At 43.8% G+C, this 144,179-nt stretch overlaps 1 protein-coding gene across 2 annotated transcripts; it reads left to right on the top strand.

Annotated features, from left to right (window-relative positions):
• The first annotated feature begins 29,102 nt into the window (after window positions 1-29,102).
• TRIM29 (tripartite motif containing 29) lies at window positions 29,103-115,101 on the top strand. 2 transcript variants are annotated; one of them, XM_069742825.1, is made up of 10 exons: window positions 29,145-29,939; window positions 44,804-44,899; window positions 71,386-71,619; window positions 75,338-75,524; window positions 86,324-86,416; window positions 89,579-89,665; window positions 96,153-96,236; window positions 105,014-105,109; window positions 109,078-109,154; window positions 112,258-115,101. In XM_069742825.1, exons 1-10 carry the CDS (start codon window positions 29,337-29,339, stop codon window positions 112,315-112,317), a joined length of 1,617 nt encoding a protein of 538 aa, XP_069598926.1. In that variant the 5' UTR covers window positions 29,145-29,336; the 3' UTR covers window positions 112,318-115,101. The 2 variants fall into 2 exon arrangements, with proteins under 2 accessions (XP_069598927.1, XP_069598926.1); XM_069742826.1 differs by lacking the exon at window positions 96,153-96,236 and having other exon boundaries at window positions 29,103-29,939.
• The last annotated feature ends 29,078 nt before the right edge of the window (window positions 115,102-144,179 follow it).

Below are 144,179 nucleotides of genomic sequence, written 5' to 3'. Positions count from 1 at the left end.
CAGAAATTTTTGGGTTTTGCAAATTTTTATCGCCGTTTCATTGCTAACTTCTCTAGCGTGGTTAAACCCTTGACCGATTTGACGAAGAAAGGCGCTGATGTGGCAAATTGGTCCTCTGCAGCTGTCTCTGCCTTTCAGGAGCTTAAACGCCGATTTACTTCTGCTCCGGTGTTGCGCCAACCGGATGTTTCTCTTCCGTTTCAGGTTGAGATTGACGCTTCTGAGATTGGGGCAGGGGCCGTTTTGTCTCAGAGGGATTCTGTTGTTTCCTTGATGAAACCGTGTGCCTTCTTTTCCCGTAAGTTTTCACCTGCTGAACGCAATTATGATGTCGGCAATCGGGAGTTGTTGGCTATGAAGTGGGCGTTTGAGGAGTGGCGACATTGGCTTGAGGGAGCTAAGCACCGTATTGTGGTCTTGACCGATCATAAGAATCTGATTTACCTCGAGTCTGCCAAACGGCTGAATCCTAGACAGGCTCGATGGTCCTTGTTTTTTTCCCGTTTTGATTTCGTGGTTTCGTATCTTCCGGGATCTAAGAATATTAAGGCTGATGCCCTCTCTAGGAGTTTTTTGCCTGATTCTCCTGAGGTCCTGGAACCGGTCGGCATTCTGAAAGAAGGGGTGGTCCTTTCTGCCATTTCCCCTGATTTACGACGGGTTCTTCAGGAATTTCAGGCTGACAGACCTGACCGCTGTCCAGTGGGGAAACTGTTCCTGACAGATGGACTAGTAGAGTGATTTCTGATGTTCACTGTTCTGTGTTCAGAAGAAGATATAATGGGCACACTGTAAAGTTCAATGAGGGAGGTGCTGGCTGGACATCCAACATCAAATATATAAGAAAAATAGCCGCACTCAAGTCTTGATTTCAATGTAGAGAATTTTTCTTTTTATTCAAGTGCACAGGCGCCACCAAATAATTTTAAAGAAAAATGGCAAGTGATAGCGGACAACGAGGTAACGTTTCGACCAGGCACGGTCGTTGTCCGCTATCACTTGCCATTTTTCTTTAAAATTATTTGGTGGCGCCTGTGCACTTGAATAAAAACAAAAATTCTCTACATTGAAATCAAGACTTGAGTGCGGCTATTTTTCTTATATATTTCACTGTTCTGTGTTGGCTGGTCATCCTGGTATTTTTGGTACCAGAGATTTGGTTGGTAGGTCCTTTTGGTGGCCTTCTTTGTCACGTGATGTGCGTTCTTTTGTGCAGTCCTGTGGGACTTGTGCGCGGGCCAAGCCTTGTTGTTCCCGTGCTAGTGGGTTGCTTTTGCCATTGCCAGTCCCTGAGTGGCCCTGGATGCATATTTCTATGGATTTTATTTCTGATCTTCCGGTTTCCCAGAAGATGTCTGTTATCTGGGTTGTTTGTGACCGGTTCTCTAAGATGGTTCATTTGGTGCCTTTGCCTAAATTGCCTCCCTCTTCAGATTTGGTTCCGTTGTTTTTTCAGCATGTGGTTCGTTTGCATGGTATTCCGGAGAATATTGTGTCCGACAGAGGTTCCCAGTTTGTTTCTAGGTTTTGGCGGGCCTTTTGTGCTAGGCTGGGCATTGGTTTGTCTTTTTCTTCTGCATTTCATCCTCAGACAAATGGCCAGACCGAGTGAACTAATCAGACTTTGGAGACTTATTTGAGATGCTTTGTGTCTGCTGATCAGGATGATTGGGTGGCCTTCTTGCCATTGGCCGAGTTTGCCCTTAATAATCGGGCTAGTTCGGCTACTTTGGTTTCGCCTTTCTTTTGTAATTTTGGTTTTCATCCTCGTTTTTCTTCTGGGCAGGTTGAGCCTTCTGACTGTCCTGGTGTGGATTCTGTGGTTGACAGGTTGCAGCAGATTTGAGCTCATGTGGTGGACAATTTGGTGTTGTCTCAGGAGGAGGCTCAACGTTTTGCTAACCGTCGTCGGTGTGTTGGTTCCCGGCTTCGGGTTGGGGATCTGGTCTGGTTGTCTTCCCGTCATGTTCCTATGAAGGTTTCTTCCCCTAAGTTCAAGCCTCGGTTTATTGGTCCTTATAGGATTTCTGAGATTATTAATCCAGTGTCTTTTCGATTGGCGCTTCCGGCCTCTTTTGCTATCCATAATGCCTTCCATAGATCTTTATTGCGGAAATATGTGGTGCCCGTTGTTCCCTCTGTTGATCCTCCGGCCCCTGTGTTGGTTGATGGAGAGTTGGAGTATGTGGTTGAGAAGATTTTGGATTCTCGTTTTTCGAGGCGGAGGCTTCAGTACCTTGTCAAATGGAAGGGTTATGGCCAGGAGGATAATTCTTGGGTTTTTGCCTCTGATGTCCATGCTGCTGATTTGGTTCGTGCCTTTCATCTTGCTCGTCCTGATCGTCCTGGGGGCTCTGGTGAGGGTTCGATAACCCCTCCTCAAGGGGGGGGGGGGTACTGTTGTGAATTCTGCTTTTGGGTTCCCTCCAGTAGTTGTAGGTGGTAATGCAGTTGTCCCTGAGTTGCAGTCATGGTCAGGTGTATCTGCTGATTGCAGTTCTGACTGGGGTATTTAGGTGTGCAGGATTCATTAGACCTTGCCAGTTGTCCATGGTTCAGGGAGGTTTTGGATCTTTGTCTGGTTCCTCCTGCCTTGCTGCCAATTCAGCAAAGAAGCGTTTTTTTTTCCTGTGGCACACATGCTGTGTGCTTAATATTTTGTGCTATTCATTTGTTTTCTCTTGTCCATCTTAGATTGTGTCAGTGTTTTCTCAGTCTTGTTGGATTCTCAGGAGTTGCAGATATACGCTCCACATCTTTAGTTAGATGGTGGAATTTTTTGTATCATCTGCTGTGGATATCTTTTGGAAGGGTTTTAATACTAACCGCTTAGTATTCTGTCCTATCCTTTGCTATTTAGCTAGAAGTGGCCTCTTTTGCTAAATCCTGTTTCCTGCCTGCGTATGTCTTTCCTCTACTACTCACAGTCAATATTTGTGGGGGGCTGCCTATCCTTTGGGGTTCTGCTCTGAGGCAAGGTAGAATTCCTACTTCCATCTATAAGGGTATTTAGTCCTCTGGCTGTGTCGAGGTGTCTAGGATTTGTTAGGCACACCCAACGGCTACTTGTAGTTGCGGTGTTAAGTTCAGGATTTGCGGTCAGTATAGTTTCCTCCAACTCCAGAGAAAGTTCCATGCGGCTCCAAGGCCACCAGATCATAACACAGACCCCAATCAGAGGACAATAAAACATTTCCTATCTAAGAACTGGTCCAATATTTATGGACATAACTGTTTATACCCATGGTAATTCTGCTTTATGTCACCTGTCTTATCCATGTTTTTTTTCTGTGATGTTTTGTGCATAAATATGTGATTCTCCAAAATTTCTTTTAGTCTATGACTGATGAAGAGGCCTGAGTATTCTCAAAAGCTTGCAATTTGTTACCATCTTTTCAGTTAGCCATTAAAATGTATCAACTACTGAGGACTCTCAATTTTAAATATTTTTCATGGAGTCATTCTCACTGATACAGAATCTTCCACCCATCTGGGGACAATTCGGCCAGAGCCATCACGGAAGGACATTCCTCTTCTTGTCACCAACCCTGGATCTTCCGGATTACAGTGTTGTCATCTTGGACCTAAGCCCATTTGGCCGGTGTCCTGCTGGACAACACCATCTGGCTTGCTGTTACTCGATTAGTCTTGGCTACTGAGCAGGGCCGTATTTGCCAGTATGCACGTGTGGACACGTGCCTAGGGCGCCGGGATGCGGGGGGCGGCACCTGAGCAAGTTTTTTTTTTTAATTCTGGGGTCAATGGAGGACGGGGAGGATGCAGGAGGATGAGGGAGTATGAAGAAGGACAGGGGAGGATGCAGAAGGACGGGGGAGTATGCAGGAAGATGGGGGAGTATGAAGAAGGACGGGGAAGATGCAGGAGGATGGGGAGTATGAAGGAGGACGGGGTAGGATGCTGGAGGACAGGGGAGGATGTAGGAGGAAGGGAGAGTATGAAGGAGGATGGGGAGGATGCAGGAGGATGGGGAGTATGAAGAAGGATGGGGGAGGATGCAGGAGGATGGGGGAGGATGAAGGAGGACGGGGGAGTATGAAGGAGGCCGGGGAGGATGCAGGAGGACGGGGGAGTATGAAGGAGGATGGGGGAGTATGAAGGAGGACGTGGGAGTATGAAGGAGGATGGGGGAGTATGAACGAGGATGGGGGCGTGTGAAGGAGGATGGGGGAGAATGCAGGAGGACAGGGGAGTATGAAGGAGGACGAGGGAGTATGAAGAAGGACGGGGAGTATGCAGGAGGACGGGGGAGTATGCAGGAGGACGGGGGAGTATGAAGGAGGATGGGGGCTTTTGATGGAGGACGGGGAGGATGCAGGAAGATGGGGCAGTATGACGGAGGACGGGGAGTATGAAGGAGGATGGGGAGTATGAAGGAGGACGGGGAGGATGCAGGAGGACGGGGGAGTATGCAGGAGGATGGGGGAGTATGCAAGAGGACAGTGGAGTATGCAGGAGAACGGGGAGTATGAAGGAGGACGAGGGAGGATACAGAAGGACCGGGGAGTATGCAGGAGGACGGGAGTATGAAGGAGGACGGGGAGGATGCAGGAGGATGGGGAGTATGAAGGAGAACGGGGGAGGATGCAGGAGGACGGGGGAGAATGCAGGAGGACGAGGAAGTATGAAGGAGGACGTGGGAGTATGAAGGAGGACGGGGGAGTATGAAGGAGGACGGGGGAGTATGAAGGAGCATGGGGAGGATGCAGGAGGACGAGGGAGTATGCAGAAGGACGGGGAAGTATGAAGGACGACGGGGAAGAAGTACGAGGATGGGAGAGTATGTAGGAGGATAGGGGAGTATGAAGGAGGATGGGGGAGTATGAAGGAGGATGGGGAGGATGCAGGAGGACAGGGAGGATGCAGGAGGACAGGGGAGTATGAATGAGGATGGGGGAGTATGAAGGAGGACAAGGGAGGATGAAGGAGGACAGGGAGGATGTTGGAGGACGGGGGAGTATGCAGGAAGACGAGGGAGGATGCAGGAAGATGGGGAGTATGAAGGAGGATGGAGGCGTATGAAGGAAAACGGGAGGATGCAGGAAGACGGGGGAGTATGAAGGAGAACGGGGGAGTATGAAGGAGGACGGTGGAGTATGCAAGAGGACGGTGGAGTATGCAGGAGGACGGGGAGTATAAAGGAGGACGGGGGAGGATACAGAAGGACGGGGGAGTATGCAGGAGGACAGGAATATGAAGGAGGACGGAGAGGATGCAGGAGGATAGGGAGTATGAAGGAGGACGGGGGGAGGATGCAGGAGGACGGAGGAGTATGCAGGAACACGAGGAAGTATGAAGGAGGACGGGGGAGTATGACGGAGGACGGGGGAGTATGAAGGAGGATGTGGGAGTATGAAGGAGGACGGGGAGTATGAAGGAGGACGGGGGAGTATGAAGGAGCATGGGGAGGATGCAGGAGGATGAGGGAGTATGCAGAAGGACGGGGGAGTATGAAGGAGGACGGGGAGGATGTAGGAGGATGGGGGAGTATGCAGGGGGATGGGGAAGTATGAAGGAGGACGGGGGAGTATGAAGGAGGACGGGGAGGATGCAGGAGGAAGGGGGAGTATGAAAGAGGACGGGGGAGTATGAAGGAGGACGGGCGAGGATGCAGGAGGACATGGAGGATGCAGGAGGACAGGGGAGTATGAAGGAGGATGGGGGAGTATGAAGGAGAACGGGGTAGGATGCAGGAGGACGGGGGAGTATGAAGGAGGACAGGGGAGGATGAAGGAGGACGGGGAGGATGCAGGAGGATGTGGGAGTATGAAGGAGAATGAAAGAGGACGGGGAGGATGAAGGAGGATGAAGGAGGACGGGGGAGGATGAAGGAGGACAGGGGAGGATGCAGGAGGATCGGGGAGTGAGAAGGAGGACGGGGAGGATGCAGGAAGATGGAGGAGGATCCTGGAGGACGAGGGAGAATGAAGGAGGGTGGGGAGGGTGAAGGTGGACGGGGGAGTGGGAAGGAGGACGGGGGAGTGTGAAGGAGGATGGGGGAGCCACGCATATAAGGATGGGAGGGGAGAGCAGAGCCATGCATATAAGGATGGGAGGGGGGGAACAGAGCCACGCATATAAGGATGGGAGGGGGAGCAGAGCCACGCATATAAGGATGGCAGGGGGGAGCAGAGCCACGCATATAAGGATGGCAAGGGGGAGCAGAGCCACGCATATAAGGATGGCAGGGGGAGCAGAGCCTCGCATATAAGGATGGGAGGGAGGAGCAGAGCCACGCATATAAGGATGGCAGGGGGAGCAGAGCCACACATATAAGGATGGCAGGGGGAGCAGACCAACGCACACAAGGATGGGAGAGGGGGAGCAGAGCCAAGCATATAAGGATGGGAGGGGGCGCAGAGCCACGCATACAAGGATGGGAGGGGGGAGCAGAGCCAAGCATATAAGGATGGCAGGGGGGAGCAGAACCACGCATACAAGATGGGAAGGGGGAGCAGAGACAAGCATATAAGGATGGGAGGGGGGAGCAGAGCCACGCATATAAGGATGGGAGAGGGGAAGCAGAGCTAAGCATATAAGGATGGGAGGGGGGAGCAATGGCAAGCATATAAGGATGGCAGGGGGGAGCAGAACCACGCATAGAAGATGGGAAGGGGGAGCAGAGACAAGCATATAAGGATGGGAAGGGGAAACAGAGCCACGCATATAAGGATGGGAGGGGGGAGCAGAGCCACGCATATAAGGATGGGAGAGGGGAAGCAGAGCCAAGCATATAAGGATGGGAGAGGGGAAGCAGAGCCAAGCATATAAGGATGGGAGGGGGGAGCAGAGCCACGCATACAAGATGGGAGGGGGGAGCAGAGCCACGCATACAAAGCTATAAAGCTTTGTCACCATAAAACGAGGGGGGCCCAGACACAGTTCTTGCACGGGGACCCAAGCTGTCTGTCCATTCCTGCCAAGGTAACAATTGTTCTTGCATCTTACAGAAGTACAATTGAGGCTCTGACTGCCGGGTCCGAGCGATGTGAGCAGCGCGATCAGATCATGTGATCACACTGCTGATGTAGCTCACTCGCGCTGCTGAGGCAAACAATGGTGGTAAGTGCTCCAGTTGAGCAGAAGACACCGAAGCTTAAGTGCACGGGGGGAACAATTTGAGTGGGGATGGGGGGATTTATTATGTGTGGGGAGAATTGGAGTGGGGATGGGGGTGCTTAATGTGTGAGGTGAGATTTAAGGGCACAAAATGAAGAGCAAAGGGGAGATGGGGAAATAGTACTGAGGGAATGGGGGCATGTATGAGGAAACAGTATGGGGGATGGGTGCAGACATTATGGGGTGCAACAGGGGAATGTATGTGGATAAAGTATGAGTAGCGATGTGAAAAATGGATGTAGACAGAGTTACGGGGAGTGAGGGTAATGCGATGTGTGCAGACACAGTATGGGGAGTCAGGTGAGCAGGCAGTATAGAAAGTGAAGGGTTAAATATATGAGGCGACAGTATGGTGAACAGGAGGGATCTGAGAGGAGACAGTATGAGGAGGGAGGGGAATAGTGTGAGGAGACAGTATGGGGGAGAAAAGTGAGTGGGAACAGAATAGAAACTGAGTAGTGGGTTCATAGCATGGGGGGACAGTGTAAGGGCACAGCCAGGAGGGTGCAGTATACCAAGGAGGGGGAGATTGTTGAGAGTACAGTATAAATACTGGACCCTATAGGGGGGATACAGTGTGAGAGGACAGTGTGAAGAGGGGGCCAGTATGGAAAGGAGAGGTCAGTGTGAAGAGCATGTACCATAAGAGGGACAATGTGGGGGTCATATTTTGTGCAGACAATATAGTGAGGGGCAATTTTTTATTCAGGAGCATTATAATGACACTTGTATCTTTAAGAGCATCATGTGGAGATTTTCTGCAAAAGAGCGAAGAAGATGGAAGCCTGCAGAGACGGCTGTGGATGAGAAAACTCATTAACGGGTCTGGACAAGATGAAGAAAAGAAGGAGATCAGCTCCAGAGACGATGTCATCTATAAGGTACCTGGATGTAAATGTTATGTGTGATACTGACTAATTCTCATGTTTTTATTTATATTAGGAGCATTAAAGGGAATATCCAGGTTTGTGATAAGTCTGCAGTCATTCTTTGTGACTGCAGACTTCTGAATTCTCAGACTGCGCACTGCACGCTGTCAGGATTCTCCCGTGCTGGTGATTTACATTCATGCGGTCACGTGCTGACTAGACATGTGTGGCCTCACTCAATGAAAATGAACTGAGCGAGGCCGGGCACGTCTAGTCAGAATGTGGCCAGAAGTATACAAATCGCATGCTTGTGCTGACATGACTGTCCACTGGCAAGGCAGAATCCTAAAAGTGTGCAGTGCATTAGTTGTGAGAATTCAGAAGTCTGCGATGCCAGGATTCAGCTCTGCAGGTTCCAGTAGTCATCACATGGACACTTCACTCATATGCGATTTTCATACTTGTGGCTGTTACGCTGATAGCTGGAAGAATACTAAGAGTGAACCCACTGGACCGCAACAGCGAACCTCCCCTGGGCGAGGGGACAAAGGTGGACCACCTCCTATACAGGGAGCGTTAGGAGCAGGCCCTGGGGAGACTACTGCTACGGCAGCTGGTACTAAAGGAGAATGGGACAAACAGAAAACGGAAGGAGAGACAAGAAGGAAACGGCAAGGCAGGGGCACAGAGGCACATGGAGAAACAAGTGCGGAGTCAGGGACATAGATGGTAATGACAAGGAGACGGGAGTACTAGGAGAGGTGAGGAATGAACCAGTGGACAAGGTGAAGATACGGGCAGGAGACAACGCAGACGTACGGGAACTCTGAGGGAGAGGAGACACAGGTAGACCAGAGCTAGAAGGAAGCAAAGAAGAGAGCAGTGGTTAGTCAAAGACAGACTAGCTAGAGAAAACCAAGTCAGAGGGCTAAGTGCAGACAGAACGCGGAGGAACATGGGGCCAGAGTCACTTGCAAGGATACAAATGATAATCAGGCACCGCCAATCGGAAGAGGCGACCTGATATGCAGAGCGGCAGCGTACCTTCCGGGTCAGGGTCCTCCAGGGGCATAGAGAGGAACGGAGGAAGCGGCAGAATCATAGAGTGCTGTGCACGCATGCGCAGAAGGATCTGGTGCGCGCTCGCACCCGAGAAGAAACAGAGGAGGGACGAACGTGCAGGTGACCGGAAGGAGCAGGAGAAGCAGAAGGGCGAGAGAGAGAGAGAAAAAAAAACAAAAAACCATTGACTTTGCATTGGGTTTCGTGTTTCAGTCGATTCCCGACTTTTCGCCATAATCGGCCGATTTCACTCGACTCGACTTTAGAGATAGTCGGGTTTCGCGAAACCTGACTCGACCCTAAAAAAGTAAAAGTCGCTCAACCCTAGCTACGACCAGCGATGTCACAGCGGGATCCTGATCGTTGCTGCGTGTCAAACACAACGAGATTGCTATCCAGGACGCTGCAACATCATGGATCGTTCTAAAGTTGCTCAGTGTGAAGGTACCTTAAACGAGAATATCGTCCAGCTATACCACCACGCAGGAAAATAGAAGATCTCGGAAGATGTCATTCATAAATTCTTGAAATACTGCGGGAGCATTGCATAAGCCAAAGGGCATGACCAAGTACTCGTAATGTCAATCTCTGGTGTTGAAAGCGGTCTTCCACTCATCTCCGGGATGGATTCGGATGAGATTGTCGGCCCCACGAAGATCCAGCTTGGTGAAGATTCGCGCTACCTGCAGCTGATCAAAAAGTTCTGGGATAAGGGGAAGCGGATACTTGTTTTTAATTGTTATACTGTTGAGACCCCGGTAGTCGATACAGGGACGGAGGGTTCCATCCTTTTTCTTGACAAAAAAGAAACCCGCACCTGCAGGCGAAGAGGATTTCCAGATAAAACCTCTGGCCAAATTCTCTTGGACGTAGTCGGTCATGGCTTGAGATTCAAGAGGATTCAGCAGATAAGTTGGGCCTCTGGGCGAAGACGAACCCGGAAGGAGGTCGATTGGGCAATCGTATAGTCGATGTGGAGGCAAGCTCTCCGCCTCCTTCTTGTGGAAGACGTCCGCAAAGGAGTGATAGGCCGAAGGCAAAGTTGCAGGCGCTGTGGTTGACCAGCAAAACCTTAGAGGCTGGACAAAAAACAAACATCTAGTCTGACAAGAATGGCCCCAGCGAAGGACATCTCCAGATTGCCAATCCAGGACAGGCTCATGAATTCTTAACCAAGGAAGACCTAGGAGAAAGGTATAAGACAATGATGGCAGCATGTAAAAGGCTATCTTCTCCCAATGTAAGGCTACGATCTGTAGCTCCACCTCTTCGGTGGCCAAGGAAACGGTCTCTGGTTGGGGTCTGCCATCGAACGAAGCTATTTGCTGGGGAGACTCCAAGGATCTGACAGGAATTTGAAACCTTCTAACCGCGTCAAGTTGAATAAAATTGCCTGCTGCTCCAGAATCAACATAAGCAATCTCAGAAGAGCGAGAAGAACCAAAATTTAAAAAAACGGAGAGAGTGAAAGGTAGAGAGGTATCATTAACACCTAGGGAGGCCTCTCTTACCTGACCTAGGCGGAAGCGTTTCCCGGCCTCATCGGACAAGAACGTAGAATATGAGAGGCGCTGCCACAATAAAAGCAAAGACCCTGAGCGAGTCTTTCTTTACAGCATTGTTCCACTGGCTAAATACGGTCTACTTGCACGGGTTCTGGTGCAGAGGCTGCAGAAGGAGAAGCTTGAAGAGGACGCGGAGGACTGCTAGCAGTTGAGGCTTGATGGGGTAGCTTCCTCTCCCTGGCAGATTCATGGAGATGTTCCTGAAAATGCAAGTCAATGCGGGTTGGCAGAGAAATGAGATCCTCCAAGGAAGTCAGAGTATCTCTACCCGCCAGCTCATCCTTTATGCGGCCATGGACATCACCAAAAAGCTCCCACCAGAGCATCATTGTTCCATCCCAACTCAGAGGACAAGGTACGAAAACAAATGGCGTACTGGCCGACAGAAAGAGTACCCTGGTGGAGGCCAAAAAGAGACTTAGTGGTAGAGGCTAACCACCCTGGCTCATCAAAAACCTTACGAAAAGTCTCCAAAAAAGATGGAAAGTTGAGAAACCAGGGGATCATTACGCTCCCAGAGGGGATTAACCCAGGCCAAGGCCTCACCCTCCAAGTGGGACACCACAAAAGCCACCTTAGCCCGATCAGTGGGGTATTGTTGTGGCAATAATTCAAAGTGCAAATGACACTGGTTAAGGAAACCCGACACAATTTGGGTTCACCACCATACCACGGGGGTTTAGCCAGATGAGGAGGTGGGTGCGAGACAGGAAGTTGAACAGGAGCAGAAGCGGCCGTCTGTAAGGAGAGCAGATGGTTATCTACAGAAGCCATATAGTTTAAAATATGACCCTGAGTATCACGCTGCTGAGAGAGTTCCTGCTGAAGACTGGCTAGTTGGGAGACGTTCGCAGGGTCAGAGGGCTGCACTGCAGACAACCGGGATTCCAACGATTTAAAAAAAAGCCATGATCCTGGTTTGGTTCTCCCATAGGAATGCTAGTTCCATTTGAGTGGAGACAGGGGTACCAGTGGTGTCCATGGCCTGATTATACTGTTATGCTGATAGCTGGAAGAATAATGACAAGGAGACGGGAGTACTAGGAGAGGTGAGGAACGAACCAGCAGACAAGGTGAAGATACGGGCTGGAGACAACGCAGACGTACGGGAACTCTGAGGGAGAGGAGACACAGGCAGACCGGAGCTAGAAGGAAGCAAAGGAGAGAGCAGTGGTTAGTCAAAGACAGACTAGCTAGGAAATACCAAGTCGGAGGGCTAACTGCAGACAAAACGTGGAGGAACACGGGGCCAGAGTCACTTGCAAGGATACAAATGATAATCAGGCACCGCCAAATGGAAGAGGTGGCCTGATATGCAGAGCGGCAGCGTACCTTCCGGGTCAGGGTCCTTCAGGGGCATAGAGAGGAACGGAAGAAGCGGCAGAATCATAGAGCGCTGTGCACGCGTGCGCAGTAGGATCTGGAGCGCGCGCACACCCGAGAAGAAACAGAGGAGGGACAAACATGCAGGCGACCGGAAGGAGCAGGAGAAGCAGAAGCGCGCCGGGACGCCGTGGAATGGTGAGTATGAGGAGGCACCCGAGGCAGTGGCGGTGTAACAGTGGTCCTGTGATAACGAGCTTCTCTTCTGCTTCTCTGTTTTTCACTGAACATTGAGAGCATTAGGAAGAAGAGCTCGTCGGTATGTGACTAAGTGCAAATCGCATATGTCCTTGGTGGGGGCGCCAAAATGAATTCTTGCCCCTGATGCCAGAAAACCTAGATACACCTCTGCCGTTATGCTACTGCGTGCGGTGATTACTGGTCCGGTGGAGGGATGTCTGTGCACAGTGCAGCAAAGGCAGTGAGGCAGGGACTGAGGGTGTGCACAGAGAGAGAATGGAGACCCGGAGACTGCCCGTCCAAGTCTACGCCATAGCCTGGAGCCCTCATTATCATAGGAATATGTCAGTTAAAGGCAGTCTGTCACCCCAAAAATCGTATATGAGATAAGGCCACCAGCATCAGGGGCTTATCTACAGCATTCTGTAATGCTGTAGATAAGCTCCCGATGTATCCTGAAAGGTAAGAAAAACAGGTTATATTATACTCACCCAGGGTCGGTCCCGCTGCGGTCCGGTCCGATGGGCATCGCAGTGCGGGTTCAGCACCTCCCATCTTCATACGATCACGTCCTCTTCTTGTCTTCCTACCCCTATTCTGACGTAGGCATACTTTGTCTACCCTCTGTTGAGGGCAGAGCAAAGTACTGCAGTACACAGGCGCCGGGTCTCTCTGACCTTTCCTGGCTCCTGCGCACTGCAGTACTTTGCTCTGCCCTCAACAGGGCAGACAAAGTACGCCTGCACCGGAGCCGCAGCAGGAAGAAAAGAAGATGACGACATCGTATGAAGATAGGAGGCGCCGGACCGGACCGTGATGCCCATCGGACCAGAACCGGACCGCAGCGGGACTGCCCCTGGGTGAGTATAATATAACATGTTTTTCTTACCTTTCAGGATACATCGAGGGCTTATCTACAGCATTAGAGAATGCTGTAGATAAGCCCCTGATGCAGGCACAGACTGGCCCAGGTGGCAGGAATGCATATGCCCCCCGGGCTGGTGCCTAAGCAGCTGCACAGGGCCGCTGGAGGACTAGCAGTAGCAGTGATTGCAATACATAGCGCCACCTGTAGTGCGCGGTGGCGTCATCCCGCCAGCAGCCGACATGCAGGCTGCAAGGGTATGTGATGAGCAGGCTCCTGTGCGGTGCTGCCACTCTGAGTGAGAGAGCCAGCAGCCAAGATGAAAAGTCAGCGACTGAGCATACCTCCTGTGTGTGCACGGAGCTCTGGCTTCTCCTGCTCTTATCTGCTATCCCGGCAGAGAACGAGAGACGGGGGAGATGCCGGAAACCGCAGAGCTGTGAGCAGGAGAAACTGAAGAGCTGCACATGGACATCAGCCACCCCTGCACCACAGAGGAGATTGTGTGATGTGTGTATGAGCCTGGTATCTGGTGTGTTGTGTATGTGATGGCTGCGTGTGTGTGATGGCTGCGTATGTGTGATGGCTGCGTATGTGTGATGGCTGCGTATGTGTAATGGCTGCGTGTGTGTGATGGCTGCGTGTGTGTGATGACTGCGTGTGTGTGATGGTTGTCTATGTGTGATGGCTGCGTGTGTGATGGCTGCATGTGTGATGGCTGCGTGTGTGTGATGGCTGCATGTGTGTGATGGCTGTGTGTGTGTGATGGGTGATGGCTGCGTGTGTGTGATGGCTGCATATGTGTGATGGCTGCATGTGTGTGATTGCTGCATGCATGTGTGTGATGGCTGTGTGACCAGGGGCGCATTATAAGAGGGTCAATATTGGCAGTAGCCCAGGGCCAAGTGGGTGTGGGGGGGCCCTGGGCTACCGCACAGATTGCCCGCCGCCATTAGGGCATTACTGCCCATGCCCTGACTGGCGTATAATTTATGGGCCCGGTTGGCAGAGAGAGGGGACCCACATCGGGCCCCGTCTCATCTGCTCACCGGGCCCCTACCGGCGCTGTGGCGGTTTCCTTATGACGTGCGGGCGCGTGCCTACATAGTTAACAACAATAGTTAACAACAATAACAGCCACCAGTCAATTGGAGGCTGGCAGCTGAAGTCGGCCGCAGGCGCACGCGCAGCACACACGTCGCCGGCGTCTGACGTCATTGTCAGTCGCCGGCGAATGCGCGCTGCTGGAGGGAGCTCACCGCCTGGAGCGCTGGTAAGGTGAGGAGAACTCAGTTTGTTTTTTTGTTTTTTTGTTTTTTGCTAACCTAACGACTGCTGGACACACTGGAGCAGATGATTGCTGGAGACACTGGGGCAGATTGCTGGAGGCACTGGGGCAGATTGCTGGAGACACTGGGGCAGATTGCTGGAGACACTGGGGCAGATTGCTGGAGACACTGGGGCAGATTGCTGGAGACACTGGGGCAGATTGCTGGACACACTGGGGCCATGCTGGACACACTGGGGCAATGCTGGACACACTGGAGCAGATTGCTGGACACACTGGAGCAGATTGCTGGACACACTGGGGGTAATATGCTGGACACACTGGGGCAGATTGCTGGACACACTGTCTGGGGGCAATGCTGGACATACTGGGACAGATTGCTAGACATACTGGGGCAGATTGCTGGACACACTGAGGGCAATGCTGGACACTCTGGGGCAATATGCTGGAGATACTGGGGCAATATGCTGGACACTGGGGCAATATGCTGGACACTGGGGTAATTGTTGTGAGTTCCGTTCTGGAGCTCCCTTCTGTGGTTGCTAATGGTATGTTTGCGAGTTCTGCCCTTGGGCTCCCTCTGGTGGTATCGAGTGGAACTGCAGCTCCGTTAGGTAGCTGTAGCAGCTGCCTTCACTAATCGCCTTGCCTGGGTTTGTTATTTAAACCTGCTCTGGGCTTTAGTCCATGCCTGCTGTCAATGTTCTTGGTTGGATTTGATTCTTCCCTTGGATTTCTCATATGGCCAGTCCTTGTCTGCAAAAGATAAGTTTTGCTAGTTTGTTTGTCCATTCGTTTGGACTCTATTGCTTTGCATTTTGTCTCTTTTGTCCAGCTTGTCACTATGTCTTATTTAGGCTAGCTGGAAGCTCTGGGAAAGCAGATTTGCCCCTCCACACCGTGAGTCGGTGTGGAGTTCATTTTTGTAAACTCTGCGTGGATTTTGTAGTTTTTAATACTGACCGCACAGTATCCTTTGCTCTCTGTCTATCTAGTTTAGTATTGGCCTCCCCTTTGCTGAATTCTGATTTCATTTCTGTGTTCGTCATTTCCCTCTCCTTTCACAGTCAATATTTGTGGGGGGCTATCTTTCCTTTTGGGGGTTTCTCTGAGGCAAGATAGCTTTCTATTTCCTTCTTTAGGGGTAGTTATATCTTAGGCTGTGACAAGGTGTCTAGGGAGTGTCAGGAACATCCCACGGCTATTTCTAGTTGTGTTGTTAGGATTAGGGACTGCGGTCAGTAGAGATACCACCTTCTCAGAGCTCGTTCCATGTTGCGTTTTAGCCACCAGGTCATTTCAGTGTGGCCTCATAACCACCAGGTCATAACAGTACAGCAGGCCAAGAATGAATTGAATGCATCTCAAAAGAAGGAAAAAAAAAGAGTTCTGAACCATTTTTTTTTCTGTGCTCTGTTCTGCCTTTTCTTTCCTCTTGATATCTGGGTGGTGCTGGATATATGCTCTGGTATAGAGGTTCAGGGTTTGTTTTCTCGTGTGGATCAACTTGCTGCAAGAGTCCAGAGTATCCAAGATTATATTGTTCAGACTCCGGCTCTAGAGCCAAGAATTCCTACTCCTGATTTGTTTTTTGGGGACAGATCCAAGTTTTTGAACTTTAAAAATAGCTGCAAATTGTTTTTTGCTTTGAAACCCCGTTCTTCTGGTGATCCCATTCAGCAAGTGAAAATCATCATATCCTTACTGCGTGGTGATCCTCAAGACTGGGCATTTGCTCTTGAAACAGGGAATCCGGCATTATTGAATGTAGATGCATTTTTTCAGGCGCTCGGATTGTTGTATGATGAACCTAACTCTGTAGAGCATGCTGAGAAAACACTGTTGGCCCTGTGTCAGGGTCAGGAAGCGGCAGAGTTATATTGCCAGAAATTTAGAAAATGGTCTGTGCTCACTAAATGGAATGAAGAGGCGCTGGCTGCTATTTTCAGAAAAGGTCTTTCTGAAACCCTTAAAGATGTAATGGTGGGCTTTCCTGCGCCTGCTGGTTTGAGCGAGTCTATGTCTCTAGCCATTCAGATTGATCGGCGCTTGCGTGAGCACAAGGCGGTGCACCATATGGCAGTGTCCTCTGAGCGAAGTCCTGAGCCTATGCAATGTGATAGGATTTTGACTAGAGCAGAAAGGCAGAAATTCAGACGTCAGAATGGCCTGTGTTTTTACTGTGGTGATTCAGCTCATGCCATTTCTGATTGCCCTAAGCGTACTAGGAGGGTCCCTACCATTAGTACTGTGCAGCCTAAATTTCTCTTGTCTATTACCCTGATTTGCTCATTGTCATCCTTTTCTGTTATGGCATTTGTGGATTCTGGCGCTGCCCTGAACTTAATGGACTTAGAGTTTGCCAGGCGCTGTGGTTTTTCCTTGGAACCTTTGCAGAGTCCTATTCCCTTAAGGGGGATTGATGCTACGCCTTTGGCCAAGAATAAACCTCAGTACTGGACACAGTTAACCATGTGCATGGCTCCAGCACATCAGGAAAATATTCGTTTTTTGGTGTTGCATAATTTGCATGATGTTGTTGTGCTGGGTTTTCCATGGTTACAGGAACATAATCCAGTGCTGGATTGGAGATCTGTCTGTGACTGGTTGGGGTTGTCAGGGGATACATAGTGATATTCCTTTGATGTCCATTTCCTCGTCCCCTTCTTCTAAAGTTCCTGAGTTTTTGTCGGATTTTCAGGATGTATTTGATGAGCCCAAGTCCAGTTCCCTGCCTCCTCATAGGGACTGCGATTGTGCCATTAATTTGATTCCTGGCTGTAAGTTCCCTAAGGGCCGACTTTTCAATCTGTCTGTGCCAGAGCATGCCGCCATGCGGAGTTATATAAAGGAATCCTTGGAGAAAGGGCATATTCGCCCGTCTTCGTCACCGTTGGGAGCGGGATTTTTTTTTGTTGCCAAGAAGGATGGCTCCTTGAGACCCTGTATAGATTATCGTCTTCTCAATAAGATCACTGTCAAATTCCAGTATCCGTTACCTTTGCTTTCTGATTTGTTTGCTCGGATTAAGGGTGCTAGTTGGTTTACTAAAATCGACCTCCGAGGGGCGTATAATCTTGTGCGTATTAAACAAGGTGATGAATGGAAAACAGCATTTAATACGCCTGAAGGCCATTTTGAATATCTTGTGATGCCATTCGGGCTCTCTAATGCTCCATCGGTATTTCGGACCTTTATGCATGATATCTTCCGGAATTATCTGGATAAATTTATGATTGTGTATTTGGATGATATTTTGGTTTTCTCCGATGATTGGGAGTCTCATGTGAAGCAGGATAGGATGGTGTATCAGGTCCTTCGTTCTAATGCGTTGTTTGTGAAGGGGTCTAAGTGCCTCTTTGGAGTTCAGAGGGTTTCTTTTTTGGGTTTCATTTTTTCTCCCTCGGCTATTGAAATGGACCCTGTTAAAGTCCAGGCCATTCATGATTGGACTCAACCTACATCTGTAAAGAGCCTTCAGAAATTTTTGGGCTTTGCCAATTTTTATCGTCGCTTTATTGCTAATTTTTCTAGTGTGGTGAAGCCTCTGACCGATTTGACGAGGAAGGGCGCTGATGTGGTGAATTGGTCCTCTGCGGCTGTTGAGGCCTTTCAGGAGCTTAAACGTCGTTTTACTTCTGCCCCTGTGTTGCGTCAGCCAGATGTTTCTCTCCCTTTTCAGGTTGAGGTTGATGCTTCTGAGATTGGGGCAGGGGCCGTTTTGTCTCAGAGAAATTCTGATGGCTCTTTGATGAAACCATGTGCCTTCTTCTCCAGAAAATTTTCGTCTTCTGAGCGTAATTATGATGTCGGCAATCAGGAGTTGTTGGCTATGAAGTGGGCATTTGAGGAGTGGCGACATTGGCTTGAGGGAGCCAAGCATCGCGTGGTGGTCTTGACTGATCACAAGAATCTGATTTACCTCGAGTCTGCTAAGCGGTTGAATCCTAGACAGGCTCGGTGGTCTTTGTTTTTCTCATGTTTTGATTTTGTGGTCTCGTATATTCCTGGATCTAAGAATGTGAAGGCTGATGCCCTTTCTAGGAGTTTTTTGCCTGATTCTCCGGGAGTTCTTGAGCCGGCTGGGATCCACAAGGAGGGGGTGATTCTTTCTGCCATCTCCCCTGATTTACGGCGGGTACTTCAGGAGTTTCAGGCTGATAAACCTGACCGATGTCCTGTGGGGAAATTGTTTGTTCCTGATAGATGGACTAGTAGGGTAATTTCTGAGGTTCATGGTTCGGTGTTGGCTGGTCACCCTGGGATTTTCAGTACCAGAAATTTTTTATGGCTAGGTCCTTTTGGTGGCCTTCCTTGTCGCGGGATGTGCGTTCGTTTGTGCAGTCCTGTGGGACCTGTGCTCGGGCTAAGCCTTGCTGTTCCCGTGCCAGCGGGTTGCTTTTGCCTTTGCCTATTCCTGAGAGGCCATGGACGCATATTTCCATGGATTTCATTTCTGATCTTCCTGTTTCTCAGAAGATGTCAGTCATCTGGGTGGTTTGTGACCGGTTTTCTAAGATGGTCCATTTGGTGCCGTTGCCTAAGTTGCCTTCCTCTTCTGATTTGTTTCCATTATTTTTTCAGCATGTGGTTCGTTGGCATGGTATTCCGGAGAATATTGTGTCTGACAGAGGTTCCCAGTTCGTTTCTAGGTTTTGGCGGTCCTTTTGTGCTAGAATGGGCATTGATTTGTCTTTTTCTTCTGCATTCCATCCTCAGACAAATGGCCAAACGGAGCGAACCAATCAGACCTTGGAAACCTATTTGAGATGCTTCGTGTCTGCTGATCAGGATGATTGGGTGACCTTTTTGCCGTTGGCCGAGTTTGCCCTTAATAATCGGGCTAGTTCGGCTACCTTGGTTTCGCCTTTTTTTTGTAACTTTGGTTTTCATCCTCGTTTTTCTTCAGGGCAGCTTGAGCCTTCTGACTGTCCTGGTGTGGATTCCGTGGTGGACAGGTTGCAGCAAATTTGGACTTATGTGGTGGACAATTTGACGTTGTCTCAGGAGAAGGCTCAGCGTTTTGCTAACTGTCGTCAGTGTGTTGGTCCCCGGCTTCCTGTTGGGGATTTGGTCTGGTTGTCTTCTCCTCATGTTCCTATGAAGGTTTCTTCCCCTAAGTTCAAGCCTCGCTTTATTGGGCCTTATAAGATTTTTGAAATTATCAATCCAGTGTCTTTTCGTTTGGCCCTTCCAGCTTCCTTTTCGATTCATAATGTGTTCCATAGATCCTTGTTGCGGAGATATGTGGTACCTATGGTTCCCTCCGTTGATCCTCCTGCTCCGGTGTTGGTTGAGGGGGAATTGGAATATGTGGTAGAGAAGATTTTGGATTCTCGTTTTTCGAGGCGGAAGCTTCAGTATCTGGTCAAGTGGAAGGGTTATGGCCAGGAGGATAATTCTTGGGTTGTTGCCTCCGATGTTCATGCTCTCGATTTGGTTCATGCTTTCCATTTGGCTCGTCCTGATCGGCCTGGGAGCTCTGGTGAGGGTTCGGTGACCCCTCCTCAAGGGGGGGGGGTACTGTTGTGAGTTACGTTCTGGAGCTCCCTTCTGTGGTTGCTAATAGTATGTTTGCGAGTTCTGCCCTTGGGCTCCCTCTGGTGGTATCGAGTGGAACTGCAGCTCCGTTAGGTAGCTGTAGCAGCTGCCTTCACTAATCGCCTTGCCTGGGTTTGTTATTTAAACCTGCTCTGGGCTTTAGTCCATGCCTGCTGTCAATGTTCTTGGTTGGATTTGATTCTTCCCTTGGATTTCTCATATGGCCAGTCCTTGTCTGCAAAAGATAAGTTTTGCTAGTTTGTTTGTCCATTCGTTTGGACTCTATTGCTTTGCATTTTGTCTCTTTTGTCCAGCTTGTCACTATGTCTTATTTAGGCTAGCTGGAAGCTCTGGGAAAGCAGATTTGCCCCTCCACTCCGTGAGTCAGTGTGGAGTTCATTTTTGTAAACTCTGCGTGGATTTTGTAGTTTTTAATACTGACCGCACAGTATCCTTTGCTTTCTGTCTATCTAGTTTAGTATTGGCCTCCCCTTTGCTGAATTTTGATTTCATTTCTGTGTTCGTCATTTCCCTCTCCTTTCACAGTCAATATTTGTGGGGGGCTATCTTTCCTTTTGGGGGTTTCTCTGAGGCAAGATAGCTTTCTATTTCCTTCTTTAGGGGTAGTTATATCTTAGGTTGTGACAAGGTGTCTAGGGAGTGTCAGGAACATCCCACGGCTATTTCTAGTTGTGTTGTTAGGATTAGGGACTGCGGTCAGTAGAGATACCACCTTCTCAGAGCTCGTTCCATGTTGCGTTTTAGCCACCAGGTCATTTCAGTGTGGCCTCTTAACCACCAGGTCATAACAGGTAATATGCTGGACATACTGGGGCAGATTGCTGGACACACTGGGGGTAATATGCTGGACACACTGGGGCAAATTGCTGGACACACTGGGGGTAATATGCTGGACACACTGGGGCAGATTGCTGGACACACTGTCTTGGGGCAATGCTGGACACTCGGGCAGATTGCTGGACACACTGGGGGCATTATGCTGGAGTCAGACACTGGGGCAGATTGCTGGACACACTGTCTGGGGGCAATGCTGGACACACTGGGGCAATATGCTGTACATACTGGGGCAGATTGCTGGACACACTGGAGCAGATGATTGCTGGACACACTGGGGGTAATATGCTGGACACACTGGGGGCAATGCTGGACATACTGGGGCAGATTGCTGGACACACTGGGGGCAATATGCTGGACACTCTGGGGCAATATGCTGGACATACTGGGGAAGATTGCTGGACACTGGGGCAATATGCTGGACATACTGGGGCAGATTGCTGGACATACTGGGGCAGATTGCTGGACACACTGGGGCAGATTGCTGGACACACTGGGGGCAATATGCTGGACACACTGGGAGCAATGCTGGACATACTGGGGCAGATTGCTGGACACTCTGCGGCAATATGCTGGACACTCTGGGGCAATATGCTGGACATACTGGGGCAGATTGCTGGACATACTGGGGCAGATTGCTGGACACACTAGGGGTAATATGCTGGACACACTGGGGCAGATTGCTGGACACACTGTCTGGGGCAATGTTGGACACTCTGGGGCAGATTGCTGGACACACTGGGGACAATATGCTGGAGTCAGACACTGTGGCAGATTGCTGGACACACTGTCTGGGGGCAATGCTGGATACTCTGGGGCAGATTGCTGGACACACTGGGGGCAATATGCTGGAGTCAGACACTGGCAGATTGCTGGACACAGTCTGAGGGAAATATGCTGTACATACTGGGGCAGATTGCTGGACACACTGGAGGTAATATGCTGGACACACGGGGCAGATTGCTGGACACACGGGGCAATATGCTGGACACACTGGGGCAGATTGCTGGACACTGGGGCAATATGCTGGACATACTGGGGTTAATATGCTGGACACACTGGGGGTAATATGCTGGACACACTGGGGTAATATGCTGGACACACAGGGGCAGATTGCTGGACACACTGGGGGCAGGACTGGAGGCATGGGCAGAATGTAGATACGGGGCATGATTGGAGACACGGGGCAGAATGAAAGACATGGGGCAGGATTGGATTATGGGGCAGGATGGAGACAGATGGGGCAGGATGGGGAGATCATATGGAGTAGAATGGATACTCATGAGGACAGGATGCGAGAACATATGGCTGGAGCCAGGAATGAGATATACGGGGCCAGGATGGGGAATATTATTACCATAGGTGCTAATTAAGGGATATTATTACTGCAGTGATGTATTTATTTTATTTTTTGAGTATACTGTTTTAAATGGGGGGGGGGGTGGTCCTGTTACTGTGTAGAGTGATACTATGTCGCCTTTTTTTCTTCATGTGGTGTTATGTAGAAGTTGTGAAAAATTAAGTTATGTGTTCTGCAAGCGGAGCTTGAGATGACTGTGTTATTTCCTGCAGAAATGAGTCCTGGCTGGAAGAAATGATGGCGGTCTGTGCTGGATGAAAGATGAAGGACTTTACCTAGAGACGTCACTGGTGAGACAGTGTTACCTATACACTGACACTATACACTGTATACTATATACAGAGGTCCTGTGTACAATGTCACCAGTGATCACTGTATTACCTACACATTATATACAGAGTTCCTGTGTATAATACCACCAGTAATCTCTGTATTACCTCTACACAGACACTGCATACTAAGTACAGATCTCCTGTGAATACTGGCACTTATGGTGATAGTATTATGGTTTTTTTTTTGTTTGTTTTTTATTACTGATCAGTATTGTAGTATTCAGTCACTATGTGGTGGTAATATGTGGTCTGGAAATGGTGTTGTGGTATTTGTCCCTTGTATGTGCTATTTGGTCACCAAGTGGTGGTAATATGTGGTGTTGACATGATGCGGTGGTATTTGTACCTTGTATGTGATATTATTCGATCACTGTGGTTGTAATTTGTGGTCTGGTCATGGTGCGATGGTATTTGTTCCTTGTATGTGATATTATTCGATCACTGTGGTTGTAATTTGTGGTCTGGTCATGGTGCGGTGGCATTTGTTCCTTGTACGTGATATTGGTCAAAATATTCCTAAATTGTATTGCATATTTTAACAAATATTTAATAGGTTACAGTAGAGTAGGGCCCGGCCATTTTTCTGGAATAATCTGGTTCAGGTATATCATGACCCCCATCACATGACCCCCGTCACATGACCGGGGGGCCCACAGTGTCTGAACAGCCCGGGGCCCTGGCTACCCTTAATCCACCCCTGACTGCCTGTGTGTGTGATGGCTGCCTGTGTGTGTGATGGCTGCCTGTGTGTGTGATGGCTGCCTGTGTGTGATGCATTTGTGTCAGAGTTGCGTGTGTGTGATGGCTGCATGTGTGATGCTGCGTGTATGTGTGTGTGATGCTGCGTGTGTGTGAGCTGCGTGCATGTGTGCTGCGTGCGTGTGTGCTGCGTGCATGTGTGCTGCGTGCGTGTGAGCTGCGTGTGTGTGAGCTGTGTGTGTGTGAGCTGCATGCGTGTGTGTGAGATGCGTGCGTGTATGTCATTATATAGTAGGGCTGTGCGTGTGTGTGTCATTATACAGTGGGGCTGTACGTGTGTGTCATTTTACAGTGGCGCCGTGCGTATGTGTCATTATACAGTGGGGCTGTGCGTGTGCCTGTCATTATACAGTGGGGCTGTGCGTGTGCCTGTCATTATACAGTGGGGCTGTGCGTGTGCCTGTCATTACACAGTGGGGTTGTGTGTGTGTATGTGTGTGTATAAAGGCACAGATGATTGGCCTCGGGGAGACCAAAACATCCAACATCGCGGAGACACCATCACGTGTTTCTCAATGCAGTGATTCCAGAACACTGCCCCCATCCCTTATGGGAAATATGCAGATGCATGTAAAGAAGCTGCGGAGACACCATCACGTGTTTCTCGACACAAGCAGTGAATAGCCAGGCCTTTCCCCGGGAAGGAACAACCACGGGAAGGGCAGCATCCTATGAAGGAAAGCCACCTATGCCAAGCATGGTATCCATCCACAGGCAGCTGTTTCGGGGTTATTGCCCCTCATCAGTGTGGAGTAGGAATCTGGCTATTAGGAGCAGTGCCTAGTAAAAAGGCTATAAAGGCACAGATGATTGGCCTCGGGGAGACCAAAACATCCAACATCGCGGAGACACCATCACGTGTTTCTCAACGCAGTGATTCCAGAACACTGCCCCCATCCCTTATGGGAAATATGCAGATGCATGTAAAGAAGCTGCGGAGACACCATCACGTGTTTCTCGATGCAAGCAGTGAATAGCCAGGCCTTTCCCCGGGAAGGGCAGCATCCTATGAAGGAAAGCCACCTATGCCAAGCATGGTATCCATCCACAGACAGCTGTTTCGGGGTTTTTGCCCCTCATCAGTGTGGAGTAGGAATCTGGCTATTAGGAGCAGTGCCTAGTAAAAAGGCTATAAAGGCACAGATGATTGGCCTCGGGGAGACCAAAACATCCAACATCGCGGAGACACCATCACGTGTTTCTCAACGCAGTGATTCCAGAACACTGCCCCCATCCCTTATGGGAAATATGCAGATGCATGTAAAGAAGCTGCGGAGACACCATCACGTGTTTCTCGACGCAAGCAGTGAATAGCCGTGGTTGTTCCTTCCGGGGAAAGGCCTGGCTATTCACTGCTTGCGTCGAGAAACACGTGATGGTGTCTCCGCAGCTTCTTTACATGCATCTGCATATTTCCCATAAGGGATGGGGGCAGTGTTCTGGAATCACTGCGTTGAGAAACACGTGATGGTGTCTCCGCGGTGTTGGATGTTTTGGTCTCCCCGAGGCCAATCATCTGTGCCTTTATAGCCTTTTTACTAGGCACTGCTCCTAATAGCCAGATTCCTACTCCACACTGATGAGGGGCAAAAACCCCGAAACAGCTGTCTGTGGATGGATACCATGCTTGGCATAGGTGGCTTTCCTTCATAGGATGCTGCCCTTCCCGTGGTTGTTCCTTCCCGGGGAAAGGCCTGGCTATTCACTGCTTGCGTCGAGAAACACGTGATGGTGTCTCCGCAGCTTCTTTACATGCATCTGCATATTTCCCATAAGGGATGGGGGCAGTGTTCTGGAATCACTGCGTTGAGAAACACGTGATGGTGTCTCCGCGATGTTGGATGTTTTGGTCTCCCCGAGGCCAATCATCTGTGCCTTTATAGCCTTTTTACTAGGCACTGCTCCTAATAGCCAGATTCCTACTCCACACTGATGAGGGGCAAAAACCCCGAAACAGCTGTCTGTGGATGGATACCATGCTTGGCATAGGTGGCTTTCCTTCATAGGATGCTGCCCTTCCCGTGGTTGTTCCTTCCCGGGGAAAGGCCTGGCTATTCACTGCTTGCGTCGAGAAACACGTGATGGTGTCTCCGCAGCTTCTTTACATGTATGTGTGTGTGTCATTATACAGTGGGGCTGTGTGAGTGTCATTATACAGTGGGGCTGTGTGTGTGTCATTATACAGTAGGGCTGTGTGTGTGTCATTACACAGTAGGGCTGTGCGTGTTTGTTATTATACAGTGGGGCTGTGCGTGTGTGTAATTATGCAGTGGGGCTGTGCGTGTGTCATTGGTGCATTCACTCTGTGTCATTCTATGTGACTGCAGACGTGTGCATCTCACATTGCTCGCAGAGCTGTGGTTATTTGGCGGGTGTCTGGCTGCAAGTTTGTGATTTGCATACATGCGGTCACATGCCGACAAGACTTGCATGGCGAATGCAACTGTATTGAACAAGGCCCAAAGCAGTCTAGTCGAAATGTGGCTGGGAATATATATATTGCATGATTGTGGTCACAAGACCACCTGTTGCCGGCACCAGAGAATCTTCACAGCGCACGATATGAGGATTCACACATAGTGACTGTAGACATGTAGCATAAGATCCGACATCCCCTTTAAGGATGAGCCGCTCCTCATGGGCCACTGCTGTGTGCTTGCCCCCCAGGCCAAAATTTGCCAGTCAGCCCCTGCCCTGATGCCGGTGGCCTTATCTCATATACGATTTTTGGGGTGACAGACTCCCTTTAATAAATAGTTTTTCTAAAGCTTTATAGTGTAGTTTTAGGTCAGGGAGGGATGGTTAGGGATGAGCTAGCAAGGTGCAGGGATAGGGAGTGATGGCTACTTGTGGACATGTGCGGCACTTGCGGTTTTGCACTTGTGGTGAGACAAAAACACTGCTGGCAGCGTTTTTTCCCTTTGCTGAAAGTACCGCATTTGCTGGATCGTGGCAAAACCGCAAGTGCCGCACATGTCCGCAAGTCCCAAAGGGAATGAATGAGGCCGAATGTAGTTGCCGTAAGTGATCAGTTATGCGGCAGATGCGGAAAAACTGCCGGATCTGCTGCAAAAGGCTACTTTCACATCAGCGATTTTTGCCAACGTCACTGCTGATAGTGTCATACTTACCAATGGGGGAGGCAGCACTAAAAGTGCCTAGGGCAGCAGAAACTCTAAATACGGCCCTGCTACTGAGGCTACGGGTTTCACTCGACCTAAGTCCAGTATCTCCATCTCTACTTCTTCATCCACCTTCATTTGGAGGAAATGGGAAGGGTGACTCGAGTCAAAATATCAGCATTGGCCTTCTCTTTGCCGGAAAGATACTTCATGGGGTAATTAAACTTCACCATTTGGGCGACCCACCTCTTTTCCCGGGCCCCCAGCTATGCAATTTGCAGATGAGCCAATGAATTGTTGCCAGTCCAGACTAATACTAGCTAACTTTGCAAGTTGTCTTAGTATGGACCCTGCTGTCAAGCTCAGATTCAGAGCTCAGAGGGTTTAGAGTCATTGGACAGCAAATGGGACAGACGCTCCCGAGGACGCTGTGGCCTGTACTGCACTACCATCCCCAGTCGCATTCTGCATTGTAATGCTGTACCCTGTTTGCAGGGCCAAGTGAAACGTGGATGAGGGATGGCTACACGGCGAGGGATGCAGCAACAATCAGCAGACACACAAAAAAATTTGATAATATAATATGAAAATTTACTAACCAGTTTATAAAACAAAGGAAACGATTGTAGTTAAACAGTATGTAAGTAACAAATACAATGAAAGCTGTTAATCTATATAACACTAACTTAGAGTATGCGCAAGTACACTTAAACAGAATTAACAGTAATGTGCAAGCAAAATATAACGTGATTAACTCTTTCTATGCATAAATCAATAAAATGACAGTGTTGTGCCATCACTGTTATAATCGCCTACTTGCAGCAGCTTTCAAATTGTCTCTTACAAAAGAGGCCTTTTCTCCTAACTAATTGGACCTTTGTAAGGCTATTTATCTATGTATTGAAATGTAAGATGGTATCGGTATGCCCCAAAACTAAAGTAGAAGGGTCCTTGCTGGGCTGAGTCCTGAATAATCAGAAACCCCATCTTGAAGCTCTTAGGGAATGCCGATCTCTCCAATGCAGGGCCTCCCTTAAGGTACTGTCACACTAGACGATATCGCTAGCGATCCGTGACGTTGCAGCGTCCTCGCTAGCGATATCGTCCAGTGTGACAGGCAGCAGCGATCAGGCCCCTGCTGTGCTGTCGTTGGTCGGGGAAGAAAGTCCAGAACTTTATTTCGTCGCTGGACTCCCCGCAGACATCGCTGAATCGGCGTGTGTGACACCGATTCAGCGATGTCTTTGCTGGTAACCAGGGTAAACATCGGGTAACTAAGCGCAGGGCCGCGCTTAGTAGCCCGATGTTTACCCTGGTTACCATCCTAAAAGTAAAAAAACAAACACTACATACTTACCTACAGCCGTCTGTCCTCCAGCGCTGTGCTCTGCTCTCCTCCTGCTCTGGCTGTGCGCGTCGGTCAGCCGGAAAGCAGAGCGGTGACGTCACCGCTCTGCTTTCTGGCTGCCCGGCGCTCACAGCCAGACCAGAGAAGCAGAGCGCCGAGGACAGACAGCGGTAGGTAAGTATGTAGCGTTTGTTTTTTTACTTTTTAGGATGGTAACCAGGGTAAACATCGGGTTACTAAGCGCGGCCCTGCGCTTAGTTACCCGATGTTTACCCTGGTTACCGGGGACCTCGGGATCGTTGGTCGCTGGAGAGCTGTCTGTGTGACAGCTCTCCAGCGACCAAACAGCGACGCTGCAGCGATCCGGATCGTTGTCGGTATCGCTGCAGCGTCGCTATGTGTGACGGTACCTTAAGTCCTTAGAGATAAGACCTAACTTGGCCTAGCCCAAGATGCTGTGTACTTGGCTGTCCTCACCGAGTCGGCTCATGTGAAGTTGAACAACGCATTAGGATGACTCTAGGGAGTCATCAACAACAGCTCCATAGTCACACTGCCCTATCCATTCTCTCCCTTAGGATCCACAGTTTCACTTCTACCCAGACTCTCCTTCGACTCCTCCCAACAGTCCACCAACCGCCAACCTTCCCCTTACACTCCAACTCCAGCCTCTCTCAGCTCCCCTCTAGTGGTCATATCACATATTACATGACAAGTCTCCAACAATACAGTAAACTGTGGTTAACCCTTACAGATGTGTCACTGACAGGACTGTTTCATGTAGATTTGATAAAAATCCCCCTTTTTCTACTGATAAAACAATGATTCTATAAAAACTATACTAAGCAGCTCCATAGGTGACACATTGCAGGAATCAAGGTTTCTGTCTTTACATTTTGCTGTTTTCAGATTAGGTGTCAAAAATGTGGTGACAGACCACTTTAAATATTATCTAATACTTGTACTTTGCTTCACTGGTGAGCACAGGATAACAGCATATATGAAAAAATCAAGCTTCCTCAATCATGTCGGCTTCACTATTATTGTTTTACAACCCGTGAGACACACGCCCATGGTCTCAAGCACCTTGCTTCTTGTGCAAAGAGTGCTGTGACCTTCAGTTACCAATAAAATGTCTCATATGTTTATCTTTGATGTATATTTTTTATTCTTTTCCCATAGTAGATAACACGGGGTTTGTTATTTCTTTATCTCAAAACGAAATTAACCTTCAGCTTCTTTTTTGTGGTCTACGTCAAAGTTGTATGTAGGACGCTAACCGCTCATAAAATCCCTAATCAGCAGGTTGGGAGCCAGAAAATAATTGTCCACACTAACAGCTAGGACAGGTTGCAGCCAGCTAGAAAAATAATTAAAAAAGAAGTCTCATTCTGTAAAAGAGGGCAGGGCAGGAATGTTCTCAGAGCTTCCTGGGTGTGGATCAGATTGTGTAACCTTAGCTGTCTCATCTCTTCATCATATCTCTTCTGCTGCGTTCATCATCATTGACAGGAATCAGGTTTCTTCTTAAGACTAGGTGTGAGTCACAGTCGGATATTTATCAGTACTTTCCTTGCTCTACCTGAGATCTTTAAGTATTTTACCAGGTTTAGCAGCACAAGGAGTCTACAATATTATCAAGGGTCGTCTACAATCCAGGTACCAAGACAATGGAAGATCAAGGTGTAAAGAGAGCCAACGGCTCCCATTCTGAAGATGGCAATGAAAGTTTCCAACAAGATTCTGCAAATTCAAGTATTGATGAAACTCCAGAGCTCTCAAGTAGCCCTGGATTAGACCAAGGAGGTGTGAAAACGACAATTTTGAAAGGTAGTCCTGGACCTTCAAGTATTAAATTTAATCGTCTGAATCTTTTTAGTGGATCTGATGCAAAAGCTCCTGGAAGTCCAGGTCACGACAGTACAGAAAATCGAAGGTCTGTTCGTGTAAGTGCAGGATCCAGTATAGATTCTGATGATGTTCTCTGCGATTCCTGCATCGACGACAAAAAGAAAGCTGTAAAGTCCTGTCTGGTTTGCCAGACTTCCTTCTGCGAAATTCACCTTAAACCCCATCTGGAAGGAGCTGCCTTTAGGGACCATAAGTTGTTGGAGCCCATTAGGGACTTTGAAGCCAGAAAATGTCAACTTCACAGCAAGACAATGGAGCTGTTTTGTCAAACAGACCAAACGTGCATCTGTTACCTGTGTATGTTTCAAGAACACAAGAATCACAATACCGTGACAGTGGAGGCCGAGAAATATGTAAAAGAGGTAAGAGTTGATTTGGGGGTTTATTCTCGGTTACTTCTGTATAATAGTCAGAATAAACTAAAGAGTTGACTGTAAATATTACAATCATAGTTGGGGGAACACCATCACGAAGTCTGGCAAATTTTGAGATGATTTCCATCATGGATGAATAACAATATTTTAAATAGTTTTGAAAAATTTGCTATCTTATAATATAGAAAAATGATTTTTCCACGATTGATACTTACCACAAATTGGTTGACTTCATTGCTGTTAGTGGAGAAAAAACGGTGAACGATCAGATATCCCTCTGAAATCCAAAGTTTTTTTTTTAAGTTTTCTAAAAATCCATTATATGTCCTTGAGGGACTACTACTCAGATTCCTCGGACTTCAAGATTCCAAATTCATCTATTTATCAAAGGAGAAAGCTTACAATCCCTTAGTAGCAACAGTTCAATCGACGTTAATTAGAGGGAATACATTTTAATTAAACCATATTTCTGAATTAATCTCTATTATAATTGCATTACACTGATAGCTACAGGTTTAGACTTACATTAACGCTAAATAGCCTCGAGATATTTGATATCATAACATTTATAAGACTCCAGACATGTTCTTTCCTCTGTTTATGATGATTTAATCATTATGATCGCGTTTTTCATTCTGTTTTAAATTAATTGGAAGCTTCTAGTCTATTGTTTTAATATTTCGTTCATTTAAATGGAATATATTGTTAAAAATAACATGTTAAAAATTGAAAAAAAAGCATTAAGAAATAATTACAGTTGTCAGAGTCATATGAGATTCCCCTTTCCTAATAACACAGTGAATTAATAGCTACGCAGACATTTTCCGGTCTATAATGATTAATCTTACAATAATGAATCCTATTCATTGTGCACATGGCTGATTTCACTCTTTATAGATCAAAAAGTGAAAGTTACAATTTGGAGGGGGGTAATTTTCTTTTTTGTGGGGGTAAAATGAGTAGATTTGAAAGTCGATAACATGGACCAGGGATCTTCCACTGCGGAATGCACAGTCTAGAAGTGGTTAAATACATATTCAGCAGTGGTCCTGTCTGAACACAACATAGACTGAGGGCGTCTCCTTTATTACGACATTTCATGAATGCCTATGTATAATAACTAAAATCTACGGCTGTTGTGCTGCCACACCCTGGGTGTGCCGGTGCATTATGCAGACAAGGCGCTTGCCTGTAGCTCAGTCCAGCACGTTAGCGGTTAGTTACGCACACTGACATTAGCTAGATCCCACCTACGGGAGGTGGTGGGTGATAACTCGCAGTTGCAATCTACAACCATTTTATCATTGCTTCCTTCCGTGAAGGCCTCAGGCATAAAAACTAGACGGATCCAGAAACATTGCAGCAAATCTAAGGTGGTGAAACACAGAAAAGGCACAAAATGGAGACACTCATCTAAAACTACATTTATAATATACAGGTTTAAAGGGATTGTCCACTAGACATGACCGAATATTTCGATATTCTGTTCGGATTACGATCGCCGTATTTGCAATGCTCACTGAACATAGCCAAACGCCATTGGAGTCAATGGGAGCGAATATGTTCGGAAACGATCATCAAACATAAATTCAACACGAATATGGCAAATTCAGCAATCATTTTCAGATGATATTCACTAATCTATATTGTCCACTGCTTTAAATAGTTACATTTAATGGGCCCAGGGTGTATTGAATAGAGAAAACCCGCCCAGACCAGAGCTGCTCCCTTTGCACATGTTACTGTGTCCCATGCCGGTCACCTGACATCAACCTCCAGAGGGGAACATCATGTGACCGTCAGAGCAAATCAGCACTTGCTGATCGCCTGCAGCCTTTACATTTCTTCCAAACAACAAGAAACACTTCTAATCAGCGGCAGCTGTCACATGATGCCTCCTGCCACATATTGGTGGCAGGAGACCAGTAGTGGACACAAGGCAAAGAAGCAGCACTGTTTTGGGAGATGTGCTTATTTTTTTATATTTCTTACACCAACCTGGAGACATCAAAGAGGTTATCTGGAACTTTAACAATGATAGATTGGCCTATCGGCTGTTCCCGGTGTTGGTGGTGACTTGAACAGCCCAGTTGACGTGCTGCACAAAACAGCTCCATTGACTGCATAATGGCCACGGCCAGGTGCTGCACATGAGCCCCCTATTCATATCAATAGGGGATAGATGTGCAGTACCAGGATGCGGCCACTATTCTGTTGAGTCGGCTGTGCAGTTCTGGCTTCCACCGCCACCAGGAACAGCTGATCATTGGAGGTGCTGGGTGTCACATCCCCACCGATCAGATATTGATGATCTATCCTAAGGATAGGCCATCAATGTTAATGTTCTGATCAAACCCTTTAAATTTAACTTTTATAGTAGAGGAGAATAGTTTTAACATGCTTAAAGGGAACCTTTCACCCCCAAAATTGACAGTGAGCTACGCCCACCGGCATCAGGTGCTTATCTACAGCATTCCGGAATGCTGTAGATAAGCCCCCGATGAATCCTGAAAGATGAGAAAAAGAGGTTAGATTATACTCACCTGGGCGGGTGGTCCGATCCGATGGGCGTTGCGTTCTTGTCCGGGGCCTCCCATCTTCATAGGATGACATCCTCTTCTTGTTTTCATGCTGCGGCTCCGGCACAGGCGTACTTTGTCTGCCCTGTTGAGGGCGGAGCAAGGTACTGCAGTGCGCAGGTGCTGGGCCTCTCCGACCTTTCCTGGCACCTGCGCACTGTAGTACTTTGCTCTGCCCTCAACAGGGCAGACAAAGTACTCCTGTGCCGGAGCCGCAGCATGAAAACAAGAAGAGGATGTCATCCTATGAAGATGGGAGGCCCCGGACCAGACCGCGACACCCATCAGACCGGACCGCAGCGGGACCGCCCCTGGGTGAGTATAATCGAACCTCTTTTTCTCATCTTTCAGGATACATTGGGGGCTTATTTACAGCATTACAGAATGTTGTAGATAAGCCCCTGATGCCGGTGGGCTTAGCTCATCTTCGATGTTGGGGGTGACAGGTTTACTTTAATTCTATGTGACAACTGTCCCTAGTTACAGAGGAATAATTTGAAGCTCCAATACAAAATCTTTAGCAATGCCCACTAATGGAAACCATAATTTGTAATTCGGATTTTCTCAGGTGGGGCTGAAGATTTAGCATCCTCAGGTTTCAGGCACTTGACCGCATGGTTGTTGGTTCAGCTTTAGGTTTCAATAATTAAACTCTGGAACATTTGCTCAAGCTCCTCAGGTGGATACAAATGTAAAAAGAGAGAGATAGAGGTACCTTTGTACTATTTACATAGCTAAGGGTAACGTTTGCCATGAGCATTGCAAAGTAATGCGGGTATATAGGGCTTCAAAGAGGTGTGCCTATTTAATAAGTGTGCATACAGAGATAGCTGTATTGCTGTCAATCAATTATTAAGACCGCCCACTGGACTGCTCAGACAAGAATGAGCAAACGCTTCAATGCATCAATGCATGAAATGATACTGGATCCAATTTATACTGAATTTTCTTCCACAAGTCTACACTGTATACAACAATCTGCTCGGCTTTCCTTCTCAACATCAAATTGCCTACAGATTGTAAAGGATTTCCAAGCTGAAAGCTTCCCTTCAGTAAAGTTCTACAGGATACTAAAGGGGTTGCCCCTTATTATCATCTTAATCACCTTCATATCATGCTCCATATAAATTAAAAACAGTCCATATCCACCTTCTGTGTTGGCGCCATTACTCTGTTGTCTTTCCTGGTTGCATCCAATCAGTGTCCGCTGATTGTCTGCAGTGGTCATTGACATAACAACGAGAGACTGCACCCACAGAGCAGGAATGTCTCCTCTCTGGGTGGTGAGTAAGGACTGCTTTTAATTTTTACGGTCCATTTAAGTGATAAAAGGGACCCGGCCATGTTGTACATGCAGTCTAATATGTGAACAGCAGGGCACAGAAAAGAAGAAGCTGATTGATATACAGTATGTTTGCTGGAAAAGATTAAGTATAACTGGTCTTTTATTTATTCAAATCCCTGGTGCTTGTATACAGGTGAGTCCGGCGACTACTAGTCATTGCATGCATAGTGCTGCAGAGAAGACTGTCAATCACTGACTAGGACCGCCCACTGGACTCATGCATACAAAGATCAGGGATGTCAATGAATAAAGTGCATGTTTTACTGAATTAAAAAATAAAAAAAGTATATCAGCTCCCTTTACTCTATACCATCTTGCCTGCGGATCAATTACCTTTTCCAACGAGCCAGGTTACCTTTAAGAAGAGCTTGTACTTCAATGGATAACCCTTTAAAATGTAGTTAAAATGAGAGGCCGTCATTTTCTTTGGCCAATAACCCAGTTGCTTTTCTCCATGGCATTTAATGCATTGCTGAGCATTACGCTATTGTCTGCATACCTGCATTGTTGGGAATGTCCCCATGGTGCTAAAGGTCATTGAATCATAGAATAACAGGTTCAGGGACATTCATGTTCACACATTATCCTGTACAGTCAGGTGAATCTTACTGTTCCTGATACGCATTCTCAGCGGGGAAGGATTTTTTTGTGCTGCCATTAAAGTGAAAGCCTCGCAATGATCTCCATTGGAAGGTGTTATTATGGAATTCAGCAATATTCATGACTCAGTTCTGACCTTTGACGTTATAATTTTAGATTTCTATGTCAGGAGCGCATAATCTGACATACATCATGGCAGCCGATTTGTACATTAAATATATTGACAGCCAACGATCCTTGTAGAAAGTGACAGCGTTCTACATTTCCAGCATATTTGCACCTTATTATTACATTGCTCAAATTTGCAAATGAAGATATTCTGATTATAGCATTAGAAAAAAAGGTAACTTATATAATTCTATACTGTAATCCTTCATCGCTCCATTCCCTGAGTAAGTTGCACCGCCTAGCTTCAGATACTTGACACCGCACGACATGTTACACAAAGTACAAATACATCATTCCTCCTATCCTCTTCATATTGCCTTCTTTTAACCTTAGCATTGTTAGGCTGTGTTCACACTGTGCTTTCTGCAGTGCATTCCCATGATTCCATCTAAATTTCCATATTCACAGGATTCAGAGAGGCCCCAACAAGGCCATATCTGCAATGACATGAACAATGGACAGTTTCTGAGCTTGTTTGCTTGTTCAGTGTGAACAAGGGCCTTAGCAGCAATACACAAGGTGCTTAAAGGGGTATATTTCCATATTCAAGATCCTATTCCAATATGTAATAGGTGTAATAATATTAATAATAATATTAGCAAATACCGTATATACTCGTGTATAAGCTGAGATTTTCAGCACTTTTTTTGTTCTGAAAACGCCCCCCTCGGCTTATACACGAGTCATTGTCCAGAAAGCCAGCGGGGGAGGGGGAGCGGTGGAGCAGCAGCAGGAGCCGGTGGCTGTGACATCATACTCACCTTCCTTGCGCTGTTGCTGAACATCCCTGCATCACCGTCCCTGCATCTCTGTTGTCCCGGCACGTCAGCGGTTCCTGTGCTCAGCAGTCACATGGTACCGCTCGTTAAGGTAATGAATATGCATGCATCTCCACTCCCATAAGCATGGAGCGCATATTCATTACCTTAATGAGCGGTACCATGTAACCGCTCAGCACAGGAAGATTAGCCACGCTGGGACAACGGAGATGCAGGGACATGCAGTGACCGCGCGAGGAGGGTGAGTATGACTGGGGAGGTTGCCGAGCCATGCATACAAGGGGGAGGATGGGGGGAAGATGCCGAGCCATGCATGCAAGAAGGAGGATGGGGGGAAGACGCCGAGCCATGCATACAAGGGTGAGGATGGGAGAGGACACTCAGCCATGCATACAAGGGGGAGGACGCCGAGTTATGCATAAAAGGGGAGGACAGAGGAGTACGCCAAGCCATGCATACAACTAGGAGACCGGGGGAGCCATGCATACAACAGAGGGAGCCACACACAGCAGGACAGCAATGGGGGGAGCCACCTACAGTACCAGGACAGGGGGGAGGCACACATAGCAGGACAGGGATGAGGGGACAAAGCATATCCGGCTTATACACCAGTCAATAAGCTTACCCAGTTTTCTGTGGCAAAATTAGGTGCCTCGGCTTGAACTCGGGTCGGGTTATACTCGAGTATATGCGGTACTTCCAATCAGAAAAATAGTAGAGTTTTTCTGATTATGTCGTTTTCCTCATGTGCAGGCATTGCAGGACCATAGGTATCCATGGTTATGACTACTGATATAGTGACAGTTAGTTAGCTGGTTGCTAGTGCTCGTAACCATGGATACCTAAGGTCCTGCAATACCTGCACATGAGGAAAGAGACATAACAAATCAGAAAAACTATACTACATTTCTAATTTGCTACTACTATTATTATTACACCTACACACATGGTCAAAATTGTTGGTACCCTAATGTGACAAAAAGGCATGTTAAAACAAGGTGTGTCCACTCTCTAGCATCACAGGTGTCTACAATCTTGGAATCAGTGAGTGGCCTGTATATAGGGCTACAGATACTCACTGTTCTGTTTGCTGACACGGTGTGTATCACACTCAACATGGACCAGAGGAAGCGAAGGAAAGAGTTGTCTCAGGAGATTAGAAAGAAAATTATAGACAAACATGTTAAAGGTAAAAGTTATAAGATCATCTCCAAGCCGCTTGATGTTCTTGAGACTACAGTTACACATGTTATTCAGAAATGTAAGATCCATGGAACTGTAGCCAACTTCCCTGGACGTGGCCACAGGAGGAAAATTGATGACAAATCAAAGAGACGGATAATACGAATGGTAACAAAAGAACACAGAAAAACTTCTAAACAGATTAAAGGTGAACGTCAAGCTCAAGGATCATCAGTGTCAGATCGCACCATCCACCATTGTATGAGTCAAAGTGGACTTCATGGGAGATGACCAAGGAGGACACCATTGTTGAAAAAAAAATCATAAAAAAGCCAGACTGGAATTTGCCAAACTACATGTTGACAAGCCACAAAGCTTCTGGGAGAATGTCCTATGGACAGATGAGACAAAAATGGAACTTTTTGGAAAGGCACATTAGCTCTATGTTCAGAAAACAGAAAAATGAAGCATATCAAGAAAAGAACACTGTCCCTACTGTGAAACATGGAGGAGGCTCTGTTATGTTCTGTGCCTGCTCTGCTGCATCTGGCCCAGAGTGTCTAGAATCTGTGCAGGTACAATTGCATCTCCAGACTATCAAGGGATTCTAGAGAGAAATGTGCTGCCCAGTGTCAGAAAGCTTGGTCTCAGTCACAGGGCATGGGTATTGCAACAGGATAATGACCCAAAACACTCAGCTAAAAACACCCAAGAATGGCTAAGAGGAAAACACTGGACTATTCTGAAGTGGCCTTCTATGAGCCTTGACCTAAATCCTATTGAACATCTTGGGAAAGAGCTGAAACATCCGTCTGGAAAAGGCAACCTTCAAACACAAGACAATTGGAGCATTTTTGTCTTGGGGAGTGGGCCAAAATACCTGTCGAGAGGTGCAAAAGTCTCACTGACGTTTCATTGCAGTGATTGCCTCAAAAGGTTGTGCAACAAAATATTAAGTTAAGGGTACCATCATTTCTGCCCAGGCCTATTTCATGAGTTTTATTTTGTTTTTTAAATTCTGTGGAAGCATGGTTGAAAAGCAATGTCTGACTTTAATTTGTTGATTTTCATAGATTTTTTTATTTTTTATTACTTTTGTCAGATTCAATTTATTTCGGTGACCATTATGGGTGTTTCTGTCATTAAATGAGGGATACCAACAATTTTGACTACGTGTGTGCTACATATTGGGATAGGATCTTGCAGATGGGAATACCCCTTTAAGGCTAGGCACAGATGAGTGAAAATTCTCTCATTCGAGAGAATCAGTTGGATTATGCTAATCACACTCTGATCAAACTCTGTCAGTCTGTAGAAATCGGACTGCTCTCATATATCATCTGAGTGCAATCCTGCGGCTTCCAGTGACTCATTGACTAGCATGGCCGAGAGCACTCTGAATATCGGATCAGTCTAGGGTATGCTTCAATTGGGTGAATCAAAAATTGGTTGCATGCACGGCTCCATAGAATAACATTGGTCAGAGTAAGATCCAATGTTTAGTCAAATTGCACTCGGACTGAAAATACGGCCATGTGCATGAGCCCTAATGGTGGTTCTCATATGTAACGGGTATACTGGATATTCACATTCTATTTTAGACAGTGGCCCCACATCTTTCACAATCTCTGTGTAGTCAATGAATGGGATTTTTCATAGCTTACTTCTTAAAGATAAAAATGTGTCCTTCTCATCGGATGGTGACATAGAGGCATGGATTATTATTTCACTTGTATCAGAGGCTTCCACTGTAACAAGGTTCCTGTTCAATGATTAAAAACAGAGATGGATTGATACACAACATATACTATAAATGTTTGTTCTATAGAATGAATATGTTTTATTAAAGCCCATTAAAGATTTATTTTTAACATTGTCAGCTATCACCCATCCACAGAATAGGTGGTACTTTGCTGATTGCCAGCCATCTGACCCACTAAAAACAGGGCTCTAAAATGAGCATCGTGGAATCCCGCTGCATGCTCACCACCGGTCCACTCATTCTCAATGTGACTGCCAAAGATACCTAAGTACCGCCCTTAGTTTTCTCGGTCAGTCCATAGACAATGAACGGGGTGATGGTGTGCACTTGTGACCTTCATTCCCTAGTCTTATTTTAAAACCTTGCTCTTGGATTCAATGATAAGACCCCCAAGAACTATCATCTACCCTGTTGATATATGATAGATAGGTTCAATGTTGAAAATAACCCTTAGAAGCGGTGTTGAAGTTGTAGAAACCTGTCACCTATCGACAGGATTGGGACCCCGGTGTGTATATACTTGATTGCAGCTCCATTCACTCACTTATGGGACTGCCATATTCAATTCTGTCCCATAGTCCATAGGGAATGCATGAAGTGGTGGTCAAGCGTTCGCTGCACCATTCTAATGAGGTTAAAAGCACCCATTATGCAATAAGTGGGGGTTGCTACAGCCAACCTGCCACCAATCTTAAATTTATCACCTATTCATGGATGCTAACTAGTGATGAGCGAATATACTCGTTACTCGAGATTTCTTGAGCATGCTCGGGGGTCCTCCGAGTATTTTTTAGTGCTCGGAGATTTAGTTTTTCTTGCCGCAGCTGAATGATTTATATCTCTTTGCCAGCTTGATTACATGTGGGGATTCCCTAGCAACCAGGCAACCCCCACATTTACTTACGCTGGCTACTAGCTGTAAATCATTCAGCTGCGGCAAGAAAACCGAAATCTCTGAGCACTAAAAAATACTCGGAGGACACCCGAGCATGCTCGAGAAATCTCGAGTAACGAGTATATTCGCTCATCACTAGTGCTAACTTTTATATCGTCGATTATTGATTTGAGGCTGCAATCACATTGCATGCTAGAGATCTTTTCCTATAAATGTCTTTTATTTGTAAAAGAAGACATCGTGGAAGTCAGCCTTAGGCGGCATTCACACAACATTTGTGGGTCATGGTCCGAGCACTACCCTGATTCATGGACTGTACACAGGTGTCCTGACCCGAACTTAAAGCACCACTTCAGTGGTGTTTTTTTCAGTGCCGGAATGTTTCTTCTTACCTCAGGTACCTGACCCTAGTCGAATACTCACCCTCTGGCATCTTCACCTTTTTTTGGTGCCACTCCAATCCCATCTTGTGACCACAACTTCCAAAAGTCAGAAGTTACGTCACGACGAGCACTCAATGCAAATCTATGAGAGCCAGAATGAAGCTCTATAGACCTGCACTGAAGAGCGGCCTCTGGCTTGCTCCATGAAATACTGGAGTGATCCGTCAGATCACAAACTGCTGGAGACCGACTAGAGAGACGCCGATAGAAGGTGAACATTGCAGCAGGTCAGTATAAAGGCAGGGATCTTAGATTCAAAGCACCACTCCAAAGGTAAAATAAAAAAAGAAGTGGGGCCTTAACAATCTCATATGTCCTTGAGGCTGTCAGGTTTGGGTCAGGAAACCCATAGCTGGTCTATGAAGCATGGTCCTTGCTCGGACCGTGAGACATTAATGTGTAGACTTTTTTTTCTCTGTGACCTACACCGTTCTCGGCGCAGTTTCCTTCTGCTGGAGTCTGGGCCATGCACCCCGGTCGCCAGTTTGGCATACTGGAGGGTCTATCACCAAAATGTCCTTCAGCTTTAGTACCTGAGTCAGGAGCAGATTGTTCCAGCCCTGTCCCTTTAGGCTAATCCAACACGGCATGTTCGTGTTTCTTAACAGTGCACCACACACCTCTAAGAGAAAAGGTTTTGGGTGGGGAATCTAGGCAGATCAAATAGAAAGTTAGCTCTTACTCCCTCATCCCAAATATATACATATAAACCCTTTAACAAGCAATAAACCACCGGCTCACACGCGGCTATAAATTTGCGTTTCTATTCTGTGCATGTACAATTTGTCGTAGGATTTAAAATCTAAAAAGAGAAGTTGTTTCTGTCATCTCAGAAAACTCTGACAGTTTATCTTTTCTTATCTGGGCAATAATTGCTTATAAAATTCTCGGGAAGAGCTCTGCGAGCGAGTGTCTTCATAACTACAGTACAAAAGGTCATTAGTAACAGAAGCAAATGAGTATACAAACCATAAAATATACATGCCGCGTCGTCTTGTGTGAGGAGAACTGAGATTTAGATGAGAAAATGTAATTTACTGGGTAGAAAAATAAAACTGTATCATCAACGTTAATAGTTTATTCATGCAGTAAGGAAATTTGGCTTATAAAAGGGTGATCAAATTATTCTAAGTATATTAAAACCGTATCAAATAGAAAGAGGAAATCCAATTATTTAAAATGAAATGTTCATAAAATGTAAATAATATTTGTAAATCATTTGCCTAGAATTCTGCTTAATTCCTATAAACAAAGCGCAGTGCATTGTAGGAGTGCGGTAATTAAAGGGAATCTGTCACCTCATTTTTCGCATATAAGCTGCGGCCACTGCCATTAGGGGCTTATATACAGCATTCTATAATGCTGAAGATTAGGCCCCGCTGTAACCTGAAAGATAAGAAAAACAAGCTAGATTTTGCTCACCTAGGGACGGTCCGGTGCGGTCCAGGTCCGATGGGCATCGCAGGTCCGGGTCCACGCCTCCCATCTTCATGCGATGATGTCCTCTTCCTTGCTTCTGTCGTGGCTCATGCGCAGGCGTAATTCTCTGCCCTGCTGAGGGCAGATTGAAGTACTGCAGTGCGCAGGTGCCGGGAAAGCTCAGAGAGGCCCAGCGCCTGCGCACTGCAGTACTTTACTCTGCCCTCAACAGGGCAAATCAGTACACCTGCGCAAGAGCCACAACACGAAGCAAGGAGGATGACGACATCATATGAAGATGGGAGGCGCCGGACCCGGACCTGCGACACCCTTCGGACCCGGACTGCACCGTACCGCCCCTGAGTGAGTATAATCTAACTTGTTGGGGCTTATCTACAGCATTACAGAAGTGTCTACTGAAGTGAAGGAATTGCTCCCTCTTGTTCTGTTAGTGGGGCCACATAGTAAAGCAATAAAACATAATCTATCCAGTCAGTCCGTAAAGTGGTAGCCCGAAACTAAATTTGACTTTACTCTTAAATCCCTATCTATTTATTTTCACAATGTAATATTTCATTAAAAAGTGACATCAAGTTTTTGAGCGATGCTGGTCTCTGCTCACTTGTTCTCTTTTTACAATGCACACTGACAGTGCACTCTGTTGCCAGCTCGTCACTCCTGAGCAGAGCACTGTCACTGTGCACTGAGGACAGTGCACAGTGACAAGATCCTACTGAGGATACATTGGAATTGATATCCAACACATGTTCAGCAGAGGAGGGACTAGCCCAGCGACTTAAATGGACGTCACTGATGACGCTTCACTTCAGGGTGGTGCAGAGGCTGCAACAGTGACCTCAACCTCTGCCTCCTGATGACTTCTTGTTTGACTATCCCAGCATGCACTAGGGTTCTCAAATGAAGCGTCATCACACAAAAGAAAGAAAAAAATAAAGCAGTTAGGTAGAATAGTGAGGGAAGGATAGGGACTTTTTAATTAACGTAAATTAGAAAAATGAATTTAATTATTATATTAAATAGAGATTTAGGATTAAAATAAAATTTAGTTTTAGACTACACCTTTATCTGTCTTAGGTTGTGTCTGTTTAATGGCCAGTGTGGACATGCTCCTATTTTACATGCATTCGAACAAATACACCAGTTCATTTTTTTAGTTAAGCGCAGATAAAGGTGTGCCCACCAGGTACCACTCATTGAGTTTGGAGCTCTAAAATCACACCCTTCATAATATCACAAAATTCGATGAAATTTAGTACATAATACTACATCCTAAAAACAAAACAAAAATATAATCTTACAACTAATGGTAATGGGCATATCTTCATTATTACAGATAACTTTTCTTTCTTTGCGGGGATTTAGGTAAACTTTAATAAAATATTGATAAAAGCCGAGAAGAGCCGGGATTATAAACCAATTACATTCATGGGCTGAAATATATTCAACCTAATATAATACTAATTTAGGAGTCTAGCGTCTCTGGAAAGAATGGCTTTCACCTTTTCAAGGAGAACTTTGATAGGTCAATTAAATCAATGAAGTTGTGAGATTGTGTACACATTTGCTTCCAGTAATGGCGTTAAGCCAATAGCGTGCAAGAGACTGAAGCTGGGATTGCTTCCCACAGTAAAAGGTTTATCCTTGGCAGGCGTTTAGGTCCTTCAAAGCAATTTAAAATGCAAATGAAGATGCTAAAAGCTAATTAAGAAAACAATTAAGTGTGGTGGAAGAGTTTTGGATGGAATTGTGAACAGGAATTTCAAACAATTTGCATAATGGTTTGAACAATATCTTAACTATGGTGCAAATAACACCGGTCAAACAACTGAACACATACAGGTACATATTACATAGATCAATAAGAACTTTTTGGACTTTTTTTATGCAATTGTCACCATTATACACTGAATGTTCAGACTCCTTGTAGAGTATCACGTTGGGCAGGACGGTCGCGAGATCTTTGAGCATCTTATTCTCTAGAGGATTTTAGGAACATATATTATGTTTTTAAATACAGAGCTAAAAAAGTGTAAGTTATTATTGGTTAGTAACTGGTTAGTGATTATTGGTTAGTAGTATGACTGCGGCTATTATAAGCATCATTTTCCCGGCAAGCCTTGGCATGTCTATGCATTATTGGAAAAGCCTATTCATTTGAATGGGAAATCCTTAATTTATCCTGTCTTTGAATGGAAGGCAAATAGAACACTTATGACCAATTGACATGAGCTGACAAGCGCCGATCAGCTTCATCTATTGTCATTTATTGGCCTGTTTAGATATAGAAGAGAAGGAGCGATCCAGCTTCCATTCTTGGTAATAATATAAATTACTTTTATTGTAATTCCTTAAAATGCATACAATCTAAAACATGAATTTTTACTCAAACATTTTACGCAAACAATTTACTCAAACATTTTTGCCTCAAAACAAGAGTATGAGGGTTGGGAGAGAACATCATATAAAACCAAACGCATTTCAAATGCAAGCAGCGTTCTTAAACTTGGTCTTTAAGAATGGAGCTTGCATTCATATATTGTTTTATATGATGTTCTCTTCCTACCCTAAACGCATCCACGCTATTAAGTGTGTATGCATTTTATGAAATTACAATAAAAGGATTGGAATCTGGATCGCTCTTTACTCTTCAATATACTACTTGGACACTATGTAGTAGTGTGACTACAGGCTTCCTCTGTTTTTGGACTAGTCTACAAACATGAGCTAGTTATTTTTCTTGTTTTTTTTGCCTGTTTAGATATGCCAACCCAATATTTAGGAGGACAGAATGATCATTAATATTATTCGTTCCATGCCCATAGAATATCACAGTTATTGACAGCACTTCTCCAATTTAAACAGAACTATGTGATGTCGAGAATGATGATTTTACCAAATACTCAACGGACTTGTGTTTTGCTAATTCCATCAGATTTTTACCTTAATGTTTCCACAAGCCCATCTTATAAATGCTTGTTCACCATTATTGGCTCTTCAAGCTGAACCCTTTTATTACTCTTGGTTTCACCGATAGATCACAGATAATTGTCGTCAGTTATCGGTTTTGGGACACCAGGTGCACAATTGTTTTGACATGATACATAATGCCCTTGTACACATTACATTAATTCGGTCCATGCCCAACGATTATAACAAGACTGATTATTGGGAGACATCTGACTTTCCCCGAAAGATGTCGGTAACAATTGGGTGTGTTGAATTTTAAGATCCAAGCCCTTTGTTCATACACTACATAAGCTATCACCAAAGGTGTCTAACAGTGGTCTACTCCACTTATAATTGTCATATACCATGAACCTAATAAACTATTGTGTAAAGGAATAATATCATGTTCTGGCATTGGCCACATGTCAACGCCAGTCAAAATAGCTCCCAAAAGTGATCAGAGTGCTTGATTTACTGGCAGCCTGGGATGGAATGGTGCAACGACTTATCAGTGTAATCTGGGTGCAGAGACATTAAACTATATCACTATATTCACAACTTTATAACTAAACTCACAATCTGATCCAGCAAATAATTCTACTAATAAGGATGATACGACTTTGTAAATTCTGCCATGCATAAAGTGTTATCTGCAGGATAATGACCTGGTGATTATACAATGTGGCTAATGCTTCATGTTCCTTCTATTAAAGACAGAACTGTCTGAAATCCAGGAGCAGCTTCACCTCCAGTTACTTGAAGTAGATGATGAAGTGGAGAAATGGCACAAGGAGAAAGATCGTATAAGGGTAAGAAAACTGTCATCATTATTTTGAAGCTTTGATTTTGCATTTTATTCACCCATAGTCTTGAAAGCTTTGTCACCCATTCTAAGACTCGCCTAAGTACAAAGTGAACAGCAGATAGATGGTGTTTTATTAGCTCTGTAAGCTGGTGACAGCACTTGATAAATCTTGCTAGGACATTCTAACACATCTGTAAGAATGTATTTGGATCTTTAAAGACTTTACTTTTTGCTGGTGAACCTGATTGCTCCTACATGACAAAAGTTTTATACAGAATTTTGGGTGATGTCAGGCTGAATCAATTGTATTCTGGTTAAGGCAAAAGAGCCAAGAATCAATGACAATACAGAGAGTATATGTTTTTCCTTCTATTGTGGACAACTTTTAACAAAGATTAATATCTATTAGTGATGAGCGAGTTGTGCTCGTTACTCAGGATTTACAAGCATGCTCAGGTGTTCTCCTAGTATTTTGGGCGTGCTCGTATATAATGTTTGCGTCCCCGCAGCTGCATGATTTGTGGCTGTTAGACAACCTGAACATGTGTGGATTCCCTAACAAACAGGCAATCCCTGCATGTATTCAGGTTTTCATTTGATTGATCGTTCATGTGCTTGAATGTGGACAGGAGAGTAAACCACTTTCAGACATCTTTGACAGTGTATTATCTTTCCTGGGATTTGGCATAATCAGGTGGCCCCTGTACACGTTAGATCAGGGTTCCCCAACTCCAGGCCTCGAGGGCCGCCAACAGTGCAGGTTTTCAGGATTTCTTTAGTATTGCATCGGTGGTAATGTGATCATCTGCACAGGTGATGATTCCAACCCCTGTGCAATACTAAGGAAATCCTGAAAACCTGCACTGTTGGCGGCCCTCGAGGCCTGGAGTTGGGGAACACTGCATTAGATGGTTTGACCTGGCAGGTTCGGTAAACTTTAATCTAATGTGAATGGTGTCCTTCAGATTTCATTGATCCTAATTCTAGATAATTCGAGATAATTACAATTTTGAGCAATCTAGTATGAAATAAACTATGCGCTCTCGGCAAACTTAAAGGTCTCAGGTTATTAAATTGCTTTAAATAGATAAATAGAATGAAAATAAGCAAGCTTGCAATTGACTTGCATGGTCTATCTGCTATCAATCTCCTGCATGGAGAGCTTTTATTTTCCATAGAGTACAGCTGGTTTGCATGGAGCTTCGCCTCTAGTGCCTGCCCAGATCCTGGCCAAGAGTGCACAGTAGTTACATTGCAGGAGAGACGTTAACTCCTTATATCCCACCCAACTTTCTTCAGCTCAACTTCTATCTTTACCATCTCAGCTCCTGACACGCTGCTGTTATAAGTTTTGCAAAATAACCAGCCCCATGCACCCCTCCCCAATGCTACCTTCTGAGCAGTTATCCGAATTGTGGCTCTAAACTACCTGAGCCCTGTGCTTGTTCAAATTCCATGTTATCTCTATATCTAAATATAGTGATAGCAGTGTAGACTTGGGTGTGTTACAGCAGAACATGTGCTGAGCTTTATAGTTCTACTAATACTACAGCTCTGCTACTCACCAGAACTGTCACTCAAGGAAGAAAACACATCCTGCAAGAAACCAGGAAGTGAGGAGACTGGATAGCTGTGTGCTGCTCAAGAGACTGTTTGAGAATAACCTTTTATGTAGATTTTCTTATGTGTTGAAGAATATCTCCTTTGAACTATTCTAACTTTCCCCCGCATTTCTATCATTGTCAGAAGTTTCTGCACAATATTTAGAGCTCTCAAGTGTAAGACCTTGTATGTGGCATTTATACAATTATGGGGTGCACATTTTTCACTTAGGTGTCACACTTCCTGAATGTGAATAACGCTTCAACTATTTTTTGCTAGAAAGCTGCAGGCGCACACCTGCCTTAATAGCATGCATGTATGGATGTTCAAGATAAATTGCAAAAAAGGAAACATTTTTGTATGTCTTAAGTGTGAAAAAAGCCAAGATGAAAGTGTTTGCCTGGCCAACATTCTTCATAAGTGATTGATGACTACAGATTAGTAGTGAGGCAATAGTACAGTGGCTTTCATAAGATGCTTTTCTGTCCCCCAGCCTGTCTTTATAGCAGATTGATGCCATGTAGCGCCTGTTCTTTGTGATAATGACATAAATGCCCTGGTGTTTGTCAGCTGGATGGTGTGTTATAGAACTTTTCTGATAGTGTCATAATGTCCAAAAGTGTAGAAGATATTTGTAGGAGATTATGGGGAAATTTTCTTACATAAAAAAGAAAAATACATTTAGTTATTCTAATTATTCATCAGTCTTTGTATAATTATGAATTTCGTTAATGTGTTCCATTACCTTATCTTGCTATCTTTTCTCTCTAACGCCCTGCTGAAAGTTCTGTATGCCCTGCCTTGTTCATGCACTTACAGTAGCTGCTTTGATCTGCGGGTCCAGAAAATACTACATACTCCAATGTGATCTAACCTGCCCTCCTTTGCCATGATCAGACACTATTCGCAAACATTCTCCCTGCCTGATCATGTGGGAAAGGAATAGAGAAGCTCGGATTGTGGTACAGCTATTTGGGAGACCTGTAGTTCAAAACAGCTACACCAAGTGCTTGAGCAAGGCAGGTCAAACAGCCCTTTTAGCATGGAGTTTGAGAAAAAAGAAGGCACAAAAAGGTCACGGGGTACGTTACAAAATTTTTGTAATTGTAATATTTACATTAAAATAGAAAGTTTAGTTACTCTTTAAGCAACTTTCTTCTTTCTTACTACTTAAAAAAAAATAGGGGGTGCTTGCAATAGTAGAGTTCCCCATTAAATGCACTATACTTTACACTAACCATAGTGACGTGCTGGGGTACCCTTTCTGTTCCCACTCACTGTGATTGGCTGCTGTGGTCAGCAAGCTTAGTTTTTCAATTGAACCATTTTGAAAAATGAGGCCCACAATTTATAACATGCCTACATCAATATAAAAATGAATGCCTGGAACTTCTGCGACAACAACAAAGTGGGAACAAGGTGGTTTCTATTCCCCAGCATTTAAAGAAGACCTGGATATATCGCCAAAATTCAAGAAAATTGATCACTACTATATAAATGCTCTATGGTGAGCTCTTTCAGGCCGAGCTGTGAGATCTCGAGTCATCTAGCAACTTTTCACCATAGCAGACAACTTTTGTTGAGCATTCCGATACTGCAAGTATCGGGTATCGGCCGATACTTGCTGTATTGGAATTCCGATACCGAGTTCCGATATTTTTATGATATCGGAAATCGGTATTGGAGTGTGCGGTGCATATGGTTCCAAGGGTCTGGAGGAGAGGAAACTCTCCTTCAGGCCCTGGGATCCATATTAATGTAAAAAATAAAGAATAAAAAATATGGATATACTCACCCCTCCGAAGAACCCTGGCTGTCACCGCTGCAAGCGTCCGCCTCCGTTCCTGAGAATGTAGTGAGTGAAGGACCTTCGATGACATCGCGGTCAGGTGACCGGTCACGTGAGCGGTCGTCATCGAAGGTCCTTCACGCTCTGCAATTCTCAGGAACAGAGGGCGGACGCTTGCAGCGGTGACAGCCAGGGTCCTTTGGAGGGGTGAGTATAGCCATATTTTTTATTTTTATTCTTTATTTTTTACATTAATATGGATCCCAGGGCCTGAAGGAGAGTTTCCTCACCTTTACATCCTGGGAACCATCGAGGATACATTCCGATATTTGTGTCCCATTGACTTGTATTGGTATCGGGTATCGGTATCGGCGAGATCCGATATTTTGCCGGTATCGGCCGATACCATCCGATACCGATACTTTCAAATAACGGAAGGTATCGCTCAACACTACAGACAACATTTGAAAACCATTTTGCAGGGAATACGTTATTTACATAGCCACATCCCTTACAGACAACTTGTAGCCAATGAATACCCCATTCCACTTTTTGGGTGTGCCTCTGAGAGCTGGGTATCGGTGTCACATCAATAAACAGTTGGGTGATTCCTGCATTCCAGGAGACTCCCTAAGACGTTCTCGTTGCCCATAAGATTTGACAGGTGTTCTACAAATACTTGGTTTCCCCATTTTCTGGGAGCTTTGGGGATATTTCAAGAGAATTTACAAGAATACTTTACACTGAACACTACCAAAGATGGAGAGGGTTCCCTTGTGGGGAAGTTTGGACCCACGCTGGTTCATTTGTATAATATTCTTTCCACTTACTGTATATGGCAATTTATTTTACTAGGGCTTCTAAAATAAAACAGTCTTATACGAAAACAACCAACATGGGATGGTGATAGTATAAAACTTCTTTGCTAATTATCATTTGTTCTAAACAAAATTACTTCTATAGGAAGCGGAAAGTGAATTCCTCTTAAATATGAAGTAATAGATGTCCTGTATCTAGGACAAGCAGATATATACTTTTCTTTATGGTCTCTGATATGCTTTTAAAGGTATCATAAATCGTCTCACTTTACAAGATGCGCAGTCACGAAGTCTGACTGCGCGTTACAACAGATTGCACATAGACATCACATTGACCCAATCGATTGCTTGATTCACTTCACATAAATCATGTTCCATATGGGCCATATGGGAACAATTGAAACATGCATCATCACATATCATCCCATGGACCAGAGAGGAGTGCTTCGAATTAGGGCCAATGACAACATATGGTGCATTGCCGACGTCTGGCGTACATTGCTCCAAGTGAGCGAAAACATCTACTTTATTATGATGGGACCAGCAAATACGGAGAATGGTCAATGGTCAGCAAAGTCCACACAGGTGGGCCTTTATGTGCAGAGTAGACAAATGTTCTTCATCTTGACAAAGCCCAGTAATAAATCCAAAAGTATCTATTTTTATACTTGGCAGAAAAAATTGCTTTCTGATATTCTATCACCTGGTTTGGATGCTGACTGCTCGAATTTTTACCAAGTGGGATTCCTTGGTTTTGGACATTGTGTACCTCTGAAGAAGGAGTCCCATTTCCAAATGTTCTTTCTCTGTCTTTATTGGTTCGTCCATCAACAAACCACCAAGGAGGTCAAAACTGCACCTTTACCTGTAATCATAGCTATAGATCTATATACAACAGTTAGGGTACCGTCACACAGTGGCATTTTGATCGCTACGACGGCACGATCCGTGACGCTCCAGCATCGTAACAATATCGCTCCAGCGTCGTAAACTGCTGTCACACTTTACAATGTACGACGCTGGAGCGATAATTTCATGACGTATGTGCGATGTAGAAGCCGTTGGTTACTATGCGCACATCGTATACAATATCGTGCACACCTTTGTTACACCATGCGATCATGCCGCCACAGCGGGACACTAGACGACGAAAGAAAGTTTCAAACGATCTGCTACGACGTACGATTCTCAGCGGGGTCCCTGATCGCAGGAGCGTGTCAGACACAGCGATATCCCTGGAACGTCACGGATATATCGCTGGAACGTCACGAATCATGCCGTCGTAGCGATCAAAATGCCACTGTGTGACGGTACCCTTACCTTATCCACACTGTGGACTTCGCATGTATAGCTGCTGTTTAGCCGTGTGTCCTGTGTGATAAAGGCTATAGGTTGGGCACAGACTATCGTTCCCACCTGTAGAAAATGTACATAAATTTGCACCACAGCCATTTACTAAAAAATTACTGCTTAGAACCACAGGAAAAAAAAAAAAAAAAAAAAAATATATATATATATATATATAATATTTTTGACGTTAGTAAATATAGGTTTCTGGTGGTTATAGTGAAGAAAGTTTGTAAAATGTTAATAATGACTGTATTAATTTATTATACTATTGCATTCACCGTTAAGCACCTTAATATACTGTGACTTTTTCTTCTTCCCGTACTTCCACACTCTGCTAAAATCACTTAAATGTAATGTTTTTTCTCCATTATCTGTGGCTGGCCATGATGCTAATCCTTGTGTTCACTGCTGGTGGCTTTATTCTGATTATTCGTTATTATCTTCATGATCACATGAGTGATCTGCCTGTTTCCACTGCTGTTCAGTTCCGTCCGTGTTTTTACCTTTTCTTCCCTCCGCACTGTATTTCTTCTAACAAAAGCCTTGGCACTTCTATGAATGGGTCTCTTGACTAGAGGGCGTCACGCGGTGCCGCTTATCTGGATTAGCCGCTGTTCGGATGCTGCTGACAATAGTTTTGTCTACCTTCAATGACAGTTAAAATAATATTCTACAGAGGTTTATTGTATCTGTTTGGAGCAGTCCTATGTGGTACACTTTATAATGAGTAACATCTGAACGCCGAGTTCTTTTTGAGTATATGGGGACGTTTGATTTCCAGTTACACCCTCCGCTTCCAGTACTGTCTCATGCACATGCACGCACACGACCATATTACGTCACTGTGCCGGAGCCTTATCATTATTTCACAGGGCTGGAATGAATCATAGGAGAGACTTTCCTACTCTCCCAGGACAGGATCTTTCTCTGCCCCTGTGCTCTATGAGTGCGTTCTGGGCATTTTTAGGATATGCAAAAATTTTATTAGAAATTTTTAATCTCATCTAAATATTCCATTATTTGTGTTCCTTTAGCTCTTTTGACATTGATAAAAATAGCTTAAAGGGGTTGTCCTGGAGTTTAACATTGATGGGCTATCCTTAGGATAGGCCATCAATTTCTGATGGGTGAGGGTGCGACACCTGGCACCCCCGTCGATCAACTGTTCCTGGTGTCATCCTGAATGAATTAGTTACAGCTCCATCAACTGTATAGTGGCCATGGCTGGGTACTGCACATCTGCCACCTATTCAAATAAATATGGGGTAAATGTGCAGTAGCCATCCACAGCCACTATTTTGTCCATAACTAAGCAGTCCCAACAACCACTGCCACCAGGAACAGCTAATTTTGGAGCTGCCGAGTGTTGCACCCCCACCAATCAGACATTGATGACCCAAAAGGGAGTGCTAAGCTGGTGTAAGGAGACTTAAAGGCCATGCAATGTTTTGCTGGAAATTTTAATATGTAAATAGCCCCTTCAGAGAAGAAGAGGTCTTGAACTTTAGCGACACCTATTTGGAGATAGCAATCCTAATCTGTTACCTATCGTTACCATATGACTTAGGATAAGATGCCAAACCAGACATTCCATTTGAAGATAGATGTTTTCAGATGTTCCCCCCTCATCAATGATAAACATGATCTGATTTGCCTGGGTGAGAGGCCTCTGACATGGTTTCTAAGATGTAATGTTTCTCCTTATGGAGAGTGTCAGGAGAATGTAAGGAGGCTTATAGGCCATGTAGGTCTTCTCTGGGAATTTATATATGGAAATATCCTCTTCACATAGGCAGAAGACTAGAACTCTAATGTCACTTACTGAGGTATCAATCCTAAAAGACAAAATTAACCCGTTAATGAGACTTAGGATAAGAATAGTCCCCAATAGATAGCACTAGAGTTATTTTCCTTGTCCTCTCAGAAGAGGCTATTTGCATTTTTAAACTCCCAGTGTATCTGTGCATGGACTGTAAGTCTCCTTACGCTGAATTATCACTCTCCTCAATGAGAAATTTTCCTCTTTTAATCCCATGACAGATGCCTCAACCAGTTTAATCAGATCTCTTGTTTTGCCCTGATGAGGGGTTAATTAACCCCCTAAAATGTGCCTGCAAATGGAGTGGTTTGGGCTTCTTATCCTCAGTCATGTGGCAAGGCTATATAAAGTGTAAATATGGAGTTCAGGTCTTCTTCCTTTCTGAAGAGGCTATTTTCATATGTCGCCTTAGTGGCACATTCAGAGGAAATAATTGCCCCCATTATCACTGGCGAATCTAGATGCAATAGGCGGCAGAGTATTGAGCAGTCTTATTACGTGCTGTGTAATTAAAGGTAATGCTTTGCAAACAAACATATCATTAGGTCATCCCACTCATTTTACAAGCCTTACTGGGACTATCCCAGAGTTGGTGCAACACTATACAAGTCTTGCCCTGGTTTTCGGGACACATGATGAAATTATCTGCTCTCTAACCAGTCTCAAAATTCTGAGATTGCTAGTGCACAACATAGAGATGAGGATAAGGTAATGGAATATAATTATTTGAGGAATTCTAGGACATAACCTAGATATAGAAAGACATAATTGAGTACAATGACTGGAAATCTTAAGATACATGATGTCTCTGTTAAGGAAGTATGCCAACGCTAGTGTTAGGATTAGTGATGAGCGAGTGTACTTGTTGCTCGGGTTTTCCTGAGCATGCTCGGGTGGTCTCCGAGTATTTGTGACTGCTCAGAGATTAAGTTTTCATCGCCTCAGCATCATGATTTACAGCTGATAGACAGCTTGATTACATGTGGGGATTCCCTAGCAACCAAGCAACACATGTACTCAGGCTGGCTAGTAGCTGTAAATCATCCAGCTGCGTTAACAAAAACTAAGTATCTGAGCAGCCACAAATACTCGGAGACCACCCGAGCGTGCTCAGGAAAACCCGAGCAACGAGTACACTCGCTCCTCACTAGTTAGGATACATAGTGATTCATGGAAAGCTTTTCATTTTTCCACTTCATGTAATATGATGTTTGTTATATATTGGAAAAAACAGAAATATATCATAGTTTAAATGTATCACATGATCCTACCAAAATCTTGAGAACATAGCATAAGCAGGAATTAAAATTAAAACATAACTTTTAATGTATAACCAAATAAAGGAATATATTAAATAAACTGTCACCCCAAAAAAAAGTGTATCGATAAAAAAGTACCAAAAAAGTTTCCAGGTCCCAATGAGTTTCTTTGCAAGCAGGATCATCAGGGGACTAGCTTGCATGGGAGATAAGGTGCTTCAGTGCTACAAATAGAGCTGCCACCCTCTATACTATACTGCAGACAAGGAAATAGGGAGAGTGCAGGGCATGTTATACCTTAGGGGTAGATGTGGACTGTCCTTGTAAGGGCAGGAGCTCGGGGATTGAGATTTATTCATAGCCCTCCAGGGACTGACAGGGAATTGTCTCCTGATGCTGTGGCTTGGAGGATTTCTCCACCTAAGCGAATCGGGGCTCCACCTTAAGGTACCGTCACACTAAGCGATGCTGCAGCGATACCGACAATGATCCGGATCGCTGCAGCGTCGCTGTTTGGTCACTGGAGAGCTGTCACACAGACCGCTCTCCAGCGACCAACTATGCCGGTAACCAGGGTAAACATCGGGACGTCACCGCTGTGCTTTCCGGCCGCTGTGCTTACACAGGGCAGAGAAGCACAGTGCCGAGGGACAGACAGCGGAAGGTAAGTATGTAGTGTTTGTTTTTTTTTTTTACTTTTACGCTGGTAACCAGGGTAAACATCGGGTTACTAAGCGCGGCCCTGCGCTTAGTTACCCGATGTTTACCCTGGTTACCAGCAAAGACATCGCTGAATCGGCGTCACACGCCGATTCAGCGATGTCAGCAGGAAGTCCAGCGACGAAATAAAGTCCTGGACTTTCTGCAGCGACCAGCGACATCACAGCAGGATCCTGATCCCTGCTGCGTGTCAAACTGAACGATATCGCTAGCCAGGACCCTGCAACGTCACGGATTGCTAGCGATATCGTTTAGTGTGACGGTACCTTTACCTATCCTCAGCAATTCTTGAGATTGTTCCTATATTACTTTTGTGTACATGTCTTTTCCAATTGATCTCACCCCTCCCTTTGCTTTGTGATAACTGCTAATATTAATGCAACCAAGGCTATCTGTTTATCTGTATTGGCACTTGATAAATGCTTCTTCTACAGGCATTATCACCCTTTAATCAGGTACCTTGGATTGAGTGATAGGACACTGGACCACTGCCAGCATCTGCACAAAAATCTTGTATAAGTACTAAATTTTTTATGGCACGTCCCCTGACAGGGTATACCCAGTAGTACTTTTTTATCGATACACTTTTTTTTGGGGTGACAGTTTATTTAATATATTCCTTTATTTGGTTATACATTAAAAGTTATGTTTTAATTTTAATTCTTGTTATATATTGGAAAAGTATTATTTGAAATTATTTGGCAAGAAGGCCGCATTGAAAAACATTTTACTTTTTAAAATACGAGTTTTGTTTTAAAGGAATGCAGAAACTTTTCCAAGCATTTGGTGCTCATTAGTTATATTTTCAGTTTAGAAAATACAGTCTAGTTGAGTCAAAGGAAGACAGAACAGCCCTCACTATATCTTCCCGGTTCTGAACTTAGAAGTCTTATAGACCTTCTTATCTTTCTTATAAAATGCTAATAACTTATACTTTCCTCCTGAATGTCCTGTTTGAAAGTATTTCCTATAGCCAAACTATTAGACTAAGTACTTGTTTTCGAAACTCTGGGTCCTCCTGTTCACTCAAGTAAGTTTTTCTCTTTTTTTTTCTTTACAATACATGCAAAATGTGAAATATAAAGCAACACATAGAAAAATGGATGCAAGCCACTGAGATGATTTATATCAATTATAGGCCATATTCACACCACCATGTTGTAGCATCACACCATTACAGCAAGAACCACATCATAATAATATGATTGCGTTACACTTGTAAACACTTCTTTACTCTTCTTTCTTGTCATTTTTTTAAATTCCAATTGTCCAAAAATAATTCTTTAACATTTGACATATTTCCTACTTTTCCCCCAAAAAAAGTATGCAGAAAAAAATGAAACAAAATCACATTGAAATGACCATCCTAGCTTAAAAACAGTGATACAATAATTAGTTCATTATTTATTCAATATGCAAATTGATTCTCCAGAGAGGAAGAGGACTTGAACTCTATAGCGCCACCTGTTGGAATCAGTGATCCTAAAAGTCACTATCGACCTTTTAACGAGTCGTGCAATATGACTTAGGTTAAAAGCCAAATCAGTATCTCAATTCGCAGACACGGTGTTTCGGGCTGTTGCCCCTCGTCAGTGCGAAGCATGAGAACTGATTTGGCTAGGTGAGAGGCTCATGACTCTGGTCTAAGGGGTTAACGTTTCTCCTTGTGAGAGTGACATACCGGCCCTGGCATGCCAAGGTAATAGAGCTACGTTCTATCAAGCCATCTGCCTCTTGCAAAAGGAAGACAATGCTATACAATACATTTTATTTCCTGTCGTATCCATTGCTTGTTTATGCCTTTTGTTCTTACCACGCTATATCAATCTTAGCATAATACACATATCTAAGTAGGTAAGCTCAGGCTGAGACTGGCCCACTGGAGAGCAGGTAAATCCTCAGGTAGGCCACAATATATTTGATTTGCTATGTCCTGAAAAGGACAGTATCTAATCACTCATATATAAACATATAAACTACTCAGTTTTTATAGTGCAGAACTATAGGTACATTTTTGGTCCCAAAGTCAATATTAAAGGTGGGCATTTAGCACCCCATTCCAACACTGAGTCAGAGTCAATTTTTCTCTTTCTTAAAATTCTTCAATGAACAAACACTTAAATATATTTCTCACTCTGTATATACTCTATGGGTTTAGGTAGTAGAACATTCATCACCTGATGTAGATTTTATTACTTTTTTAAGAGGCAGAAATCAGGTTCTACCTTCAAGTGCATAAAAAGTACATAGGGAAGGGGTGAATCACAGCTCACCCAGGGAGAAGGGTACCCAGTAACCCTTTCCCCATACATCCGGACTATAAGTTCTAAGTGAGAGACCGGTATTGGTGGCCTTCCCTTGCCAAAACTCGGATAGAGCCCATCTTGCCCCCTGCATCCACCTTGGCTTCCACCACGAGTGGAACTGATAACTACTGAGGTAAATGGGAATTCTGCTCTGCACAGACAACAAGGCTGCAGGCCACACAGCAGGGTTTCAGTCAGTTTTACTCTCAGGCTGAAGGAAAAGCTATTCCTCTCTGGCTCGAACTACTAATGAATGACTACAAGCTGAGGTAACTCCACTACCTGGCACAGAACACAATCCTAACCACTACAGCCTATAGAACTCGATAGACGTGTAGAACAATGCTCTCACTCACTCAGAGACTCTCACCTGCGCCTTTCCTCAGGCAACAATGCTGCCCAGTCTGACTTTTAAAGGATCCTTAATTAAATTAGACAGCAAAAGACCAGAACTGTAAAGATGAGTGGGGGGCAACTCTTCTCTCCCCAAACCTACAGCTATGGCAGGTTTTATATTTATATAAATCCTAAAACATAGAATTAGTGGCAAAATTAAGGATGAACAAAAGTCCTAAAAATATGATATAGTCATGGCAGTTTATACACACATACTGTACATACAGCTCTGGCAAAAATTAAGAGACCACCACATCAAATCCCTGTCATGGGCAGCCCAATCTCCAGACCTGAACCCCACTGAAAACCTCTGGAATGTAATCATGAGGATGATGGATAGTCACAAGCCATCAAACAAAGAAGAACTGCTTACATTTGTGCTCCAGAAGCAGTGAGAAAGACTGGTGGAAAGCATGTCAAGAGACATGAAAGCTGTGATTAACAATCATGGTTATCCCACAAAATATTGATTTCTGAACTCTTCCTGAGTTAAAACATTAGTATTGTTGTTTCTAAATGATTAAGAACCTGTTTTCTTTGCATTGTTTGAGGTCTGAAAGCACTGGGGTTTTTTCTATGTTGACCATTTTTCTTTATGAGAAAAAAACACAAAATTTATTGCTTGGAACTTCGGAGACATGTTGTCAGTAGAGTTGAGCGACCTTGACCTTTTTAGAGTCGAGCCGGGTTTCGCGAAACCCGACTATCTCAAAAGTCGGGTCGAGTGAAATCGGCCGATTATGGCGAAAAGTCGGGATTGACCGAAACACGAAACCCAATGCAAGTCAATGGGGCAGCATAGTCGGCAGTGAGTGGGGGCCAGGAAAACACCTAGAGTGCCCATTTTAATGTCAAAACCATCCATTCTTCTTAATGAAGCTTGTCAAGCGTAATTTACCTTATAATAATTGGAAGGCATTTGAAATTGGGGGTCATTTGGCTAAAGTTGTGTGGGGTAGGGCTGGTTCAAGTAATTAGTGGGCCCAGGAAATCTGGACCACGTCACGGCAGTGGAGCAGGGAGAGGTAAGTATTTCAACTTTGCAAGTGCTGTGATCCTGAGCAAGCAGGGGGGGCCCACTTGTTGGCATTGGCACTGGCACAGGGCCCCTCAAAGTACAGCGGTGTGTTTGCACGGCGGGGGCGCCTCCCACCGGCAGCAACACTTTTGCGTACTATGAGAGGCCCTGTGCCAGTGACGTCGCCAACTAGTATTCCTCCCCCCACCTGATGAAGGAACCTGCACTTTCATCTGCACCTTCCTCTTTGTCCCCGTGTAAGGTGGTATGGTATGCGGGAAGAGCAACCTGACTTTCAGCAGGGTCACAATGTTGTTGTGTAGCATGCACGGGGAATGTTGCGTTATGGGTCAATGTACCAGCAGACTCATCTATCACTGGCTGGGCAATGGGCACGATGAAGTGGAACCACAGATATAGGCCCAAAGAATAAAGTGGGCTAAATGCAGTTCAAAATTGGTAACACAGGAATAACCAGGGGGCATTGCAGTGGAGGACAACTGGAATGAGAGGCTGACACAGAGAGTAGGGCCAAATCAGTAAGTAGTCGAAATGCAGTTCAAAATTGGCAACCGTAGTAAACAGGCGGCACAGCTTTGTTCAGTGGAGGAGAACAGCAAGGAGTGGCAGACACCGATAGTAGGCCCCAACCCAACTAGTAGGCCAAATGCAGTCTAACATTAACAACTACTTAACGAGAGCCTGAAAATGGAATTTCAGGACAGGAAACCAGGAGAACAGCAAGGAGTGGCAGACACCGATAGTAGGCCCCAAACCAACTAGTACGCCAAATGCAGTTGTTCCATTTAACCACAATTTAATGAGAGCCTGAAGATAGAAGCTCAGGAAAGGCAACCTGGGGAACACCTTGGAGTGTAACACACCATCTCTCTCCACCCCATACCCATTTTGTAGGCCTAATGCAGTGTACTTTTCTACAACTACTAAACGAGAGTCGGAAGACCGAAGCAATGGCAAGGAAACCTGGGGAACACCTTGGAGTGTAACACACCATCTCTCTCCACCCCATACCCAATTTGTAGGCCTAATGCAGTGTAGTTTCCAAGAACTACTAAACGAGAGCCGGAAGATCGAAGCTCAGGAAAGGCAACCTGGGGAACACCTTGGAGTGTAACACACCCTCTCTCTACACCCCATACCCAATTTGAAGGCCTAATGCAGTGTAGTTTCCAAGAACTACTAAACGAGAGCCGGAAGATCGAAGCTCAGGAAAGGCAACCTGGGGAACACCTTGGAGTGTAACACACCCTCTCTCTACACCCCATACCCAATTTGAAGGCCTAATGCAGCGTAGTTTCCAACAACTACTAAACGAGAGCCGGAAGATCGAAGCTCAGGAAAGGCAACCTGGGGAACACCTTGGAGTGTAACAAACCCTCTCTCTACACCCCATACCCAATTTGTAGGCCTAATGCAGCGTAGTTTCCGACAACTACTAAACGAGAGCATGAAGATCGAAGCTCAGGAAAGGCAACCTGGGGAACACCTTGGAGTGTAACACACCCTCTCTCTACACCCCATACCCAATTTGAAGGCCTAATGCAGTGTAGTTTCCAAGAACTACTAAACGAGAGCCGGAAGATCGAAGCTCAGGAAAGGCAACCTGGGGAACACCTTGGAGTGTAACACACCCTCTCTCTACACCCCATACCCAATTTGAAGGCCTAATGCAGCGTAGTTTCCAACAACTACTAAACGAGAGCCGGAAGATCGAAGCTCAGGAAAGGCAACCTGGGGAACACCTTGGAGTGTAACACACCCTCTCTCTACACCCCATACCCAATTTGAAGGCCTAATGCAGCGTAGTTTCCAACAACTACTAAACGAGAGCCGGAAGATCGAAGCTCAGGAAAGGCAACCTGGGGAACACCTTGGAGTGGAACACACCCTCTCTCTACACCCCATACCCAATTTGAAGGCCTAATGCAGTGTAGTTTCCAAGAACTACTAAACGAGAGCCGGAAGATCGAAGCTCAGGAAAGACAACCTGGGGAACACCTTGAAGTGTAACACAACGTCTCTCTACACCACGGAAGGGCTGATTCTTAGGAAGGAAGGCTGTTGGAAATAAGCATTGCGCGTCCGAGGGTGATTATATTCTTATTAGGTATATACTCACCCTCGGACGCGCCCTGCTTCTTTATTTGGAATGAATGTTTATTTGCAATGTGGTGTTGACTTTCTCTATTATTTTGGTAATTAATGATTTTATTATTTTCATTGTTTTGCATCTTCTCGGCAATAATATAAAGAAGACGCGACAGGACAACACTCGGTGGATGCCATATCTGTGTTTTCAATTTAAAAAACCTTTCAGTTAAATACTTGCAGGATAAAGTAATTGTAGCTGGTGGCCATTTTTAGTACTGTACCAGATTTTAGTTGTGTGTTTGTTTTTAATGTTAAAATGTCTGCATTTGATATCTCACCAGTATTTTCTTTTTTATAAGCAAAATACTTTTTTTTTTATTTTATGATGTTGGTTCAAGGGGTACACGGGCAGCAGTAGACAGGTCAGTGGAGGCCTAGTGGAAGGAGGGACCGCAGACAGGCTTCGAAGCCCTAACATAATAAATTGGGCTGCCTGTAGGCAGTTTAAAATTGGTTCCAGGGGAACACGGGCAGCAGTAGACAGGTCAGTGGAGGCCTAGTGGAAGGAGGGACCGCAGACAGGCTTCGAAGCCCTAACATAATAAATTGGGCTGCCTGTAGGCAATTTAAAATTGGTTCCAGGGGAACACGGGCAGCAGTAGACAGGTAAGTGGAGGCCTAGTGGAAGGAGGGACCGCAGACAGGCTTCGAAGGCCTAAGATAATAAAATGGGCTGGCTGTAGGCAATTTAAAATTGGTTCCAGGGGAACACGGGCAGCAGTAGACAGGTCAGTGGAGGCCTAGTGGAAGGAGGGACCGCAGACAGGCTTCGAAGGCCTAACATAATAAATTGGGCTGCCTGTAGGCAATTTAAAATTGGTTCCAGGGGAACACGGGCAACAGTGGTCTGGTCAGTGGAAGTCTAGTGGAAGGAGTGACGGCAGACAGGCATCAAAGGCCTAACATCATAACATTGGGCTGTTGGCAATTTAAAATTGGTTCCAGGGGTACACGGGCAACAGTGGTCTGGTCAGTGGAAGTCTAGTGGAAGGAGTGACGGCAGACAGGCATCAAAGGCCTAACATAATAACATTTGGCTGTTGGCAATTTAAAATTGGTTCCAGGGGTACACGGGCAACAGTGGTCTGGTCAGTGGAAGTCTAGTGGAAGGAGTGACGGCAGACAGGCTAAGAAGGCCTAACATAACAAAATTGGGCTGGCTGTAGGCAAGTTTAAATTGGTTCCAGGGGAACACGGCCAGCAGTGGCCTGGTCAGTGTAGTAGTTGTAGAAAGAACGGACCGCAGACAGGCTTCGAAGGCCTAACATAACAAAAATGTCAAAACAATGGTATTGTCAGTGCCAGGCATTGAAGGATGTCAGCGCATAGACTAAACATTGGTGAAGCTGTGAGAGATAATTTTGCTAGTGGTAGAGCACTGTTTGAGCTGGGGGGGGAACTGTCTTGTGGCCGGCGGTACAGGCCCAGGGCCCCTCATATTACAATGGTGTGTCTGACGTTGGGTGCGCACCACCACCGCCAGAGACACTTTATTGTACTATGAGGGACCCAGTGGCAGTGCCGTCGACCAAAAGCGGGCACACCCACCTCTTCAGACAAACAGCACTCTCACGGGTGCTGGCGCAAAGTGGCGATACCACGGCCCCGTGTGGGGAGTTTGGCCATTTTGTTAGGAGTAAACATGTCGTATGCTGGACAATCAGGTGCAGAAAATTACGAGATTGGAAAAGTCATTCAGAAGAGTCCACAGGCAAGACCTTTTCATAGGAAAGTTAGGTGTCAGCCGGGCAAGGTGGGGCAAAAGATTTCGAAATCCAGTTGTGGTTCATTTTAATGAAGGTTAGATCATCTACATTTTGGGTAGCCAGATGAGTCCTTTTTTCAGTTAGTATTGAACCTGCAGCACTGAATACTCTTTCTGATAGGACACTAGCTGCCGGGCAAGCAAGCTCCTGCAATGCATATTCTGCCAATTCTGGCCAGGTGTCTAATTTGGATGCCCAGTAATCAAATGGGAATGATGGTTGAGGGAGAACGTCGATAAGGGATGAAAAATAGTTTGTAACCATACTGGACAAATGTTGTCTCCTGTCACTTTGAATTGATGCTGCAGTACCTGTCCTGTCTGCGGTCATAGCAAAATCACTCCACAACCTGGTCAGAAAACCCCTCTGGCCAACGCCACTTCTGATTTCTGCCCCTTTAACACCTCTGGTCTGCTGGTCCCTGGAGCTCGTGTGAGAACGATCACGGGCGCTGTGTGCAGGGAATGCCAGAAGCAAACGGTCAACAAGAGTTGATTGTTTTGTTGCTAATATTAGTTCCAAGTTCTCATGTGGCATAATATTTTGCAATTTGCCTTTATAGTGAGGATCAAGGAGGCAGGCCAACCAGTAATCGTCATCGTTCATCATTTTTGTAATGCGTGTGTCCCTTTTGAGGATACGCAAGGCATAATCCGCCATGTGGGCCAAAGTTCCAGTTGTCAAATCTGCGGTTGTGCTTGGTTGAGGGGCAGTTGCAGGCAAATCTACGTCACTTGTGTCCCTCAAAAAACCAGAACCCGCCCTTGCCACGCCACCAATTTCCAATGACCCCGGGAAAGCTTCCTCATTAAAAATATACTCATCCCCATCATCCTCCTCATCCTCCACCTCCTCTTTGCCCGCTACCTCGTCCTGTACACTGCCCTGACCAGACAATGGCTGACTGTCATCAAGGCTTTCCTCTTCCTCTGGTGCAGACGCCTGATCCTTTATGTGCGTCAAACTTTGCATCAGCAGACACATTAGGGGGATGCTCATGCTTATTATGGCGTTGTCTGCACTAACCAGCCGTGTGCATTCCTCAAAACACTGAAGGACTTGACACATGTCTTGAATCTTCGACCACTGCACACCTGACAACTCCATGTCTGCCATCCTACTGCCTGCCCGTGTATGTGTATCCTCCCACAAAAACATAACAGCCCGCCTCTGTTCGCACAGTCTCTGAAGCATGTGCAGTGTTGAGTTCCACCTTGTAACAACGTCTATGATTAGGCGATGCTGGGGAAGGTTCAAAGAACGCTGATAGGTCTGCATACGGCTGGAGTGTACAGGCGAACGGCGGATATGTGCGCAAAGTCCACGCACTTTGAGGAGCAGGTCGGATAACCCCAGACAACTTTTCAGGAAGCACTGCACCACCAGGTTTAAGGTGTGAGCCAGGCAAGGAATGTGTTTCAGTTGGGAAAGGGAGATGGCAGCCATGAAATTCCTTCCGTTATCACTCACTACCTTGCCTGCCTCAAGATCTACAGTGCCCAGCCACGACTGCGTTTCTTGCTGCAAGAACTCGGACAGAACTTCCGCGGTGTGTCTGTTGTCGCCCAAACACTTCATAGCCAATACAGCCTGCTGACGTTTGCCAGTAGCTGCCCCATAATGGGAGACCTGGTGTGCAACAGTGGCAGCTGCGGATGGAGTGGTTGTGCGACTGCGGTCTGTGGACGAGCTCTCCCTTCTGCAGGAGGACGAGGAGGAGGAGGAGGAGGAGGGGGTGCGAACGGCTACAGCCAACTGTTTCCTAGACCGTGGGCTAGGCAGAACTGTCCCAAACTTGCTGTCCCCTGTGGACCCTGAATCCATCACATTTACCCAGTGTGCCGTGATGGACACGTAACGTCCCTGGCCATGCCTACTGGTCCATGCATCTGTTGTCAGGTGCACCTTTGTGCTCACAGATTGCCTGAGTGCATGGACGATGCGCTCTTTAACTTGCTGGTGGAGGGCTGGGATGGCTTTTCTGGAAAAAAAGTGTCGACTGGGTAGCTCGTAGCGTGGTACAGCGTAGTCCATCAGGTCTTTGAAAGCTTCGCTTTCAACTAACCGGTAGGGCATCATCTCTAACGAGATTAGTCTAGCTATGTGGGCGTTCAAACCCTGTGTACGCGGATGCGAGGCTAAGTACTTCCTTTTTCTAACCATAGTCTCATGTAGGGTGAGCTGGACTGGAGAGCTGGAGATCGTGGAACTAGCGGGGGTGCCGGTGGACATGGCAGACTGAGAGACGGTGGGAGATGATATTGTTGCCGCCGGTGCCCTAGATGCAGTGTTTCCTACTACGAAACTGGAGATTCCCTGACCCTGACTGCTTTGGCCTGGCAAAGAAACCTGCACAGATACTGCAGGTGGTGCAGAAAATGGTGGCCCTACACTGCCGGAAGGGATGTTGCGTTGATGAGTAGCTTCATTGGCCGAGGGTGCTACAACCTTAAGGGACGTTTGGTAGTTAGTCCAAGCTTGCAAATGCATGGTGGTTAAATGTCTATGCATGCAACTTGTATTGAGACTTTTCAGATTCTGCCCTCTGCTTAAGGTAGTTGAACATTTTTGACAGATTACTTTGTGCTGATCAATTGGATGTTGTTTAAAAAAATGCCAGACTGCACTCTTTCTAGCATCGGATACCTTTTCAGGCATTGCAGACTGAGCTTTAACCGGATGGCCACGCTGTCCTCCAACAGGTTTTGACTTTGCCACGCGTTTTGGCCAAGATACGGGCCCGGCAGATGGAACCTGTTGCGATGTTGATGCCTGCTGCGGCCCCTCCTCCTCCGCTTCAGAACTGCTGCCGCCTGCACCCTGTTCCCCCAATGGCTGCCAATCGGGGTCAAGAACTGGGTCATCTATTACCTCTTCTTGTAGCTCGTGTGCAACTTCGTCTGTGTCACCGTGTCGGTCGGTGGTATAGCGTTCGTGATGGGGCAACATAGTCTCATCAGGGTCTGATTCTTGATCAGCACCCTGCGAGGGCAATGTTGTGGTCTGAGTCAAAGGACCAGCATAGTAGTCTGGCTGTGGCTGTGCATCAGTGCACTCCATGTCAGATTCAACTTGTAATGGGCATGGACTGTTAACTGCTTCACTTTCTAAGCCAGGGACGGTATGTGTAAAGAGCTCCATGGAGTAACCCGTTGTGTCGCCTGCTGCATTCTTCTCTGTTGTTGTTTTTGCTGAAGAGGACAAGGAAGCGACTTGTCCCTGACCGTGAACTTCCACTAACGACGCGCTGCTTTTACTTTTACCAGTTTCACGAGAGGAGGCAAAAGAGCTAGAGGCTGAGTCAGCAAGATAAGCCAAAACTTGCTCTTGATGCTCCGGCTTTAAAAGCGGTTTTCCTACTCCCAGAAAAGGGAGGGTTCGAGGCCTTGTGTAGCCAGACGACGAACCTGGCTCCACAGCTCCAGACTTAGGTGCAATATTTTTTTTCCCACGACCACCTGATGCTCCACCACTACCACTACCCTCATTACCAGCTGACAATGATCGCCCCCGGCCACGACCTCTTCCACCAGACTTCCTCATTGTTTTAAAAACGTTACCAAACGAACGGTATTTGTTGCTGTCACACAACTTACACGGTGAGCTATAACTTCAGTATGATTTAGCTACCCCTTTACAGGTGGGTGAGACCACAACGAAAATCAGCCACAATGTTACACACTCTGTTGTTGTTGGCAACAAATGAGATGGCACACACGCAGGACTGTCACTGAAGCGCAAATGTAAATATTTATCTCCCACTGATTTGTGTTTGTTTTTTTTTAAAAGGGAGACTTCAGAAAAAAAAAAAATTAAAAAAAAAATTATTTTTTACAGAAGAATTTATAAAACAAATAAAATGAAATGATTGTTTCAGGGAGAATTTAGGAAAAAAAAAAAAAAAAAGGCTTTGTAGGGCCCACTGAGTGAGAGAGGACGCACACAGGAGTCAGGAGTGGCACACAAGCCCAGAGGCCAATATTAATCTCCCACCGATTGATTTAGTTATTTTTTTTGGTAGATTTTGGAACCCAAATCAAGCAAAAAAATTAATAGGCTTTCTATGGCCCACAATTGGGGAGAGAGAGAGAGATGGCACACCCAGGAGTCAAGACTGGCACACAAGCAGAAGGGGCAATATGAATCTCCCACAGATTTTTTTTTTTTTTTTTTTTTTCAGGGAGACTTGAGAGAAAAAAAAATACAAAAAAAATGATTTTTTTCAGGAATAATTTAGAAACCAAAGAAAATAAAATGATTGTTTCAGGGAGAATTTAGAAAACAAATAAAACAAAAAATAGGCTTTCTAGGGCCCACTGAGTGACAGATGATGCACACAGGAGTCAGGAGTGGCAGACAAGCCCAGAGGCCAATATTAATCTCCCACTGATTGATTTAGTGATTATTTTTGGTAGATTTTGGAACCCAAATCAAGCAAAAAAATTAATAGGCTTTCTATGGCCCACAATTGGGGAGAGAGAGAGAGATGGCACACCCAGGAGTCAAGACTGGCACACAAGCAGAAGGGGCAATATGAATCTCCCACAGATTTTTTTTTTTTTTTTTTCAGGGAGACTTTAGAGAAAAAAAAATACAAAAAAAATGATTTTTTTCAGGAATAATTTAGAAACCAAAGAAAATAAAATGATTGTTTCAGGGAGAATTTAGAAAACAAATAAAACAAAAAATAGGCTTTCTAGGGCCCACTGAGTGACAGATGATGCACACAGGAGTCAGGAGTGGCAGACAAGCCCAGAGGCCAATATTAATCTCCCACTGATTGATTTAGTGATTATTTTTGGTAGATTTTGGAACCCAAATCAAGCAAAAAAATTAATAGGCTTTCTATGGCCCACAATTGGGGAGAGAGAGAGAGATGGCACACCCAGGAGTCAAGACTGGCACACAAGCAGAAGGGGCAATATGAATCTCCCACAGATTTTTTTTTTTTTTTTTTCAGGGAGACTTTAGAGAAAAAAAAATACAAAAAAAATGATTTTTTTCAGGAATAATTTAGAAACCAAAGAAAATAAAATGATTTTTTCAGGGAGAATTTAGAAAACAAATAAAACAAAAAATAGGCTTTCTAGGGCCCACTGAGTGACAGATGACGCTCACAGGAGTCAGGAGTGGCACACAAGCCCAGAGGCCAATATTAATCTCCCACTGATTGATTTAGTGATTTTTTTTGGTAGATTTTGGAACCCAAATCAAGCAAAAAAATTAATAGGCTTTCTATGGCCCACTATTTGTGAGAGAGATGGCACGCTCAGGACTGGCACACAAGCCCAGAGGCCAATATTAATCTCCCATTTTTTTTTTTTCCAGGGAAAATGTATAAACCCAATAAAAAAAATAATAATAAATAGGCTTTCTATGGCCCACTATCTGAGAGAGAGAGATGGCACGCTTAGGACTGGCACACAAGCCCAAAGGCCAATATTAATCTCCCACTGATTGATTGATTGATTTTTTCAGGTAGAATTATGAACCCAAATCAACCAAAAAAATAAATAAGCTTTCTATGGCCCACTATTTGTGAGAGAGATGGCACGCTCAGGACTGGCACACAAGCCCAGAGGCCAATATTAATCTCCCACTTTTTTTTTTTTTCAGGGAAAATTTATAAACCCAATAAAATAATAAAAAAATAGGCTTTCTATGGCCCACTATCTGAGAGAGAGAGAGATGGCACGCTTAGGACTGGCACACAAGCCCAAAGGCCAATATTAATCTCCCACTGATTGATTTATTGATTTTTTCAGGTAGAATTTAGAACCCAAATCAAGCAAAAAAATTAATAGGCTTTCTATGGCCCACTGAGTGAGAGATGGCACACACAGGAGTAAGGAGTGGCACACAAGCCCTGAGGCCAATATTTTTCTCCCACTGATTGATGTTGTGATTTTTTCTGGTAGATTTTGGAACCCAAATCAAGCAAAAAAATAAATAGGCTTTCTATGGCCCACTGAGTGAGAGATGACACAGACAGAGATGGCACTCTAGCAGAAATGTCAATCTTAATCTCCCACAAAAAAAAAACAAAAAAAAAAAAAAACTGTCCTTCAATTACTATCTCCCTGCAGTAATCTCAGCCAGGTATGGCAGGCAGCAATAAGGAGTGGACTGATGCACAAATTAAATAAAAAGTGTGGACAAACAAACAAGATAGCTGTGCAGAAAGGAAGGAACAAGAGGATTTGTGCTTTGAAAAAAGCAGTTGGTTTGCACAGCGGCGTACACACAGCAATGCAGCTATCAGGGAGCCTTCTAGGGCAGCCCAATGAGCTACAGCGCTGAGGGGGAAAAAAAAAAAGAAAAAAGGAGCTTCCACTGTCCCTGCACACCGAAGGTGGTGTTGGGCTGTGGAAATCGCTACAGCACAAGCGGTTTTGTGGTTAATGGACCCTGCCTAACGCTATCCCTGCTTCTGACGAAGCGGCAGCAACCTCTCCCTAAGCTCAGATCAGCAGCAGTAACATGGCGGTCGGCGGGAACTCCCCTTTATAGCCCCTGTGACGCCGCAGACAGCAAGCCAATCACTGCAATGCCCTTCTCTAAGATGGTGGGGACCAGGACCTATGTCATCACGCTGCCCACACTCTGCGTTTACCTTCATTTGCTGAGAAATGGCGCTTTTCGCGTCATTGAAACGCGACTTTGGCGCGAAAGTCGCGTACCGCATGGCCGACCACGCACAGGGGTCGGATCGGGTTTCATGAAACTCGACTTCGCCAAAAGTCGGCGACTTTTGAAAATGTTCGACCCGTTTCGCTCAACCCTAGTTGTCAGTAATTTATAGAATAAAAGAACAATTTACATTTTACTCAAAAATTATACCTAAGGCTATGTGCACACGTTCAGGATTTCTTGCAGAAATTTCCTGAGCAAAACCGGACATTTTCTGCAAGAAATCAGCATGCGTTTTTCTCGCGTTTTTACCGCGTTTTTGGTGCGTTTTTTTTGCGGATTTTTCCAGAGATTCCCAATGCAATAATATAGTGGGAAATCCGCAAAAAATCCGAAAAATTAATGAACATGCTGCGTTTTTTACCGCCATACGTTTTTTTCGTGTAAAAAAACGCATCATGAGCACAAAAATTGCGGAATGCATTGTAAATGATGGGATGAATAATGTATGCGTTATTTTGCGTTATTATAGTGAAAAAACGTGAAAATAACGTGAAAAATCTGCAACGTGTGCACACAGCCTAAAGAGAAAAATCAGACAAACTGAACATTTTGCAGTGGTCTCTTAATTTTTGCCAGAGTTGTATATATAATATTTTGAATAATAATAGATATTTTGCCACTGGATACATTGTTTCTTTTTGCAATCCTGACTTTCGTATCTTGTCCCAATGAATTCCAAGGATGTGGTGAAAAGCAAATTTTTTAGGAAATATAAGACTTGTCACTGGTACAAGAGGCTTTAACTTAGAATTTCTCAAATAACGCTAACCAAGTGACCAAGTGAGTATAGCTGTGATGTTGGCTAGTAAATATCTGTGGTCACCTCCATCTATAACCATTCTTGGCCGTTCAGCAGCTCCAATGCACACTATGGATGCTGCCCTTTCCGTGGTTGTTCCTTCCCGGTGAAATACCTGGCTATTTATTGCTTGCGTTGAGAAACATGTGATGGTGTCTCCGCGGCTTTTCTACATGCATTTGCATATTTCCCATAAGGGATGGGGGCAGTGTTCTGGATCACTGCGTTGAGAAGCATGTGATGGTGTCTCCGTAGTGTTGGATGTTTTTGATTTCCCCAAGGTCATTCATCCTTATGTTTATAGTCCAATGGACACTATGACTTGGCTTCCTCTTGCTATCCTCAGTAGTTGAGGAAATCTCCTTGAAACACATGCATTGACAATAATAAGATAACTTAAACCCGAAAGGAAAACCTGACATCTTGACCTACTGAGGGACTTGGCGATTGGGGTTGACAAGTACTGAGAATGTGTAGGACCAATTGATATTTCAGTAATTACCCAACAATTCCTATTGTAATCTTTTATCACCAAGATCTGTCTGGCCTTCTCGTAAGCCCCCATACCACCTAGATGAAACTTGTCCAAATCTGCTGATCAGATGACGTGTATAGGGGCTACCCTTCTCTCCCCAGATACATGATGTGAGAGGAGGAATGGGCTGTTTTGTTTTTCGCCATTGTCAGAGTGGTCTCTTCCCTCCCTGTTGAAAACTGTACATGAGATTGTACAGGAAAGATAAATATCTTGGTACCGTGTTAGCCAGTAGATAGAAAAATATTTCGAATTGAGAGTCCTCAGTGGTTGATACCTTTTAATGGCTTTCAGTTAGCCATTAAAAGGTATCAACCACTGAGGACTCTCAATTCGAAATATTTTTCATGAGATTGTAATAATTTTTGTCAATGTAGATATGGTGGGCTGTGATCTAGAAAATATATGAATAGAGCCGTAAAAATGGCGGGTTATGAGATATTGAGTTTATGACAAGATAACTAAATTGATTTCCATCTTTAAAAGATGACACACCATAGCTTAATACATTGCTTTATAATACATAAAATTTAATCAATGCCCTAAATTATAAAATATTCTGCCAGGCTCGTCACTGGCTGTATATGTAATGAACCATATACTGTTTGTTCCTTGTGACATAGTTATGCCTGAAAATTCCACGGTTTGATATCCAATCTTCAGATATTAGATACAGATGTAAGCGATTGATAAATGTTACTAATTTGGGTTAGTCCGCGCTTGTCAAAACCTCGTAAAAGCCTCATTGCTATATATAAATAATCAGAGGTGTGCGCATTAATGGAATAATTTTGCTTGTCAACCTATGAATTTGATTAACTAAAATTAAAATGATGGATGTTGCAATTTTTCAGCATTACATGTTTAATGTACGGCTATTTAGTTGCATAGATCTGATAATTTGCATAACATGTAACTATATGTAATAGAAAGTGTGTGTAATCTGCACTGCTGGCATCATTCACAATGATGTGTAGGAGGCGGTAGAGAATAAATGTACAGTTTTAACCTGACGCGTTTCGCAGTTGACACACTTCTTCAGGAGAACCAAGAAGACATCAGCAAACATATTAATATATTAAAATAGTAGAATATCCGTATATGTAATGTGTAATACAGAAGTATACGTCTAATGCGCTAATGCCTGGGCGTGGAGTCTAAGGACACTTCATAAAATGCATTTATTAACTATGGCCTGAAAGTATCCAACTATGTCACCCACATTTTCATATATGATTGCATGTTTTGCATATAGGAAACATTATATTATTTCTTTTTGTCTTTTATTTTTTTTACTTTGTTTTATTTCTTTTTTTTTCCCTTTTTTATTTTTTGTTTATTTCTTTTTTTTATAGAATATTATTGAACGATGTTTATTATATCATCCATTCATGTTCACACTGTACTATTTTTGACCTTTTTTTTTAAATATCTTTTTTCTTTTTCAGAATTTTACCACCAACCAAAAATCTGCCGTTGACCATAGTTTTAAGGATCTTATAAGGGAACTTCAGAGACAACAGGAAGAAGTAAAAGGGCATCTAGAGCAGAAGGAGAGGGCTGCCGTTGACCTCATTGAGCAAATTATAGGCGACTTACAAGTAAAAAGGGACCAGCTCCAAGACAAGCAGCACGACGGAGATAAGCTGTTACATACCACAGATGCTGTACTTTTCCTACAGGTAGGATTATAAAGCGTTAATAGAAATAAATCGGTAAGGAGGGAGATTACTGCCAACAGTATACCCTCCGGGCCAGTTTACCATCATAAAATGTGATTTAGGTGCATTGACCTTCTAGTGTTATCGATGTTCCATCGCATTGCACATCACATAGTATTTCATTAGGTCTATCGGCACGGTAGGATCGGAGCCGTTAGGTTATGTTAGGTGTGAGCATCAATCCAGGAGTCACTTCAGTTAAGATGTAAGTGCGATGACCCTCAGACCGGAGCTCACCGGTATCCGAAGCTTCACGCCGTATTTCAGGCGGAGGGATGATCACAAGATTACATTGCCTTCAAAAAAAATTCATGAAAAAATTCATGTGTGCAGCTGCGGAAGAGATTATGGAGTTTTATGATGTTGGGGGAAGGGAGGATATTACTGCGGCATATACTGTGGATTTTATTAAGGATATAGTAAGGATTGTACAGGAGATCGAATCATAAAAATCAAGAAAAATATGACAATGTTGGTTATTGCTACAGTACCGAAACTATAGAATGGGGGTTGGGTCAAAATAAAAGCATCTAAGAAGCAAAATAAATCCAAAGAATGTATATTTATAAATGCCAAAAATTATTTATTTACCAAAAAATGGACATAAATAAGGTGCAGTACAGTATATACGGAATCAGATAGAAAAAATTGTACCCGAGAACCACTCATAAAAAAATACAACATTTTATTGACAAAGAAAAAAATGAAAAGGACCAACAAGGTGTTAAAAAAGTGGGAAGCCAGAAAAATGGCATAGGGAACCCACCATATGTTGTACAGAGGAACTGCATAAACTGAGGGATCGGCACCCGCCAGAGGTAATCTTTGTACTACTGTTATATAAAAAAAATTTTTGGATTTTTTTGACGTCTGTGTTTATGAATGGTCTGGTACCAAGCACCCTGATTTTGTTTCCTTGACGTATAATCATGTGTAGTATATCAGTGTGTTTAGCTTTACGTAGTGCCTCTGTGTAACATTTGGTGGGTTCCCTATGCCATTTTTCTGGTTTCCCACTTTTTTAATACCTTGTTTGTCTTTTTGATTTTTTCTTTGTCAATAAAATGTTGTATTTTTTTATGATTGGTTCTCGTGAACATTTTTTTTCCGTCTGATTCAGTACTTAAACTATGTCAAAAGATTAAAACAAGTACCATACACTACATAATGATACAGTAATATAGTAATTGTATTCAACATGAAAAGTTGTGTAGAGGTGGGAAATGACACACATAAGAAACAAGGAGCAAAAGCAAAAAAAAAAGGAGCTGGGGATTGCATTGAAAACAGCATAAAGAAATATTTTGTGTAAATTTTGGTCACATACAACGATCCAAACAATGGCCGAATGCTTAAAGCAGAGAATAAAGAACCAACAACGCACTAAACAACAAAGTGACAAGTGCATAAACCAATAAGCATAAAGTACCTCCCTAAAGAGCAGGTTTTATTGGCTTGTTTGTTTCTTTTTCTGATCCGATACTTTTCCCACCTTTATACGTGTTTGTTTTATATGGCTGTTTATGAAGCTCTACTGAAAAACAAACGATTGTATCACGATTTAGTGCAGGAGATCTAATCAGTCGCATGTTTTCAGGGCTGCTCAGGATCTTTGATATTGAAAGCAATGTCTCTAGGGGAGTAGATCTGCATGTTACAGCATGGTGTGATTCCAGGAGAGTCTGTGAGAAGAAACCTTTTCTCGGAATCAAATACACCATGGACCTACAGAAATCTATAGATGGCAAATTCAGTCTCTGTGTGCATTGAGCTTTACTGGCGTGTTCTAGAAATCAAATATTTCCTTTCTTTATTCATGTATGAATGGCGATACCAATCACGGAACGTCCTTATTGCTATTAATAAGAGTATTTTTTTTCAACTTAAAGGGTTATTCCACTCTTAAAAGATAGGAGAGAGAGGTATAATTGAAAAGTGCTTGTAAAAACAAGAAACGGACTAATTTACTTTTTATTACAATTGTGAAAAGTTTCCCTGCTAATTAGACCTACGTTCTGTATTGCTTACAGCTCATTACTTATAAGATCGGCTACGGCTGCAGCCTACCTGGTGCTTACAAGCTCTTTTATATTGCGCTTGTAAGAACTGCATTAAAGCCGTCCCTGTCTCCAGCGCTCCTCCAATGCTGCAAAGGCAAAGGAGCCTCATATAGCAGCATCGTAAAGTTCAAAATTCGCACTAGTGGCACAAAAATGCTGCTGGTCCAACCTTTCAATCAAGCAAGAGTTCCTGCCTCCGCAGCAAACAGGAACAGGAAACCTGGCAGAGTGGGTTAGCGGTGCACTTCTTAAAGAGATGACGCGACAACCCTTTAAAGGAGTTATCCAAGGATATTTTATTTGTTTTTACTATTGGCCTAACAAGCAACAGGCAGGGATGTGCTAACAGAGGCAGCTAACTGCCTGTTCTACCTGGTGCCATCACTAACCGCTCCTGCCGACGATTCAGCTGCTCCATGTCGACAGAGGAGTTCTTCTTCCAGGCTGCTCTGTCACTGGGATGCGACTGCCGCCATCATGCTGCTTGACAGGAGGCTCCTCACAGTTAGACATCGGGAAGCTGTCAATCAGCATGATGTTGGCAGTGACGCCCATGGCTGCATAAGCAGCTGAATCACCGACAGGAGCAGTCAGTCTGTGCCGGCAGAGATCAACACAGGCCACAATAAGTTGGCAGTTAGCACCCACCTACCTGTTAGCTTTTAGGCCTGTAGTAAAAAATTAATTATTGCCGGATAACCCCGTTAGCCGCCATAAACTGTCAATGGAAAACCCTGCTGGAAAAGCTTTATGACTACAGTAGGACGACGTTGTAAGCACAAGACATGCAGAATGTAGACGGATTTGGTGGTTACTTACGCTCATCACTGACTATCACACTGTTGCATTCTTCATCTAAGTTTTAATTAGAATTTTAAATTAATTAAATATGAATAAGACAAAGAGCGAGTATACTGGAATGTTAACTTTCATACTGGCTCCAATTTGGTTATGGACTCCAGATTATCATGGTCCAACCATTCAAAGTCTACAATTCACATCACAATCCCAGGGCGGCCGCTTATAGAAACGTACAGCATGCATCTCGTGACAGAGTATTGCACAATGATGTTTTGTTAGTAAAGCTGGTAATATCTCTGGGCAAAGATAAAGCAAGGAACAGGTTCAAAAGAACATGCGTTCTAGGAATATTACTATGCAGATGTGTCACTTTTATCTTACTAAAATGTTTCAGTGTCATTTAAATGTGCCAAGGTTTTATTTTCCAGTACTGTAACATTGATGACTTATCCTTAAAATAGGTCATCAATATCAGAATTGTGTGCATACTGCAGATCAGCTCCTATTGAATTGAATAGGATCTGAGATGCAGTACCCTTGAACCACCACTATAGAGCGTATGGAGCTGTTCCAATTATCTACACTTTTTACTTCCTACCTACACTGGAGCTGACAGCAGCTGATTGGTGGGGGGTGCCAAGTGTCGGACCCCCACTGGTCAGATATTTATCAATATCACAGGCCTGGACAATCCCTTTAAGTCAATTGCAGAAAGTTTGCAGACATGCTACTTACTTAGGTCAATGAATGTCTTCTTTGGTATATACCCCTGGTTTAGAGCAAACTGTATTAAGTACATACACATTTTTCTTTACTAGGAGTTCCAAATGGTTATTAGAAATGCTCCTCCGATCCCTCCACTGCCCACCTATACTGTGACACTAGAGCCAGAAAGGCTGCAACAAGCGATGGGCGCCTTAAAAGAAGAACTGCTTGTAGCCGGCAGGAAGAATGTGGAGAAATACAGTAAAATGGAGGCGAATCGCAATCTGGTTGACAAGAATGGTAAGGCGGATCTGTTAACGATGGTCTCACATGAAAAATAAGAGGAAAATGAGTGGTCTGTCATACTTGTCGCCTTTTCATAACCATGATGACAGTTGTCGGATTATTCCCTGACATGTGCAGCACGACTGCAGGTAATTGCACTGTGGTCTGCACCTATTCTATATGCAAATTGCCTCTTCTGAGAAAAAGAGGACTTAAACTCTATAGCGCCACCTGTTGGAAGTAGCGATCCTACAAGTCACAATCAACCCTCTAACGAGTCGTGCAATATGACTTAGGATAAAAGCCAAATCAGTATCTCAGTTCGCAGACACGGTGTTTCGGGCTGTTGACCCTCGTCAGGTCGAAGCATGAGAACTGATTTGGCTAGGTGAGAGGCTCTCGAATGGGGTCTAAGGGGTATCGTTTCTCCTATTCTATGACATTCTGCTTTCAGAAGGGATTCTGTGACCATGTTCTCACTATGTAATTTGAGAGCAGCATGATGTAGGGAAAGAGATGTATATACATTGATGTATCACTTACTGGGATGATTGCTTCAGTTTTGATAGAATCTAGCAGCTGTGTACACTGTGCATAGGCAGAAAGCTGCCAATGAGTGATTGTGGTGGGGTTAAATAGAGCAGAAGGACTACATGGCATGAGACAACCAGTCCTCTAGTGATAATTTCCTGCTGTTAAAACACTAATTTTATTAAAACTACAGCAAGCAGCCGAGTAAGGGAGAGAGAGAGAGAGAGAGAGAAAAAAAAAAAAAGTTAGATTTCCCATTGACTTTGCATTGGGTTTCGTGTTTCGGTCGATCCCCGACTTTTCGCCATAATCGGCCAATTTCACTCGACTCGACTTTTGAGATAGTTGGGTTTCGCGAAACCCGACTCTACCCTAAAAAAGTAAAAGTCGCTCAACCCTAATTATCAGACATACAGTACCAAGCAATCCAAGCAAGAAATGACTCTAAGTAGTGAATCCTCCTCCTCTCCACCAAAGACAGATGCATCAAATAGTATAAAACCGCAGAAGCGATACTGATTCCACCATGTAACCGTTAATTCATATCCACATTTCTTCCCGTAAGGCAGTATTCCTCCAGCGTGCGCGCCACTACATATTTGACATTTATTGTGCAGATCTGTCATTGCCCTGACTAACTTCTGTCAGATGCTCATTGTTATTGACTGTCCTGTTACCCTACCCTGCAGGAAAATATACAGAAACCTGTGGACCCCATTAAAGTTAATAACATCTGTGAGGCTAGTGTTGAAAATGTATCCATCCTGGATCTGTTAGAAACTGAAGTCTTGACATCGAAGTGAACGGAGACTAAAATCTTTATCTTTGAGCTGAGTTCTCAGCAAGAAATATTGATGTATTTGAGCTCATTAAAGGGAAAAGGTTTTAGGGTGGTGGGAGACAGCTGTATGTCTTCGGGAGGAGGGAATATCTGGATACCTTTTACCCAGTGAACATTGCCTGGTTTACAAAACTCGGATAGCCGGTGGTCTCCGCAAGGAGAAAAAGTACCCCCTGGACCAATGTCAGTAACGTAACAGAACCCCACTCAGCACTGATGAGGGGCATGAACCCCGAAACAGCTGATGGATGAGTGTCTTTGGTTAGTTTTTATCCACTTTTTAAGTTACAAGGATTGTTAAATGATAGTGGTTTGTAGGATCGCTACTTCCAATGCGTAGCACTATAGAGTTCTAGTCCTCTTCATCTCTGAAGAGACAGTTTGCATATTTAATTTCCCAGAGGAGCATCGCACGTCAAATAAGCCTCCTTACATTGTCCTGCCAAGGCCAGTATGTACCTCTCCACAAGTAGTGGCTTTACCCCTTAGACCGGAGTCCAGAGACATTCATCTGGCCAAATCAGTCCTCATACTTTGCACTGATGAGGGGCAATGCCCCGAAACATCGTGTTTGCAAATTGAGATTCTGATTTGGCTTTTATCCTAAGTCATATTGCATGACTCCTTACAGGGTCAATAGTGTCTTGTAGGACCGTTACTTCCAACAGGTGGCGCTATAGAGTTCTAGTCCTCTTCCTCTCTGAAGAGGAGGTTTGCATATTTAATTGCCCAGTGGAGTATCGCATGTCAAATAAGCCTCTTTACGTTGGCTTGCCAAGGCCGGTATGTACCTCTCCACAAGGAGAGACTTTACCCCTTAGACCGGAGTGTAGAGCCTTTCATCTGGCCAAATCAGTTCCCATACCTTGCACTGATGAGGGGCAATGCCCTGAAACATCATGTCTGCAAATTGAGATTCTGATTTGGCTTTTATCCTAAGTCATACTGCAAGGCTCCTTACAGGGTCAATAGTGTCTTGTAGGACCACTACTTCCAACAAGTGGCGCTATAGAGTTCTAGTCCTCTTCCTCTCTGAAGAGGCAATTTTCATACTTTATTGTGCAAACAGGACTTGTGCTGCTGAGAACAATGGAAGGCTATATGCATTGTGTGATCCATTACAGATCGCTCATCAAGCACTGTTTACTGCAGTCGGACTATGTAAACAAGTTATTAAACAACCCGCAATGTGTAAAGGTACAAATTGGTGGTTGTTTAGAGCCACTGGTGGATCCTTTTAACTAGACCCTTACAGGTGATTGATAGTTTGTTTCAAATTTGCATATGTTTTTTCAGAGGGATCATTGTCAGGCATACTAGAATTCCAATGCCAGACCATGGTCTCCGCAAAGAGACACAGAACCCCTCCAGACCATCATGCTCTAATTGACCACCGGATCACTGACCGTTTACATGAACCAAATGGTGGCACTAAATGAGTTCGTATCAGCTACTCGTTTTCTTATTGGTAATTTTTAATATCCTGTTTACAGGCCGATCACACTTGTCGATGTGCACTGAATGATACGTAACAGATCGTTCAGGGCTTATAGGTTCTCTTTGTTCCTGTGTAAACAGGACTTGTGCTGTTTACACAGTCAAAATATTTTTTCCCAGCCTAACACATAGGAATTTTCAACGTCCTTTCTATAATTCGGGGAGAAAACCTATAGTCATGACATTCTACCTATGTAAGATGATGCTTTTTATGACCACTGATGGAAGAGGTGGCTTAGTAATTCAATATAGAATCATTGCCAACCTCCACTACCGAATTTCATATATTTAGTAATTCCGCTTAACTTCTCAGACCTTATTCCCCTGTATGCTACATAATAAATTAATAAAGATACCAAAGTACTTTAATAACAATTCAATTATACCTGCCAACTCACCTATATATAAATCTATCCGGTGAATCCTAACTGATTTAATTATTCTACGTGCTAGAAATATTTCCTCTCTGTGATGACTAGTCATAATAATTTGCTATGCTTTATTTCCCTAGATGTTGTGCAGAAAATAGGTACCATGCAGAGGAGCTTAATTGCTTTTCTAAGTTCATGTTGATGAGCACAGAAACTTTTCGAGTAAAATAATTGTATTCACATTTCTTCTTCGTACAGGCTGGAAATGAAGTGGTTTTTCTACTAGTAATAATATTATTTTTGAAAAATAAGGGTCATTAACTCAGGAAATTAAGATGACTTAGGAGGATAAAATTAGTTTAGCAAGTTTTAAAAGGTTCAAAAACTGGGTGTCCTTGAAGAATAGTCTTTTAAGTCTTTAGATATTTTTTAAAAAGATACCTAGACCATATTCACGCTATGAGTTTTTGAAATTTCTGATATTTTCTAGCCCAAAACAGGTCTTTCCTTAACAATTTTCCCTTTCCTTTGGATCCACTTCTGGATCTCACAAAAATAACATTATGGAATGTCCCATGTCTTTGTGATAAGTGAGTATACAGATGAAACAGCAGGGGCTCACAGTTGCTGCTTTCGGAGGTAACACATTTCCCTGCCTAAAGTAACTTAGAAGCAATGGTTTCTGCCATGTCTCCAGCCCTCTGAGCTCATCATAAATCAAGTCAGTAACATACAAGCTCCTACTTCACTGACTTGATATATGATGAGCTCAAGGGACTTGAAAAATGATAGAAACACTCACTTCTGTGATAAAACAGGCAGGGAAATGTGTTATTTCAGGTAAGGAAATAAAGCTGTGAGATCCTGCTGTTTTGTCTGTATACTCACTTATCATAACTAACTTATGGCTTCTTCCCAAGGTCCAGAGCTGTGGCATGTGCTCACCATCTATTGGATATGCATGGCAAGACACAGCCGTCACCCATTACACAGCAGCATCACATCTATAAGATTATATCAGCACAGGAACATTTTTCCATGTGTGGAACTTATCATTGTTCCAAGATCTATTGTTTAAAACAAACTTTGTTAGTGGGAAAACCCCTTCAACTATTTAGAGGTAGAATAGTCTATTAAATATAAAATACTATGTTTGCCTGGTGCCCTGCTATTAGGCTCAGAAGAGATACTTCCATTTCTATTGGGGCAATTTATAATGAGGTACATTTTTATGTCAGTTTTGCCCATCTGCACATGTAACACTTCTGTCTAGAACACTTTTTACGCCACCCCTCTACTGGATTGGCTTTTTGATTAATGTGTATAAAATTGGTCCCATTCTCATCCAGGAGAGTGGGAGAATATTTTCTCTTGTCATCTGTGTGCTGTCCGTGTGCAGTCTGTATGCAATCCGTTTTTTTTTTGCTCAGCAGCCATAAGGGTTTGCTCAAACTGGCATATAACTTGGATGAGTGCAATCTGATAAAATATTGGATTGCACTCCGACCAATGTTTTTCGTGTGCAGTTCAGATCTGCCTATTTTTTCTCAGCTGTGCTTGGCATGTGAAAAAAATTGCAGCATGCTGTGATTTCACTTCAAAATCGGACAGTGCGAGAAAATAATTGCGTGCCTTACGCACCATCAGTATAGCTGATTTTTACAGATACATTGTCGCGTTGGTCTGAGAGCAATCCGATTTTTTATCGGACTGCACTAGTCTGATTTATATGGAAATCTGAGCGAATCCTTATTGTAACATTTTTTAAAAATTGTCAATTCATTTATTTGTCTTAAACTTAAGGTGCATAGATAACCATGCTCAGATCACGATAATTTATCAAATTGGGAATAGAAGCTTAAAATAAAAAAAGTTGCACAGTTTTGTGAAGAAAAAATGGAGTGTTAAATGCAAATGAAATACGTACAAAAAATTATTGATTAAGGCTACTTTCACACATCAGGTTTTCGCCGTCAGGCTCAATCCGGCTAATTTAAAAAAAAAACGGATCCGGCGAATGTTGCCACCAGATCCGTTTTTTACCCATAGACTTGTATTAGAGCCGGATTGCACGGATAACCTTGCGTTTTGTCCGGTTTTCGCCGGGTCTGGCAAATCTGCCGTTTCCAGTTTCTGCAAAAAACGTCCATAGCAATGTTTTTTGTCTCCGGTTTACTAGAATGGAAGCCTAGGGGAGCCAGAAGGTGTCGGATCCGGAAAATGACAGATTCTGGCGCCGGATTCTGTTTTTTTAAACAGCATGCTTCAATTTTTTTTTATCCAATTATCTGGATATGCTAGTTGGAACCGTCAAAAAAACGGATCCATCGCATCAGTTTTTCACAATCTGCGCCAACATTCGACGGATTGTGCCTGATGGCAAAAACCGGATGTGTGAAAGTAGCCTAATTTACCCCCATGTGTGTGAAGAGTGCAAACATCAATGGAAGCATGTATGTATTAACAGTAGCAAAGATCACTATGTGTTTGGTATAAGCATTAGTGTTCATGTTCATGGGAAAGATCACCCAGGGGCACAATGGGAACACAAGGATTGGCATCCAAGCATAGTAGCACAATGTGATAATAGGGTCAGCTGTAATGACAGCACCCCTTGGATCTCAGTAGACAAGGCGTTTCCTATCATAGGCATTAGGAACATTATATCTCAAGCAGTAAGGTCTTGATGAGCGCCATAGCATCTGTTCATGCTGCTCCTATGGGCAGCTTACCACTCAACAGAGCAAAGTGTGCATATTATTTCAGCACCAATTAATGATCAGGTCGAGATTTAGATCCTATCCGAGGCTTCAAATAAATGCATTGGAAACCTGCCTGCAACCAATACTCTCATCCGTAGTCAATATTGCATGGACGCTTTGCTAGCTTGAATGAAAGAGTTAAATATTTGATGAGCGCTCCACCCCTCAATGCTTGTATTCCTGGTTCCATGACATAAACAGTTACAGCTGTCACTTCTAAAATGCTGATACTATATGTAAAGAGACATTGGTGGGCTTTGTACGGACCTCTACTGAGAAGGAAGGTGTAAATGATGGATAAGGAAGAAAGACCTGAGTCTCTTCTCTGCAAGGAAATTTCATTTGGGTTCACCCATCTCGGGTGCCTTTGTATAAATATGAAAGATTATATCCTGCAATGTTAAAATGAGTAAATAAATCACTTAATGGTGATATAGGGTCAAAAATAAAAAAATATATACAATATATTGACAAATAGGAAGTTACACGCTTATCCATTTTTCAGCTCTATTTAGTTTAAACAGATACATTGTAATTCATAAAGAGCAAGGACAGAAGGAGAACATATATAAATAATAATATGTTATATATTATCCACGAGTGCAGCAGATCAGAGAGTGGTAGGAATACAAATGACAGAACTCAGATGTAAGCAGTGAAAATACATATACTGTATATGATCCCACTGATTTCATGGTGCTGTACGTGTAAAAAGTGGTCACAAACACAAAAAAATTACAATGCACAAACCAACCATGAGAGACTGCTACAGAAGGAAGAGGGCCCTGCCCTTGCGGGCTTACAGTCTACAGCAGTGTTCCCCAACTCCAGTCCTCAAGAGCCACCAACAGGTCGTGTTTTTAGGATATCATTAGCATGGCCCTGGTGATGGAATTGATGCCTGTCTAGATTATGGAGTTCTCACCTGGGCATTACTAAGGAAATCCTGAAAACATGACCCGTTGGTGGCTCTTGAGGACCGAACTTGGGGAACACTGGTCTACAGGATGATGGGAAGGAGTGGTTCCAGGGGCACTGAGGTTACGGGGTTGCGGCAGCTCCAGTGATGTTGAGGTGACAGCGGGGTGATTGCAGGCTGTAAGCTTTCTTGAAAAGATGGATGTTCAGGTTCCATCTCAAAATTAAGAATGTAGTGGATAATTAGATGCATTGGGGTACAGACTTCCAGAGGATGGGAGAAACTTGGGAGAAGTCTTGGAGGTATTTCGTTGAGGAACAAACAAGTGTAGATGAGAGAAGGAGATATATGGATGACTGGAAAGTATACGTGGGGAGACATAGGGAGATTAGTTCGAAGATGTATATGACGGGGACAGTGTTGTGAATTCTGTGATCAAGCTCCCTCCTGTGGTCACGAGTGGTACTGCGGCTTCTGAGTTTCCTTCCTCAGGTGATGAGGTTAAGTCGTTAGGTGCTGCTCTATTTAACTCCACCTAGTGCTTTGATCCTGGCCTCCAGTCAATGTTCTAGTATTGGTCTTTCTTCCTCCTGGATTGTTCCTGTGGCCTGTCTGCTCAGCATAAGCTAAGTTCTGCTTGTGTTACTTTTGTTGCTATATTTTCTGTCCAGCTTGCTTTTTTGGTTTTGCTTGCTTGCTGGGGGTTCTGGGACGTGGAGGGAGCGCCTCCGTACCGTTAGTCGGTGCGGAGGGTCTTTTTGCCCCTCTGCGTGGTTGGTTGTAGGTTTTTGTGTTGACCGCAAAGCTATCTTTCCTATCCTCGGTCTATTCAGTAAGTCGGGCCTCACTTTGCTAAATCTATTTCATCTCTGTGTTTGTATTTTCATCTTAACTCACAGTCATTATATGTGGGGGGCTGCCTTTTCCTTTGGGGAATTTCTCTGAGGCAAGGTAGGCTTATTTTTCTATCTTCAGGGCTAGCTAGTTTCTCAGGCTGTGCCCGAGGTGCCTAGGTCTGGTCAGGAGCGCTCCACGGCTACCTCTAGTGTGGTGTGATAGGATTAGGGATTGCGGTCAGCAGAGTTCCCACGTCTCAGAGCTCGTCCTATGTTTTGTGGTTTTTGTCAGGTCACTTGTGTGCTCTGAGCTTCAAGGTCCATTGTGGTTCTGAATTACCTATTCATAACAATTACCTATTCATAACTGAGCGCCCCCCGAGGAAGCAACACATGCGAAACGCGCGTCGGGGCTCCCCTCTCCCCACACGGCAGCAGGTTGGTACTCTATATGTGTACCTCTCTATGTGCATTATGTAGGTATAGCATAGGCTTCATCTACCTGTATGTATGGGACTTTCCCTTTATGCTTGAACCTGTATCATCAGCCTGAGTATAGTATATGCCACATTATATACATCCAGCACATATTATGCACTGTATAGATAGCATTTAGCCTTTATCATGCACCTTATGGATAGCATTGCAATATACAATTGTTTGCACTAGGCACTTTATTGTGTATCCTGGTCGCTTATTGGGTATTTCCCTGCATTGGCACGTTATTCTGAATGTATTAATATACAACTGTTTGCACTAGGCATCTTACTGTGTATCTTGCTTGCATATTGGATATCTCCTTGCATTGGCACTTTATTTGAGAGTATTCATTATATGATCTATGTCTCAGTTACTTTTACGCTAATTTGATCTTAATTTGTACATTATGTAACTCAGCATTCCATGTATGATATTGTGCACTCTTTGATATCAGTATAGGTGTCCATGACTTTGGAACAGATCTATTTGCTTTATATGTGCCTTTTGCTTCGTGTGTGGCACTAGTGTCGCCTCTTCTATTTTGATTTATTGCATCCCATTACTTGATTTTATCTATGTATCTTTTTGTATTCTAGTTATATGGTTCTATTAATAAATTGTTACAGTTTAGCTCTTTGTGTCCATTTTTCATTCGGGTTTTCTATTCATAACAGGACAGATTATGGAAGGCCTTGTAGATCAGTGTTAGTAAGTTGAACTGAATTCGTTGGGGAATTGGAAGCCAATGAAGGGAATTGGAGAGGAGAGAAGAAGAGCATTGAGGAGAGAGGTGAATTAATTGGGCAGCAGAGTAAAGGATGGAGTGGAGAGGTGCGAGAGTATTAGCTGGGAGGTGATACAGGAGGATATTGCAGGAATCAAGGCAAGGAGATGGTGACATTCAGTAGGTACATGTACAGACAATATCAGACATTATACAGAAATACATAATTCAACAATTACAAAGAGCATTGAGGGCCTCGTTTGCATGCTTAGAATCAGGAAATACGGGTGAGACAAAAATTAAAAAGTCCCCCCATAGTTACCCCATACACAGTATAATGCCTCGTACAATCCCCCACACTGTATGATGGTCACCACAGATCATTCAGTCTGTGGAACTGAGACTCAGGAGGAGCGGTGTTGCCACTAAATCATGCCTTCTGTGCAGAGCCTTAAGGTACCTTCACACTCAGCAACTTTACAACGAGAACGACAACGATCCGTGACGTTGCAGCGTCCTGGATAGCGATCTCGTTGTGTTTGACACGCAGCAGCGATCTGGATCCCGCTGTGCCTTCGCTGGTCGGAGCTAGAAGTCCAGAACTTTATTTCGTCGTCAGGTCGGCGTGTATCGTCGTGTTTGACAGCAAAAGCAACGATGCCTGCAATGTTTTACATGGAGCGAACAACCAGCGAGAACGATAAGTGAGTCGCCGTTACGTCACTGGATCGCTCCTGCATCGTTCTAGAGCTGCTGTGTTTGACGTCTCTACAGCGACCTAAACAGCGACGCTCCAGCGATCGGCTCGTTGTCTATATCGCTGCAGCGTCGCTGAGTGTGACGGTACCTTTAGTCTGCACGGTGCACGTATTGAAACACCATGCCAGGGGAATGGGGGAATACTCATAATAATCTTTATTCCATCACACTATGTGGGGCATTTTGGGAATATGATGCTGTGTGGGGCACATGTATAGGGTACCTATGTGAGGGCCATCATGCTGTGTATAGGATGCTCTGGATAATCATTCTATGAGTATTCCCCCATTGCCCTGGCATGGTGTTTCAGTATGTGCACCGTGCAGACTAAGGCTCTGCACAGCAGGCATGATTTAGCGGCATCATCGCACCTGCTGGGTCTCGGTTCCACAGACTGAATGATGCAGAAAGGAGCTGCATTGAAATTGTGAAGACAGGCTGGGCAAATGTGGGTATGATGACTCTCGACATCAGGTACCCCTAGCTCATGGCTCCATGGTGGCCACATGGCCTATCGCTATAGTCCGAAGGGCCATGATAGTATGCAACAAAGACATAAGTCTCAGAAGAGAGAAAACCAACACTGGGGCCTCCTAATTCATAAAAAAGTACGGCTATATTCACACATGGAGGAATTTATTTTACACATTCTGCTTCAAAATTCAATTTAAATTTGTGGAAAATCAATTGCAAATTACACGTACATAACACAGATTTTTATTTTGAAAAGAACTTCTGTGCCATATAATATTGCAGTCTTGCCGTCTCTTACAATCTTGTAATTGTTCCCTTCTTCTGGGCTAAGGTACATATGGTATGTTCTCCAGTATAGGCGCAGGAAATATGGATGCAGGACCAGAATAATGCTTGCTAACCTGGAGATGCATACAGTAGCTTTTATAGGAGCCGTAAAGAGAAAAATGATTGGACATTTTTACATTTCATTTTACATGCATAGAGAATTACGGTGATACAAAAAAATGTTTGTAAGGTGGAAAAAGCCTTAAAAAAAAATCTTACAGAATTTAGTTCTGGTCGCCTTTCAGGTTTACGTTCTTATGACTGTGATGTAATCTACTGTGCTCTTGTTATAGTGGAGAACAGATACATGATGAAAGACCTTACAACTGACTGGACTCAACCAAACGACTCATTTGGCAGGTTCGGCTCCCTGTTTAGCGTGAAAGGTAACATTTTGCGTTATTTGCACTATTTGGTTTTTACTACTGACAGAAATGCTTCTGTATTACTACTGGAAAGTTTTCCACTTACCATAAATATTCTTGTTGTCTACTAAAATGAGTGGATCTGGTGAGATTAAAATTTGCCAAATCCTGCACATTTTACTTGGACACTTGAAGGAAAATTAATCTCCTCTAATTGAATGTTCCTTATTATACTCTGGGTTCTCCACAGAGCCCAGATCATAATAAATGTAAGATGTAAGAAATGTTAAAAAAATTCCATTACTTACCTTACTGCTCACTTGTCCTGACATCCACTCAGTCTTTGGCGCCAACTGCCCACCCATCCTGTCCTCCTCAACCTCTTCTATCTACATATGTGCACCTGTGTCTTCAGTCTAGAACAGGGCTTCTGGCCATGACCAGGCTTCAGAGATCACATTACTTACATTGTGATATTTGAAGCCTGGTGCCTTCACTCTAGAGCAGTGCTCCCCAACTCCGGTCCTGAAGAACCACCAACAGGTCATGTTTTCAGGATTTCCTTAGTATTGCCCAGGTGATAATTGCATTACCTGGAAAGGCAAGCATTCCATCACCTGTGCAATACTAAGGAAATCCTGAATACATGACCTGATGAGGCTCTTGAGGACCGGAGCATGACTTCTGGCAGCAACGAAGCCTCGGAAGTAATGGAGCATCGTGACATCATGACGCTATGATCTGCAGAGACCTCAGAGGCCTGGATGCAGATGGAAGCCTTTGTCTAGAGTGAAGTTATCGGTATGCAACTGTGAAAAGAAGAGAAGAAGCCCTGATTACCGAATGAAATGATGGCCATGGCCGAGTAATGCACAGCCACCCCTTATTGACTTGACTAGGTGGCAGATGGGCAGTATCGGGCCGCAGCCACTATACAGTCATCAAGTTCTGAGCAATTCCATCTGCCGCCGACACCGAGAACAGCTGATTCACAATGGAGGATAAGACATCAATTTTAAAAGTCCAGGACAGCCCCTTTATAAAAACAAACAAAAAAAGTGGTCCATAAGCTAAACGCCAAGATGGAAGATAATGTCATTGCTATGATAGCTAACCTGACAGGATGAGACCCAAAATAAAAAAATCTGGGTATTTGAAGATCCCCTTAAATAGGTCAGGTACATTCTCTTATAGTAAGCGGTACAAGAATATATGGAATAAACAATATGTTCAAAGTAATGTCATTCGCTCATATACTTATGTTCAGTGTATGTACGTGATGGGATTTTAAAACTTTTAAACTTTTTCTTGAAAATGACTTCTTCTCAATTTCTTATTCCTTAGATGCATGTGTGCTTAATCCTATTACTATGTTTAAATTATATAGTTTTAATCCTCTGATAGCTACTGGCAAAATAATTAGATCCCCTGATCAAGTATTTTTTTGAAAGGAGCGTTCAATCAGATCTGCTCAGCTTATTAGCGGCAAAGCTCTAAATAAACAAGGCGAGGCTGCGTGTCATAAAAAAATAACATTACAGCTGAAAGTCTTTGTAAAGTAAATGTAATGACTAAGGCAGAATGAAGGGCCTGAGTGGGCAAAACACAAACATTCTGCTTCCACTAATTATTATTGCTCTACGGAAAAAAAAAAACCTTGCAAGACCCAGTATTCTGATGAACTTGAAAAGTGGTAAGGCCTGGGGAAAAAACATTGATCAATGAAGTAATGGCTTACAGATGCTGCTGCTATATCTATGTGTAATCTGGATAAAACTTTAACTGTGCATATTCCTAGGCTAAGTTAAGGTGAAAGTTGAAATTTTGGAGACTATTGCATCCATAAATTGGACATGTGACCGGCATTGTGTGCATGTCAGATGTGGAAAGAAGGTGCCACCTGCCATTGGATGCACTGTCCGTATAATGCAAGCTGTCATTGATCTACTCAGAAAGCCACGCATGTGATCGCACATTGACCAACGTTGTTTAGTGTGTGGTCACAGGGATAGCTCATCAAGTAATAATATTCTAGTCTGAACATGACCAAAGACTTACAAAAACATTTCAGTTAGTGTTACTAGGTCAGGTATTAAAGAGGCTGTCCACTACTCAGACAACCCTTCTCAATCAGCATGTTTCCCCCCATTAATTAAGAACACTTACTCTCACGTCCGGTAGTGGCGCACCGTTCCAGCACTCAATCTCCCAGGGATCGCATCACATTTTTGTCACATGATCCCTGTTCCCAATCAGCGCTGGCTTCCCTCTTCCTGCCTTCGGATGTTGGACATCAATAGGAAGCGAGCGGGCAGCCACAGGGCTGACATCCCCGAAGGCGGGGAGAGTGCGCTGATTAGGTGCCAGCAACATGACAATGTGACGTGATCCCCGGGAGAGTCAGTGCCGACACTGCTGGAATGGCGCTGCCTCCGAAGGTGAGCATAACTGTTGTTATTTTAGTGGGAGGGAAGACAAGATTATTAAGAAGGGGGTTGTCCAAGTAGTCGACAATGACTATAATGTGCTACAACACAAAATTTAAAAAAGTTGTCTCCTTTCAACAAAGATTGTTGCCCATAAGCTCAGTTTGCTTTACTGACCTTCCTGAGGTCCACCACTGTGCTTCTGCTCCTGCTCTGATCTTGGTTGCTTGGTGTCAGAGCAACTAAAGTCAGTGATCGGCTGCAGTGCCGTCAACATGATGTCACCACTGTAGCCAATCAGCAGAGATTGGGCAGTAAAGAGGGAAAGTAAAGCGCTTACAGCATTTTTTTTTGTACACATAAACGATCTACCTCTTCAAAGGATAGACCATCGTGCTATGAGGACCATACCCCCTATTAATGGGAATTGAGCATCAAATATTTCTGCTTGGCATTACTACAGCACATAGTCTACAAGGCCACAGGGCTACCACCTGCCACCATACAGTGAGTTTCATAATTTTCCATGTCTATCTAGAAAACAAACAAGCAAGCAAACCTGAAATCTTCCACTCTTCATTTTGTCCAAACAGACTACAGTTAACACCTATGTAGTATAACTAATATTATAATTGCATTTTTTACTGATGTACAATATATAGTAATAAATATATTAAAATAATTATTGTAAGAAATAAATGTTTTATACAATATTTATATTACACAGTAAGAACAGATCATTTCTTTTCTTCCTTAGGCGGTCGACAGTCCTACCAGCCATCTACTGTGCGGTCTCTAACTGAAAGTACTGCTTCAGGCTTAAACAGCATCTATGGAAACAAAGGTACAAAGTCTCATTAGAAAGAATGTTAAAAGGCATTACGTATGTGGGTGTTTTTTATGGATATAAAATATCTTGTCCCATAAAACTAAACATTACAAACAGCAAGTAGTAGTAAGGGGGCTTATAAAAGACCTCCACAAAGTGTAGAGGGGAGAAAGCGACAGTGAGGATGTAATACACAGATCTCCACAGAGTGGAGACATGATAAAGCATCTATAGTCTCATGGAAGGATGAGAAAACAGGGAATGCAAAGAAAATTGAGAACCTATATGTAGAGGAAACAGGAGCAGGATAAAAGCAGTGCTGATGCATCACTGCATAAAAAAGCAGAATCCTGGATTCTCACAAAGCTCACATCCAGCCTATATTACTGAGAGAAAAAACTCCCACAATAGGAAAATCCGAAGCATGGCTCAAATTTTGAACTGCATACCTCTGGATGCTGAAAATGAATGAAGGAATGAAGAATGTCTGCTTAAACTTAGTGCAATTTTACTAACTAAGGTAAATAATTTATGTAAAATTCTAAATTTGTATGTCAGAAGTATCCATATCCATATCATTTAAGGATTTCCATTAGCTTTTTTTTCATTGCATTCTATTTTTTTCTTTTTATTAAGAGCTGCAGCAAACTAAAAATCAGTTCTTTACATGTGAATGAGATTGTAGAAATCCATGTACATGCAGCAAAAACAATCTACAAACTGATGACTGGGAAAGTCACTTTTTGTGATAAATTTGTCACATTACCTATTGGCCATGCTCCCGTGGGGCATACATATGCGGAACTCAACCGTTTGGACCTGTTCATGCATTGATTTTCCTTTTTCTTATTGGAATGTGCAAATTATAAATTCAAACCAAAGGCAGCAAAACCACAAAGTTACAAATATGGAAACGAGGTAAAGAAGTATGTGTGAAATATATCGGAATATGTGCTTAATCTGAGATTCCTCAAAGTACCCCCTTTTATACCAGCTTTATACCCTCTTGGTATTGCCTCCAGCATCTTCTTCAGGTATGACCTGGAATGGCTTCTATCCGTCTTGGAGGAGTTCACAGACAAGCTGAACACTTTTGTCTGCTTTACCTTTACTTTGTGGACCAATTCATCACAAATCATCTCAATTGGGTTGAAATTGGCAAATTGTGATGTCCATGTTATCTGATAAAGCCTCCATCCCTCTCTTTCTTGGTCACTTAACCCTTTCATAGCCTGTAGATGTGTTTTGCATCATTGTCCTGCTGCAACACAAATGATGGTTCAACTAAGTGAAAACCCAGCTGAGATGGCATGTCATTGAAGAATGCAGGGGTTGCTGTATTCGTAAGTGTGCCTTTATTTTGGAATAAACCAACAATAGTGTAAAAAGCAAAACATTCCACACCTTCACATCTCCCCCTATATGCTTCATAGTGGGCATTAGACAAGTAGGAACCATCCATTCAATTTTTCTGTGTCTTACAGAGATATGGAGGTTGGTATGAAAAACTCAAGTTTTCACTCATCAAACCACAGTACAGATCCCCTTGATCTAATGTTCTGTCCTTCTGTTCCTTAGCCCAAACAAGTTTCCACTTCTTGTTTGTGGTCTTCAGTAGTGACTTCATTGCAGCAAATTGAGATGTGATGTTGAGATGTGTCTGCTACTTGATGATTATGCATGATTTTTGAGGGCTTTTCCTGAGGTTCTATCAGTTTCCAGTTTTTGAGACAAGTAACTCTGATGAACTTATCCTCTGCAGCAGAAGTAATTCTTGGGCTGTTCTCATGAGAGACAACTTCATCTTTAAGAATCAACCAATTTTCCAGATTAACTAACCTTCATGTCTTAAACTAATAATGAACTGTCATTTCTCTTAGTTGACTGCTTACTTCCATATTCTGGCTTAGATCAGCTATGGAATATGTCTCAGTACTGTATGGAATTGTGTACCATTACAGCCTCTGCAAAACTCACTTGATGGTCGGAAACAAAGTTTGAAGGTAGATGATTCTACAAATGAACTCTTAGGCATACATGTTCATTGAAAGCCATTCTAGATGACGACCTGATGAAACTGCTTAAGAGGATGCTAAGGGGGAGTAGAGCTGTCATCAGAATAAAACTTTATAATAATAATAATTATAATTTTTATTTATATAGCGCCAACATATTCCGCAGCGCTTTACAAATTATAACTTTGAGGAATATAAGGTTTAAAGCACCATTCCAGTGTTTTATTTTTTCTAATGTCAGCACTGGAGTGGTGCCACTAATCTAAGTTTTCTGACCCTAGTAATATATTTACCAGCCCTGGCCTTCAGCTGTCCCTGGCACCACTCAAGGTCCAGTGCGGCCATCTTGCCACCGTGTCTTCTAACTGACTGGAGGTTACTGTAAAGACATTGATTTCCACTGTACGCACCCTATGCAGGAACATACCCTTTGAACATACCCTGAAGTACATTAGCAGCAAGATACTGTGGATACAGCTTTAACAAATCTAATCCACACGACATGGAAATAGATGAGTAAGAAAATTGACCTGTCTTGTGGAGTTTGAACCTTTTCGTGTTTAATAATGATAGTGGAGACCCTAAAGGTACCGTCACACATAGCGACGCTGCAGCGATACCGACAACGATCCGGATCGCTGCAGCGTCGCTGTTTGGTCGCTGGAGAGCTGTCACACAGACAGCTCTCCAGCGACCAACGATCCCGAAGTCCCCGGTAACCAGGGTAAACATCGGGTAACTAAGCGCAGGGCCGCGCTTAGTAACCCGATGTTTACCCTGGTTACCATCCTAAAAAGTAAAAAAACAAACGCTACATACTTACCTACAGCCGTCTGTCCTCGGCGCTCTGCTTCTCTGGTCTGGCTGTGAGCGCCGGGCAGCCAGAAAGCAGAGCGGTGACGTCACCGCTCTGCTTTCCGGCTGACCGACGCTCACAGCCAGAGCAGGAGGAGAGCAGAGCACAGCGCTGGAGGACAGACAGCGGTAGGTAAGTATGTAGTGTTTGTTTTTTTACTTTTAGGATGGTAACCAGGGTAAACATCGGGTTACTAAGCGCGGCCCTGCGCTTAGTTACCCGATGTTTACCCTGGTTACCAGCAAAGACATCGCTGAATCGGTGTCACACACGCCGATTCAGCGATGTCTGCGGGGAGTCCAGCGACGAAATAAAGTTCTGGACTTTCTTCCCCGACCAGCGACATCACAGCAGGGGCCTGATCGCTGCTGCCTGTCACACTGGACGATATCGCTAGCGAGGACGCTGCAACGTCACGGATCGCTAGCGATATCGTCTAGTGTGACAGTACCTTAAGAATGCAACTTTTCTCGTAAGGTAAAATTTAGAGTTAAACGTATAGCAGCTTTATGCTTCAGGCCTAGAAACAATGAGACTAATGTTTTGTGTGTTGGTTGCTGGACAACTTTGAAGGAAGGACTGCAGTTACTATTAACTTGATCCTTTGTGGAAAGCTTAAGGAAAACACAAGCTACGGTAAATGCTCTCAAAGCAGCCTTTAATCTCCGGCACCAACAATGACTTCTTGTAGGCTGATGGTTGGCAGTTTTTGAAGGCGGCTTTTATAAACTGTTTACCTCTTACCTTTACGAGAAGCCTAGTTTAAATGTATTCAAGTCTAACACAGCAGGAGATTCTTGTAAGTGGGTTACGGGAAAACTTTGGATGACGGGTGTTCAAGAAAGAAAAAATTCCAATGCTGTTACAGATGTTAAAAGCACAACTGCATAACATATCTATATTAGGAAGACCCCAGAGCACCATAACGCCATATGTCAATGGCACAGTGACTAGTAAAAGATTTTTTTGTTTTCAGAAAACTCCTACCCAAAGACACAGTTTGCTTGGAAACAAGCAAATAATATACAAACAGGGTTTTACTCACCCTCCCCTGGTCCACCAATGCTCCTGTCTGCAATTGTCTGCAGCAATGGAGTCACGCAGACAGCGCTGCAGTCAATCAGTGACGTCATTGGCTCTTTGCGGTTCATGCCATCTACTTGGACAGAGATGCTAAGCTCAGTGATTGGCAGCAGCACTGTCAACGTGACATCAGCCTTGCAGACAAAAATTGAGACTGGGAGCAGCATTTGAGACTTAGCCCTAGACCTGAGGATCTTGAGTAAAGTACAGTTTTTGTTTAATGCAGAATCAGTGCTTTACTATGAAAACAAAAATCCTCTGTAATATTTAAAGATCCTTTAAGAAAGGCCCTCTAATGGGAATCTTTCAGCAGTTTTTCCTCATCAGATAATGGCCTGATGTAGTCAATGACACCCTGAATCCAGCGATGCATCACTTAGTTTACTGGGTGTACTAGTTGTGACACAATCAGTGTTTAGTATGAAAGAGAGCTGAGAAAACTTCCCCCCTTCCACACCACGCTCTGTATATACAATGACTATAGACAGTGAGCTGCTTATCACAGGAGGGGCGGAGTCGGACCAGTGCTCACTTGGCAGCTAGTCACAGCATTGATAATGTCCTAATGATAAAACCTTCATTATAAGTAAACAAAAAAGCACAGCCTGATAAGTGACACATCACTGAATTCTGTATTTAACCCCTACTTCATGCTGTCTTCAGATTACATAGCAAACAACCGCTGACAGATTCTCTTTAAGACCAAAATGCTGCTCCGATCGTTTGTTTGCAGTTATTGAAGAGTGACATAATTTATAATAATATAATAATAATTTTTATTTATATAGCGCCAACATATTCCGCAGCACTTTACAATTAAGCGGGGACATGTACAGACAATAAATTCAATACAAGTTAAGACAATTTAAACAGTGACATTAGGGTGAGGTCCCTGCTCGCAAGCTTACAATCTACAGGGAAATGGGGGGACACAATAGGTGAAAAGTGCTTGTTATTTCAGGTCTGGCAATTATAATAAATAGGGATTTTCATATAAAGCTGCATGATCCGGTCATCAGCCCGTGTGTTTAAGTGCAATAGTCAAGTATCAAGTGCAGTTATCATGTGCCTGGAGGGTGCGGAGACAGAGGAATAGTAGGGTGCAGATTCAGAATAATATTTGGAAGGAGGGAACAGGGCAAAGTTAGTTTACTGAGTAGTTGATGTGGTAGGCTTGTTTGAAGAGATGGGTTTTTAAAGCGCGCTTGAATAGGTCGGGGCTAGGTATCAGTCTGATCGTCTGGGGAAGTGCATTCCAGAGAGCTGGCGAAGCACAGGAGAAGTCTTGGAGACGGAGGTGCGAGGTTCGGATTACGGGGGATGTTAGTCTTAGGTCATTTGTAGAATAGAGGGCACGTGTAGGGCGATAGACGGAGATGAGAGAGGAGATATAAGGCGGTGCAGAACTGTGGAGAGCTTTGTGGGCGAGAGAGATGAGTTTATACTGGACCCTGTAGCGAATGGGTAGCCAGTGTAATGACTGGCACAAGATGGAGGCATCGGTGAAGCGGCTGGACAGAAAATTTATAGGTGATATCCAAGTACCTGTTTATCTGCCTATTACTGTATATCCAAACTGTGGGTGATAATTCAGCGTTAATCTAAGTTAACCACAAACACTGGGGGCAAAAACACCATTTCACAAATCAGGGAAACCAAGTCCTCACAGATTACAGCTGATCTCCAGGAGTCCAGGTCAATTGGTGATCTGATTATTATTGGGAGACTCCTATAGTTTCCCCTAGAGAAATAAAGCGTGATCTCGCAATATTCACTGTGGTCAAGAAGATAATTTGCGTTGATAATTGAAGCCCAATGTGTATATAGCACTAAATAGGCCAATATCAGCTCTCAATATCCCTGCAGTCATACAATACCCCTAAAGATTCCAGAATATCATAATATACCGAGAGTACACAATTTAAACATTAGGCATATGAGCACAAGAAGAAAAAATGTGCGACCACTCTCTTACCTCTTGTGGAACTTTCCGCCTGGAATTGTCACTTAGAAATTCTAGACTACAGCTGCTCCGAAAAATGGATCAGACTATAAAACAGTGTAATGATCCTGAAAGAACTGTTCATGTAAAACTTTGTTTAAATAGCAAATATTAAAAAACAATATCGAAATGTTGTTTTAATAATTCATGTCTTAACATATTTAATCGGAAACAGTTAACAGAAAGTTACCGTGTCTCACAATGTTGAGTGCCTGTCGCATGATGCGCTGCCATGTGTGTTTGCTTTGTGCTAACCTCTTTATAATATATACAATTAATTGGCTTTTATTGCATAGTAGTATCTACTAATCTTTAGTTATATGTCAGCATCATGGTCATATGAGAAACAAATCATCATCGTTAACCCAAAATACTGGACGTGATAATTAGGAAATATAGTAAGGTGTCTCTATGTTCACATTGTATATACAGGTGACTTTTAAATCAATGTGTCACACGATGCAAAGAAACCCTACAGACGTAATAAATAAGGCCTTAGTAATCTTCTATAGACTATTTCTCAAAGGATAGCACCTCTTCTTATAGGATCCTACAGGATGTGGGACCATTCTCCCATTCCGAACCAAGAGGAGACTCCCAGCTACTCAGCCAGCACCTTTTCTCAGAAAGGTATTCCTACTAGTTTTGGCAAATGTAATCCCTATATCTGATCTTTGCATAGATTACGGCTGGAATGATCTGTGGGGCTCTTCTTGTGATCATTGGGGGACGCTTTGCTGATTGCTTTACTCTTTAGACTGTCCTCTATGGTGGTGATTACTTACAATATTTTCTGTTTCTATTCTTTGTTCTATTATTCTATATTTCGACAGATAACGTTCATAAAACCAATTTATGAAAAGCAGCTGTGAGAAAAATGTTATTATGATTTATTATTGTAGATGTATACATGACAAGACAATTGTTTCCGCCATCTCATCACAATAACACTGTACGGCACAGAGCTGCCGGCTGATTTTTACATTACATTAGCAGACAACTACAACTCGACACAAGGCACAGCTAGGTTTATACACGCAGGTTACTGCACACTGGATTGATAGCTAGACCGCTGTCTCATCTAGCTGCACCTTTGCTGCAAGGAGGAGTTAGAATGGATCGGTGACCGTTCACCAGGGTTACCGCTCTATGGACAGATGACTGGCATGGGTAAAGTGGTTAAAGGTCTGCGGGACGTTCCCCACTGATCTAACAGTTGTCGTTTATCCATGGAATACATGAGATGTTTTACATTGTTGCACTTTTAAAAAGCATAATGTTGGAAAATCTACATTAAAATATGATACAAATTAGTTATTATTCAAACTTTTACTTATAAATGCTGAAGCAAGTTAACAAACGGCACTAACCATTAACATCTAACAACACTAAGTTGTCTCTTGTGTCAGTAAAATTAATTGTTGTTTTCCAGTCGATGAAAAGCAATCAATTTTTAACTTCTTTTTTTAATAACTGTCAGGTTTTTATGAAATTGTTGCAGGGTATAACCAAGATTACAAGGGAGACAATAGAGCGCTATCTAAGTGTAGTATTAGATTATGTCATGATTGGTAGCAAATGAAAGATTTTCCTCACCTTACAATACAAGACATTGGCTCTTCCACTCTGTGTTTCCAGGATTCTTCAATATGGTTTACTATAATTCAAGGATAAAAACACAACGTGTTTCGCCTGGGTCAGACTTCATCAGGTGCATAGCTCAATAATGAAACATTCAGCTTTATTTATACCTTTTCCGGTGCTAGTAGTGGGTGGAGCTGATTTGCAGAGTAATTACATTCAGATCATCTGTTCTCACTATTCTCTCTTTCTTTACTTTTCCTTAGTTTCTTTCTTTTTTAAATCATATGTGTATACAGTACATAATGCAATCATAAATTTTTTTCCAACAACATACATAGAATTGATCTCATACAACATATTAAAAACAACATTTTGTGCTAATCTTTGATTCAATTCCGTCTTAAAAAAATAGAAGGTCTTTTTCTGAGTGTTGAAAGACTTATTTAATAAAATATTTAATAAAATAATAATGCAGGCAGAAATTTTATGCAAACTCTCTCTTTTGCATAAGGAATATGTGATGTGATGTCTTTTTTTTGTTCTATTTTTTATAAATGTGTGAACATTATTTTTTTCTGTATTAAAAAGCAGGATGATTGATACATAAAGTGCCTTTTTTTTATATATATTCTCCATATATTTGTTTTGATGTAATTTATTCCCAAACAGTATCCTAGAGCTTGTTTCCTTTTTGCCAACCCGACCTGTAAGAGAAGGAAAATAACTTTTATTATACTCACCTGCGGGGCGGTCCGGTAAGGTGGGTGTCGCTGGTCTTGGTCTGGCGCCTCCCATCTTCTTACGATCCCCGTCCCCCGACTTGCTTCATGTGGATGATGCATCCCTTCATCATCCACACAGTCTCCTCGGCACAGTGCTCCTGTGCAGGCGTACTTCTCTGCCCTGTCGAAGGCAGAGCAAAGTACTGCAGTGCGCATGTACCAGGACTCTTTGACCTTTCCCGGAATCTGCGCACTGCAATACTTTGCTCTGCCCTCAACAGGGCAGAGAAGTATGCCTGCACAGGAGCGTGGTGCCGAGGAGACACATCATCCACATGAAGCAAGCAGGAAGGGTGACATCACAAGAAGAAGGGAGGCGCCGGACCAAGACCAGAGACACTCATCAGACCGGACCGCCCCACAGGTGAGTATAATTAAAGTTATTTTTCTTCTCTTACAGGTCGGGTTGAGGGCAGATATACAGCATTAAAGAATCTATATATACAGTATATAATAGTCTAAGGTCCACTTCCGTCTGTTTGTCTGTTTGTCTGTCATGGAAATCCTACGTCGCTGATTGGTTGCGGCCGGCAACAACCAATCAGCAACAGGCACAGTCCGGCCTTGAATTAGCCCCTCCCTACTGCCCTCTAGTCAGTGCCCCCTCCATACTCCCCTCCAGTCAGTGCCCCCTCCATACTCCCCTCCAGTCAGTGCCCACTCCCTACTCCCCTCCAGTCAGTGCCCATATAGCGTTTTAGCAGTCCGTTAAACGGACTGCGTTACACCGCGGCATAACACGGTGTAACACAGTCCATTAACGCTGCCATTAACCCTGTAAATGTGACCAACTTTTTACTATTGATGCTGCATATTAACAAATTCTTGGCATCTTATTTGGGGCTAACAATAAAGAGTTACAAATAATGTGGGGGATCCAGCATTTCCATGCACTATATACAGTAGAAAACGTGTGTGTTTCAATGGCTAGCAAGCAATTGTTCATTACCACTGTGGCTCCCTGCAAGGGAACTGAACACTAGATGCCGGCTTCTCTTAAGATTACTGCTGATCTCCAAATGTATCCCATTCTCTATATCTGTTGGCAGAAATTGTTCCTTGCTTTTGCAAGAGATTTGCTTATTAGTGCTGGACAATTGTGAGAAGTTCCGATTCCCTGCAGCTACTCGATCAGAATATGTATCTAGAGTCCAGCATATGTGTCCTCTTTATCATTTGAGAGAATAAAGGGGCTGTGTGATGTCTGTCGGCATGCTGCAGCTTGGCAGGGAGTTTAGCAGAAGGTTTACTTATTTTATTTATTTTTTATTAATTGCTAGTAGATTGGTGGGACCAATTGCTTAAAAAACTCCCGGCGAGATGAGAAGCTGAGGAGACATAAGCACCATTCACAAATGCAGTAAAAGTCCTATGCCTTCTACCGCATGTGTTCTCCGATCTGCCAGCCAGGAGCTGTATATTCCTGTTTCCTGACGTAGTGTGATGGGGGTCTCATGACTCTGACCCCCAGTGATCTACTTGTAATTTAAGAGAACAACATACAATATAATAAAATAAAAGTAAACGTTTCATCACTCTTTAATAACAGTGCCAAGGAGAGGACGTTAAGACAAGTGCCAGGGCCACAAATGCGTGGTGCATGTATGAGGTTTTAGTGTCTTTCCGAAGGGTTGAACCTTCAAATAAGGCCAAAGGGGAGGTGTTAGGCTTGGTACACTGAGGCTAGATGGAAATCCTTCCAGGCCAGACTATCCTAATTTTGAGCATAGCATAAGCCCAATTTTCTCTACAACGCTACATTTCTTTGCAACCTGTAAGGTATGTATGTTGTCTATGTTGTCTACCTTGTGCTGTTGTAAGGTTAGAAAGGATAAACTCCCAGGTATCAGACCTGAATCCCCTCTGGATAGGTGATGAGTTGTAATTATTTACAACCCCTTTTAGTTGTATGCATAAAAGAAAGATCCCAACAGCACTGCTTCTGTAGTCTAAAGACCCTCATGCACATGAGACTAATGTTGGCTGAGCCCGCTGATATTGACCGGTTCAGACGACAGTCTAATGTGCATGGGAGGCTTCAGACAACTAATTGTTGTGGGGAGTTAAAAAATCGACATGCCTGATTTCAAACTACTGATACTTTTGTTTTCCTGGAAATAAAACGCTGCCATACTTGTCTGGCAGCAGCTTTTTCATAGAGAACAGAAGAGTGCTCCTGTGCATGGAGAGCCGGAGAAGATAGCTGCTGAACGATGACTGGTTTATCTAATGTGTGTGGTGGGCTTAAATGTAATGTTCCCTAGTCCACGGCTCAGACCACCTCTTCTCAGTTGCTATATTTCCCCTTATAAAAAAAGACAGCCTATACTCATCTCCGATGCCAGCATCGTTCCAGTGACGTTGGCACCTCGTCTCCCAGGGCTCTCTTGGCATTTTACGTCACGTGAGCCCTGCAGTTAATCAGTGGCAACTTCCTTCTGACACCGCAAAGAAGTAAGAACTAGCTCTGCTCTCTGACTTCCTCCAGATTTCAGTGCTGTCATCACTAGAACCAGAGGTGATGATATTATTTTATAAGGGGAATACAACCATTGAGAAGAGATTGTCTGAGTAGTGGAAAATCCATATAGCAGGCGATGACTGTAAGCTCTTGTACCAAGGAACCAGAGTAGCAAATATATTCTGTTTTTTTATATCTTCATCCAGCTAATGTCAGGAGTATCTGCCGAAAGTCACCATTAATATTTCATAAGAGTCAAGTAATAATATTCTCCAGCCTGACAAATATAAGATCAGTTGCGCAACGTTTTCCAGCAGGATTAAATACATATTCGGAAAAGAATTTACTTTGATTCCCTTTTCATCCAGTTACATGAATTTCAATCTTTTTTTTGCCACTGTTACTATGGAATACTGCTGAGAAGACAAGTGTAGAAAACAGCGAGGAACTTATTTCAAAAGGCTTCTTCTCCCTTTAATCCTCACTGCTGTTCTTCAGAGTATTTAAGTCCTGTTCACTGTAGATAAGGAAGAGCAATATATATGAAGGGTGGTGGTAAATATTGGAATCTGTTAATTACATGGTTCTTCTTATAGTCAAAGAGCTAATCTTCTTTATTAAGTTTGTCTTCATCTTATTGCTTATTGATTTGTACTTCCTGGGATTCTGACACACATGATGGTCATTTTTAACAAATCTGCACATTTTCCATATGTCAGTGCGGTGTTTGCTGTGTGTGCCCACTCATATATGTGACGTGAGTCACTATACTAAATATTAGTCCCAAAAGTGGAGAGAAGGACTACAATAACAGATAGCAAAATATGTACTACTTACAGAATAAGTAAAGGGAGGTCAAACAATCCGAGGTCAGGTCCAGGAAATGGCACAGTACAACAAGGGGAAGTAAGAGACAAAATCCAATTCAAGAGCCGAGGTCGGGAAAAAACAAGAAAGACAGGACTGTTTACAGGGAGCAGGCACAAGAGAAGTCAGGTCACAAGCATAGAGTCCGGGAAGGGAATAAAGTCAGGCTGGGTCAGGCATAGAGCACAGAGGGATCACTGGCCCCCATTTATTAACACTGGTGTTCTGCGCACCAATCTCAAAGGAGGGTCCGCTGGAGGCAGGTGGGCCAAATGGACGAATTAATGAATTTTAAGGCAACTTTTAGCTGCTGTGTGACAATATAAGAAGTTAATCAAAAATAGAATGATTCACAGTACCTCATAGCAACAAAGGGTTAACTTAACCCACAGCGGGGGCGCACGTCACATCCAAGGAGTCATACTTGGAAAACGTCCAATCATCTCATAAAAATAAAGACAGCGCCTCACCAGTTGGTGAATTTACATCTCTTTTATTCCTACTTCTGTGGCAACGTTTTGATCCATCATGATCTTTATCAAGTGCTTGATAAAGATCATGATGGATCGAAACGTCGCTATAAAAGGCAGAATAAAGGAGATGTAAATTCACCAACTAGTGAGGCGCTGTCTTTATTTTTATGAGAGTAAGAAGGTTAGTCCATTAAAGCCACCGGCAAGCACAGACCGAAAAGGGCCCCCGTGCAAGACTAGTACATGTGCTCTTTACAGTCCTATAGCTCATTATAATGCAAAATGTCACCCTCTTTACATGTGGAAATAGCCCCCCTTACCTCTTGGGCTTCTGTGCGACTCCACAGGTTGCCCCAATGATAAATTGATATATCTGCCACAAAAAAGAAAAATGTTTTCCAGGTCATCGATTGTGCAGTAAAAATCCCTTCCGGAAGTGCAAGGATATCGGCTACGTTCACATTAGCGTTGCGCGCCGGTGCGTCGGCGACGCAACGGCGACGCAACGCGCGACGCAACGCGCGACGCACCAAAAACGCGCGCAAAAACGCTGCATTTTGCGACGCGTGCGTCGTTTTTTGATGAAAATCGGACGCACGAAAAATGCAACTTGTTGCATTTTCGTGCGTCCGACGCTAGCGTCGAAAACGACGCACATGTCAAAAAACGCAAACAAAAAAACGCACGCGTCCCCTATGTTAAACATAGGGGCGCGTCGCCGCTGCGTCGCCGACGCAACAGCGACGCACATTAGCGTAACGCTAATGTGAACGTAGCCTAAGTGGCTGTGTTAGCAGCAGAGCAAGACAAGTAGGAGGAAGTGTACAGTAGCAAATTTGGGGCAGTGATTAAAACAATAGGTTTATTGAAAAATTTATTTAAAAAAGCAAAAGGAAAAAATGAAAAAAGTCACTACAACATTATAATTCGAAACGTGTAAGGTTGGGCATATTCCAAGGAACAGCTTTTTGACATTTTTTCCTTTTGCTTTTTTAAAGCAATTTTTCAATAAATCTATTGTTTTTAATCACTTCCCCCGGATTTGTTGCTGGACCCTCCCTCCTAAGTGATATATCTGCCCCTGAGTCCAGCACTAGGGAGCATTTTTGTCATAACTTACAAAACGTTTGCGTTGTAAATTATGCTGATTTTCTCAGACGCTCTGCCACCTCCCCTTCCTGCCAAGCCCAGCACAATTTTCAAATAGTTGGTGGAGCAGGCTGACGCCGTCATAAAAATGCCAAAGTCACAATACTTTTGCGCAACTAAGAGTTGTACAAAACATATGAAACATTTCAAAAGGTTTTTTTTCTTTGGGCCAGAAATTAAGCGTAAACCATATACCTGTCATTGTGGCCGGTCAGTCCACTGCTTTTTGGACCAGATGGTAAATGGGACTTGTGGGACATCACAGATCATAAGGTATAACCTAGAATAGGCACTCGTTGGTAGGTTATATATAATAATCATTGGGGTCAGTAATGGCAATAAACCTATACAGTGAGGTCAGAAACCACACGTCATAGTTTTTCGACACCGTCTCCTCCTTTCTGAAGCCGCTGACTCGCTAAGCATCCACACATATCAGTGTAAGGAGCATCGGCCCCAGACAGACAGGAACGCGGGATCGGAGTGCACCAGCACCCACATTGTGTGCATGCCTGTCTTGACTTGTTGAGTGCACCGCTGGACCCCTGCAGTGTCAGTGTGCATGAATTGAGTTGAGGCAGCATTCTGGTAAGGTGCGCACTGACAAGCAAGATAAGAGACAGTGCTAAATAGGCAGATAGGAGGGTGCTAAGCTCTTGATCACGCTTAAGGCCCCGTCACACATAGCGACGCTAAAGCGATCCCGACAACGATACGACCTGTCAGGGATCGTTGCTGCGTCGCTATGTGGTCGCTGGTGAGATGTCAAACAGTGAGATCTCCCCAACGACGCAGCAGCGATGCGGCGACCTGTAGCGACCTGTACAACGATGCTATTTCATGACGATTCAATGGGACGTCCTGTCAACGAGGTCGTTGGTAAGGTGTCAAACACAGCGATGTGTGCTACTCAGCGGGACCTCAATGATCAAAAAACGGTCCAGGCCATTCCGACACGACCAGCAATCTCACAGCAGGGGCCTGGTCGCTGCTACGTGTCACACATAGCGAGATCGCTACTGAGGTCGCTGTTGCGTCACAAAACTTGTGACTCAGCAGCGATCTCGCTATGTGTGACGGGAGCTTAAGGGTACACATTAATTTATCTGCAACCCTAACATTTATACTGCTAATATGATTTTCATAGGGGCTATTTAAATGTTTAAGCAGTGTAATTTGCATTTTTAGATGACAGACTCCCTCTTTTATTGTCAAGTAGGGTGAAAAAATACATTTGAGCAATTGTAAAGGGTCAACCTGGAGAAAACCACACCTGAGAAGAGGATAATTGCTCCTCCTGATCGTTGGGGAGATCTCACTGTTTGACATCTCACCAGCGACCACATAGCGACGCAGCAACGATCCCTGACAGGTCGTATCGTTGTCGGGATCGCTTTAGCATCGCTATGTGTGACGGGGCCTTAACTCCTTGCTTTGCACCCATTTGCAAGGCCAATTTTTAAAGGTGTTCATACACTTTCAATTGGTGTGGGCCGATCAGCTATACATAGCAGCCTTCACATGCATACTTGGCTAGCGTATGTGTTCTCAATGGGGAGAAAGGGGAAATCCACTGTTCTTGGTGACCCCTTGAGAAAAAAAAGGACCAAGCATGTTGAAATTGAACATGCCCATCCCTTTTCCAATTATATATTTTGAAGAAAATAAGACACTGACTGAATAGAGTAGATAGTCTGCGAGTGCGGCAAACTTTGTAGGCTGGGACTATGCAAATCTAATGTTTGGGATTCTATAAAAATTCAGATCTCCAGATAGACACACAGATATTCACCTCATTTATGTGACAATTCTATAGCTTTCATTACTGGAGCTTTAGAGCACAATTCCATTTAGCAGTCATCTCCCCATTTAAGCCTTTCCTATTTCCTCCCACATTTTACAGTTGATTACTTACATAAAATCTGTTTGCCAATCATGTGCATCATTCTTGTCCTCAGATTATCCTTGGTGAAAACATTACATTTGCACCTACTTTAGATAAACGTTTCATGTAGATATGACTTTATATTATGTGGGTATGATTTTATCGTGAGTGGTTGTCTAAGTGATCTCATATTTTACTTGTCTTAGCCCCCAGTCAAGTACCTTCCTATCAGTTTTCATCCACTGTGACATCGACAGAGACCAGCAGCACTCAGCAAGACGGCAACCTCTTCAACATGAATGGTAATGGTATTCCTATAGATGAATTATATGTAATAGCTCTCTGATCCTAGTAGAATCCTCTAGGTTTAATGCAAACACTCATAGATCTTATTACACCATTTCTAAAGAAAGTCGTGTACTGTAGATTTTTTTTTTATAGAGATCATTGAGGTTGCATTACATGGTTATTCAATTTGCTTGCTACCATCATATTCTGCATTACAGACATCATCATCATCAGTGTCCCCATTGGGGCTCACATCCCCTATCAGTATGTTTTTGGAGTGTGGGAGGAAACCGGAGAACTCGGAGGAAACCCACGCAAACTCCTTGCAGAATCCATGGTGGGATTTGAACCCAGAATCTGACCATTACAAAACAACAGTGCTCACCACTAACACTGAGCCATCATGCTTCCCTTTTTGATATGTTGAGCTACTTTTTTTCATATTCAATTCTCCATCTGACCGAGGGGTGGGCCAAGGCATTTCAATGGTCAACATAGGTAATTAAAATTTCGCACCCCCATATTTTCACCCCAAACCATAAAATCACAATGGAATTACTTTAAGTAAATGAGTTCATGAACACTTATTTCAGTCAAGTACCTCCAGCAATGTTGGGTGGATTACCAACCTCATCAGGCTCCAGCATTGTCTGATGCCCCAGTCCACAGCTGGACCTGAGAGTACAGGGAACCTGCCATATGAAATGTACATTTTGACTGGTAACATCATGTTACGAGATGCAAAAAGAGATTTGACAAGCATTTTGACATTTTCGTTAACTTTTACATCTGCTATTCCTACAAACACCGCTAACACACTGTGTTCTACTTATAATTAAACCTTGTATCCTTCAGCACAGCCCAAACTTTCTTAAAGATTTCTTAACAAGTTTCTGAATAAACGTACCATCAAATAATTCCAGTCCTTATACAGTTAGGGCCAGAAATATTTGGACAGTGACACAATTTTCGTGAGTTGGGCTCTGCATGCCACCACATTGGATTTGAAATGAAACCTCTACAACAGAATTCAAGTGCAGATTGTAACGTTTAATTTGAAGGGTTGAGCAAAAATATCTGATAGAAAATGTAGGAATTGTACACATTTCTTTACAAACACTCCACATTTTAGGAGGTCAAAAGTAATTGGACAAATAAACATAACCCAAACAAAATATTTTTATTTTCAATATTTTGTTGCAAATCCTTTGGAGGCAATCACAGCCTTAAGTCTGGAACCCATGGACATCACCAAACGCTGGGTTTCCTCCTTCTTAATGCTTTGCCAGGCCTTTACTGCCGCAGCCTTCAGGTCTTGCTTGTTTGTGGGTCTTTCCGTCTTAAGTCTGGATTTGAGCAAGTGAAATGCATGCTCAATTGGGTTTAGATCTGGAGATTGACTTGGCCATTGCAGAATGTTCCACTTTTTGGCACTCATGAACTCCTGGGTAGCTTTGGCTGTATGCTTGGGGTCATTGTCCATCTGTACTATGAAGCGCCGTCCAATCAACTTTGCAGCATTTGGCTGAATCTGGGCTGAAAGTATATCCCGGTACACTTCAGAATTTATCCGGCTACTCTTGTCTGCTCTTATGTCATCAATAAACACAAGTGACCCAGTGCCATTGAAAGCCATGCATGCCCATGCCATCACGTTGCCTCCACCATGTTTTACAGAGGATGTGGTGTGCCTTGGATCATGTGCCGTTCCCTTTCTTCTCCAAACTTTTTTCTTCCCATCATTCTGGTACAGGTTGATCTTTGTCTCATCTGTCCATAGAATACTTTTCCAGAACTGAGCTGGCTTCTTGAGGTGTTTTTCTGCAAATTTAACTCTGGCCTGTCTATTTTTGTTATTGATGAATGGTTTGCATCTAGATGTGAACGCTTTGTATTTACTGTCATGGAGTCTTCTCTTTACTGTTGACTTAGAGACAGATACACCTACTTCACTGAGAGTGTTCTGGACTTCAGTTGATGTTGTGAACGGGTTCTTCTTCACCAAATTAAGTATGCGGCGATCATCCACCACTGTTGTCATCCGTGGACGCCCAGGCCTTTTTGAGTTCCCAAGCTCACCAGTCAATTCCTTTTTTCTCAGAATGTACCCAACTGTTGATTTTGCTACTCCAAGCATGTCTGCTATCTCTCTGATGGATTTTTTCTTTTTTTTCAGCCTCAGGATGTTCTGCTTCACCTCAATTGAGAGTTCCTTTGACCGCATGTTGTCTGCTCACAGCAACAGCTTCCAAATGCAAAACCACACACCTGGAATCCACCCCTGACCTTTTAACTACTTCATTGATTACAGGTTAACGAGGGAGACGCCTTCAGAGTTAATTGCAGCCCTTAGAGTCCATTGTCCAATTACTTTTGGTCCCTTGAAAAAGAGGACGCTATGCATTACAGAGCTATGATTCCTAAACCCTTTCTCCGATTTGGATGTGGAAACTATCATATTGCAGCTGGGAGTGTGCACTTTCAGCCCATATTATATATATAATTGTATTTCTGAACATGTTTTTGTAAACACCTAAAATAACAAGACTTGTGTCACTGTCTGTTAGGAGTCAAGTTTCCTCTGCTGCACAGGGGGAATCTCGATCCGTCTCCGCTGCGGTCTCCCATTCTCCTCCAGCCGCAGTGGAACCTGCTCAGCAGGGACGTCGATCCCAGCGTCTCGCTCAGTCTGACTCTGTGAGAAGAGTTACTGCTGCTTCTCCAGCTTCTGCCTGTAAAGCCTATACTGGTCAGCAGCGAGTGGACTTCTCTGGGACTAAGTCCTTGTCTGCGCACACTGAGCATGCCCAGGGCAAGATCTCCCGTTGGAGATCGAGGGTCATGTGCTCAGACTCTGCAGCGCATTCTATTGGTCCTCTTGGCAGGTCTTGGAAGGGCAAAGTTTCTGTGGCCGCTTCCTGTCCTGCAACTATATAAACTGCGCATGACCGCACGGCCATGCGCTAGTGTACAATTTAATACGTGTGTTTGTTGTGAGTGCAAGTCGTTCTTTAAATACTCCTACCCTATTGTATGATTGTTCGCGTATGGAGTATGGCTGCTATCTAGCGCCCGACTTATCACTCAACCTGTCACACACGTGTCAGCGTCTACTGCTGTGACCGCCAGTGCGGTGCCACGCGCCAGTGTGCGCTTCCTGACCCACGTCTGGGTGCTTAGTGGTGCCTGCCAGCACGGCACAGTTCGCACTTCGGTGCCTTAATTATATTATTCCTTTCACACCCTGTAGCGGTGTAGTGCCAGCAAGGGTCTAATCGGACTACAATCCCTGTTGGGGTTTAGTTCGCTGACCACTTGCTCGCGCTCTATGTGCGGTACCGCGGTCCTGTGACTCAACAGGATCGCTTTCTTCACGCTGGGTGAGGTTTAACCCACGCGTGTATACTTTTGAATACCGCCATATTGTCTGTCATTTCCTAGCAGCAGGTTTCACCTGCACGGTGGACCCCGAACTGCGAACGCATCTATATCATCTCTCTTGGTGCGTTCCGCCAGTCCTAACACTGTCCAAATATTTCTGGCCCTAACTGTATATGGACTCTAGCATGGAACCCAAAATACTGTCCCGACCAAACCTCAAAATCAATGCAGACTTCAGACCTCACTGCAGAGTAATCAGCCACTAAATAAATGCAGAGCATTAAGTCACTAAACAAATACAGACCAGGACCCTAAATATAGACAGATTCATCCTAGACATCAAAATAAATATTGAATCCAGAATTATTGCATATCGCAAACCAAAGTCCTACCTGCATCCGCCATTTTTGTGGTTCAGTGGCACCCTTGACAGTCAACTACCTTCATCTAGCCCTCGGCCATAACCTGTCCTTTTCCTCTACAGTTGAACACAAAAACATTGACAAATCCTGGTAAACAATGGACTCGTTGCACTGGATTCTACTGTTTTACCAACACGTTCATACAGTTTATTAAGTTTATTAATTCTATCTCTGTTTAGTGTATCCAATGATGACAAGACACCAGCCAGCAAAAGCACTGCCACAAACATGGAAATCATCAAAGCAAAGTCTGCTGGTATGTTCAGATTTATTTTCTATACTGTTTTTATCATATGATACATTTCTACATGAGAATTGAAAGGTGCTTTGTTCTTGAATTTACTGTATGTATAAAGAATAGAACCTACCAATGTACAAATGAAGGCTTGCTCTCCTGCATTCCTGTGGAAATGCTAGACACAATCTTGAGATAATCCAGAAACTTCAAGTTTAACCAGAGACGATGGAAACCCATTACTTTGAACAAGCAGACTGGTCTATGGGCCACTGATATAGTGCAGTGGGCCAGAGTAGACTGTTATATAGTTTTGTAGAGAAGATTTATCATTTAACAATCAAAATATCTGCTCTTTCTGTGCTCGGGAGACCAATGGGTGGTCTTATTAGTGAGCAAGTGTCTCTGTGTATTAATGTCCACTGCAGAATCATTAGTGAGCAAAAATTTCCCTGCATTAGTGTCCAGAGGGCATTCTTATTAGTGAGGTAAAGCCATCCTGTATTAGCTTCCAGCAGGTGATCTTACTAATGAGTGAAAGCTTCCCAGTATTTGGCTACAGAAGGTTGACTTATTAATGAGTGAAAGCCTCCCTGTATTAGTATCCAGAGGGCGGCCTTGTTAGTGAATAAAAGCCTCCCTGTATTAGTGTCCAGAGAGTAGTTTTATTGGTGAGTGAAAACCTTCTGGTATTAGTGTCCAGTGGCTGATTGTATTAGTGTGTAAAAGCCTCACTGTATGAGTATCCAGAGGGTGGTCTTATTTGTGAGGTAAAGCCTTCCATTATTAGTTTCCAGTGGGTGATCCTATTAGCAAGTGAAAGCCTTCCTGTATTAGTGTTCAGTTGTTGCTTTATTATTGAGCAAAAGGCTTCCTGTATTAGTATACAGACAATGATCTTATTGGTTAAGGCTTCCCTGTATTAGTGTCCATAGGGTGATCTTATTAAGGATTGAAAGCCTCTCTGTATTAGTATCAAGAGGGTGGTCTTAATAGTGAGTTAAAGCCTCCCTGTATTAGTATCCAGAGCGTGGTCTTCTGAGTGAGTTAAAGCCTCCCTGTATTAGTATCCAAAGCGTGGTATTCTTAGTGACTGAAAGCCTCCCTTTATTAGTGTCCAGAGGGTGGTCTTCTTAGTGAGTGAAAGCCTCCCTTTATTAGTGTCCAGAGGGTGGTCTTCTTAGTGAGTGAAAGCCTCCCTGTATTAGTATCCAGAGCGTGGTTTTCTTAGTGAGTGAAAGCCTCCCTTTATTAGTGTCCAGAGGGTGGTCTTCTTAGTGAGTGAAAGCCTCCCTGTATTAGTATCAAGAGGGTGGTCTTAATAGTGAGTTAAAGCCTCCCTGTATTAGTATCCAGAGCGTGGTCTTCTGAGTGAGTTAAAGCCTCCCTGTATTAGTATCCAAAGCGTGGTCTTCTTAGTGACTGAAAGCCTCCCTTTATTAGTGTCCAGAGGGTGGTCTTCTTAGTGAGTGAAAGCCTCCCTTTATTAGTGTCCAGAAGGTGGTCTTCTTAGTGAGTGAAAGCCTCCCTGTATTAGTATCCAGAGCGTGGTCTTCTTAGTGAGTGAAAGCCTCCCTTTATTAGTGTCCAGAGGGTGGTCTTCTTAGTGAGTGAAAGCCTCCCTGTATTAGTATCCAAAGCGTGGTCTTCTTAGTGACTGAAAGCCTCCCTTTATTAGTGTCCAGAGGGTGGTCTTCTTAGTGAGTGAAAGCCTCCCTTTATTAGTGTCCAGAGGGTGGTCTTCTTAGTGAGTGAAAGCCTCCCTGTATTAGTATCCAGAGCGTGGTCTTCTTAGTGAGTGAAAGCCTCCCTTTATTAGTGTCCAGAGGGTGGTCTTCTTAGTGAGTGAAAGCCTCCCTGTATTAGTATCCAAAGCATGGTCTTCTTAGTGACTGAAAGCCTCCCTTTATTAGTGTCCAGAGGGTGGTCTTCTTAGTGAGTGAAAGCCTCCCTTTATTAGTGTCCAGAGGGTGGTCTTCTTAGTGAGTGAAAGCCTCCCTGTATTAGTATCCAGAGCGTGGTCTTCTTAGTGAGTGAAAGCCTCCCTTTATTAGTGTCCAGAGGGTGGTCTTCTTAGTGAGTGAAAGCCTCCCTTTATTAGTGTCCAGAGGGTGGTCTTCTTAGTGAGTGAAAGCCTCCCTGTATTAGTATCCAGAGCGTGATCTTCTTAGTGAGTGAAAGCCTCCCTGTATTAGTATCCAGAGCGTGGTCTTCTTAGTGAGTTAAAGCCTCCCTGTATTAGTATCCAAAGCGTGGTCTTCTTGGTGAGTGAAAGCCTCCCTGTATTAGTGTCCAGAGGGTGGTCTTCTTAGTGAGTGAAAGCCTCCTTGTATTAGTGTCCAGAGGGTGGTCTTCTTAGTGAGTGAAAGCCTCCCTGTATTAGTATCCAGAGCGTGGTCTTCTTAGTGAGTAAAAGCCTCCCTGTATTAGTGTCCAGAGGGTGGCCTTTTTAGTGAGTGAAAATATTCCTGTATAAGTAGCGACGGTTGCGCCGTGTTTGTGACGGTCCGCCAGGAGCAAAAAATGTTATATGTAACGTTTTTTGCTGCCGACGGACCGCTTTTTCTGACCTCGCATGCGCGGCCGGAACTCCGCCCCCACCTCCCCGCACCTCACAATGGGGCAGCGGATGCGCTGGAAAAATGCATCCGCTGCCTCCGTTGTGCGGCGCATTCACTGCTAGCGTCGGAACCTCGGCCCGACGCACTGCGACGGGCTGAGTCCGACGCTAGTGTGAAAGTAGCCTTAGTGAGTGAAAGCCTCCCTGTATTAGTATCCAGAGCATGGTCTTTTTAGTGAGTGAAAACATTCCTGTATAAGTATCCAAAGGTCTAATTAGTAAGAGAAAGCCTCTCTGTATTAGTATCCCGATCCAAATAGTCACATAAACTCAATATGTGACTATTTGAATAAAGCTTGTTTGCCTTTCTAACTTTGGTTTCTTAGGCTTTTTATTGGTATCTGTATCCCTTTTAAATTAGCCACATAGGTTTATGTACGTGTAAATATAGTCTTCAAATGATATCATGTATAGTAAATAACCTGGTTGCAGATTGTAATTTTATTTTAGATCTCAGAAAACAATTAAAGTCATTAACGTCTACGGCTTGTTTGTTTCCAACAGACCCAGCAACGCCCATTCTATGTGAATAAAGGAAATGCTTCAAATGCTGAATCTCCATAAATCCCTGGGATCACGGGAGCCTAAGACGCTGTTCGTTCACTTACCAAAGCTATTTGTCAGTACAGGGAGGGTGGGGAGCGCTGCTTAATTCTTTCACTGATATTGCAGTGAATGTGTTGTGACTAGATTTGGCTGGGAGGAAAAAAAAAAGAAGAAAAAAACAGGTTTTATTGTTGCTGGAGGCAATAATCATGTACTGGAATTCTTGGGTGGGTCAAGGCTTGGATGAGTCTGTAGCTCAGCATCTCAGCTTAACCCTTTAGTGCTGATGTAGAAAGCATGACACTATTAGTTACTAAATATTAAAGCGTCAGAAGTCTGTGCCGCCATAAGGATTGATATATACTGTGGTTTCCTATGCAGGTATTGTTTCTTGTTTCTGCAAGATTATAATTAGTCCTTTTTCTGCGTTTTACAATATTTGACAGATCTTCCCTTTCTTGACCTCGAGCTTCTAAATTAATGAAACATTATCCATCATTTCCTAACCCCTTTATTCCACGTTTTTTCTCTCTAAATATCCTTTTTTAAGCTGCACAGCACCCGCTCTGTTTATCTGCTCTACCCATTAAACAGCATTGTAAGCTCCGCAGGTCGCACAGACACCATTTTTCACAGTTTCCTTGCAGTGTAATCTTCACAGCTAAAAAGATATCCCCTTCTGCTTCTTTTCCTCCATATGCTTTGTGAAATTCTAAAATCAATTTGAGCTAATGCAAGATTTTTCTCCTGCATCCTTGACTTAAATAAGCCGTGGTATTTTTCTTCACTGCGGGCTTTTTGTTGCTTTTGGCTATTATACAGCATGGTGTCAATATAATTTTTCCCAGTCTGTTCTGAGAATTATTGATGAGTGATGACTAATTAAAATTGGTCAGTGGGAATGAAGACGTTTTTGGAATGTTACAGTAAAAGACTTATTTTGCTTCCATGAAATAGTTGCACTCGGGAAGGTGGATTTTCAATAAGGCAACTTGTTTACTCAGACATTTTTCCAAAATGTCACAATGTGCTCCTGGCCATCCAAGATGACAGCAGATAAAAGGGTTTTGCTACTTAACCACATGAGCTCATTTAGTTGCTCATGGTCTTCTTTGAATATCTCAGTGGACACCTGGAAATTTTCACTTAAGATAGTTTAGAATTTCACTTGAAAAAAAAGTAGTAATATGGAGGATACATTGACGACTCATATGTGCTCCATCTTGCCCCCGTTGAAAAAAGTAATAATATAGAGGATATATTAACGACTCATACGTGCTCCAACTTGCCCCATGTTGAAAAAAATTATCTCTCGAAATACAGAAAACAATACTACTATTAAGCAAGAATATCTACCGGTATAATATCCAGACATCCTCATGAGTCACACACATGTCTAGTTTTTGTTATCTTACAACAGATCAGCCCTATTCTTTTATTTTATTAGTTTATTTTTATTTCTATGGAACCTTAAATTTTTCCTTCCAGCCTATCTATAAAGCTCTAGCTCCCTCCAAACTTCCATAAATACTGATCGGAGAAAGTGAACTGTCATATGTAGTACAAAACATATTTAAGCCTGGTATTATCCAATATTTCTTCCTATAAGATTTCCTAATATCTTATCCTGGCAAATAAAAGTTTTAGATTCTCCCTACAAACTTTGAAAATCCCAGAATTAAAAAAATAAAATGTAATTTTATTTTTGAATTAGTTTTTGATGTAGATAAAAGGTAAACGTCTTTTTCTTTGTTCAAAGTTCTGATCAATTTTAGTTTAATAGTTTGACCAGGAACAAAATAATAGAGATTGAAATGTCATATTCTAGTTGTATTGGAACATAAATGTTTATTTTCAGCCTTTTTTTTTGGCCATGGTTTCTACCATATATGATTGTAAGGCAAAATGAACAAACTTTCGAAGGAATGTATAGTATGCTCTAATGGGTGGTAACATTCAGAAAAAGGGAAGAATGTGGTTAAGTAGGACATTATTTCCATTCCTTTAAACCTAACAGCAAAGTAGACCATTTGCTTGAATTTTTCAAACAGTTATAGAAAAATGCACAAACATAAAAATTGTTCTTTGAAGAAACAGCAAAGTACAATCCAAAGTGTTCTGTTCAGGTGTACCGCCAATGGAAATCTAACATTCAAAGCCCATGGCATTGCGATACTACTACAGGAACAAGGCTAAACATGATGAAACCTGCACTGGAAATTACCAACCTAAACATTAACAGCAATACATAGTAAACTATACAGTATATGTTTTTGTAATTGCATAGTAAAATTATGTTTAAAGTAAAATATTTGCTTTTTTTGCCTAATGTGCCTATATTGTTCACATAACACACCTTTACCCCTATTTTAAATATCTATTACCTGTAAGTTCTGAGCGATGTCTGATCCGTGCTCTTAGCTATAGTTAATGTTGTAACTGTTGTTAATGTTGACAAAGAGCATCAGACTTTGACAACTCCTACCACAATCTGATAAAATCAGAGTAGAGGTTGTTTTCTTTGATGTTTTCGGCATAAATTCCCTACAAATAAAGTAGCTGGGATTTTGTATATCTATCTATCAAACAGAATAAAATTGTGTGTTATGTGGGCTGCGTAGGTCCATTTCGCAAAAAAAGTGTAACTAGACTTTCCTTTTAACATTAAGCTACATTGGTATGGTTATAGTAATATGTAATGTTCAGAAAATGTCGCTTCTCTGGTTTCTGATCGTGTTTTGTAATACATGCAATTTTGCAAAGTTGTTTAACATTAAAGTTCTACTGTTGAAAATTACTAAAGTTTTGTGACTTCTTGATTTAATCACTTTGCACAAAGTAACTAAAATAAATCCAATAAATTCATAAAGTACATAAAGCTAGGTAATCTTTCAAGGGGTTGTCTAGGCACAAAAATCCTAAAAAGTTATGTCTGTCCCTGCAGGGGTATAGCTAGGGGTTCAGCTTGCGAGGAGGCAAAATATCTGAGTGGGCCCCTAACCGAGTATCTCTGATTGCAACTACAGTGGCGTCCCCCAGGGCCGGGACGAAGGGTAGGCAGGGTAAGCACCTGCCTAGGGCGCTGCTTCCAGGCTTCCCTAGTGGGGCGCACTTGGGAAAAAAGTGCCATGGCTGCATGTCTGCTTCTGTCCAGCATCTTCCTTCTATTCAGCACAGTGATGGCAGGCACGGAGGTGAGCAGTGTCAGTCACTGGCAACCCTCACCGGTCTTTGTCCTGTGCCCCGGCCTTTGCTCCCCCCTTCATTTAATTGCATTCACGTCTATTAGACAAGAATACAATTGATCCACAAATGAAATACCAGTAGTATAATGCCTTACACCCATATACAAGGCCACTCGCTATACTATAAATAATCGCGGAGAAAATCGAGTCTACATAGCCAATAAAATTAGATCAAAATTTATTTATACAAAAAATATAACGCTAATACATAACAAATTGACCAAACATATACAATGGTACAATACATGGGTTTTTAGAGTCAATAGGTGATTAAATCCACAGGTGTGAAATACTGAGGCCGAAGAAAGGTCAGGAAATAAATTTTGATCTAATTTTATTGCCTATGTAGACTCGATTTTCTCCGTGATTATTAAGAATACAATTGATGTCAGAGCCGCACCACCCAGAATAGGGTGGATCTCCAGCAGAACGCAGGCCATCATGCCCTGCTGGAGAAGGCGCACAGAGAGGGGGTGTCGGATGACGTGATATGATGACGTCATTATGCCATCCAGTGTCCACTACTGCACAGGAAGCAAGAGGAGATGGTGTCCGCAGTGTACAGGCAGCCAGGTTAAGGTGAGTATAAGCAATTTTTTTACATTTTGCCAATGAATGGGGGACATAAAAGAGGCTCGCTATGTGGGACATATGTGGGGCTGGCTATGAGGGGGGCATATGTGGGGTAGGCTATGTGGAACATATATGGAGATCTCATTAGTGGACATATTATGGGCTGGCTATGGGGGACAGATAAGATGTTGGCTATGGGGGACATATGAGGGATTGGATGTGAGGGACATAAGAGGGGCTAGCTATGGGGGACAGAAGAGGGACTGGCTATGGAAGAAATATTTGGGGCTGGCTATGAGGGACATTTGTGTGGCTGGCCATGGGGGCATATGTGGGGATGGCTATGGAGGACATATGAAGCACTGGCCATGGGGGACATATGAGGGACTGGATGTGGGGAACATAAAAGGGGCTGACTATGGGGGACATAAGAAGAATTGGCTATGGAGGACATATGTGGGGCTGGCTATAGGGAACACACGAGGGGCTGGATGTGGGATATATAAAAGGACCTGGCTGTGATGGACACAAGAGAGGCTGGCTGTGGGGGGACACAAGAGGGGTTGACTGTGGGGGGAAAAGAGAGATTTTGGCTGTGCCGAAAATACAAGAGGCTGGATGTGTGGGGACATAAGAGGGGCTGGCAGTGGGGGACACAAGATGGTCTGGATGTTGGAGACATATGAGGAGCTTATTGTGGGGAACATAAGGGCCTTGCTGTGGAGGACATATGAGGGCCTGGCTGTGGGGAACATATAAGGGGCTGGTTATGAGGAAGATATGAGGGACTGGCTGTGGGGGGACAAAATAAGGGCTTGCTGTGGGGAACATATGAGGGGCTGGCTGTTGGAGCTATCACAAGAGGGGCTGTGGGGGACATCATATTATATCAGAGACCGTGGGGAACATTATACAGGGAGCTTTGGGGGACATTATACCTGGGCTGTGGAGACATCATACTGCGCACATCTACAGTCACTCACAGCTTGAAGAGGATTACAGGCCATGCTCACATGACACCAGTGTTCCCAGTTCACTGCAAAGCTGCTGGCTAGGCCATTCATAGCACAGACAGAAAATCTCTGTGCTATTGTAAGTAGGTGGCGGGGACACTCAATTGCCTCCTTTCTCCTACACACCGAGCCCATGCAACACCCTGATGGCTCACCAATGTTGTGTATTGATATGTCGTCTATTAATGTGTAATGTGCTGTGTTTGTTATGAACAAGCTTAGGGATAGAAAGGCAACATAGAGTTAAACTGTTGGGGGCAGCTAAGAAGGGGGACGGACAGTCCAACAGGCTTACAGGAGAGGGATTTCCTGTCCCTACAGCAGAGCCCAGGCAGGCTTGCCCAGGGCAAGACGCTCTGCACGTCCAGGAACAGAGGGTACCCCAGTCGGGGGGATACAAGCTGCCACGGACTGTCGGTCAGTGTAGACGGGCCCTGGTACTGTGGGGTTTGGACCACAAAGTCGGGTGTTTTGCTTGCATGTGCCTGATCATGCTGGTGGTGGTCAGGCTGGTTGTTTTGCTACCCCTGCTGATGTGGGCATGGCAGGTGCTGCAAATGGCCTGTTTGGGTTATTGGCAGAGTCTTTAAAACGTAGCCAGACTTGGGAAGATCTAATAGTTGGAATGGCAACTTCACTCATGTTGGTGTTACGGGGAACGGATGCACGCCTTCTGTCTATGGCCACCACACTGCTTTTTCCTGCCTGTTGGGGGGATATGCCTCCTTCCCCATTTCTGCTGCTGTCCTCGCTATGCATGTCCTCCTGCCAGGTTGGGTCAATCCCTATGTCATCCACCACCTCGTCTTCCACATCCACACCCTGCTCCTCCTCCTGACTTTCTGGCAATTGTGTCTCGTCCACCTCTTGTGATACTTTCCCACCATCGCCTTCGTGTGACTGGGGCTGGTCAAAGCTTTGGGAAGCTCTACATGCGATCTCATCTTTCCCCACTTCAAGTTGACCGGCAGAGATTTCTGAATCTTGAAATGGAAAACTGAACAGTTCTTCAGAGTGTCCAAGTGTGGGATCAGTTGTCTCAGGCCACTCGGCATGGTGGGAGGAAGGAGGATCAGGGTGAGGAATATCCTGGCCACACTTATGGCTACTCAGACTTGACCGTGTGGAAGACAAGGTGGTGGTGGTGGCGGCTAAGTGACTGGAAGCATTATCCGCTATCCAACCAACAACCGTTTCACACCGCTCTGGCTTCAGTAGTGGTGTGCGAGAAGATGTGGGTCTTTGTTGTTGCCCACTTTCACCTTGGCCACGACCTCATCCTCTGGATGCACCATCAGCATCACGTCCACTTCCCCGTCCCTTGCCCCTTGCCTTAACCATTTTAAATGGACTACTGCACTATTTCAAATGCTCAACACAAATGTCTTTATTACTATCAAAATAATATGTGATCAGTATGCCTGCAAATCTACGATTTTTCAAATCCAAACACCAGGCCGGCCTCAGCCTGACCTATCAGACTGTATTCAATTTTTTTTTTAAAGTTAATTTATGCTAAATAGCCCTGTATAAAATTAAAGTATCACACAGTCAAAAAATAAGTACACCGGCCTCCAATGCCCAAAGTTAGAGCACAGAGATATATGAAAGCTGTAACTGAAACAGCACACTGGCAAATCTGTGGCCTTTCAATTTTTTTGGATGCTAAATAGCGCTGTATAGAATTTGAGTATCACACAGCCACAAAGTACACTGGCCTCCAATGACCAAACTTGGTGCACAGATATATATATAACGGTTGACGGCTGTATCGGAAATACCACACCAGCAAATCTGTGGCCTTTCAATTGCTTTGGATGCTAAATAGCGCTGTATAGAATTTGAGTATCACACAGCCACACAGTAAGCACACCGGCCTCCAATAACCAAACTTGGAGCACAGAGATATATGAGGCCTTTTTCGGGGAATTTAAAACACAAAAAAAAAGGAGGCACAAGGGTAGCACACACAACTATGCTACATATGCCTGACAAACTATCACTTTTCAACAGGCCTCAGTCTGACAGAACGGACTGTATATTTTTTTTTTTGGGGGGGGGAATTTTTTGGAAAAAAAGGTATATAGACTGTAAATAAGCTGCAGCAGCAGACAGTTATGGAGCTTTGGGAGGGATGCAGCGGGACCAATGGACGCACATTTAGTGCCTGCAGGCTTTGCACTGATGTGGATAGGCTGTGCCCTGCCTACCTAGCGCTGCAATATCGGGACCCAAGAAATAGCCCTAAAAAGAATTGTTGGTTTCTCAGGAGTTGTTGATGTAACAGTTGCAGACCTACACTAACTCTAAAACCACGATTCTGACCCTATCTCGGCACCAGCTCTCCCTACTCTCGCTGAAACAGGAACAGAATGCGGCGAGCAGGGCGGCGCCAGGTCTCTTATACTTGGGATGATGCTGTACGGCCCAGCCAATCACTGCACGACCACAACAAAGATGGCTGCAGCGTTTCATGGCCTGGCAGACAATCCCTACACCATTTCAAAAACCTGACTGGCACATCCAAACATAGACACAGTGTGATCAGGTGCTGAACCTATAGTCGCCAACTCGTATATAGTTAAGTAAAAAGGGCAGCACACTGCAGCGCTAGAACATACAAACTTGAAAAACGAAATTTGAACTGCATTACTGCACTAGAAATATGAAAAATGAGAGCTTTTAGCGCATAAAAATGGCCAATTTTATGTGTACCTGGTAGCCCCGTTACGGCATCTCTCTTATACCAGGTCCTAAACTTGCCTTACCTCGCTGAGAATAAACGTCTCCATCTGAATGGGTACATGTGAAAACCTCTTACTAGACTAAAATTCTCTCTCTCTGTGGATGGGTATTGGACCTGCTGTAATTAAAACACCTGAAGCTAGGAGGAGGAGTGCACGATCAGAAGGCTAAAGAATACATTTCAAAAACCTGACTGGCACATCCAAACATAGACACAGTGTGAACAGGTGCTGAACCTAGAAGTTTGTATGTTCTAGCACTGCAGTGTGCTGCCTTATTTACTTAACTATATACGAGTTGGCGACTCTGGGTTCAGCACCTGTTCACACTGAGTCTATGTTTGGATGTGCAGGTCAGGTTTTTGAAATGTATTCTCTAGCCTTCTGATCGTGCACTCCGCCTCCTAGCTTCAGGTGTTTTAATTACAGCAGGTCCAATACCCCTCCACAGACATAGAGAATTTTAGTCTAGTAAGAGGTTTTCACATGTACCCGTTCAGATGGAGACGTTTATTCTCAGTGAGGTAAGGCAAGTTTAGGACCTCGTATAAGGGAAATGCCGTAGCGGGCTACCAGGTACACATAAAATTGGCCATTTTTATGCGCTAAAAGCTCTCATTTTTCATATTTCTACTGCAGTAATGCAGTTCAAATTTCGTGTTTTCAAGTTTGTATGTTCTAGCGCTGCAGTGTGCTGCCTTATTTACTTAACTATATACGAGTTGGCGACTCTAGGTTCAGCACCTGTTCACACTGAGTCTATGTTTGGATGTGCCGGTCAGGTTTTTGAAATGTATTCTTTAGCCTTCTGATCGTGCACTCCGCCTCCTAGCCACAGGTGTTTTAATTACAGCAGGTCCAATACCCCTCCACAGAGAGAGAGAGAATTTTAGTCTAGGAAGAGGTTCCACATGTACCCATTCAGATGGAGACGTTTATTCTCAGCGAGGTAGGTCAAACGTAGGACCTCGTATAAGAGAGATGCCGTAACGGGGCTACCAGGTACACATAAAATTGGCCATTTTTATGCGCTAAAAGCTCTCATTTTTCATATTTCTAGTGCAGTAATGCAGTTCAAATTCCGTTTTTCAAGTTTGTATGTTCTAGCGCTGCAGTGTGCTGCCTTATTTACTTAATCCCTACACCATGATTGGGTCTCTAAAGTTCACCAAAACTGCTGAGTGGAGACTGCAGTTACCGCCGAATAATCCCGGAAATGCTCGCTGCTCAGTGAGTACCCCGAATACTTCGATACTTGGGCAACTAACGAGTAGTGGCGAGCACGTTCGCTCATCACTAATCACTACACGTGGCAGCTCAGCAAAAGAGCAGAATTTTAAGAACAAGTAAATTGTAAAGTTTCAGATAGACTTCACAATGGTTTTATAAACTTTGCACCTGAAAAAAGCTTTTAATTTGGGCTGCTGCAATTTTAGTCTGCTATTCCATAACACTGCAGCCAGCTTCATGAATTGATCCAATGAATCAAACAAAATACACTGAACCAATAAGTTAATCAATTTTACATTTTGAAGCAATGCCAGCGGTGTCTCTAATAGCAAAGATCTGGGCTCCATTACCAATCTTCCTGCCTAGAACACTGGATCTTCAGTATATTGAACTGTGTCTCTGTAAACATGACACCAATACAGTTCAATCCCATGAATAGGGTAAGAAGCCACAAGCTCCCTACCTATCAGTCTCTATCTTATAGGCCGCAGAGTATCCAAGCTAGCGGCACAAGATAGTGTGCCCCCTCCAATGACACACTGTTTATACAAGCAGGAAAAGGATATGGAGGCTGCAGTGGATGGAAAATCAGGATTAGGTGAGAATAAGCTATATTGTTTTTTTAGATATTATTAAATGGAACCCGTCACCCCCAAAATCGAAGATGAGCTAAGCCCACCAGCATCAGGGGCTTATTTACAGCATTCTGGAATGCTGTAGATAAGCCCCGATGTATCCTGAAAGATGAGAAAAAGAGGTTAGATTATACTCACCTGGGGGGGCGGTCCGATCCGATAGGCATCGTGGTCCGGTCTGGGGCCTCAAATCTATCCGGGCCTCTCTGACATTTCCTGGCGCCTTTGCACTGCAGTACTTTGCTCTGCCCTCAACAGGGCAGATAAAGTACGCCTGAGCCGGAGCCGCCACGTGAATACAAGAAAAGGACATCATCATAAGAAGATGGGAGGCCCCGGACCGGACCGCGACGCCCATCGGACCGGACCGCAGCGGGACCGCCCCTGGGTGAGTATATTCTAACCTCTTTTTCTCATCTTTCAGGTTACATCAGGGGCTTATCTACAGCATTACAGAATGCTGTAGATAAGCCCCTGATGCCAGTGGGCTAAGCTCATCTTTGATTTTGGGGTGACAGGTTCCCTTTAAGCTTTGGAGAAAACATATCATATATAGCAAGCTGTGGTAGGCATCATTCTGTATAAAGGAATCTATGCGGGGGCATAATACTGTATAAAGTGAGCTGTGAGGGGTCATTATACTGTGTATAGGGAGGTGTGGGGCCATAAACTGTATAAAGGGAGATGTGGTGGCCATAAGGCTGCCGTCACACTAGCAGTATTTCATCAGTATTTTACATCAGTATTTGTAAGCCAAAACCAGGAGTGGGTGATAAATGCAGAAGTGGTGCATATGTTTCTATTATACTTTTCCTCTATTTGTTCCACTACTGGTTTTGGCTTACAAGTACTGATGTAAAATACTGACCAAATACTGCTAGTGTAACGGCAGCCTAATTTTGCATAAAGGTACCGTCACACTTAGCGATGCTGCAGCGATACCGACAACGATCCGGATCGCTGCAGCGTCGCTGTTTGGTCGCTGGAGAGCTGTCACACAGACCGCTCTCCAGCGACCAACGATGCCGGTAACCAGGGTAAACATCGGGTAACTAAGTGCAGGGCCGCGCTTAGTAACCCGATGTTTACCCTGGTTACCATCCTAAAAGTAAAAAAAACAAACACTACATACCTACAGCCGTCTGTCCTCCAGCGCTGTGCTCTGCTCTCCTCCTGTACTGTCTGTGTGAGCACAGAGGCCGGAAAGCAGAGCGGTGACGTCACCGCTCTGCTTTCCGGCTGACCGACGCTCACAGACAGTACAGGAGGAGAGCAGAGCACAGCGCTGGAGGACAGACGGCTGTAGGTAAGTATGTAGTGTTTGTTTTTTTTACTTTTAGGATGGTAACCAGGGTAAACATCGGGTTACTAAGCGCGGCCCTGCGCTTAGTTACCCGATGTTTACCCTGGTTACCAGTGAAGACATCGCTGAATCGGTGTCACACATGCCGATCCAGTGATGTCTCCAGGGAGTCCAGCGACGAAATAAAGTTCTGGACTTTCTTCAGCGACCAACGATCTCCCAGCAGGGGCCTGATCGCTGCTGCCTGTCACACTGGACGATATCGCTAGCGAGGATGCTGCAACGTCACGGATCGCTAGCGATATCGTCTAGTGTGACGGTACCTTTAGGCTATGTGCACACGTTCCAGATTTTTCACATTTTTTTCACATTTTTTCTGTGGATTTCTGCTGCTAAAACGCTTAAAAACCGCTTACATTAAGCATCCTATAATTTTTAATGAATTCCGCAATTTTTGTGTACATGTGGTTTTTTTTCGAAAACATATAACGGAAAAAAAAGCAGCATGTTCATTAATTTTGCGGATTATTAGCGGATTTGCAGCTATATTATTGCATTGGGAAGCTTCGGAAACAAACGTAAAAAATTTGCAAAAATAACGCCCAAAAAACCATGAAAAATACATGTACAGATTTCCTGCGAAAGTAGTCCGCATTTGCTCAGGAAAATTCTGCACACTTTCTTGAACGTGGGCACATAGCCTAAAAGGGAGGTCTTCAAACTTTTCATAGGGAGCTGTGGGGCTATCATTCTGTGTATATTTAGCTGTAGGGTCATCATACTGTGTATAGGGGGCTTTGGGGCCATCAAACTGTATAAAGAGAATTGTGGGGAAATCATATTGTGGATAGGCATCTGTAGGGTCATCATACTGTACTGTCTAAAGGGAGCGATGGGGGACATGATATTGTATAAAGTGGGGCCTTTATGCTTTGGATGCGGAGCTCTAGGGCCTTCATATTGTATATATAGAATTATGGGGCTATCATATTGTGTATAAGAGCTGTTGGGCCATCATGCTCCATATAGGGAGCTGTGGGGGCCATCATACTGTATAAAGAGAACTATGGGCCATCATGCTGTGGATGGATAGCTGTGGGGCCATCATACTGTATATAGGAAGCTGTAAGGCAATCATACTGTTCAGTATATGTGGCGTTGTGGGGGGCTATCATACTGTATATAGGGAGCTGTGGGGGTCATAATAGTATGCATGGGGACATTGTGAGGCAAGGTATTGTATATAGGGAGCTGTGGGGGTCATAATACCATGTATGAAGAGTTATGGGTGCATCATACTGTAAATAATGAGCTGTGGAGGCAGTAGTATTATCCATATATATAATTGTCTAAGGGTTTTTCCGTCTGTCTGTCTTTCTGTCTGTCTGTCTGTCTGTCTGTCCTGGAAATCCCGACTCTCTGATGACCAATCAGCAACGGGCACAGCGACGATGATGTCATAAAGGACGTAGACATCTCACGTTTCTGATTCAGCGACGGGCACAGTATCGACGTAGATGTCATAATGGTTGCCATGGCGATGATGATGTCATAAAGGTTGCCTCGACCAATCAGCGACGGGCACAGTCTGCCGCGAATTCTGGAATCATCATTGTCCATATACTATGGGGACATGCATATTCTAGAATACCCGATGCGTTAGAATCGGGCCACAATCTAGTATATATATATACTAACGCATCGGGTATTCTAGAATATGCATGTCCCCGTAGTATATGGACAATGATGATTCCAGAATTCGCGGCAGACTGTGCCCGTCGCTGATTGGTCGAGGCAACCTTTATGACATCATCGTCGCCATGGAAACCATTATGACATCATCGTCGCTGTGCCCGTCGCTGATTGGTCGAGGCAACCTTTATGACATCATCGTCGCCATGGAAACCATTATGACATCATCGTCGCTGTGCCCGTCGCTGATTGGTCGAGGCAACCTTTATGACATCATCGTCGCCATGGCAACGAATTATGACATCATGGTTGCTGTGCCCCTTGCTGATTGGTTGAGGCAACCTTTATGACATCATCGTTGCCATGGCAACCATTATGACATCATCGTCGCTGTGCCCGTTGCTGATTGGTTGAGGCCTGGTGGTCAGAGACGCGGGATTTCTAAGTCGATACTGTGCCCGTCGCTGATTGGTCAAGGCCTGGCGGCCTTTGTATATGGAGCTGTGGAGTACATTATACTTAATATACGAAACTGTGGAGGCCATAATACGATATACAGCAAGCTGTGGGGGACATCATACTGTGTAAGTGGAACTGTATGGAGGGCATCATGCTCTATGTGGGCTGTGAAAGGGGTATCATAGTTGGTGAGAAAACGAATGGGGTAGGCACAGTTTCTACATATGTGTCACAATACATGTTCCTCTACCTGTCTATTAAAGTTGGGAGTTATGACCTTTTGTGACTGATCTTAAATGCGGTGACTCTGACAAATACTTATTTTCTTTTCAAGGTGTGGTTGTTAGAAATGAGAAAACCCATGGATGTCCGTGTTCTGCTGGTTCGGGCAGACTTTTTTAAAGCCTGGTTTGGGTCACAAACTTTATCCCGGACCTCATATAAGTCAATTGGGACCCGAACTTCAGAGTTTTAAAATAGCTACATGTATAAAATGGTTGTACTAAGGGCTAGGGGGCTTCAAAAGGAAGGGAAATGGGGGTAAGGGCAGGACAATTGACCTGCAAACAAATATGGATAGTAAAATGACTTAAATGGGTTATTTCACCATGGTTATTATGGTAAAATAGAAAGTAAATGAATAACCAACATTTTAACAGTGTCCCCACAGAGTCTGAGGTTTACTACTACCAGTCCAGTTAAAAATTTCGCCCACAGAGCATGGGAGAGAGTATTCCTGCAGGTGCAGCTTACAAACTTGACCCATAGAACATGGAGCACAGTACTCTCACAGAAGCTGATTCAAATTTCACCCACAGAGCACAGGGAACCACACATCCACATAACATTTTAACAAATTTCAGCCTTAGATCATGGGGAACAATACCTTCACAGAACATTTTAACAAATTTCAGTCACAGAGCATGGGGAACAATGCCCCCACAGATGCTGGTTTAAATTTCACTCCAGGAGGCAATGGGTGTCTGAAATTTTGGGCTGTACAATGATGGTAGTAAGGGATAGGGTGCTGCAAAAAGAAAACAAAGTGGGGGTAAGAACAGGACAATTGCCTTGCAAAACAAATATGGATAGGGAAATTACTTAAAGTGGTTATGTTGTGAGGGGGTGGATGAAGGTTCTTGCACGCCTCTACAAATGGGGATAGGGCAGTGGCTTAAAGGAAACCTGTCATCATGTTTGGCCGATATGAGGTAAGACCACCATCTTTCAGGCCTGATACACAGCACTTTAAATTGCTGTATATCTGACCCCAACCCAACCTGAAAGAGAAGAAAAATAGCTTTTATTATACTCACCTGTGGGACGGTCCAGTCCAATGGGTGTTGATGTTCTTTGTCTGGCACCTCCCATCTACATACAATTGTTGCCCTCCATTTTGCTTTGTGTGACACGCCCCTACGTGATCCACACAGACTCCCCGGTATCGCGCTCCCACACAGGTGTATTTCTCTGCCCTAACTAGGGCAGCGTAAAGTACTCCAGTGCTCAAGTGCCAGGTCTCTTTGACTTTCTCGGCACCTGCACACTGCAGGACTATACTCTGCCCTCAACAGGCCAGAAAGGTACACCAGTGCGGGAGCGTGATGCCGGGCAGACTGTGTGGATGACATAGGGACACGGCGTCCACACCAAACAGGATGGAGGGCGCGATCATAAGAAGACGAGAGGAGCTGGAATAAGAACATCGACTCCCCTCAGACTGGAGAGCCTCACAGATGAGTATAATAAAAGCTCTTTTTCTTCTCTTTCAGGTTGAGTTGGGGACAGATATACAGCATTATAGAAAGCTGTACATCAGGCCTGAAAGGTGGTGGCTGTGTCTCATATTCGCCAAACCTAGTGATGGGTTCACTTTAATATAAAAAAATAATAATAACCTTGGACCAGGAGGTCGTGCTCTAAGTGAAGGTGGATGTGGACATGGTGATGTATGTGTAAGAGGCAAAGTAGGAGGTAGCAAAAACAGATTCATTTTTTTATTTTTTATGTTTTATGTTTTTTTATTTTAAAGAGGAACTAATGGAAATAACAGAGAATAAAATCCGAAAAAAAAGTATTATCTTGAAGAAGGAGCCCGAGATCCAAGTGGAGGATAAGGTAGATGTTTTCATGTAGGTTTAACAGTCGAAGTAGGGGTTATCCAACACTGTTTTTTTTGCTTGATTAACTTTTATTTCTTTGGTATTGTTTTTATTTTTTAAGAGGAAATAATGATAATAACAGAAATTAAATACAAACACAAAGTGTTATCTTGAACTAGGAGACTGAGGTCCGAATGGAGGATGAGGAGAAAGTGGAGGTGGATGTGGCAGAGGCAAAGGAGGAAGTTGCCAACGCCTTTTTTAATTAAATTTTTGTTTTGATTGGGGAGGCCCCAAAAATAAACAAATGGCAAATAGAGTCTGTGACAACACAACATTTAATCTTAATTATCCAGACTTAAATTCAGTAGGCTAAGAGACATACAGTGGGGAAAAAGAATTTAGTCAGCCACCAATTGTGCAAGTTCTCCCACTTAAAAAGATGAGAGAGGCCTGTAATTGACATCATAGGTAGACCACAACTATGAGAGTCAAAATGAGAAAACAAATCCAAAACATCACCTTGTCTGATTTGGCAAGATTTACTTTGCAAATTATGGTGGAAAATAAGTATTTGGTCACCTAAAAACATGCAAGATTTGTGGCTCTCACAGACACACGCACATATTCTCTGCCCACACACAGAGACACACATACATATTCTTCGCCCACACACAGTCACACATATATACTCTCCGCCCACACACAGAGACACACACACATATTCTTCGCCCACACACAGAGACACACACACATATTCTCCACCCACACACAGAGACACACACATATTCTTCGCCCACACAGTCACACATACATATTCTCTGCCCACACGCAGAGACACACACACATATTCTCCGCCCACACACAGAGACACACACACATATTCTCTGCCCACACACAGAGATACACACATATTCTCCACCCACACACAAAGACGCACATACATATTCTCCGCCCACACACAGAGACATACACATATTCTCCACCCACACACAAAGACGCACATACATATTCTCCGCCCACACACAGAGACATACACATATTCTCCACCCACACACAAAGACGCACATACATATTCTCTGCCCACACACAGAGACATACACATATTCTCCACCCACACACAAAGACGCACATACATATTCTCTGCCCACACACAGAGACATACACATATTCTCCACCCACACACAAAGACGCACATACATATTCTCTGCCCACACACAGTCACACATACATATTCTCTGCCACACACAGAGACACACACACATATTCTCCACCCACACACAGAGACACACATACATATTCTCCACCCACACACAGAGACACACACACATATTCTCCACCCACACACAGAGACACACATACATATTCTCCACCCACACACAGAGACACACACACATATTCTCCACCCACACACAGAGACACACACACATATTCTCCGCCCACACACAGAGACATACACATATTCTCCACCCACACACAGAGACACACACATATTCTCCGCCCACACACAGAGACATACACATATTCTCCGCCCACGCAGTCACACATACATATTCTCCGCCCACGCACAGAGACACACACATATTCTCCGCCCACACACAGAGACACACATACATATTCTCCACCCACACACAGAGACACACATACATATTCTCCACCCACACACAGAGACACACATACATATTCTCCACCCACACACAGAGACACACATACATATTCTCCTCCCACACACAGAGACACATACATATTCTCCGCCCACACACAGAGACACACACATATTCTCCGCCCACACACAGAGACACACACACATATTCTCCGCCCACACACAGAGACATACACATTCTCTGCCCACACACAGAGACATACACATATTCTCTGCCCACACACAGAGACACACACACATATTCTCCACCCACACACAGAGACACACACACATATTCTCCGCCCACACACAGAGACATACACATATTCTCCGCCCACGCAGTCACACATACATATTCTCCACCCACACACAGAGACACACACATATTCTCCGCCCACACACAGAGACACACACACATATTCTCCGCCCACACACAGAGACACACACACATATTCTCCGCCCACACACAGAGACACACATACATATTCTCCACCCACACACAGAGACACACACATATTCTCCGCCCACACACAGAGACATACACATATTCTCCGCCCACGCAGTCACACATACATATTCTCCGCCCACGCACAGAGACACACACATATTCTCCGCCCACACACAGAGACACACATACATATTCTCCACCCACGCACAGAGACACACATACATATTCTCCACCCACACACAGAGACACACATACATATTCTCCGCCCACACACAGAGACACACATACATATTCTCCTCCCACACACAGAGACACATACATATTCTCCACCCACACACAGAGACACACATACATATTCTCCACCCACACACAGAGACACACATACATATTCTCCGCCCACACACAGAGACACACATACATATTCTCCACCCACACACAGAGACACACATACATATTCTCCTCCCACACACAGAGACACATACATATTCTCCGCCCACACACAGAGACACACACATATTCTCCGCCCACACACAGAGACACACACACATATTCTCCGCCCACACACAGAGACACATACACACATTCTCCGCCCACACACAAAGACGCACACACATATTCTCCACCCACACACAGAGACACACATACATATTCTTTGCCCACACACAGTCACACATACATATTCTCTGCCCACACACAGAGACACACACATATTCTCTGCCCACATGCAGAGACACACAAACATATTCTCCACCCACACACAGAGACACACATATTCTCCACCCACACACAGAGACACACACATATTCTCCACCCACACACAGTCACACATGCATATTCTCCTCCCATACACAGAGACACACGCACATATTCTCTGCCCACATGCAGAGACACACACACATATTCTCTGCCCACACACAGAGACCCACACACATATTCTCTGCCCACACAGAGTCACGCATACATATTCTCTGTCCACACACAGAGACACACGCACATATTCTCTGCCCACACACAGAGACCCACACACATATTCTCTGCCCACACAGAGTCACGCATACATATTCTCTGTCCACACACAGAGACACACGCACATATTCTCTGCCCATACACAGAGACATACACATATTCTCCGCCCACACACAGAGACACACACATATTCTACTCCCATACACAGACACACACACATATTCTCCTCCCACACACAGTCACACATACATATTCTCCTCCCATACACAGAGACACACGCACATATTCTCCACCCACACACAGAGACACACACACATATTCTCCGCTCACACACAGAGACGCACACACATATTCTACTCCCATACACAGAGACCCACGCACATTTTCTCTGCCCACGCACAGTCACACATACATATTTTCCTTCCACACACGCAGACACACATATTCTCTGCCCACACACCGTCACGCATACATATTCTCCTTCCACACACAGAGACACACACATATTCTCCGCCCACACACAGAAACATATACATATTCTCTGCCCACACACAGAGACACACGCACATATTCTCTGCCCACACGCAGAGACACACACACATATTCTCTGCCCACACACAGAGACACACGCACATATTCTCTGCCCACACGCAGAGACACACACACATATTCTCTGCCCACACACAGAGACCCACACACATATTCTCTGCCCACACAGAGTCACGCATACATATTCTCTGTCCACACACAGAGACACACGCACATATTCTCTGCCCACACACAGAGACCCACACACATATTCTCTGCCCACACAGAGTCACGCATACATATTCTCTGTCCACACACAGAGACACACGCACATATTCTCTGCCCATACACAGAGACATACACATATTCTCCGCCCACACACAGAGACACACACATATTCTACTCCCATACACAGACACACACACATATTCTCCTCCCACACACAGTCACACATACATATTCTCCTCCCATACACAGAGACACACGCACATATTCTCCACCCACACACAGAGACACACACACATATTCTCCGCTCACACACAGAGACGCACACACATATTCTACTCCCATACACAGAGACCCACGCACATTTTCTCTGCCCACGCACAGTCACACATACATATTTTCCTTCCACACACGCAGACACACACATATTCTCTGCCCACACACCGTCACGCATACATATTCTCCTTCCACACACAGAGACACACACATATTCTCCGCCCACACACAGAAACATATACATATTCTCTGCCCACACACAGAGACACACGCACATATTCTCTGCCCACACGCAGAGACACACACACATATTCTCTGCCCACACACAGAGACACACGCACATATTCTCTGCCCACACGCAGAGACACACACACATATTCTCTGCCCACACACAGAGACACACGCACATATTCTCTGCCCACACGCAGAGACACACACACATATTCTCCGCCCACGCACAGTCACATGTACATATTCTCTGCCCACACACAGAAACACACGCACATATTCTCTGCCCACACACAGAGACACACACACATATTCTCCACCCACACACTCTTCCTCGTTCTTCAAAAAATTGACTGTCACATCCAAACATAGAATAAGTGTGAACAGGTGCTGAACCTAGAGTCACCAACTCGTATACAGTCAAACAAATAAGGCAGCACACTGTGGCGCCAAAACCTGCAAACATGAAACATGAAAATTGAATTGCATTACTGCACTAGAAATATGAAAAATTGAGAAAGTTTAGCTCATAAATTGGCCAATTTATGTGTACTTTGTAGCCATATAAAGGCATTTCTCATATACAAGGTCCTAGCAATGCCTTTCCTCTCTGAGAATAAAGTCTTCATTTGAATGGGAACCTAAAGGGGCGTTCACACTTAGTCTATGTTTGGATGTGACGGTCAGTTTTTTGAAGTTTGTATTCATTAGCCTTCTGACTGAGCACTCCTCCTTTTAGCCACAGGTGATTTTAATCACAGTAGGTCCACTACCCCTCCACAGAGAGAGAGATTTTTGGTCAAAGAGAGGACTCTGTTTTAGGTTCCCATTCAGATGAAGACTTTATTCTCAGAGAGGAAAGGCATTGCTAGGACCTTGTATACGAGAAATGCTTTAACGTGGCTACAAGGTACACATAAATTGGCCAATTTATGCGCTAAACTTTCTCAATTTTTTCATATTTCTAGTGCAGCAATGCTATTCAATTTTCATGTTTCATGTTTGCAGGTTTTGGCGCCACTGTGTGCTGCCTTATTTATTTGACTCTTCCTCCTTCTGACATCATTTCCCTTTGACTTTTTTCAGCATTTTTGGTAGAAAATCTGAAGCAAATACGCAAACCTTTTTACACTTGCGTTTTTGCAGCAGATTTGACCGACTCAATTGAAGTCAATGAGTCAAAAATGCTGCAGAAACGCAAAAAGAATTAACATGCTGTAGAAAATAAAACGGAAATTTACGTGCACATCATGTGCACAACACTTCAGGATTGTCATTTTATTACCTTGCTTTAGTATTCCATTGCGTTTTTGGAGCATTTCCGCGGGTAAAAAAACACAGCGAAAACACATCAAAAGCGCATCGTGTGCACATAGCCTTAACCTGTTTTTTTCAGTGTGGATTTGGTTCAGTAGGTTGGGGTGGTCTCGAAGAAAGGGTACATTAGTAGGGAGAGAAGCAGATTTCGCTTATAAAGATATGTTACAAAGATTATAAAGTTATTACAAACTTTATTCTAAGTACAGTCCCCATTTAAAGAGGGCTTGTCAGCAGGATATTCGATCCCTAACTAAAGGTGTGAGTATAAAGTCTCTTTTATGCTTGTTACTTTATAAAACGTCAAAAATAGATTGGTCAATAATGTGCCTCAACGAAATTCTAACAGAAAGGTTTGACTCTAATAATCAAAGGGGGTTTACTTTCCTATAAATCTTCCTATAGACTATTATGGAGATACGGGAAATCTATCACTTTTTTGGACAACACATAATCTTCTAGAATTCTGTCATACGTACCCTTAGGGCTTGAGTAATGAAGCTGTTGTACAGGGTTACAGTTAAAAACAAGTAATAGCAAACCTAAGTTTTTCTGTAAAAAGACATTTGCAGCACAGTCACATTTACTAATATCACCTATGCAGCTTTAGTTAGTGATGGTTCTCTGCACTGAAGAATCGATATACATAATTCTATTTTATACCCACACAAATGTGCTGCTGTACTAATCATTTACTTTTATAGTTATTTCCACGTGGAACAGTTACCGTACAATGAATAATAGAAGAAAGTGTTTGATTTCAGCAGTGATTGTTCCATCTGTGACATGATGTAGAGCGGAGGGGCTTATTACACTTTAACTAACCGTTGACTTGCAATGACAAGACTGACACTTGAAGATTCCACTTGAAAACCTTAAATGGAGTCTGTCCCTCCAAAACCGAAAAAAAAATTACTCCTTTGAATAGAGCAACAGTCAATCATGTACAACACAGCTCTCCTCAATCTTTACGGAATTGCCGGAGATAGCACCGGAGGAACTATTAGTATTTTGGTGGATGGAGGAAAGCACAGGAGCCAGATTCCAGACTACCATGTAGTTGATATTGTTTGGGAGGAGACGCTTTATAGCAAGAACATGATGGATTATTTGGCCAACTTACTTTTCTATAGATGCAGTTCTAAACCCTATTTAATAAAAAAAAGCTGAGGATAAACGACAGGGAAATGTTAACACATACTGTTTCTATGCACATACACTTTATCTTTCTATGTTTAATATATCCATTCATAAATTATGAAGTTAGTCTCTGAGCTGAGGTTTCCACTAAGGGTGATAAAAAAATCTGCTGTAAAGTTACTGTCCTTAACATTGTGGTAATATTTGGCCATTAATTTTAAACCTAATAATCATACTCCAAAAATATGCACTAAGAAGACCACTCACATGTGTCCTGTACTATGATTTAGATGGGAAATGTACTCAAAAATTGGCAATGAATCTTCCATGAAGCTCTCATTTTTTGCTAGTATTTTGTAAATTCATTCACAGTCGCAAATTTGTACAAGTCTTTACTAAAAAGCCCTGTGTGATACAAAGACGTAGTCTCACAAAGTGGCTGCTCATAGGGCAGGTTATAATTAGAGCATCAAGTCAAAAGCAGAGTAGGCAGCATTCCTCATAGATAGTTGTGTGGGGTATGGTGGGTGTTAATTCCTAAGGTGCTGGCCAAGTTGCTCCCGTCAAAATGCAGCAGATAAAAAGAGGTCTAAGTGGTAAGGTTTCTCCTTGTGGAGAGTGACGTACCAGGTAAGGAGGATTATTTGCCATGCAGTGCTCCTCTGGGAAATTTAATATGCAAATTGCCTCTTCAGAGAGAAAGAGTACTTGAACTCTATATCGCCACCTGTTGGTAGTAGTAATCCTACAAGTCACAATCAACCCTTTAACGAGTCAAATTGCTTAGATAAAAGCCAAATCAGTATCTCAATTCGCAGACACGGTGTTTCGGGCTATTGGCCCTCATCAGTGTAAAGTATGAGATCTGATTAGGCTAGGTGAGAGGCTCTGGAGTGAGGTCTAAGGGGTAAGGTTTCTTCTTGTGGAGAGTGACATACCAGCTCTGCCTTGTCAAGGTAAAGAGGCTTATTCACCGTGCAATACTTCTCTGGGAAATTTAATATGCTACTGCGCAGGTGCGGGCGGCACCATCTTAGAGGAGAATTTTTTTTCTTCTCCAGTAAGATGGCACTGCCGGCGCATGCATAGTAGCAACTATGGACCACAGCTAGACACTGATAGCTGGTACTGCGCGGGCGCCATTTTCAAATTGTTTTTTTTTCTCTAGCTGGATAACTCCAAGAAAATGTATTATTGCCACACTAAACATGTGATTTTGCTGCAGAGCAGGTTGCTCGGCCGGCACCTGCCTGAGTAAGTGTTTATTGCCTCTTTCTTCAGTATGTTAGGTATTCATTATGTAAACTAGGGGCGGGTCAGTGAGGGATCAGTGACCTGTCAGCAGCCTGCATTATGAATATCTAATCAGAGCACCACTTACACCAGCCCCGCCTTAGGGCATGAGAATCTCATTAACACTAAACTGAAAATAAAATTTAAAGAACAACCACAAGATGGATTTCATCACCCAAGGCATAATTGTAATCAGTATAACAGCGCCGACATGACACTGTGTGTAGGTTACTATGCACAATCCTGCTGACAGGTTCCCTTTAAGAGCTACTTCTTATTTTTAACCTCACACTTTATAGTTTTCCAGCACAGTAGGTATAACTCACTGAAGGTTTCCCTGACTCAAACAATGAAGCAACTGTCACCTGTAAAAATATTAGGTCCTTGCACAGTTATAGCCTCTCAATGTTAACAGGGGAGTTTCCACTTAAAATAGTAATGATTTGGTTCACAAAGTATATCACAAACTGGTAGGATAATTATATTAATATATATTTTTTTTACATAAAACTAGAAAATACCTTAAATTTATAGAATAAAAATGTCTTCTGTACACCTTTCTGGTTATATTTTTGGTTGGTTTTATTGCTAATACAGTTTTGCGCTCCACAATGAATTTTATGGCTGTAATAGAGTACAACTTAAATTCCACAGACGCACATCGCCATCTGATATTTATCTGCACTGTCAGAACAATAACTGTATTTCTCTGAAAATGAATGATGCAGCCGGCCCTATCTTTATCCAAATGAGTAGCGCAATTCTAGTGACTGAATCCATTACCATTATTACCGTGATTAAAAAACAATCAAATATAATCTCAGCAGCAAAGCCACAAAGATCCGGGGATGCGGAATCCCCAGAAATAATAAAGAGAGGTGACGCGGAATTCCAATTTGCTAAGCCGTCAGTGATGAGTAGGGAACAGAGGGATTCAATAATGATCTTTAAAGCAGAGCCAAGATTCGTGCGCTTGTCCATATTTTCCATCCACACTCACTTGCTAAGGGAATGCGTCCTAGGTAATTGGAACAGTATAAAGCATCTCTGTATATTATAAGCAATGTTTAGGCGTGTGCTCTAATGGTACAAATGAGTCATTCTGATAATCTTCTTAGGAGATCAATAAAGAGGATTTTTCATTAAATACATCTATTTTCAGTATTGCCCTTGACAAATCAGCAGATGGAGCGCTTCATTAAAAGATGCAATATTGGGTCACATTCATGTATGTAAGAAATACTTCAGATGTAAGTCAATTATTTTCCTGAACGTAATTCTATTCTTGTTGTTCCTACAAAATGTATTTTCAACAGAAGGCTCAATAGAAGCTCCAAAGTACAAAATTCAGCATGCCCAGATTACCATAAGGCCCTATAAACTTAAAGGGACACTGTCACCTGAATTTGCAGGGAACAATATTCAGCCATGGAGGCGGGGTTTTTGGGTTTTTGATTCACCCTTTCCTTACCCGCTGGCTGCATGCTGGCTGCAATATTGGATTGAAGTTCATTCTCTGTCCTCCGTAGTACACGCCTGCACAAGGCAATCTTGCCTTGCGCAGGTGTGTACTATGGAGGACAGAGAATAAACTTCAATCCAATATTGCAGCCAGCATGCAGCCAGCGGTAAGGAAAGGGTGAATCAAAAACCCAAAAACCCCGCCTCCATGGCTGAAGATTGTTCCCTCCAAATCCAGGTGACAGTGTCCCTTTAAGTTGAAAGTCATCCAAACCCAGGTGACCATCTAAAGTGTACGGGTTGTCGAACTACTTTCCCCTAACATATAGGAAGAATGATCAGACATGTAGAATTTCATTATTCTTTTCATAGGGGATAGGCTGCTGCTAAAATTGTCTGGCAGCGACTTTCTCCTTTCTTTCCATTAAAAATTCATGAATGTTCGGCTGAGTGCACAAATGTATGGGGCAGATGGGGAGAGATAGCTGGCTGCAAACAATCTTCCAGCCAATAACTGTCTCATGTGTATGGCCAGCTGTAGGTTTTACAAAGATTGGCGACCAATGTTATAGATCAGGGGTGTCAAACTGGTTTGGTAAATGGGCCGCACATAGAACAAATGTTAATTTGGCAGACTACATTTCACGCGGGACGAGATGATATGTTAAATGATACTATTTGTTTTGTTTTACTTTTTATTCCAATTTTTGTATGTTAAGAAAATGAAAAAGTGACATTTTTTGCATGTCTTTATTTTCTTAAGGTGTTCATCATATGGGTTGCAGTACAATTTTAAAGCTTGGTTCACTCTGGACACAAAGACACCAAACGTCTCTTTTTATTGTTAAGCTTAGTTTTTACATATAGCAGCATTTTTTGCTACAAAACATTTTACTGGGCTTCAGATTGCCTTGGCAGTTATCCACACCCCATGATTTCAGGAGACTATTCCCTCAAATAAACATCTAGATACCACTGTAGCTATTGACAGCGGTATCTCAGGGGTTAAATGGCTGCAATCGGTGCTGCTGCTAAGCATGGCCATTGCAGCTGTAGTGATGATGGTGCCAGCTCTGCTTTTAAACTGGTGTCCTCATAGCACCGAATATATATGACGGTTTTCAGGAATGTAAAAAACTCATCCACATCATCTTTACCTATCATCATTGATCCAGCGGCATGGGAAAGAGACGCCTTCTCTCAGACATACTGTGCTCTGATAAATTATACTCCAACGTAATGTCTTTAAAGGGAACCTGTCACCCCAAAAATCGCGGGTGAGGTAAGCCCACCGGCATCAGGGGCTTATCTACAGCATTCTGTAATGCTGTAGATAAGCCCCCGATATATCCTGAAAGAGGAGAAAAAGACGTTAGATTATACTCAACCAGGGGCGGTCCCTGATGTGAATTCTGCTCTTGGGCTCCCTCCGGTGGTTGTTGATGGTAATGCTGTTAGTCCTGAGCAGCAGTCTTGGACAGGTGTTTCTGCTAATTGCAATTCTGACTGGGGTATTTAGCTGTGCAGGACTCATTAGTCCTTGCCAGTAGTCAATGTTCTTTTGGAAGTGTTGGTCCTCTGCCTGGCCCCTCCTGCTTGCTGCCAATTCAGCTAAGATAAGTGTTTTCTTCATTTATTTTAGACACACTGCTGTGTGTTTATTTTCTGTGCTTTCTTGTTTCTATTTTGTTCCTGCTAGACTGTGCCTGATGTTTTTCTCAGTCTAGTTGGACTCGCTGAGGTCGCAGATATACTCTCCATATCTTTAGTTAGGTGGTGGAGTTTTTGTATTTTTCTGCTGTGGATATTTTGTAGTGTTTTATGCTGACCGCATAGTATCCTGTACTATCCTTTCCTATCTACGTAGAAGTGGCCTCCTTTGCTTATCCCTGTTTTCTGTCTGCGTGTGTCTTTTCCTCTCCTACTCACAGTCATTATTTGTGGGGGGCTACCTATCCTGTGGGTGTCTACTCTGAGGCAAGAGAGTTTTCCTATTTCCATCTTTAGGGATATTTAGTCCTTAGGCTGTGTAGAGGTGTCTAGGTCTGGTTAGGCACACCCCACGGCTACTTCTAGTTGCGGTGATAGGATCAGGGATTGCGGTCAGTAAAGTTACCACTGCTCCAGCGAAGGTTATTTCATGCTGCTCCAAGGTCACCTGATCAAAACAGTACAACTGGCCAATAATGAGTTAAATGCATCTCAGAAAAAGGGAGGAAAGATTTTGAGCCATTTTTTTTTCTTCAGTCTGTTTTGTCTTATCCTCCCTCTTTATCTCTGGGTGGCTGAAGAGCCTTGTGCTAGCATGAGTGTTCAGGAATTAGTTTCTCGTGTAGACCAGCTTGCTGCTAGAGTACAGGGTATTTCTGATTACATTGTTCAGACTCCTGCTTTAGAACCGAAGATACCTACTCCTGATTTGTTTTTTGGTGACAGGTCCAAATTTTTGAGTTTTAAAAACAACTGTAAATTGTTTTTTGCATTGAAACCTCGATCCTCCGGTGATTCCATTCAACAAGTTAAAATCATCATTTCCCTGCTGCGTGGTGATCCACAGGATTGGGCATTTTCCCTGGAATCTGGGGATCCTGCTTTGCTTAATGTTGACTCCTTCTTTCAGGCGTTAGGATTACTGTATGATTAACCTAATTCGGTGGATCAAGCTGAGAAGACCTTGTTGGCCCTGTCTCAGGGTCAAGAGGCGGCAGAATTGTATTGTCAGAAATTCAGAAAATGGTCTATATTGACTAAATGGAATAATGATGCTTTGGCGGCAATTTTCAGAAAGGGTCTTTCTGAATCCGTTAAAGATGTTATGGTGGGGTTTCCCACACCCTCCAATCTGAGTGATTCTATGTCTCTGGCCATTCAGATTGATCGGCGCTTGCGGGAGCACAGAACTGTGTGCGCTATGGCGTTATCCTCAGAGCAAATTCCTGAGCCAATGCAGTGTGATAGGATTCTGTCTAGAACGGAACGACAAGGTTTCAGACGTCAGAATAGGTTGTGTTATTATTGTGGCGACGCTTCCCATGTCATTTCTGTCTGCCCTAAGCGGGCCAAGAGGATCGCCAGTTCATTTACCATCAGTACTGTACAACCTAAATTTCTGTTATCTGTGTCCTTGATCTGTTCATTGTTATCATTTTCTGTCATGACGTTTGTGGATTCAGGCGCTGCCTTGAACTTAATGGACTTTGAGTTTGCCAGGCGTTGTGGTTTTCCCTTGCAGCCTTTGCAGAACCCTAATCCTTTAAGGGGCATTGATGCTACACCCTTGCCTAAAAATAATCCCCAGTTTTGGACACAGGTGACCATGCGCATGGCGCCAGCCCATCAGGAAGATTGTCGATTTCTGGTGTTGCATAATTTGCATGATGCTATCGTGCTGGGTTTTCCATGGTTGCAAGCACATAATCCTGTTTTGGATTGGAAGTCCATGTCTGTGACTAGTTGGGGTTGTCAGGGGGTTCATAATGATGTTCCTCTGATGTCTATCGCCGCTTCTCCCTCTTCTGAAATTCCGGAGTTTTTGTCTGATTTTCAGGATGTATTCGATGAGCCCAAGTCCAGTTTCCTTCCACCACACAGGGACTGCGATTGTGCTATTGACTTGATTCCAGGCTGTATGTTTCCTAAGGGCCGACTTTTCAACCTGTCTGTACCTGAACATACCGCCATGCGGAGCTATATTAAGGAGTCTTTGGAGAAAGGGCATATTCGGCCATCTTCTTCACCGTTGGGAGCGGGGTTCTTTTTTGTTGCTAAAAAAGATGGTTCCTTAAGACCCTGTATTGATTATCGCCTCTTGAATAAGATCACGGTCAAGTTTCAATATCCTTTACCTTTGCTTTCCGATTTGTTTGCTAGGATTAAGGGAGCTAGTTGGTTTACTAAAATTGACCTTCGGGGAGCTTATAATCTTGTCCGTATTAAGCAGGGTGATGAATGGAAAACTGCGTTTAACACGCCCGAGGGCCATTTTGAATACCTTGTGATGCCATTCGGACTCTCTAATACTCCATCTGTTTTTCAGTCCTTCATGCATGATATCTTCCGGGATTATCTTGATAAATTCCTGATTGTATATTTGGACGATATTTTGATTTTTTCCGATGATTGGGAGTCTCATGTGCAGCAGGTCAGGATGGTATTTCAGATCCTTCGTGACAATGCCTTGTTTCTGAAAGGGTCTAAGTGTCTCTTTGGGGTGCAGAAGGTTTCCTTTTTGAGCTTTATTTTTTCTCCCTCATCTATAAAGATGGATCCAGTTAAGGTTCAGGCCATTCATGATTGGATTCAGCCCACATCCGTGAAGAGCCTTCAGAAATTTTTGGGTTTTGCTAATTTTTATCGCCGTTTCATTGCTAATTTTTCCAGCATGGTTAAACCCTTGACTGATTTGACGAAGAAGGGCGCTGATGTGGCAAATTGGTCCCCTGCAGCTGTCTCTGCCTTTCAGGAACTTAAGCATCGTTTTACTTCTGCTCCTGTGCATCAACCGGATGTTTCTCTTCCATTTCAGGTTGAGGTTGACGCTTCTGAGATTGGGGCAGGGGCTGTTTTGTCTCAGAGGGATCCTGTCGTTTCCTTAATGAAACCGTGTGCCTTCTTTCTTTTAAGTTTTCGCCTGCTGAACGCAATTATGATGTCGGCAATCGGGAGTTGTTGGCTATGAAGTGGGTGTTTGAGGAGTGGCAACATTGGCTTGAGGGAGCTAAGCATCGTATTGTGGTCTTGACCGATCATAAGAATCTGATTTACCTTGAGTCTGCCAAACGGTTGAATCCTAGACAGGCCCGATGGTCCTTGTTTTTTTCTCGTTTTGATTTCGTGGTCTCGTACCTTCCGGGTTCTAAGAATATTAAGGCTGATGCCCTCTCTAGGAGTTTTTTACCTGATTTTCCTGAGGTCTTGGAACCAGTCGGTATTTTGAAGGAAGGGGTGGTCCTTTCTGCCGTTTCTCCTGATTTACGACGGGTTCTTCAGAAATTTCAGGCTGACAAACCTGATCGTTGTCCTGTGGGGAAGCTGTTTGTTCCTGGCAGATGGACTAGTAGAGTGATTTCTGAGGTTCACTGTTCTATGTTGGCTGGTCATCCTGGCATTTTTGGTACCAGAGACTTGGTTGGTAGGTCATTTTGGTGGCCTTCTTTATCGCGTGATGTGCGGTCTTTTGTGCAGTCCTGTGGGACTTGTGCGCGGGCCAAGCCTTGTTGCTCCGCTGCTAGTGGGTTGCTTTTGCCATTGCCGGTCCCTGAGAGGCCCTGTACGCATATTTCCATGGATTTTATTTCCGATCTTCCTGTTTCCCAGAGGATGTCGGTTATCTGGGTTGTTTGTGACCGATTCTCTAAGATGGTTCATTTGGTGCCTTTGCCTAAATTGCCTTCTTCTTCTGATTTGGTTCCGTTGTTTTTTCAGCATGTGGTCCGTTTGCATGGTATTCCTGAGAATATTGTGTCCGACAGAGGTTCCCAGTTTGTTTCTAGGTTTTGGCGGGCCTTTTGTGCTAGGCTGGCCATTGATTTGTCTTTTTCTTCTGCATTTCATCCTCAGACAAATGGCCAGACCGAGCGTACTAATCAGACTTTGGAGACTTATTTGAGATGCTTTGTGTCTGCTGATCAGGATGATTGGGTGGCTTTTTTGCCATTGGCCGAGTTTGCCCTTAATAATCGGGCTAGTTCGGCTACTTTGGTTTCGCTTTTTTTTGTAATTTTGGTTTTCATCCTCGTTTTTCTTCTGGGCAGGTTAAGTCTTCTGTAGGGTTGAGCGAAACGGATCGTTCATTTTCAAAAGTCGCCGACTTTTGGCAAAGTCAGGTTTCATGAAACCCGACCCCTGTGTGGGGTCGGCCATGCGGTACGCGACTTTTGCGCCAAAGTCGCGTTTCAATGACGCGAAAAGCGCCATTTCTCAGCCAATGAAGGTGGACGCAGAGTGTGGGCAGCGTGATGACATAGGTCCTGGTCCCCACCATCTTAGAGAAGGGCATTGCAGTGATTGGCTTGCTGTCTGCGGCGTCACAGGGGCTATAAAGAGGCATTCCCGCCGACCGCCATCTTACTGCTGCTGATCTGAGCCTAGGGAGAGGTTGCTGCCTCTTCGTCAGAAGCAGGGATAGCGTTAGGCAGGGTCCATTAACCACCAAACCGCTTGTGCTGTAGAGATTTCCACTGTCCAACACCACCTTTTGTTTGCAGGGACAGTGGAAGCTACATTTTTTTTTTCCTCAGCGCAGTAGCTCATTGGGCTGCCCTAGAAGACTCCCAGATAGCTGCATTGCTGTGTGTACGCCGCTGTGCAAACCAACTGCTTTTTTCAAAGCACAAATCCTGTTGTTCCTTCCTTTCTGCACAGCTATCTTTTTTGTTTGTCCACACTTTTTATTTAATTTGTGCATCAGTCCACTCCTTATTGCTGCCTGTCATACCTGGCTGATATTACTGCAGGGAGATAGTAATTGTAGGAGAGTCCCTTTTTTTTTTTTTAATTCTCCCTAAAAAAATAAGTTGTGGGAGATTAAGATTGGCATTTCTGCTAGAGTGCCATCCCTGTGTGTGCCATCTCTCTCACATAGTGGGCCATAGAAAGCCTTTTTATTTTTCTTTTTTTTTTTGGGGGGGGGGTTTATAAATTCTCCCTGAAAAAAAAAACAGTGGGAGATTAATATTGGCCTTTGGGCTTGTGTGCCAGTCCTGAGTGTGCCATCTCTCTCTCAAATAGTGGGCCATAGAAAGCCTATTTATTTTTATTTTTTTAAATTTGGCTTCTAAATTCTCCCTGAAAAAATACCAAAAAACCGTGGGAGATTAATATTGGCCTTTCTGCTTGTGTGCCAGTCCTGACTCCTGAGTGTGCCATCTCTCTCTCTCAAATAGTGGGCCATAGAAAGCCTATTTATTTTTTTTTTATTTGGTTTCTAAATTCTCCCTGAAAAAATAAAAAAAAACAGTGGGAGATTAATATTGGCCTTTCTGCTTGTGTGCCAGTCCTGACTCCTGGGTGTGCCATCTCTCTCTCTCAAATAGTGGGCCATAGAAAGCCTATTTTTTTTATTATTATTTGGTTTCTAAATTTTCCCTGAAAAAATCAATTTTTTTTAATTTGGTTTCTAAATTCTCCCTGAAAAAATAAAAAAAAACAGTGGGAGATTAATATTGGCCTTTCTGCTTGTGTGCCAGTCTTGACTCATGGGTGTGCCATCTCTCTCTCTCAAATAGTGGGCCATAGAAAGCCTATTTTTTTTATTATTTGGTTTCTAAATTCTCCCTGAAAAAATCCATTTTTTTATTTGGTTTCTAAATTCTCCCTGAAAAAATAAAAAAAAACAGTGGGAGATTAATATTGGCCTTTC

This window comes from Ranitomeya imitator, chromosome 10 (genome assembly GCF_032444005.1).
Source record: "Ranitomeya imitator isolate aRanImi1 chromosome 10, aRanImi1.pri, whole genome shotgun sequence".
NCBI classification, from domain to species: Eukaryota; Metazoa; Chordata; class Amphibia; order Anura; family Dendrobatidae; genus Ranitomeya; species Ranitomeya imitator.
The sequence above is the reverse complement of the archived record's forward strand: the minus strand, read 5'-3'. Positions and strand labels throughout refer to the sequence as shown.

What these genes read in the sequence shown, in the direction of transcription:
- TRIM29 (XM_069742825.1), top strand. Translation starts at nt 29,337, where the DNA reads ATGGAAGATCAAGGTGTAAAGAGAGCCAACGGCTCCCATTCTGAAGAT. An exon ending in ATGCTGTACTTTTCCTACAG is followed by an intron (nt 71,620 to 75,337) that starts GTAGGATTATAA and finishes TTTCTTTACTAG; the next exon opens with GAGTTCCAAATGGTTATTAG. An exon ending in CATCAAAGCAAAGTCTGCTG is followed by an intron (nt 109,155 to 112,257) that starts GTATGTTCAGAT and finishes TGTTTCCAACAG; the next exon opens with ACCCAGCAACGCCCATTCTA.